Below are 129405 nucleotides of genomic sequence, written 5' to 3' on the forward strand. Positions count from 1 at the left end.
GCAAAGAGGCTGCAGAAGGAATTAGATTAGGAGAATTGTCAAAGAAGTGGCAGATGGAATATAATGTTAGGAAGTGTACGGTCATGCACTTTCATAGAAGAAATAAAAGGGTGGAATATTTTCTAAATGGAAAGAAAATTCAAAAATCCAAGGTGCAAAGGGATTTGGGAGTCCTCAACATGAGAAAATCTGAAGATGCTGGAAATCCAAAGCAGCACACAAAATACTGGAGGAACTCAGCAGGCCAGGCAGGATCTATGGAAAAGAGTCAACAGTCAACATTTTGGGCCAAGACCCTTCAGCATTTTGTGTGCGTTAGGAGTCCTCATGCAGGATTCCTGAAAGGTCAATTCGCAGTCTGAATTGTTGGTGAGGAAGGCAAATGCAATGTTAGCATTCATTCCAAGAGGTCTAGAATATAAAAGCAAGGGTGTAATGCTGAGGCTGTATAAGGCACAGGTGGAGCCTCACTCAGAGTATTGTGAACAGTTTTGGGCCCCCTATTTAAGAAAGGATGTGCTGACATTGGAGAGGATGCAGAGGAGGGTCATGATTCCGGGACTGAAAAGGTTATGATATGAGCAGCGACTGAAGTCTCTGGGGCCGTAATCACTGGAATTTAGAAGAATGAGGGGGAGCTTATTGAAAACTATCAAATGTTGTAAGGCCTAGATAGAGTGAATGTGAAGAAGGTGTTTCCATTGGTGGGGGAGTCTAAGACCAGAGGGGTTAGTCTCAAAATAAAGGGACATCCATTTAGAACAAAAATGATGAGGAATTTCTTCAGCCGGAGGGTGGTGAATCTGAGGAATTTGATGTCACAGATGGCTGTGAAGGTCAGGTCACAGGGCCCATTTAAGGTGGAGGTTGATAGGTTTTTCATTAGTCACAATGTGAATGGACATGGAAAGAAGGAAGGAGAATAGGGTTGAGAGGGAATTGGATCAGCCATGATGAAATCACAGAGCAGATGGGCCAAATGGCTTAATTCTGCTCCTATGTCTTACAGTCTTATGCGCTGTCACTGTTGAAGCTGCATGGCGGTCAGCTCTTCTTGGTGTTCGTGCCAAAACATGAATGGTAAAAACATAGTCCTGGTATTGTCCGGGCGTGATTCTGATGGAGTCAGGGCTTATGGAGACAGGGAAAGGAGAAGGAATGATGCAGCTCTGCATGGCTGAGTGTAGATTATTGGCCATTTTTCATTATGGGCAATGTGAGATCGCTGGGTAATAAAATGGATGAGTTGATGGCGTTAGGCAGGAGTTAGAGAACATTTCGGGAGGGCAGTGTTATGTGTTTTACTGAAACGTGGCTGCACGAGGGCATACCCAACCAAAACGTTTCCATAGAGGGCTTCCAGACCGTTCGGGCTGACCGGAATTGCACTGAGAGCGGTAAGCGTATAAGGAGGGAGGCTTGCTGTTCTGGTTAACAACAGATAGTGCAATCCTGGTCATATTATGATCAAGGAACGTGTTTGTAGCCCGGATATTGAACTCTTTGCTGTTGGAATCCAGTTCCACTGAGATGCAACACAGAGTGTCACAGGAAGTCATTCCTGCCTGTGGCCATTGAACTTCGCAGCTCCTCCCTTGGAGGGTCAGACACCCTGAGCCAATGGGCTGGTCCTGGACTTGTTTCCATCTGGCATAATTTGCACGTTATTGTTTGATTGTTTGTGGATTTGTATTGCTGTGTTTATACTCTATTCTTGGTTGATGCAACTGTAACGAAACCCAATTTCCCTCGGGATCAATAAAGTATGTCTATCTATCTATCTATCTATTTTTGCAAGCTCTCCATAGCCCTTCATGGGTGTATTAGTGAGGACTGTGCAAACTTGATCAGGCATTTTTTGCATAAAGAATTCTTCAAAAATAAAGCAAGGATGGTGATTGCCCTGAAGAGATAGCATGTGATCCACTAGTTCTGAAGGCCTAGCATCCTCCATGATGGGTAAAGAGAGCAACTGTCTGGCACACTCAGACACAGACAGTCCAGAAGTCTGTAATAGGTGAGTGTTCAGAATGACATATTTACACGTGCAGGTGGGTCTGCCAGTAGACTTACCACTTTGGCTGCACTAGAACTACTTTGCCTTGCTACAACATAGTACAATCTGGTATTGTCCACGGTGATTTCTCGCAGTGCAAACTGGGCTTCCACCTGCGCAATCCATGTGGCAGCATGCTCCTCCCAAACCTCAGGCAGCTTCAAAGTGAATGCCTTTGTCAACGTGTCATTGAGTAACTCTGGAATCATTTGAGAGCATCGTGTTCACCAATGTAGGATTTTGTGAAAAAACATGCAAGAGTCATTTTGTGGACGTAACAAAAACCACAACCCTTTGCCTCCTTTACGAACAAACCAAAAGCAGCCGCCTTGCAGCGATGTCATTACATCAGACACCGTCTCTTAAAATCATAATTCAATGACAATATTTGTGCAGTAGGTACAACAGATTCTATTATGAACCATATGTGTCATCTGACATCCATCACACTCTTACTGTCGCTATTCAGCAGCTTTCTGCCTGGACAGCCCCACTTCCAGCACCAGCGCCTCCTCCACTCTTTTGCAGTCTCATCAGCCTCAGCCACTAACGCCCCAATTCCCTTGACTGCTTCTGAACCTGAACCGAACATTGGTCCTCCAGGCAGATACTCCAGTGACCCCGATGGCTGCAGAAACTTTATTACCCAGTGTGTGCTGACCTTCCAAGCCCAGCCAGGTTGGTTCGGCAGTGATGCACGTAAATTGGCGTCCATGTTGAATCTCTTAGATGGACCCCCACTCAACCTGTTCAACACCCTACAAGAACAAGGTTCTTCTGTTGCCCAGTATTTCCAGCAATTTGAGTTGAGTTCAAGAGAGTGTTTGACCCTCTAGTACAGGGCCTGGAGGCTGCCCACCAGCTCCCGGACTTGTGTCAAGGGAGAGGGTCAGTGAGAGACTACACAGTAAAGTTCTGCACTCTTGCAGTTGAGGCGAGGTGGAGCAAGAGATCTCTCATCAACTATTTTCCAGTGTGGGCTGAGCACAGAGGTCCAACATGAGATCGCAGTGCATGATGAACAGGACAGCCTAGATGACCTGATAAATCAGGCCATTGGAATTGACAGTCAGGCAGCTGAGTGGCAAAGAGGGAAGATGCCCCAAACTTCTCCACAATCAGATCACAACCAGTCTACACGCCCTCTCTCATTCCCCATTATACGGTCTGTGGAGGAGGTGGGGGGCCTGTAATCTATCTCAGGAGCAACGTGATTGGCACAGAAGAACAGGTTGTTGCCAGGACACTTCCAATGATCATGTGCCAAGTGCCCAGTAAGCGCAAGACTCATTGGCCAGAAGGGAAATTCCAACCGGTTGGTTCTCTCTGCAAGCATCTTCCTTTAATTGAGTAATGCTCCTAGCTGCCCTGTTGTGGGGGTCCCAGACCCATGAACTTCTCGCATTTATTGACTCCAGGGGCAGCCAGGTATCTCTTGTGTATGTATTCCCAGGCTCAAAGATGTGGAGTTCCCACCTAACAACTGACAGCAAATATTGATATCAAGGCTCTGGATGATCAGTTTCTGGGTACCAGCAAGATCCAACTTTCCACACTACCCCTCCAACGTGCTAGAGTGAAACCATAGGAAACAGCTCTCCTATCTTATTGATTCACCTGAACTGCTGCAGGTGCTTGGCCTTCCTTGACTCTCTCGACACAACCCATGGATCAATTGGTCCCTAAGGGTGCTCCAAAAGTGGGAAATGGCTTGTATGTCTATCTGCCTGGGTCCATGTCAGCATATCCCCTCCAGAGCCAACTATTAGTGTAGACCAGTTTGGTGTTCCAGCTGAATATTACATTATTAGATTATGAAGACACTTAGTCCTCGTTTATTGTCATTTAGAAATGCATGCATTAAAAAATGATACAATATTCCCCCAGAAAGATATCACAGAAACACAGGACACACCGACTAAAACTGACAAAACCACATAATTATAACACATAGTTACAACAGTGCAAAGCAATACCATAATTTGATAAAGAGCAGACCATAGGCGCGGTAAAAAAAAAAGTCTCAAGTCCCGATAGCCCCATCATCTCACGCAGATGGAAGAAGGGAGAAAATCTCCCTGCCATGAACCTCCAAGCGCCACAAACTTGCCGATGCATTGGAAGCATCTGACCGCTGCCGACTCTGAGTCCGTCCGAAAACTTTGAGCCTCCAACCTGTCCTCCGACACCGGGCACCAAGAACCATCCACTGCCGAGCGCTTCGACCCCGGCCCCACCCCTCCGGCCTCCGAGCAACAAGCAAAGCCGAGGACTCAGGGCCTTCCCCTCCAGAGATTCTGGATCACACAGTAGCAGCGGCAGCGTTTCAGAAGTTTCACCAGATGTTCCTCCATGCCCTCACGTCTGATCACATCAAATCAGGATTGTGCACGGCACCCTACTTGACAGATAACAGATATCATCACTGGAGTGCCCGCTACAAGCTGCGTCACGCTGCCATCTTCTCCTCCTCAGAATATGCTGACCTTCTTGAGGTCTTCAGTAAGAAGAAGGCCACTTCCTTGTCTCCACATTGGCCATACGACCATGTCATTCATCTCCTACCAGATTCTAGTCCTCCTCAGAGCCAACTCTTTTCCCTCCCTTGTCCTGAAATGATGGCCTTGGAAGAATGGCTTCAAGGAGGCATGGGATTTATCTGTCCATCTACCTCACCAGATTTTTTCTGAGCAAGAAGATGGCAAACTCTGTCCCTGCATTAACTAACTATTGGCCTCGCAACAATGTCACGGTGAAGAATCACTACCCTCCTCCCCTGCTTGCCTCTGCATTTGAACATCTCCAAGGAGTATACATACTGTATATAAACTCTAACATAGCTGTATGCAATGCATCCGAGAGGGGACGAGTGGAAGACAGCATTCAACACCCACACTGAGTTGTACCCAGAGTCGTACGCGAACGCGATCATATGAAACAATGCGTCCAGCAGCAGGCCGACAATTACAACAAATCAGCCAAAGATCTTGCCCCACTCGACGAAGGGGATATCATGTGCATGCAACCCCTGGTGCAAGATAAAAACAATTGGGAGAAAGCAATTGTGTGTCGGCGCCTTGATGAGCGTTCATATGTAGTTCAAACACCTTCTGGGATCTACTGACATAATCACACACATCTACGAAAGACGGCTGAGGAACCGCCTGAAAAGCTAATCACATATGAACAGGCAAAACTAGGCCAATCAACCGAGATCAATGACCACAGTGTGCCTACCGCATCAAATGCACACAGCCAAACACTAGCAGAGGCTAATGACAATGACCACAGTGTGCCTACTGCATCAAATGCACACAGCCAAACACTAGCAGAGGCTAATGGCACAACACAAACACTAACACAAACGTTGAAACATGCAAATAACAAACAACAGGATTCGGACAAAACAGTAAAAACTCGTTCTGGCCGCACAGTGAAAAGGCCACAACATCTAGAAGACTTTGTCCCACATCGAATAATCGCATGAACAATTGAACAATAAGTCTGTAACACTATTTGGAATTTTAATGTCATGTTTATACTCAAAGAAGGACCATGTCCTACTTGTGGTTGTGTAGTTTGTAGTTTGAAGTTAAAGTCGAATTTTAGTATGTTTTATATTTTGTAAATAATGAGTGGTATGTATTTGTGATAGGCATAGGAGACATAACGCATGATTAATAAATGCTTTGAAAGTTAATTCCATGAAAATACACTGGAAAGCAGACTTCAGAGAAATTGAGTTTAATTGTTAATACAATTGTTCCTTTTCTTTGTTTTGATAAAAAGGGGGATGTTATGATATACTTGTACATGCACTCGTGAGCAGACGATTAAAGATGGTGCGCATGCGCCGTTGTTTTTATCTGAAATAACTCTCTCAAAACACTTTCTGATGCATTAAGGGACAGGCTTGTATGTGGCATGCATAGTCAAAGCACTCAAAAGGGGCTACTGTCTAAAAGAGACCTAACCTTAGAACAGGCATTGGCCATTGCAATATCGTTAGAGACTACCGTGAAGGATGCAACGGAACTACAGAAAAGGAGGTTAGAATGTGAAATGCATAAGATGTCCCTGAATGGTGGAAAAAGCCAAAAATGTTGTCGATGTGGCAAGTCCTCCCATGATGCAAATGACTGTTGGTTCAAGGAAAAAGTCTGCAGAAAGTGTCATAGACAAGGTTGCATAGAGAGAGTGTGCAAGGCAGACAAAAAGCAAAACCAAAGAGAAAAACCACACCGAGTGAAGAGTTTCACACACAAAACTAAACAAATGCATTAAACTGACCAAATGTGAAACAGACAACACAGTCTGACAAAGGAGAGATGTCATGCCTAGAATTGCATAGTATTACTGAAGCAGATCGCAAAATAATATGGATCACAATAGATGCATCTGGTGTAAAACTGAATATGGAACTGGACACACAGTCAGCTCTGTCTATTATTTCAGAGGCTGACTACAACAGTCTGTTAGGGAAGACCTCAGTGATGCTAAAGACCTACACAGGTGGAAAAGCGTGTCCCAAAGGCAAACTGAAGATAAATGTGATGTATGGAGGCTAACACAGCAGTTAGAGCTTTATGTATTGAAAGGTGGAGGGCCAGCACTTTTTGAATGTGAATAGCAGGAGAAAAATCCAACTAGACTGGCACTCAGTCAAAATTCTCAGTATGGCATCAACAGGCAACTGCAGTCCAAATGGTAGCACTAACCTAAGGCGGTCACAGATGTTTAATGCTAATGAGAAGGTGTTTGAGAAGGGAATAGATAAACAGAATGAAAACTCGGCCAAAAGCTGTTCAGTATGCCAAAAAAGTTCAAAATGTGTCCCCAGAGCACCATTACACCCGTGGGAGTGGCCGTCATCACCCATAGAAAAGTGTACATATTGACTTTGCTGGGCCATTCATGGACTCCATGTTTCTGATTGCCATGTTTGCTCATTCAAAGAGGCCGGAGGTTACACCAATGAAGTCAAACATCCCAGCAAAGACTGTCTCCGCTCTGAGGACTCTCCTCACCAGAAATGGCTTACCAGAACAAATTGTGAGCGGCAATGGACCACAATACATGTCAGAAGAACTCCGACTGTTCATGAAGGAATATGGCATCAGGCACTTCAAGTCAGCCCCTGACCACGCAGCAACAAATGGGTTAGCTGAAAGGTTTATACAAACCTCCAAGAAGTCCATTAAAAGCAATGAGCAAAGAGAACATTTCTCTACAGTACAAGGTGGACAATTTCCTTTTTGTGTTTCGGAACTCTGTTCATGCAATGACTAATTAAACACCTGCAATTCTGTTCATAAACAGAAATCTGAGATCTCACATAAACCTCCTGAAACCAGGTCTACAGAGAGAAGTGCAGAATAAACAGTTCAGCCAGTTGCTAAGTGAAGCTGCAAGGAGCTTCGAGATTGGACAGGAAGTCCTAGTGTGTGATACCAAGAAGACAAGTGGACACCCAGTAGGACAGCTACAAGAACTGGACCTCTGATGTACACAGTGGATATTGGAGCTCAGACATGGAGAGATCATGTGGACCAGATACTGGATGCTCAACCAAAGAACACACCTGAGTCCATTGCATCCAGCAAGGTGAACACATGACAGACATTGGACTTTACTCTCAGTGATGATCATGTCACTGACAATAATGTAACACTGGAAACCAGGAACATTGTCTTAGGCAAGACCAAACCCGATGCCACTCCATAGGCCCAAAGTACTATCCTGAAAGAAACAGAGCCCCACCCAAAAGACTGAACCTTTAGAATTGTGAAGTTAGTTATGGACTGTTATTGTAAAAGCATGTTCACTTGGAATATGGGTTTATGAAAGGGAAATTGAACGTTTTGTACATATATAGTTTTACAAGGGGTGATTGATAAGTTCGTGGCCTAAGGTAGAAGGAGTCAATTTTAGAAAACCTAGCACATTTATTTTTCAACATAGTCCCCTCCTACATTTACACACTTAGTCCAGCGGTCGTGGAGCATATGAATCTTGGACCTCCAGAAGGTGCCCACAGCAGGGGTGATTGATAAGTTTGTGGCCTAAGGTAGAAGGAGATGAGTTATTAACTTCAAACTTTCTGCATAATCACTCAAAGAGTTGAACTGCACGTGCATGTAACGAAAGCTGTATAACTCATCTCCTTCTAACTTAGGCTGTGGGCACTTTCTGGAGGTCCAATATCCATATACTCCACGACCACTGAAAAATAAACCTGCTAGGTTTTCTAAAATTGACTCCTTCTACCTTAGGCCACGAACTTATCAATCACCCCTTGTATGTTGCATTAACCTAAAGGGAGAGAAAGTATAATGCATGGATCTATTTCTTTTAGAGCAATAACCCCACCCCCACCCACTTTAGCTCTACACATTGATCTGTTGTCTGTGTGTACACATTGTTTTCTCTCTCTGTCGCTGCAAAGTGAATACTCCAGTTAAAGCCATCTCCCATGTACGTGCTTTTATTTAATTGATATGTAGTTGTGCATAGACACATTATCCATATCCATAAATGCAGAAAACCTCGGTAACCTCCTTTGCGCATAGCGACAGGATGCACAGGCTTCTCTCTCAGGCAGCAGGGTGATCCCATAAGCGATCAGAAAGCAGGAAGCCTTCATCTCAATCTCCCTCATCACTTTAATCAGTGAACAATGGAAGCTTTAATCGGTGAAATCAAGTCAAACATTGGCTTCTACCCTGTCCCGTAGCCTCCTCTTCTTGAGGCCTGCGCTCCCTGCCTCCTGGATCCTTCCGGAGACAGCAAAGCACTGGATCACCCAAAAATCTTCAAACTGAAAATCACAGGCTCCAACAGTCCAAGAAACACATTCAAGGTGAAAAACAAACGTAAAAGCAGAAAATAAGTGAAATAAAAAGTTCTGTGCTCTATCCAGAAGATGTCAACTGAGGGAGCATTGTACACAGACGCCATCTTGACTAGAAGATCCAATACTACAAGCACGGGCTGTTCGGCTTCGCCAACAGGCAAGGCCTCACAAACCAGGTGAAATGGTCTGGCTGGTGTCTAGTTCTCTTCCTTTGAGAGCTGAGATCCGCAATTTGGCTTCACACTACTTCCGATCATTCATAGAAGAGAACACTATCAACGAAGCCTCCTATTGACTGCGTCTGTATGTTTCCCAGCAAGGCTGTGACTTCCTCCTCCTCTGCTCCAGTCACCCCCTTCCTCCCCTCTTGGCGGATTCTGTGCAGTGGTCTATTCTGTGCAGTACATCCTGGCATCCTCCTGGTTGCTAAGCAGTATCCAGCACCTCATGGATTGGGAAGGATATGGTCACGGGGAACATTCTTAGGTTCCGGTTCAACACACCCTAGACAAGTCTTTTATCTGGGACTTCCAGTGGACACAGGCTTCTAGCGCCTCAGGAGCTGCACTAGAGAGGAGGGCCCCGTCACAACCTCGGACGCTGCTATGGAATCTGGGCACTCCCGCAGACGGGCGGCCGGAAGAAGTCAGCAACCACACATGTAAAAATGTACATTCCAGTCAATTTGAGTTACTTGTTAATTGTATTTAACTCCCTTTCTTTCATTCCAGCCTTGTCAAGTCTTGACCAAAGCACAGCGACCCCAATGCCCCCTCCTTACCTTAGTGCACACTCTGGGGAAGAATTTAATAGCTTAGATAGACAGAGTAAACTAGTAATATCAATTTAGTATTAAGTTACTGAATCCAAGCCACAGTGACGGCGTTAGCTTTTCATTTGGGAATTTTAGTTTGCGGCCCTGTTGCCTGGGAAAGAATTTAATAGCTTAGATAGACAGAGTAAACTAGTAGTATCAATTTAGTATTAAGTTACTGAATCCAAGCCACAGTGACGGCGTTAGCTTTTCATTTGAGAATTTTAGTTTGCGGCCCTGTTGGCCAAGCATTTATTACTTTTCTTTGTTCTGTACAATTCTTATTAAAAATCAGTGAACTGTCCAGTCTGCTTCTGTGTCTCTCCCTCTGCATTTGGGCCATAACCAAACATCTGTCTCCATATGCCTAGTTCTACTTCTCTCTCCACGGATGCTGCCTGGCTTGCTATTTCCAACATTTTCCATTCTTAGTTCAGAATTCAACTGGTAGCTTTTTTAAAAACTTTGTCTTTTAAGGATAGATGATGCTCGATTATTTGCCATGAGTGTTCCCTGCAACAATCTTAGGTAGATCCAGATCCTAAGTGAAGATTAAGAGGGATAAGAAGAGAAACGCTTGCTGAATTCCTTCAGTATTTTGTGTGTGTCATCTATATAGAATCTTCCTGATGTCAAACCCAGTAAAATATGTTTGAAACATTGCCACTCTTGCAGTAAAGGAAATACCACAATTAATTCTCAAACAACAAGCTCCTACAAACAGGAATGCAAGAACAACCAGATGATTAATTTTGATGATGTTGCTTGAGAAATAAATATTTGGCAATAATATATAAGGCAACATAATATACGCCTCATCAAATCCTTTTACATGTGCCTTAGAGTGCAGGTGGGAATTTGATTTAAAGTTCATCCAAAAGTTATCACATCCAGTAGTGGAACACTACTTCAGCCTAGATTTTTGTGCTGAAATCTCTGGAACAAACAACCTTGTGACTCAGTACTGCTAAGTCAAGCCACAGCTGACTCAGGCTAAGATAGCAAAGCAGTGATTTGGTGCATAGAACTAGAGCTGGCAAGAACATCTCAAACCACCTTTCAACCCATAATTGGTAATTGAATCCTGTCTTGTGTTGTGTGATTATTTTCCTCATTTAGATGATCACACTGACTGATTCCACAGACAGACTGCTGCAGCCTCTTACCGATCTTCCAGTTGTCAATGTTCAACGAACTTCCACTTTGGCTTCCAAATTTCTTCTTCTAAAAGGGTAACACAGCAGGAAATATCAGTCCTTCTCCATTTACTCCCACCCTTGATACTGCTCCAGCTGTGATTTTAGAAAACCTATTTTACCTTTCAAATGCCGCTCCAGTGCTGGATAGATTTTCACCCTGCAGGAAGGATGATACTGATGTGAACCCATTAGGCAAAGACAGTGAGAGCACCAGGAGGCAGCATTTGACTGAGGTAATGTTTCCACTTGAGTGGTGGGGTGGAGATAAGGAGGTGTAAGGTGCTCCTTCCCTCTGCCAGCCTGCAGGTCACTCTCGGGCAAGGTGTGCACCTGCTTAGCCCCCTAACCAGGATCACGTGAAGCCATGGGACCAGATGGCCGTACGAGCCGCTGGTGCATATCACAATTCCTGGGTATGTCACTGCTGACACCAGGCAAACAATCCCTGAAGAATATTGATAATGGCTTGGTTCACCTGCCTTGTAAGGACACTGTCCAGAAGAAGGCAATGGCAAACTACTTTTGTAGAAAAACTTTGCCAAAGGATCCTGTCAAGCCTGTAGAAATCGGCTGCACAAGATTCTCCACCAATGAGAGGTCCTGGTGTCAGATTCGAAGTTGCTGCTATTACTGCAGGGAAGCAGGTCACCTGTGGGCCGAATGTTTGAAGCTGCAGCCATTGGGAGAAGTGCTAAGACCATTCAGTGCTCGAAGGATCCCAGTCACACAGATTCTGGTGTCATGCTGAAGGCAGAGATCTCCTAAGGTGAGAACCAAAGGGAGGTGAATGCTTTTGTGGACTCTGGGACAGCTGGAAATTTCCTGGACTTGAATTCTGAGATGTTCTCCATAGGTACACCTTCACCAACTTGGATGATATCTTAATCAGCTCGAAGTCCATGGAGGAGCACGTTGCTTACATCAGGGACATTTTAAAGAGGCTTCTAGACGGTAGACTTTATGTCAAGCTGGAGAAATCTAAATTTCATGTGACCACCATTTCATTTTTGGGTTGTATCATCTCCAATGGCAACCTCAAGATGGACCCCACTGAGACCCAGGCAGTCAGAAACCCCCACAATCATCCAATGTGAAACAAGTCCTATGACTCCTGGGATTTGCTGACTTTTACTGGAAGCTCATCAGGAACTTCAGCTCAGTGACAGCTCCACAGACATCTCCAACTGAGAAGTCCACAGGCCCTTTTGTTTGGACTACGGAAGTGGAGGCTGCTTTTGAAGAGCTTGGCAGCGGTTCATGACAGCTCCCATTTTGGTTTTACCTAATCCGGACCTGCCCTTCAACATGCAGGTGGATGCCTCGCATGTCAGAGTGGGTGCAGCTTTGGCTCAACGGACCCTTTCGGACAGAAAACTGCATCTGAGTGCACTCTTCTCCAGACGGCTATCCCCGGAAGAAGTGAGAAATGACATTGGGAATAGAGAGCTGCTCGCGGTTTCAATAGGTTTTCAATAGATCCAGTTAGTGTCAGAGAAATGTATACAATATACATCCTGAAATTCTTTTTCTTCACAAGATGGCTTTGGAAGACTGGCATCCCTGGCTTGAGGGAGCCAAGAACTCTTTTGTTATTGGGACAAACCACAAGAACTTAGCTTATATTCATGAGGCCAAGAAAATGAATTCTGGGCAGGTCAGGTGGCCTCTTTTCTTTAACTGTTTTAAGTTCATTCTGACCTATCGACCAGGGTCAAAAAACCAGAAATCAGATGCCCTGTCCCATCAGCTCGATGAACCCGAACAAGAGGAGCAGCCTGCCACCATTTTGCCCCAAGCCAAGGTGATAGCACCAGTTTGGTGGGGAATTGATGCTCTTGCTCACAGGGCCAAGGGCAAGGGGAGATTTCTAACAACTGTCCTCCAAGTGAACTATTCATCCCAAATTCTGGCCAGCCTCTGGTACTTCAATACATCGAGAATGACCACTCATCCAGGGGTTTCCAGTAGAGAAGGTACCAGTGGCCTGGAATGGTGAGAGAGGTCCGACAGTATGTGCAGACATATGAGGTGTGTGCCCAGAACAAAGAGTCCCATACCCAACCTCAGGGGCTCCTTCACCCCCTGCCTGTTCCAGACAGACCATGGGCACATATCTCCATGGACTTTGCCATAGGTCTTCCTCCTTCCAAGGGGAAGACCTTCATCCTTGTAATTGTGTTGGGCACGTGGCCAAGTCGTTAAGGCATTTGTCTAGTTACCTCAAGGTTGCTAGTCCAAGCCTCAGCTGTGGCAGCATGTTTGTGCCTTTGAGCAAGGCACTTAATCACACATTGCTCTAGTATGTGCGAAGAGTGGCGCCCCACACAGACTTCCAATCTGCGCCTTGTAAGGCATGAAAATGCCCGACGCAGGCCTCTCATGATCTGAGTCGACATTCCCTCCCTCCCCTCCCTTTTAATTGTCGATCATTTTATTGCCTTGCTACTATCTGTGGCAGAGATGGCCGAGATTGTCCTGCACCAGGTCTTCCGGATCCATGAACTTCCAGTGGGCATTGTGTCGGATCACAATCCTGAATTCGCATCATGTTTCTGGAGGGTGTTCTGTGAGCTGATTAGGACAACAGCGAGTCTCTCCTCTAGGTACCACCTGCAGTGCAACAGCCAGATGGAGCAGATGAACCAAGATTTGGAACAAACCCTTAGGTGCCTGGCCTCAGGAATACCTGACACGTGGTGCAACCATTTAACATGGGCAGAGGTCGCCCATAGCACTTTACAGCATTTGGTGTCTGGGATGTCCCCATTCAAATGTCAATTCGGAGTCAGAGGCCGAGGATGGGGTCCCTGTGGCTGATGATCCATCCAGCACTGCGAGGAAAAATGGACTAGAGCAAGGGAGATTTTGCTGGCTTCTACCTGGAAGGCTGAAATCAAGGCAAACCGATGGAGAAGGCATGGACCCACTTTGCAGCCTGGGCAACATTCTGGATGTCTACTCAGGATTTGCCTCTCCAGCTGGTGTTCAAGTTCATTGGCCTCTTCAAAGTTCTCAGGAGAGTAAACCTGCTGGCTTACACCTTGCAATTCCCTAAGGCCCTTCAGGTCAATCCCATTTTCCACATTACCAAATCAAAACTTGTTACCTCCAGTCCTTTAGCCCCACCACTATCAGACCTGCTGCCACCCCCAGCTTTGTCAATGGGGAACAGGTCTTCACCGTTAGGAAAATTTTGGATTCACAAATTGATTGGGATGTTCAGCAGCTCCTCAGGGGCTGGGAGGGAATTGGACCTGAAGAACAGTGCCAGGTTCTGGAAAAGGACGTGTTGGATTTGGCTGTCATCCATGACCACTAATACCATCTCTCTGAGCAGCCAAGGCCATCAGCAGTCAGCCGTAGGGGAGGGGGTACTGTTACAATATGCACCCAACCGTGCCAGATTCTGGAGTTTAGATGCTCTAACTCTCCACAGTATGGATAACTGGCGTGACCCCTTTAAGGATTCAGGACCATCTTACTAATTGGCAGCCATGTTTTGGCAGTAGGATTCAATGTTTAAGAAACACTTGAATGGTGGTTCAGTGGTCAATCATCAACTCTACTTGGAGTATCATCTAGCATCTAGTTTTGGTCTCTGTTCTTTGGGGAGTCCTCATGCAGGATTCTCTAAATGTTAGCTTGCAGGTTGAGTTGGTGGTTAGGAAGGTAAATGCATGTTAGCATTCTTTTCAAAACATTAAAATATAAAAGCAAGGATGTAACTCTGAGACATAGTGAGACATTAGATTTGGAGCATTGTGAGCTTTATTTTGGGCCCAATATCTAAGAAAGGATGTGCTGGCAGTTGGGGGGTTGTTATGAGAATGATCCTGGGGATGAGAAGATTAACATCTCAGGAGCCAGTACTCGCTGGTGTTCAGGATGGTGGGGTGGAAATCTTATTGAAACCTACCGAATTATGAAAGTTCTGAACAGAGTGGACATGAAAAGGATGATTCCAGTAGAGGAAGAGAGGGCATAGCCCTATAATAAAAGGATGTATTTTCCAGAGTTCATTAGAATGAAAGGAGATTACATCGAAACTTACAATATTCTTACAGAATTCCATAGGCTGAGGAGTTTAGAACTGATGTCACAGGCTCAGGATAAAGCATAGGCCATTTAGGACTGAGGTGAAAGGAAATTCCTCCATGCGGGATGATGAATTTGTGAAATTCACTTATCCTGGAGGACTATGGATGCTTAATCAAAATGTTAATGTAGTAGAATACTAGATATTAATAGAGTCAAGAAATATTGAGAATAATGCAAGGAACTGGTGTTGATAGATCTACTCTGACCTTGATGAGTGATGGGACAGGCTTGAAGGGACAGACAGTCTACTCCTGTTACTGATTCTTATATTCTTACATCCTTACTGCAGTGACTAGACTAAATGGCTTCTTTTGAAACTAGTGAAAATATATCTTAATAAAATAATAAACATTGATTCAAACTGGATTTGAGTGGGCAGCATCATTATCAGAGTCAATTAGATTCCAAATAATTGAATTGTTTATCATTTCTATGAAATGAATCAAGACAAATGTTGTGCAGTTTCATTCTCCCGCTGTTGTTATTACTCACAAATCATCATTTGCAATGAAGTCAAAATCAACTTCCATTAGTATGAGTGAAGTTCCTAAAGAACATCCATAAAAACTTCTTTGGGGATTTGTGCATACTTTGTTTTATCCAAAGGAAATAGACTATGATTGTTATAGTGACAATAATCAATCTCAGAATCAGGAATCATACATTTACAGATCATAAATATTTCTTTAAAAAACTTGGAGCAAAATGCTACATTCTAGCTTTTCACTTCTTCATCCACTCACATTATCCATCACCTTTCCAATATCCACAGCCCCACCATGACCAGCACTTCAATATGTGGATTCCATCAATGGATATCATTACAATCTCTACTATAGTATACAATGATCAAAATTGAGTCTCTAGGAATTACCTTAGTCAAAGAAATCAGTCACAGTTTTTATGCTCTATTAATTTTCATTTTCTAAGGCAGTCCCTTAAGATTAAGGATATTTTACTTCCACTCTGGTATTGTGGGTTCTCAGCTGTCTGGTGTAGCTGATGTAGGAACCACAGGCTATTCCAAAAATGGAGCAAGTAGTACCTAAAGATAAGAATGGGTGGGTATTTTGTGGTTGGAGTGTTACCACTTATGTAGGACTTAAGAATATTCAAATCAAATCAAGTTTAAGTATCATTCATGGATACAGTCAAATGAGACAGTGTTCCTCTGGGGCCAAGGTGCATAACATACATTTAAAATAGCGAGAGAGAGAGAGAGAGAGAGAGAGAAACACACACACATCATTGCACAAGAGAACACATGTATAGTCCAAGTCCCTGAGCGACATGCAAATTGATGATACAGCTCCCGGCAATGCAGCCTGTCATTCCATTAGTCGAATAGTGGAGGGCAGCACTGACAGGGGAGGCTAGCTCCCAACCAAGCATGGACCCCACGCTACACTGCCTCCAGGACAGCAACAGCAGACAAGCCTGTTTCAGGCCTAGTTCTCGCTACAACCAAGGCCACACTGCTGCCTCATCGCCTGTTTAACCACAAAACAAGGGAACAGGCCTGTGGCATCTCACATTATCACCATCCAACAGGGTCTTGTGATTGCAAGAGAAGCATCAAGATAGTCATTCACGGTTACACTGCACGCTGCTTTCATGCACCAACTCCAATGTCCTTGAGTAGCCCCCGCAGCCTGATCAGCTCCTCTGAACCCTCTCTGACCTGACTGCCGGCTTCTCCTTCTCCAGCCTCCATCTCCAGGGGAGATTTGGCATGGTGATCATTTCTACTGGATCAGTAATCCAGAGACCCAGTTATACGATGGGGACATGAGTTCGAATCCCATCATCGCAGGTGGTGAATTTGAATAAAATTTAAAATCTGATGACCATGAAATCATCGGTTCACTAATGTCCTTCAGGGGAGGAATCCTGCCGTCCTTACTTGATCTGGCCTATATGTGACTCCAGACCCACAGCGGTGTGGTTGACTCTTGAATGCCCTCTAAAATGGCTTAGCAAGCTATTCAGTTGTATCCAACTGCTAAAAATTAAATAAGACCATAAGACCATAAGACAAAGGAGCAGAAGTCAGCCATTTGGCCCATCGAGTCTGCTCTGCCATTTTATCATGAGCTGATTCATTCTCCCGTTTAGTCCCACTCCACCGCCTTCTCACCACAAGCTTTGATGCCCTGGCTACTCAGATACCTATCAATCTCTGCCTTAAATACACCCAATGACTTGGCCTCCGCTGCTGCCCATGGCAACAAATTCCATAGATTCACCACCCTCTGACTAAAAAAATTTCTTCGCATTTCTGTTCTGAATGGGCGCCCTTCAATCCTTAAGTCATGCCCTCTTGTACTAGACTCCCCCATCATGGGAAACAGCTTTGCCACATCCACTCTGTCCATGCCTTTCAAAGTAATAAGGAATGAACCCAGACAGGCAACCCAGCATCGACCTAGGCACTGGAAATTACAATGGAAAATCCAGCCCTGTCGACCCTGCAAAGTCCTCCTTACTGACATCTGGGGACTTGTGCCAAAGTTGGGAGAGCTGTCTCACAGCAACAACCTGACATAGTTGTACTGACAGAATCACACCTTACAGTTAACATTCCAGACTCCACCATCTCCATTCCTGGGTATGTACTGCCTCACCGGCAGGACAGATCTAGCAGAGGTGGTAGCACGGTGGTATACAGTAGAAAGAGAGTTGCCCTGACAACTCTTAACATCGACTCTGGACCCCTTGAAGTCTCGTGGCACCTGGTTAAACATGGGCAAGGAAACCTCCTGCTGATTAACACGTACCATCCTCCCTCAGCTGATGAGTCAGTACTTCTCCATGTTGAGCAACACTTGGAGGAGCCATTGATGGTGGCAAAGGCGCAGAATGTACCCTGGGTGGGGGACTTCAATGTCCATCACCAAGAGAGGCTCGGCAGTACCACCACAGACTGAGCTGGCGGGGTCCTACTGGACAACGATACTAGACTGGGACTACAGCAGGTGGTGAGGGAACCAGAAAGAGAGAAAAACACACTTGACCTCATTCTCACCAACCTGCCTGCCGCGGAAACATTCGTCCACGAGAGTTTTGGTAGAAGTGACCACCACACAGTACTTGTGGAGACTAAATCCCATCTCTACGTTGTGCAGCACTACCACTGTGCTAAATGGGATAGACTTCGAACAGATCAAGCAGCCCAAGACTGGGCATCTACAGCAGCAGAATTGTATTCAGCTACAATCTGTAACCTCATGGCCCAGCATATCCCCCACTCTAACATTACCACCAGGCCAGGGGATCAATCCTAGCTCAATGAGGAGTGCAGGAGGGCATGCTGAGAACAACACCAGGCATTCCTCAATATGAGGCGTCACCCTGGTGAAGCCACAATACAGGACTACTTGCATGCCAAACACCATGAGCAGCAAGTAACAGACAGAGCAAAGTGGTCCCACAACCAACGGATCAGATCCAAGCTCTGTGGTCCTGCCACGTCCAGCCGTGAATGCTGGTGGACAATCAAACAACTCACTGGAGGAGGCTCGACAAGTATCCCCGTCCTCAATGAGAGAGGAGCCCAGCACACCTGCGCAAAATATAAAGCTAAGGCACTTGCAACCATCTTCAGTCGAAAGTGCTGAGTAGATGACCCAGCTCAGCCTCCCCCAGAAGTCCCCAGCATCCCAGATGTCAGTACGCAGCCAATCTGATTCACTCCACGTGATATAAAGAAATGACTGAAAGCACTGGATACAGCAAAGCCGATGGGCCCAGATAAAATCCCGGCAATAGTCCTGAAGACTTGTGCCCCAGAACTTGCCGTGCCACTAGCAAAGCTGTTCTCGTACAGCTACAATACCGGCATCTTCTTGGCAAAATGGAAAATTGATGACCCTTCCAGTACTTTGCTGATGATTGAGAGTAGGCTGATAGGGTGGTAATTGGTTGGGCTGGACTTGTCCTGTTTCTTGTGTACAGGAAGTTCAGCCCCGCCAATTACCACCCTATCAGTCTACTCCCAATCATCAGCAAAGTAACGGAAGGATCATCAACACTGCTATCATGCAGCATCTGTTTGACAATACTTTTGCCCAGTTATGGTTCCATCAAGGCCATGCTGCTGCTGACCTGATCACCTCCTTGGTCCAAACATGGACCAAGGAGCTAAATACCAGAGGTGAGGTGAGAGTGATAGCCCTCGACATCAAGGCAGCATTTGACCGAGTATGGAATCAAGGTGCCCTAGCTAAAATGAAGACAGTGGGAATTAGGGGCAAACCCTCTGCTGGTTGGATTCATAGGAAGATGGTCGTGGTAGTTGGAGGTCAATCACCTCATCCTCAAGACATCACTGCAGGCATTCCTCAGGGAAGTGTCCTAGGACAAACCATCTTCAGCTGCTTCATCAATGACCTTCCTTGTGTCATAAGGTCAGAAGTGGGGATGTTCGCAGATGACTGCACAATATTCTGCACCATTCACGACTCCTCAGATAGTGAAGCAGTTCATACCCAAAAGCATGAGATCCCGGACAATATCCAGGCTTGGGCTGCCAAGTGGCAAGTAACATTCGAGCCATGCAAGTGCCAGGCAATGGCCATCTCCAACAAGAGAGGCTCCAACCATCATCACTTGACATTCAGTGGCATCACCATCACTGAATCTGTCATGGTCCGGTCTGTAAAGTCCGTATTCCAGTTCACGGTCCAGCCCATCGACCCTTGCTCCAGGTTTTCCTGTCTACCCTGTTTCTGTTCTTCTGTTTGAGCTCTAATTGAGTCAGCTGATGCTCGTTGGGGCTGGCTGCATAAATACCTTCAGAGACCAGGGTGTGGCTGCTGGATTGTTCTTGTCCTTACTCCTTGTATCCCTTCCTCTGCCTTCTGTTTCCTCGCCTGAAGCCTTGCCTTGTCTTGCCGGTAACTATCGACTCGCCTGAGGTTCTCGTTTCACCTTGCATTGCCTGAAGCCTTACCTGGTCTTGCTGATAACTCTCACCTCGCCTCGCCCGCAGTCTTGTTCTGGAGCCACCTTGTACCTAGCTCCCCTCCTGTCCCTTGCCACCGCCGGGTAAGTCAGGCTGTCTTGCCATTACCCTGTGGCTGGTTCTGTCCCTTCCTGTCCCTAGCCTCCGTCGGGTAAGCCAAACCGTATTGCCGTTACCTATGGTTGGTTCTGCCCCTTCCTAACCCTTGCCTCCATTGGGTAAGCCAGGCCGTCTTGCCGTTACCTGTTGTTGGTTCTGCCCCTTCCTTTCCCTTGCCTCCGTTGGGTAAGCTAGGCCGCCTTGCCATTACCTGCGGTTGGTTCTGTCCCTTCCTGTCCCATGCCTCCATCGGGTGGTGATCCGTGCCCTGCCCAGGAGTACCGCGCCCTGCCCAGGTGGAGCCTGCCTAGTCCCAAGCCTGAAGACTCCAGCCTCCTGCCTAGCCTCAAGCCTGAAGACTCCAGCCTCCTGCGAAGCCTCGCCTCAAGTCTCTAGCCTCTAGACTCAAGCCTGAAGACCCCAGCCTCCTGCCTCCTGCCAAGCCTCGTCTCTAGCCTCTAGCCTCAAGCCTGAAGACTCCAGCCTCCTGTCTCCTGCCAAGCCTCATCCCAAGTCTCTAGCCTGAAGACTCCAGCCTCGTCCTTCCCTAGTTCTGGGGTCCAAGCCAGAGGCAAGGCCCAGGTACTGTGTCCTTGTCCAGTCTCTGGCTGGGAGTCCAAGCCTGGGCTCCTAGCTCTCTTGTCCAGTCCTGTTCCGGGTTCCTGGTTTTCGTGTCCATGTCCTTGCCCTCAGCCTGTATCCTAGTCCTGTACCTAGTACTTCAGTGTCTGTGTCTTGCACTTGGGTCCGTTCCCAGCCACTGCCTTATGACAGAATCCCCGACTAGCAACATCCTGGGGTTATCATTGACAGGAAACTGAACTGGTCCAGCCATATAAACACTGTGGCTACCAGAATAGGTCAAAGGCTAGGAATCCTGCAGTGTGTAACTCACCTCCTGACTCCCCAAAGCCTGTCCACCATCTACAAGGCTCAGGTCAGGAGTATAATGGAATACTCGCCACTCGCCTGGATGAGTGCAGCTCCATCAACAGTCAAGAAGCTTGACACCATCCAGTACAAGGCAGCCCATTTGATTGGTACCCCTCCCACAGGCATCCAATCCCTCCATCATCTTTGTGTATTTAATATTTCAGTTATATTTGAGCATCTTGTAAATATATTCTTTGATTAAGCATTCTTTGTTGTTTATATAATTCATTGTGGTTATATATATATATATATATATATATATATATATACAAATATGTGAATTGAATATGTTATCACGCCACCACACGATACATAGGTGCCTCACTTAAAGTACACACAAAGTTAAACTTTCATTTCAGAGTCCTACGTCTTCTATTGAATTAGTTAATTGCTTTGAAGTTACAAAACATAACATCTGGGAAGTAAAATGTAACAGAGAAAGAAAGCATACAGTAAGTGACAGGATCTTTAGGAACATTAACAGCTCCCTGAACAAGAAAACAAGGTAATATACTAGATACTAGACATATGATATCCTTGCCTGGATCAATTGGGGCATTTAGTATAAAAGACAGAAAGTTATGCTACAGCTGTTTAAAACTTTGGGTAAATGATCACTGCAAGCAATGGAGAGTCAAGCGGAAGTGAGGCAGAATCGAGGGTCGAAGAGAGAAGAAGAGAGGCAGAGTCAGGTGGAAGAGAACAGATCCAAAGCAGAGTTGAGGTAAATGGAGGCAAGTCAGAGTTGGGACAAGCAGAGGCGAGGCAGAGCTGAGGCCTGTCCATCGAAACCGAGAGCAAGGGAAGACCTGAGCTTTGACCGATCTCAGCCGCAGATCGATTTGGAAAGGTTGGGTACAGGCCGAAACATGGCGGCAGGGTTCAAGCCCAGAGTGTGTCAAAGCGACAGGGCCCAGGTTCTAGAGCAAGGAATGACCTGATAATTGGACAATTTAAACACCAGGCCAGTTTGAAAAGGGAGGGTGTCAGTGATCAGAGGCGAGGGTCGGGCTGGTTGTGCTCACTGCTCCACGATGTTGACTTGGCTCTGCACTGAACCATGTTTGTGGTCTCAGATTCATTCTGAATGCTCTTTGCTCACCTTTATTGTTTGCACAATTTGTTTCTTTCTCTCTGCACATTGCATGTTTGACAGTCTTTTTATACAGGTTATTTTGGGATTCTTTGTTTTGTGGCTGCCTGTAAAGAGATGAATATCAATGTTGTATAATGTAGACATATGATACTTTGATAATAAATGTACTTTGAACTCTTAGAGTATTGCTACATTACAGGAAGAAGGCAAAGCATTGGAGAGGACACAGAAGGGGTTCTCCAGAACATTGCCTGGATAGAGGGAATTAGATATAAGGGGAGATTGGGGGAACTTGGACAGTCAGAGGCTGAAGTATGATCTGATGAAAACATAAAACAATGAGGTAACAATAGATAATAGAGACATTTTCCGAGGGTGGAAATGTCAGATACGAGCCGGCATAACTGGAAATGTTTAAGAGGTTTGTGAAGTCCTTGACTATCCTAAACAAATATATTGTAATGTATGCATTGATTTCTTTTACAACAATGTTCCTCCCCTTAGCACTATGTATTAATCTGTTGCTTGTGCATGTGCTGTTGTCTACACATGTATTGTTCTCTCTCTTGTTGCAATGTGAATACACCAGTTAAAGCCATCACCTGTGTGCATGCTTTTATTTAATTAATGTGTAGTTGTGCACAGACACAATAAATTGGCAATGAGTATGAACCTGAATGTCAGAACATATCATGAACTGCACTGACAGTTATGGGATGAAACAACAAGTGTTAAACAGCACGAGGAGGCTGTCACGTAACTGTTGGTGCAGTTCGTGACCATTGACCATTGCAATGTCATTAGAGACTGCAGCAAAGGATGCAGCAGAACTACAGAATAGGATGTTAAAATGTGAAATGCACAAGATGTCCCTGGATGATGCAAAAAGCAAAAAATGTTATCAATGTGGCAAATACTCCCATGATGCAAATGCATGTTGGTTTAAAGAAAAACAATACAGAAAGTGTCACAGACAAGGTCACATAGAGAAAATGTGCAAGGCAGACAAAAAGCATAACTGAGTGACAAGTCTCAAACACAAAACTATGCAAATTCATAAAGTTACCGAATGCAAATCAGAATCAGACAACATAGAGTCTGACAAAGGTGAACTGTGATGCCTAGGACTGCATGGAAGTTTGGGGAGGCGGATAAAAGTTAAGATGGCACTAAACAGTGACACTTTTGCTTGCATGTTTGGAAACAGCTCCATTTCCATCTTTAATATCTCTATTTTTTCCCTTCCAGGATTCTTTTAAAGACCCTGACCTAGAGTTACACGCAGACTTCAGTTCTTTGCCAGAATGGGACACGTTCTTGGGGTTTCAGGACTGGCCAGTGTTCGGCATGCCAAGGGTTTGGCCTGAGAGTCCAGCTCGGATTTGGAAGCCTAAGATCTTGAGGCTCTGGAGACGGGAGGATCGAGGGTTGGTGTCAAGGCAGGAGACCTGTGTGTCGTCAGGGGAGTCAGAAAATCTACAGCTGTGGGCCTGAAGACCCGGGATCTTTATGATCTTCAGGCACAGAGCCCGAAAAAAGCGACGTAATGGATTTATAGTGTTCTCATGCAGTGTGTTGAAACTCTGACTAAACACCAAGTTAAACTGGAGCCAATGAAGACAAAGTCGTAGTAAGGTTAATCATTTACTGTGCACTCTTCCACATTAACATCGCATGGTGAAAACTGTTGATAAAAAAAAATACAAACATATACAGCGTCTATTTCATTCTGGAGACTACGCATGCTCTCTTCTTTTAGCGAGTGTCTCCAGCCGCCCCGAGTAGTGGGCGAGGAGGGTCCCATCAAACGCCGCCAGGCTCGAGCCCACCCCGCGTTTGAAATTGAAAAGCCGACACGCGCACCACCCGAACCGCTGCTTCCTTAACAGAAACCGCGTTAATATTTTTACTTCAAATACTTTCATTGGAACTTACGGCGTTGCTTCTATAACGTTTCTTTGTGGGTAGACATGGAGCTCTTCAGGATCACGCTGTACGCATGGCACCCACCTTTACACCTTCCCGAAACGGAGGTTACACATAAGACGCGGCAAAACCGGAGGTGACGTCATCACATGCTGCGATATACCATTGACAATAAATTTACCTTTGTTATACTGTAACTTAATTATCAACCTGTAGCAGTGTGCTACACACGGCGCTAGAATAACCGCACGGAGTCGGGGAGCTGGAGTTGCGATAAAAGAGATTTATTCAAACTTCACAGCCTGCTTTAAAGCCTTCCCGTTCCCGCCCTCCCTGGGTGGGACTGCTGTGGGGAATGCATAATCGCAGACCCTTTCCGCGCGCGGGATTTTCCCCCTGCTGGTGAAGATGGCCTGGCGCCCTTTCTGGGGCCAGCGTCTCTGCCAGCGCGCGCTGTTTCGTGAGCCAGTTCGTGTGTGCTAGAAAGTGGGTCGCCATATAACCTGCCACCCCCCGCCCCCAGAACCGGCGATACCTCCCCCAATGTCCATAGTCTGGATCGGCCTCTGTTTGGGAGGTCTGCCCCTGCGCCACGGTGCCTGAGCCTGGACTGGCTGCGCCAAGTCCACATGGGCCGGTTTGAGTCGGTCCACCGTGAAAACCTCCTCTCTCCCCCCAATGTCCAGCACGAACGTGGACCCGTTGTTCCTGATCACCTTAAACGGCCCCTCGTTGGGCCGCTGTAGCGGTGCCCGGTGTCCGCCCTGTCGTACAAAAAGAAACTTACAGTTCTGCAGGTCTTTGGGTATGCAGGTCGGGCTCTGTCCGTGCTGTGAAGTGGGGATGGGGGCCAGGTTACCAAGCCTCTCCCGTAGTCTGTCCAGGACTGCTGTGGGTTCTTCCTCTTGCCCCCTTGGGGCTGGTATGAACACTCCTGGGACTACCAGGGGTGCGCCGTACACCAACTCGGCCGACGAGGTGTGCAGATCTTCCTTGGGCGCCGTGCGGATTCCGAGCAGGACCCAGGGAAGTTCGTCCACCCAGTTAGGCCCCTCCAGGCGGGCCATGAGAGCTGATTTCAGGTGACGGTGGAAACGCTCCACTAGTCCGTTCGACTGTGGGTGGTAGGCAGTTGTGTGGTGTAGCTGTGTTCCCAACAGGCTGGCCATAGCCGACCACAGGCTGGAGGTGAACTGGGCGCCCCTGTTGGAGGTAATGTGGGCTGGTACCCCGAAGCGGGCTACCCAGTTTGCGATCAGCGCTCGGGTGCAGGATTCGGAGGTGGTGTCGGTGAGCGGGACTGCCTCTGGCCATCGGGTGAACCGGTCTACGATAGTTAGGAGGTACCGCGCTCCTCGCGACACTGGCAGGGGCCCCATGATATCCACATGGATGTGGTCGAACCTCCGGCGGGTGGGTTCGAACTGCTGCGGCGGAGCCTTGGTGTGCCGCTGCACCTTGGCCGTTTGGCACTGCATGCATGTTTTGGCCCATTTACTGACCTGCTTACGAAGTCCATGCCACACGAACCTGTTGGCGACCAGCCGGACGGTTGTCCTGATGGAGGGGTGCGCTAAGTTGTGAATGAACTCGAAAACCCGCTGGCGCCAGGCTGCTGGGACGACGGGGCAGGGTTGGCCAGTAGCTACGTCACACAGTAGGATCCTCTCACCTGGGCCTACGGGGAGGTCTTGGAGCTGCAAACCGGAGACTGCAGTCCTGTAACTAGGGGTCTCTGCGTCTGCCTGCTGTGCCTCTGCCAGCGCTGCATAGTCCACCCCCTGGGACAGGGCCTGTATGGTAGGTCTGGAAAGTGCGTCCGCCACGACGTTGTCCTTTCCCGAGACATGCCGGATGTCCATCGTGTACTCGGAGATGTGGGACAGATGTCGCTGCTGGCGGGACGACCAGGGGTCGGACACCTTCATGAACGCAAAGGTAAGCGGTTTCTGGTCTGTGAACACGGTGAAGGGCCTACCTTCTAAGAAGTACCTGAAATGCCGGATTGCCAGGTATAGTGCCAATAGCTCCCGGTCGAAAGCACTGTATTTGAGTTCAGGTGGTCGTAGGTGTTTGCTGAAGAACACCAGGGGTTGCCAGTGGCCCTCAATGAGTTGTTCCAGCACTCCACCGACTGCTGTGTTGGATGCGTCCACCGTGAGGGCAGTAGGAACGTCCGTTCTGGGGTGCACTAGCATCACGGCGTTTGCCAAGGCCTCTTTGGTTTTAACGAAAGCGGTTGCGGCCTCTTCGTCCCAGGTAATGTCCTTGCCCTTACCCGACATCAGGGTGAACAGGGGACGCATGGTTCGGGCTGCTGAGGGGAGGAAACGGTGGTAGAAATTCACCATACCCACGAATTCCTGCAGGCCTTGATTGTGTTGGGTCGGGGGAAGTGGCGGACCGCGTCTACCTTGGCGGGGCAGCAGGGTTGCCCCGTCTTTAGTAATCCCGTGGCCCAGGAAGTTGATGGTGTCAAGTCCGAACTGGCATTTGGCTGGGTTGATTGTAAGGCCGAATTCGCTCAGGCGGGAGTAGAGCTGGCGGAGGTGGGACAGATGCTCCTGCCGACTACTGCTGACTATGAGGATGTCGTCCAAATAGATGAATACAAAGTCCAGGTCGCGTCCCACCGTGTCCATTAGCCGCTGGAAAGTCTGTGCGGCATTCTTTAGACCGAATGGCATTCGGAGGAATTCGAAAACTCCGAACGTGGTGATGAGTGTTGTTTTGGGATGTTGTCCGGATGTACCGGGATTTGATGGTATCCCCGGACGAGGTCTACCTCGGAAAAGATCCTTGCACCGTGTAGGTTTGCTGCGAAGTCTGCGAATGTGCGGCACAGGGTAGCGGTCTGGCGTTGTAGCCTTGTTCAGTCTGCGGTAGTCACCACATGGTCTCCAGCCCCCCGTTGCCTTGGGCACCATGTGAAGTGGGGAGGCCCATGGGCTGTCGGACCGTCGTATGATCCCCAATTCCTCCATCTTCTTGAACTCCTCCTTCGCCACTCGGAGCTTGTCCGGGGGAAGCCTTCGAGCACGGGCATGGAGGGGTGGTCCCTGAGTCGGGATGTGGTGCTGCACTCCATGTCTGGGCATGGCTGCCGTGAACTGTGGTGTTATTACTGATGGGAAATCCGCCAGGACCCTGGTGAATTCGTCGTCGGACAGCGTGATGGAGTCCAGGTGTGGGGCTGGCAACTTTGCTTCATCCAGGGAGAACGTTTGAAAATTCTTGGCATGGACTAATCGTTTCCCTTGCAGGTCGACCAGCAGGCTGTGGGCTCGTAGAAAATCTGCCCCCAGGAGTGGTTGGGCCACGGCAGCCAGTGTGAAGTCCCACGTGAACCGGCTGGAGCTGAACTGTAGCCGCACCGTGCGGGTGCCGTAGGTTCGTATTGTGCTGCCGTTTGCGGCTCTCAGGGTGGGTCCCGGTTCTCTGTTGCGGATGTCATAACTCGTTGGAGGTAAGACGCTGATCTCCGCTCCAGTGTCGACCAAAAAGCGGCGTCCCGACTGCTTGTCCCAGACATATAGGAGGCTGTCCTGATGGCCAGCCGCCGTAGCCATCAGTGGCGGCTGGCCCTGGCATTTCCCGGGAATTTGCAGGGTGGTCTACAGCGGCGGGCCTCTGTGCCCCACTGCTGGTGGTAGAAACACCATTGTTCGTTGGGCTCCTCACTCCCGTCGCCGGGTTTTGTAGGCTCTGCTGCCGGGCCTGGTCTGGTCTGTTGTTGGGCACGCGGCTTGGTGATCTGTGTGACGGATGCCCCTCTCTCTTTCCTGGCATTCCACAGCACATCTGCTTGGGTCGCCACCTCCCGGGGGTTGCTGAAATCTGCGTCGGACAGCAGCAGGCATATGTCCTCGGGCAGTTGCCCTAGGAACGCCTGCTCAAACATGAGGCAAGGTTTTTGTTCTTCAGCTGGGGCCAGCATCTTATTCATTAATGCTGACGGCGGCCTGTCTCCCAAACCATCCAGGTGCATTAAGCGGCGTGCTCGTTCGTGCCGTGAGAATCCGAAAGTCCTTATGAGCAGGGCTTTGAATGCTGTGTATTTGCCGTCCTCCGGGGGCGACTCTATAAACTCCTCAACTTGTGCAGCAGTCTCCTGGTCGAGGGAGCTCAGCACGTAGCAGTAACAAGTGGACTCCGAGGTTATCTGCCGAATGTGGAATTGTGCTTCAGCCTGTTCAAACCACAGACGGAGTCTCAGCGGCCAAAAGCTTGGCAGTTGTAACGAAACTGCGTGAACAGATGCGGCATTGGTCATCTCTGGCCCAAATATCGTTTGGGCCGTCGGGGTCACCAATTGTAGCGGTGTGCTACACACAGCGCTAGAATAACCACACAGAGTCGGGGAGTTGGAGTTGCGATAAGAGAGATTTATTCAGACTTCGCGGCCTGCTTTAAAGCCTTCCCGTTCCTGCCTTCCCTGGGTGGGACTGCTGTGGGGAATGCATAATCGCAGACCCTTTCCGCGCGCGGGATTTTCCCCCTGCTGGTGAAGATGGCCTGGCGCCCTTTTTGGGGCCGGCGTCTCTGCCGGTGCGCGCTGTTTCATGAGCCGGTTTGTGTGTGCTAGAAAGTGGGTTGCCACAAACCTTTAACTTTAACTAGAAAATAGTTACAAACAAATCATTTAAAGAGTAGATCCAACAAAGTCAAATAAATGCCTTAAGGGCAACACAGGCCTTTTAAAATTGTAAACCAGCAGTTTGTTTGCTATGTCTCCCTGCTCACTGGGAAAATGGAGACACCTCTGTCTCCCATATTAGGGGGAGAGAGCACCTGTGGGATGTCAAATGCTGGGTGAAATGCAAAGTCTGGGGGATAACTGCAAGTCTGTGTCTTTGCTATTCTTTTGTTCATGCTGGAGTGCTCGGTGGCGGTGTGATGCTTGCTTTTTTTTGCCAGTTGGGGGGGGGATTGTTGCTCGTTGCCACTTACGCACAGGAGGAAGGTGAGCTGGGGGGGCCTTGGGGTTTTTACATTTAACTGCTATTTATTCTTTGGAGCACTTCTGTTTTCGTGGATGTTTGCGAAGAAAAAGTATTTCAGGATGTATATTGTATACATTTCTCTGACATTAAATTGGACTTTTGAACCTTTGAATAACTGAAGCTGATGACAAAATCATCTGGATCACAATAGGTGTGTCTGGTGTAAAACTGAAAATGGAGCTGGCTACAGGGTCAGCTTCGTCCATAATTCCAGAGGCTGACTACAACAGACTGTTTTCTAAGATACCACGAGAAGCCCTCATTGATGCTAAAGATTTACACAGGAGAAAAAGTGTCTCCCAAAAGCAAACTGAAAGTAAATGTGGTGTATGGCGGGCCAAACACAACAATTAGAGATTTAAGTCTTGAAAAGTGGAGGGCCAGCACTTTTTGAACATGAACGGTTGAGAAAAATCCAACTGGACTGGCACTGAATCAAAGCTCTCGGTGTGACATCAACAGGCAACGACAGCCCAAAACAGCTGCTTAATGCTAGTGAGAAGGTGTTTGAGAAGGGGATTGTCAACTCAAAGGCATGAGGGCAGAATTGAACTGGATGAAACAGCAACACCAAGATTCTATAAGGTGCATCCAGTGCCTTACACACTACATCCTGAAGTGGATGCAGAACTGCTGAGCTTGGAGGCATCGGGAATTCTCTCCAAGGTTGAGTTCTGCGACTGGGCCATTCCCCTTGTCCCGGTGATCAAGAAAGGGAAGGCCCGAGCTGTTTGCATATGTGGGGATTTCAAGGTGAGCATCAACCCAGTGGTGCATACTGTACAATATCCCCTGCCCTGAAGAGAAGACATTTTTGCATCTTTGGCAGACGGAGAGAAGTTTTAAAAGTTTGACTTGTCACAAGCCTATCTGCAAATAGAGATTGAGGAGTCAAGCAGGAAGTGCCTCACAAACGACTGAGGATAATTGTTATGTCTTTAGCATCACATCAGCTCTAGCAATGGACCATGAGCTCCAAGATATCCCAAGAACACAATGTTACCTTGATGACATCATCATGACTGGTAAAAATGATGAAGAGCATCCTCAAAACGTTGGTAAAGTGCTTACCAAGCTGAGTGAGTGTGGTCTGCGTGCAAAGAGAGGGAAATGTGAGTTTTTAAAGAATGAGATCTCATATTGTGGACATGTCATTGATAAGTCACAAGAGAAGATTAAAACAAAGCTACAGACACCCAAACCAGAAAATATATCACAACTCAGGTCATACTTTGGCCTTGTAAGCTACTACCACCAGTTTCTCCCAAGCATTGCTACAGTGCTGCCTCTATTGAATGCATTGTTACATATAGTTGCAATGCGTGAAGGGTCAGAAAAATGTGAAAAAGCATTCAAGGAAACAAAGAGACTAATAACATCTGATGAACTGCTCACCCATTATGACCCATCTTTGCTCATCAGACTGGCATGCAATGTGTCCTCTTATGGCATTAGAACTATTTTTTCACACATTATGGAAGATGGACCTGAACGCCTGATGGTGTTTGCTTCAAGATCACTGACGAGCTCAGAACACAACTACACACAGGTTGACTGAGAGGCCCTTAGTCTAGAAAGGGGAATAAAGAAGTTTCACCACTACCTCTATGGACAAAAGTTTATGCTAGTGACAGATCACCAGCCCCTTGCGTTCATTTTCAATCACAGGAAGGGAATTTCAATAACTGCTACCCGGTTACAACGTTGGGCACTATTCCTAGGAGCCCACCCTTATGACATCGAGTTCAAGGGCACCAAACAACCAGCAACGCTGATGGTTTGTCACATCTTCCACTATTGGCAACTGAAGAAGAAAAGTCTTCATCCTGTGACCCAGCAGAAGTGTTCCACACCACATTGGTGGACCAGTTGCCAGTAACAAATTCCAAAATACAGAGAGAAACAAGGAATGACCGGACATTGTCAAAAGTCTATGACATCACTATGCAAGGATGGCCAACTCATGGTAGCCTTGTTTCCAGAGTTCTGAGCGAGTCGAGACCAGCTGTCAGTTTGTGAAAGAATGCTAACATGTGGATCCAATGTTGTGGTTCCCTCTGAACTGCACACCAGAGCGTTAGAGAGTCTGCATGAAGGACAGCTGGGTACAGTCAAGATGAAGAGTTATGTGTAGTGGCCGGAAAAAGAAAAACAGATCGAAAACTTGGCCAAAAAAAGTTCAGGAAGTCAAAAAATTTAAAATGCTCCCCCACAGACACTGTTACACCTGTGGGAGTGGCCATTGTCACCTATGGCAAAGACTACATATTGTCTTTGCTGGGCCACATTTCTGATTGCTGTGGATGCTCATTCAAAGTGGTGGCCAGAGGTTGTACCAATGAAATCAAGCATGCCAGCAAAGTCTATCCCCACTCTGAGAACTATCTTTGCTAGAAATGGCTTACCTGAATAAATTGTGAGTGATAACAGAAGACAATACTTGTCAGAAGAATTCAATAGGATTTAATAGGATTCAATAGAATTTAGTGTCAGTGAAATGTACACGATACACATCCTGAAAATCTTTTTCTTCTCAAACATCCACGAAAACAGAGTGCTCCAAAGAATGGATGACAGTTAAATGTTAGAACCCCAAAGTCTCCCCCCTCCCATGTACAAGCAGCAGCAAGGAAACGATAACCTCCCCTCTCCCACCAGCAAAAAAGCATCGGCGCCTCCCAGCGAGCACTCAAGCGTGCAGCAAAGCTTCAATGAAGACACAGACTTGCAGTTCAGGTGTTCCCCGCTTTTCGAACGTTCGCTTTACAAAATCTCACTGTTACGAAAGACCTACATTAGTTCCCTGTTTTTGCTAACAGAAGGTGTTTTCACTGTTACGAAGAAGGGCAGCGCGCGAAAAAAGCGCACGATAAAAGGCAGCACACACCCCAAGCAGCCGCTCTCCCCCAGATTCGGAACGGCATTCTCGCCGGCATTGCTTAAACACGTGCCTGTGAGCAGCCGTTAGCAAGATAAGTTCTATGGTATCGGAAAAGCCTGAAAGAGCTCGTTAGGGCGTTACACTTAGCGTAAAACTAGACATAATTAAGCGTTTCGATTGTGGTGAACGAAGTAAGGACTAAGTGAGTTTCGCTCGTAGAAGCTGACGAAGATGATGTTGAAGAGGTTTTGGCATCTCATGACCAAGAACTGAGAGATGAAGAGTTGATGCAATTGGAAGAGGAAAGGATAACAATCGAAACCGAATGAGTAATGATAAAGTACGACTTTAATTTTGAAAGGGTACGTCAGTTTAGGGGATATTTGCAGGATGGTTTGAGTCCTTATTAAAGAACTGTATGATAGAAAAATGCGCAAGGCTCAGCAGTCAAGCAAGTCTTCCACATCAGCCACAGCAGACGACGAACCTCGACCTTCGACATCGAGGCAGGCAGTGATAGGAGAAAATGAGCTGCCTGCTCTAATGGAAACAGATGACGAGATGACACCCCAGTGTCCCACCACCCCAACACCCAGGCCGCAGACAGCTACCGATTCGCGGAGAATGCAGCAGTAGCCGGGAGACACACAGCACATCTTTAAGAAAAAAGCCGAAATAAACATGCTAATTAATTAGGTGCCACCTGACACGATATTGTCGGCCCAGATCAGAGGCGATGCAATCGGCACTGAGCTGGACCGACAATTACATGCCGGGCGGCAGGGGTGGGGGCCACTGCACCACCCAGACTCCGACGACTCAGTCTAACGCACCATCACCAGTGTGCTCCGCGCTTTCCCAATTCCAGTCAGTGATACTACACTGTACATACATTATTTCTACTTCATATCGGCTGTGTATTTTTACATGTTATTTGGTATGATTTGGCAGCTTCATAGCTTAAAAGTTACTGGAAAGCGCTTGCGCCGTGTTTTTGCCGATGGCGCTTGCGTGAGATTTTCGCTACGGACAACAGTGCAGGCAATGATTGTGGAAAAAGTATTTCTACTTTATATAAGCTGTGTATTTATCATATCATTCCTGCTTTTACTATATGTTACTGTTATTTTATGTTTTATGTGTTATTTAGCATGATTCGGTAGGTTATTTTTGGGTCTGTGAACGCTCACAAAATTTTCCCATATAAATAAATGGTAATTGCTTCTTCACTTTACGACATTCCGGCTTACGAACTGTTTCATAGGAATGCTCTGCCTTCGGATGGCAGGGGAAACCTGTACCCCAAAGACTACCGTTCACCCGGTAATTCAACATACCACAGGCTCTCTCTCTCTCCCTAATAAGGGAAAAAGAGGTGTCCCCATTTCACGGCGAGAGGGGAGACATAACAAACAACTTGCTGATTTATGGTGTTAAAAGTCTGTTGCGTGGCTTTTTCCGAGCTCTGTGCCCAAAGAACTCAGCTCTCTGGACACACAGCCCACGGCAGCAAGCCTGCTGCTTTCGATTTTCCGTTTTCTCCCGTGACGCACCAACCTTGAATCAGCCGTCTCCAGAGCCACAAAAATCTGGCACCCTGAAGGCACTCTAATCTTCGAGGCCGCGTCCTTGGGATATTAAAAAGCCGCTGGTCATGAAGCTCTGAGAGCAGGTCCCATTCCCTCAAAGAACCGAGTCAGAGTGTAACTCATCTTCAAAGGAACCTTGAAAAGGAAAAAGAGAGATGTCAAAGATAGAAATAGATCTGTTTCTGTAGATGCAAACAAAGGAGTCGCCGCTTAACACCATCATCACTATGCTCTGCCCTCCAACAGTTCATGAAGAAAAATGGCATCAGACAGTTCAAGTCAGTTCCTCGCCACCCAGCATCGAATAGGTTAGCTGAAAGGTTTATCCAAACCTGAAAGCGATGAACGGGGAGGAGGACATTTCTCTACAGCAGAAGCTGGAAAACTTGCTTTTCGTGTATCGGAACTCTGTTCATGCGACGACAAATCAAACACCTGCAAAGCTGTTCGTGAGCAGAAATCTGAGATCTCCCAGAAACGTCCTGAAGGTAGACCTCCGGAGAGAAGTACAGAATAAACCGTTCAGTCAGTTGCCAAGTGAAGCAGCAAGGAGCTTCGAGATTGGGCAGGAAGTCCTAATGTGTGATGACCGAGAAGACAAGTGGAGACCCAGCAGGAGAGCGACAAGAACTGCAGCACTGATGTACACAGTGGATGTTGGAGATCAGACATGGAGACATCATGTGGACCAGATACTGGATGCTCAACTGAAGAACACACTTGAGTTGACTGCATGTAACAAGATGGACACATTACAGTCACCAGACTTACCTCTCAGTGATGATCATGCCACTGACAGCAACGTGGCACTGGAACCGAGAACCTTGTCTTAGGCAAGACACCTACCAAACCCCATGCTACTCCACAGGTCCAGAGGTGCTATCCTGAAAGAAACAGAGCCCCACCCAAAAGACTGAACGTTTAGTTATGGACTGTTATTGTAAAAGCATGTTCATTTGGAATATGGGTTTATGAAAAAGAAATTGAATTTATTTTGCATTAATCTAAAGGAGGAGGAAGTGTAAAGTATGGATCTATTTCTTTTGAAGCAATTACCCCCCCCCCCACCCCGCCTTAGCACTACATATTGATCTGTTGTCTGCACGTGTGCATTGTTTTCCCTCTCACACCCTCACTGCAATGTGAATACACCAGTTAAGGCCATCTCCCATGTGAATACTTTTATTTAATTGATATGTAGTCGTGCACAGGCACAACGCATACATTATTCAGTCCAATTTTGCCACTACGCGTGAACAGCAAGGAGTCAAAAAGACCTCAACTGAACTAAAAAATTAGCAAGACCTCAGGTGAAGTGTTCCAGTCATAAGTATATAACCTCATCGCACACATCAAAGAAATTTCATTTACGCCGTATAATTGAACAATGTATAGTTAAAAACAAGATACTAAAATATTCATAAAATTCTGAAGGATTTTTTTTCAGACAACACAATGTTAAACTGCATTAATTCATAACCTTCCAATTTTTCTACTTCTTACTTTTTTCAGAAGCATGTTAAATATTGTTTCATTATCTGATGCTAAAAGTTGCAGCTGTTAAAGGTTAATTTGTTTTCAAAAGGAATAAGGAAAGTTTACCTCAAAACTGTTATTTTACTTTGATCTTGAAGGTGAAGTAATAACCTGCTTTGTAATGGGCTTTATGAAGTTAATATATTGTAATGGTGCTCAAACCTAATTTAGAAGTTAACATAATAAAATTAATGCAATGCATTTCTGTATTCATTAACATTGTCAGGCATATAAAAATGAGTGTAATTTGATTTGCTGCATATTTCAAATTCAATGTTGTTAAACAGTTTGGACTCGTATTGTTTAAAGTCTGGAGGTCCACCATATGATTATTCTAAGTATATACTTCAAATATACTGAGTACTTATCTTTACACAGTTTGAGAACTGTAACTGATGCAATATTTTAAAAATGGATGCAATTAGATAATGAATTTATTCTATCATGTTTTAACCAAAATGGGCTGATGCTATATTTTTAAATTTAAACCAAAAGACTATAAGATATAGGAGCAGAGTCGGGCCATTCAGCCCATCGAGTCATTCAATTAACATGTTCTAATAACTGCTTGAACGTGTACAGTTTGCCAAAAACAAGCGAGTAATATTTGTATTTTGCAAAGATTGTAATTTTTGCAAAAGTATTATCTTCAAAGATAATATTGCTTATTTCTGTTCTACCTACCATACACAATCATCTTTCTGCTGTCTTCATTTACGTGACTTACACTGCCAGTTTTTTCTACTTCTTCAGATATTCTGGTCAGTTAACATATTTTGTGATAAACTCTTGATTTACTTTCAAGTCCAATGATGCAGAAAAAGCACTCCATCAAGTTCTTTACCTTGGAGCGCTGATCAGGCCTGATTTAAATGTGCTTAATTTAGTTTCACACACCACCATCAGCATCATCCTCAACTCCAAAAATTGAATATAAAGTCGAAGTAATGTTCTGTATTTTAAACAAACATGTGGCACTATCAATATTTATTACCCATCGTTAAGATGATAGTAGTGAACCTCTTCTTGGATATTTGAAGTTCTTCCAGTGACGGTACTCCTAGAGTTGATGTTAGAGAGCTCAAGGATGATGAAGGAAATGTTTTATATTTCCAAATCTGGACGCTGTGAGAGTTTACGGGATTGTGCAAGCAGTGAGATCCCAGGTACCTGCTGCCCTTGTCCTTCTTGGTAAATTTGAAAAGTGCTCTTGAAGGGTCAAGATTAGTAACTACTACATTTTAAATATGGTGCACTCTGCAGCCACTGTACACCTTTGGTGGCTGGAGGGAAAACTTAAGTATGGTGCAGCAATCAATCTTTTACAAGCTAATTCTAAGTTCTAAGGATTGTTAGCAATCCAAGCAATCCACATATCCAAGCTTGGTTCACATTCTTGACTTGTGCCTTGTGGATAGTGTTGGGATGTCAGAAATTACAGATACCCAGCCATTGACCTGCTATTAGAGATATTGACAATGCAGCTGATCCAGCTGAGTTTTGGTCAATGATGATCCCAAAGCTGTTGATGATAGAAGACTCAATGGTGTTTCTCTCTATGATTCAAGGCTAGAACTGCTAGTAATTGAAAGTCTCATGCAAATGGTTAGACTCTCTCTTGTTGGAATTGGTCATTGCATGGTACTTTATTGACACAAATATTAATTTCCATTTATCAGCCTAGTCGAGTGTTGTTTGGTTCTTATTGCATGAAGGAATGGATTGTTCCATTTGCAAATAAACATTGTGCTATCATCAGTGAACATTCAGAAGTAGAGTCAATGAAGCAGCTGAAGATTGCTGAGCCCAGCTCCCTCCCTCTGGAACTCCTGGAATGATTAACCTCCAACACCCACAGCCATCTACCTTTGAGTAAGATATGGTTCCAGCCACTGGAATGGCGTCTCCTTAATAATACAAGTGGACAAGGTAAGAAGGAAGGCTTATGGCATGTTCATCTGCAAAAGGCAAGGCACTGAGTATAAAAATACTGTTGCAGCTTTTGTTAGGCCTCATTTGAACTATTTTGCCTGTTACGATCAACACACTAGATTAGATTAGTTTATGAGGACACACAGTCCTCATTTATTGTCATTTAGAAATTCATGCATTAAAAAATGATACAATGTTCCTCCGGTATGATATCACAGAAACACAAGACATACTAAGACTAAAACTGACAAAAACCACATAATTATAACATATAACAGTGCAAAGCAATACCATAATTTGATAAGAGCAGACTATGGGCATGATAAAAAAAGTCTCAAAGTCCTAATAGCCCCAACATTTCATGCAGATGGTAGAAGGAAGAAACTCTCCCTGCCATGAGCTTCCAACGCTGCAAACTTGCCGATGCAGCATCCTGGAAGCACCCGACCACAGTCCGACTCTGAGTCCATCCGAAAACTTCGAGCCTCCGACTAGCCCTCCTACACCAAACACCAAGCACCGAGCACCATCTCTGCTAAGCGCTTCGACCCCCGCCCTGGCAACAAGCAATAGGCAAAGCCGAGGATTCAGGGCCTTCCCCTCCGGAGATTTCAGATCACACAGTAGCAGCAGCAGCGAAGCAGGCATTTCAGAAGTTTCACCAGATGTTCCTCCGTGCTCTCACGTCTGCCTCCATCAAATCAGAATTGTGCACGGCCTCCTACTTGACAGATTACAGATATTCATCACCAGAGAGGACGCACGCGCTGCATCACGCTGCCATCTCCTCCTCCTCCTCCTTAATATAGGAAGGATTTGGAGGCTTTAGTGAGGGTGCAAAAGAGATTTTCCAGGATGTTGCCTGGACTGGTGTGTATTAGCTAACCCACCCTTCCACACCCCCCACAAACACTACTTTACCATTTCCTGGTAGAGTCACCTTATATATAGACACTTTTGTACCTAGTGTCACTTCAAAGGCATACAATCAGTCTGTGTATACAAACTATCTTATGTATTTATATATTGTTTTTGTTATTATTGTGCTGTTTATCTTATTGTATTTTTTTCTATGCTGCACCAGATCTTAAGTAACAATTATTTTATTCTCATTTACACTTATGTACTGGAAATGATATTAAACAATCTTGAATCTATAAGGAGAGGTCAGACAACTTGGATCAATTTTTCTAGAATGTCAGGCGCTGAGGAGTGATCTAAGGTGAGAGATGGTAGGTGCCTAGAATATGATACCAGGAGAGGTGGTAGAAGCTTAGGTAGGTATCGTCATAAAGAAAGGTTTTGACACATTGGTCTTAATAAATCAGAGCATTGAGTAAAGGAGAACAGGAGTTGGATGTTATTTTGAAGATGGGTAAGACATTGGTGAGGCCAAATTTGGAGTATTGTGAGGAAATATATCAATAAGATTGAAAAAGTACAAAGAAAGTTTACAAGGATGTTGCCAAGACTTGAGGATCTGAGCAATGGAAAAGGTTGAATTGGTAAGGACTTTTTCTCCTGGAGCATATAAAAATGAGGGGGGATTTGATTAAGTATGCAAAATTATGAGGGATGTTGATAGGGTATAAAGCAAGCATGTTTTTTCCTTTCAGATAGGGTGTGACTGGAACTAGAGGCCATATGTTAAGGGTGAAAGGTGAAATATTTAAGGAGAAGATGAGGGAGAACTTCTTCACTAAAGGGTGGTATGAGCTGCCCGAGAAAGTGGTGGATGTGGGTTCAATTTCAACATTTAAGAAAAGTTTGGATAGGTACGTGGTTGGGAAGGTTATGGAGGGCTTGAACCAGGTGTGGCTTGATGGAACAAGACAGAAAAACAGTTTGGCACAGACTAGATGAGTTGAAAGTCCTGTTTCTCTGCTGTATTGTTTTACAACTCTGAACAGATAACAACTTTTAAGAGGACTTTAGATAGACACGCAAAGCAGTCAGGGGAAAGAGAAATATAGACAATGTGCAGGCATGGTAGCCACTAACAAGATGAACCATTCCTGTGCTGTCCTGTTCTGTGCTCTATGCTCTTGCATCCATTGATTTTAGCTTTACAAGAAGTCCTGTTATAAGTTCCGTACAGCATTTTTGGACCAGTGAGATTTTCTAATCAGAATGTAAATATTTGTTGGGAAATCTATGTTGGTGGCAAATAAATCTATAACTAAATTTACATTTACCATTGACCAACTGAATTGATAGTCATTAGCGTCAACTCGTGTCGTGAAACTGTAAACAAAGCACATGAATTTTAAAGAGCCCTGTGATATTGTTTAGATTTCAGTGGTAAATTTTAGGAACTGCCATACCTCCCATGAATGCATTATTAAAGTAATTCAGTAATTTACATGTTTGAATTAGTAACTTGCCTTTTCTGGTTGTTACACACAAAGAACATACCAGTACTAAAGGTTGAAGCAGGTGAGATTGACAAGCTTCTGGACGAACTCACATTTTCCACAGACTAATGTCATGCCATCACTTTAATGCACATTCTGCTCCATTTGTTAGAATCCCCCTTGCACGTAACAAATGAAGATGTGATAAGCTTGGGAGCAGACGAGGTAAGTGGTAAATCTCAGTGTTATTGGTGAGAGATGGATCAAACAGGATCAATGATGTAACACTCAACTAAAACCCAAGAAAATAGCTGGGAATGAGGAAGGGCAGAGGATGCAATTACTCAAAATTGAACCAAATTGTGGAGGTTATTCAAAACATGAAAAATGTTTTTTCAGTCACTGTAATTAATGGCTGCTGGAAGCTACATCAAAACAGAGACAATGAAGGGTGTGGTGATATGACGTGTAAGAACGTGGTTGGAGAGAGTTCTGAGCATGCGCAGGGCCGATAGAAAGATTGAGAAACATGGTATTGTAAAAACGTTGTGCTTGTTGTTAAATAAAATTTCTATCTGAGACACAGAAGATGGTTCTTTATTAGTAACCCATGATACGTATGAATATAAAGAACACAACATGGTGTCAGAGGTTGGTCTAGAAGAATAATACATTTCCTAACACGGGAGAATCAAAGATAATTTTCTGAGAAAAAGGTTCGAACTGTTTTGGTGTTGCTAATGGTTTTACAAATGAAAGGTTTGCAGCCTCTATTGACACTTCAATTGTCTGGGAACGTAGCCGTGAACTGGAGAAAATTTAAGGGACGTTTTAAATTGTATTTATCAGTGATCAATGCAGATCGAAAACCGGAAAAAATGAAAGCTGCACTTCTACTCCACGTAATAGGTGACGACACAATTGAGGTATATAATCATTTTATTTTTGAAAATGGAGATAATTTAAAGTTAAAATTGATATTGGACAAATCTGAAGTATTTCGTATACCGAAGCGTAATGTGCTATACGAGCGTCATAGATTTTTTACATGTACGCAGAGACCTGGTGAAGTTATTGATCAATATGTTACTGAGTTGAGACACCGGAGTAAAACATGCAAGTTTGGAGAACTGACAGACTGTCTCATTAAAGACAGGATAGTTTGTGGCATTCTGGATAATGGTCTGAGAGAAAGACTGTTAAGAGAACAAGACTGAGACTTGGAAAAAGTTTTGATGCTCTGCAAAGCTTCGGAAACTGTGACATCACAGGCTAAAAAACTTTTCAATGAGAACTTCAACGTAGACGCTGTGAGGAAGTGTGAACATATTAGTAAAAAATAATAAAACTACATCAAAAATGACAGAGAGCAAGACGTCATCTGAGAGAAAAAAGCTATGTGATTGCTGTGGGCGTCAGCATCAGCCAAAACAGTGTCCAGCGTATGGGAAAATGTGCAACAATTGTGGTAAGAGTAACCATTTTTCACGCCGTCGCAGAAGTACAAAGGTAGAAAGAAAATAAACAAGTAAATGCTGTGCTTGAAAATGAACATGAGGAGTTTTATATAGATGTGCTTTGTGAAAACAAACAAAGTAAGAATGACTGGACTATTCCATGGCAAGTGAACCAAAACAATATTCTGTTTAAACTTGATACTGGAGCTTCTGAGTTTAATGTATTAAAGCCAAGACCAAAGTTACATAAGACAAATATAAAAGTGACTGGGTATTTCAGGAGCAGACATTCCAGTTAAAGGAACATGTGGCTGAAGTATCACACAAAAATATTGTGCACACGCTTTCATTTGTGGTGGTGCCAAGGAATGTACAGTCAATACTGGGTTTATCTGCCTGTGAGAGACTGAATTTGGTGAAAAAAGTCTTAGTCCTGGACAGTGACACAGAGTCAGAATACAGTGACTTGATGAAAGAGTATGAGGACTTGTTCAAAGGGCTTGGTTGTCTTCCAGAAGAGCACACGATTAAAATTGACAACACAGTGCCACCCATTGTACATCCATGTGGAAAAGTGCCTTTTGCATTATGTCATCAACTGAAAACCGAGCTTGAAAGAATGGAAAGGCTAGGAGTCATTAAAAAAAATTGATGAACCTACTGAATGGGTCAATTCACTTGTCATTGTTGATAAGAAAAATGGAAAACTGAGGATTTGCTTAGATCCAAGAGACTTGAATCGAGCCATTAAAAGAGAGCATTTCAAATAGCCTACTCATGAAGAAATGATGTCACAGTTTGCTAATGCACAGTACTTTAGTAAATTAGATGCATCCTCTGGATTCTGGCAACTTAAACTAGATGAACCAAGTTCAAAGTTGTGTACCTTTAACACTCCTTTTGCCAGATATTGTTTCTTTCAGCTTCCGTTTGGAATTGCATCAGCTCCTGAAGTGTACCATAAAACCATTCGCATGCTGTATGAGCACATTGAGGGCGTGGATACTTCCATGGATGATATTATTGTTTGGGGATCATCTTAACAAGAGCATGATGCCAGACTCAGATAGGTCTTTGAGGCAACACACAAGGCAAACCTGAAGTTGATCAAAGACAAATGTCAGTTAGGAGTGACTGAAGTTACCTTTGTGGATGATATCATCAGCAATGAGGGTGTGTGTCCTGATCCATTGAAGGTTTCTGCTATTGAGAATATGCCAAGACCGCAATGGAAAAAGGATGTTCAAGGGTTCATGGGAATGGTGAACTACATGAGAAAATTCATACCCATTCTTTCGGAACAGCTTGCTCCATTGGGGCAGCTAACAGAAAAGAAAAATGAACGGAGCTGGAATCATGAGTAGGAGAAGGCATGGCAAAATCTCAAGAAAGTGCTCACCAAAGAACCTGTGTTGAAATTCTATGATGCTGAGAGACCCATCAAAATCTCATGTGATGCATTTCAAGCAGGCTTAGGGGCAGTATTACTCCAGAAACATGATCAGGAATGACTACCAGTGGCATATGCATCTCGTTCATTATCCGATCCAGAAATAAGGTATGCCCAAATTGAAAAAGAATTGCTCAGCATTATGTTTGCTTGTGAGAGATTTCATCAGTTTGTGTCAGGGCAATCTATTGATGTTGAAACTGATCATAAGCCCCTGACTGCATTGCTTCACAAACCTTTAAGTGACTGTCCTTTTTGCGAATTCAGCGAATGATGATCAAATTGCAAAGATATGCATTGAATGTGTCATACACACCTGGAAAATCCATGTACACAGCTGACACACTTTCCAGAGCTGTGGATCCAACAACAAAAGACAGTCACAGGGACACTGTTGATGTTCAGGCATTTGTTGATATGATCACAGAGACTGTACCTGTTGCTCCCGAAAAGTTGGAACTGCTGCATCTTGAGACAGAGAGGGACAAAATTCTCAGTTAGGTAATACAAGTGGTGATGGAATAATGGCCAGATAATAAGCATGACTGTACCTTAGAAGTACAAGAATATTGGAACCACAGATCAGAACTTTCTGTTGTGGATGGGACATTGTACAAAGGTAGCAGAATTGTGATTCCTAAGTCTCCGAAAAGAAATGCTTGGGAAAATTCATGAAGGCCACCCAGGTATTGAAAACTGTAAGAGAAGGGCACGGGGAGTGATGTTTCAGCCCAGGATGAATCAAGAAATTACAGAATTGGTGTCTTCTTGTCAAATATGCCTTAAATACCAACCTAGCAACCCTAAGGAGCCACTGCATCCACATCCCAGTCCTCAGAGACATTATCAGAAGGTAGGCATTGATCTTTTTGTAACTAACAAGGATTATCTATTAATAACAGATTACTACTCATTGTATCCTGAAGTGTGTGGTCTGAGCAGAACAACAGCAGAATGTAATTACTTGCATGAAATCAGTTTTTTCCAGACATGGTGTACCTGATGGTTTTGACTGACAGTGGTCCACAATTCAATGGTGAATGCATGAGACATTTTGCTCATGAATGGGGCTTTGTTCATACAATATCTGTTCCATTTTTCCCTCAGTCCAATGGATTAGTTGAGAAGTCGATAGGAATTATCAAGAATCTGATGCACAAAGCAAAAGATAGTGGAGGTGATTTTTATAAAGCTTTGTTAGCCTATTGCAGTACTCCACTTGAATGTGGATTTTCTCCTGCTCAGCTCTTGATGGGACGCTGTTTGAGATCCAATCTGCCAATAGATGAGAGCCTTCTGACAACAGAGGGAGGTGAACAAGTGAAAAGATAGAAAGATGAACACAAAGCAAAGCAGAAAATATACTTTGACAGATGTTCTCGTCCACTACCTGAACTGCACCAAGGAGATGAAGTAAGGATACAAGACAAAATGAATACATGGACACAGAAAGCCACAGTACTTGAAGTACAAACCAGATTATATATGGTCCGAACAGAAGAAGGAGCAGTGTTAAGAAGAAATCGCAAAGACCTCAAGAAAGAGCCCACTTCAGAGTTTCAGTTAACTGATGCAGACCAGACAAAACATGGAAATAACAACGAAACACAAGAACTGTGTGAACCACTTAGAAGGTCTACTCGTATTCATAAACCTCCAGAGAGAGACGTTAAATTATGCATTTGCTCTGGTCAATGTTGCTAATTGTTTTTCTTTTTAATGAAAGGAAGATGTGGTGATATGATGTGTAAGAAAGTGATTGGAGAGAGTGCTGAGCATGCACAGGGATGATAGAAAGATCAAGAAACATGGTATTGTAAAAACGTTGTGGTTGTTGTTAAATGAAAGTTCTATCTGAGACACAGAAGATGGTTCTTTATTAGTAACCCACAGTACGTATGAATATAAAGACCACAACAAAGGGTAGATAGGGTTGCTGGAGAATTGCTTGCCTAAGGTGCCTTGGAAATCAAGCCATGCCTGCAGATGATGTTAGTAGAGGGAGTGGAGAAAATGCTATGATAGTGATAAACTTGCCACGGGCGAAGAGATAAGAGTGCTGGCAAACAGAAGCACTTCAAAAGAGCTGCACAATGGAGAGCCTTTGAAGGAAGACAGGATAATTCACTCTCAACAAAGACTTCTGGCTTTGGTCAGAATTATTTCAATGCTATGACAGAATCAAAAATCTAATTAGGGAGATTTGAGGAAGGACTTGTAACTGAAGTGAATATAGTTCTTGAAGTGGGCAACATTGGGCTAGAATTATACTAGTACCAAACTTTCTCAATTTTTGCTCCCTTCAACATAGTCCATTTAGAAACATGAAAGCTACAATTTTACATTATATTTTTAAAAGACTCTTTTGCTATTTAACAACATTAAACAGTGCTGTTGCAAATGATCAGTGATTCAACAAAGAGTCTCACATCGATACAAAAACATACAGCCACAGACAACTTCTTGTTCAAAATAATAGGTCTGTATTTCCAAAGGAGGCTTTCCACATCTGCCATTTACTGCTTCTCATTGATATTCCAACAAAATAACAGCAAAAATTGGTTTGGAGAACCAATGTGAAAATTCATCCTCAAATTGTTTTTGCCTGTTTGTATTTCACAGAAAAAAAATCACACATTCATTTAACAAAAGTGCAATTGTGAGTTGAAATGTTATTCAGTAAATACCAAGGAGTTTTTTTTGGGGGGGTGGGGGGAGTGCTTTTTACAACCATATTACAAACTTGCCAGAAAGAAAATAACTTTTAAAACAGACTGCAGAGTTATACAGATATTTTAATGTTATCATTTAAAAACCCATTACTTCCTTTCATACGTAAAAGTACTTATAGGGCCTTCACAAACCACAAACACAGCTGAAGCTCATTGCATGATTTCTGACAGATTCTGACTGATTTTTGTTCCAAATCTACAATAAGACTAATTACATTTAGAAGAATGTTCTAACTTTTTAACCTGCAAAGTTTGTTTTCAATGCTGCGTCCATAATGAGCACAAATTGAAATCTTGAAACTGTTCAAAAATTTCAAAAACAATTACAAAACCTCATGCATTTAATATTATTGAAATCTTAAATTCGTCAGGGAAATTACAAATCCTCAACAAGCTGAAGTCGCTGATGTCTGAATTTCATCCAGAACCTCACGGAATGTCTCCACAGAAACTTCTCCCTTTGCATGTTTCTTGGCAGCACACTTCCATACTTCTTCAAAGGTCTCTCTGGACATATCCACTCCAGCCTTACAAAATATTTGCTTTATCTAATGCAGTAAAGATGGAAATAACTGTCAATGCAAATTCAAGACCAAATTACTGCATTCTTTGTGATTAAAAACTGTATCTGCAAAGATGATTTAAACATCAAAAGGAAAGTTGAAAGAAGATTATTTGAATGCACTTGATTGAAAATTACTAAAGGTTATAACATACTTAAACACAAATATTCATGAAATAAAATAAAGGCATTTTATATTAAATCATCTACTACTTTAAGAGACCAGCTAGTTAAAACAAAAATCAACATCTTAAAGAAATTTTGATATACAACTCATATGTAACAATACATAGCATATTAGTATAGTCACCATCTGGTGTCAAGTTAGCAACCACAATGCTTTTATGTTGCATTATTCTACCATGCCCTCCATATTTGAGTAACCATGCTAAGACAATGCACAGCTATGTGGAATAAGGGCTTTATCCTCTAACAACCTGATTTGTTTTTAAACTTCAGTCTGCAATCTTCACACAAGAGCAACTAAAGTCCTGCTGCCAGCTGCCAGAGCAGCAATAATTGGGGATCCCAGAATAGGTTTCTACTGCCTGGGATCATCTGGAGAAGTATTGCTGTAAAAAGCAAAGTGGATCTCCAAATTCACTGTGATTTGCTCTAATATTACACAATGCCAATATCATGCAGCTTTAATTCTTGCAAGCAACTGAGGAGTAGGGTATGGAGAAAAAGCAAGAAGGAAATGCATGGATTCCACATCCCCGCACCCACAGACACACACACCGCTCCCCTTCAGGCCTGGCTGATACATTACAGTTCATCACACTGCACACTAAATTAACATAGTGCCAACTCCCCATTCCACAATTCCTTGCTCTGCTGCTGAACATCTCACCACCTAATTGATAACAATGACAGAATGAAATTCAATCCTAAATTAACATTACACTCCAGATTTCTCTAATTTTGCAAAAGTGCTTAGAAATATCATCTAATCACTCCATGCACTACTTAGAGTCTGTCTACTGCATGATTTTACTTGCACTGATGTTTCTGCGTAGTCTCTTGTAGCTTCAGAAAACTGGTGAATGCAGTGAAGGAGGCTATAGGCATCCTTGGAGGATGACAACAAAGCTGCTTTGGACAGAGAAGGTCTGGATTGCTTCATTAGAGATGCCAATGATATGGCTTGCTTACAGATCAACAGAAGAACATTAGCAGAGAGACAATGAAAAGATCACAAACTATATGGAGAGTGAAATATATTCATATTCTATAGAACAAAGGACACGCTCCTAAAGAAGTACCTCAACAATCCTAATTACCTCTCGGATACCAAACAGGTAGGCTGTTATGATACCTCCCATGCGCCTTTGATCATTGGTACCCAAAGATGTGAACCCCTTAACTTGAGTTTCCATAAGACTACTCAATATTAGATCATTTCTGTTTGTACTTGCAGACTCAAATCCAGTCAGCCATTACTTAAACAATGGAAGGGATAAACACTAAGAAAATACTGCACAACATTTTTCCTCCAAGGACCCCTGGCATTGACTCCATGTTTTCTGCAGGCCTGCCATTGCATTTCACCGGGCATGTTCTTGTAGGTTGTCCCTTTTAATATTAATCTAGGTCCAGAACAGCAGAGTGTTTGCAGATGAGCCAGCATTTCTATCTACTCTGTCCAGTTTACACATAGCAAGTCACTCACTATTTGCAGATCATGTGTCCAATCCAACCGGTTTACAATGCAGAATATCTGGATTTAATTTGTCCATTTTGGGTGCCAGATTGAGTGATACCGTGCCTTACCATTTTCTCTCAAGCTTTTAAACCACTGAAAGGCCAATCTGTACTTTTTAAATGCTGGAAAGAGAAAGGGGAGGGCAAAGAAATGGTAAGGGAAAAAATGGGACAGAGGAAATGCATGTGGTACTTATAACGTAGAGAAGATTGTGGGAAGTGGAATGTTAAAAAGAAGCTTATGTATGAGCATGTTTGTGTATACTGTACCTAGATATCTTCTCCGCTGCTGCCAAAGAGCAAAAACTACTCAAATTATGGTCAGTATTCTCTATTCTAGCAGAGTAAATAGTTGCAATAGCACACTTTTCAGTATATTTCTGTTGTCAGTTCTGGGTCACCAGAGAGAGTGAATAAGAAAAAGAAAAGCAAGAAAGAGGAATCAATAGTGACAAGAAAGCAAAACAGAGAAAGAGAGAGAGAATAGTTAGGAAAACAGGAAAGGCTGGTAAGAATGGATTTGGGTGCTTCGTTTCAATAACAAGAAATCTCTATGGTGATGAGGCTTGGAAATGCATGCAGGATATGCTACCCTATCAAGTTATGCCCAAGTCCTGATCAAAAGAGATTGTCGGCCATTAGGTAGTGATGCTGCAATACGCTAAGCAGCGTTTGAGGCTCATGCTGCAGTTGGATGATGACCACTGAACATTTTTCAGTACCGCCTCCTGATCCTTCACATTAGATTCCTTGCATTGATCGCCATGGTTATCATCCAATGGCTAATCCATTGAACTCCAGGTCAGAAAATCTCAGTGTCCTCTCTTGCCTAGGTTCTTTTCTTAAAGATTTAAAGATTAAAGATTAGCTTTATTTGTCATATGTACATCGTAACATTGAAAAATAGAGTGAAAGGCATCGTTTGGGTCAACGACCAACACAGTCCAGGGATTGTGCTGGGGGCAGTCCGCAAGTGTTGCTATGCTTCTGGCACAACATAGCATGCCCACACAATTTACTTACCCTAACCAGTACATCTTTGGAATGTGGGAGGAAATCGGAGTACCTAGAAGAAACTCACACAGGCACAGGGGGAATGTATAAATTCCTTTGAGAAAGTGGTGGGAATAGAACTCTGATCGCAATTGCTGGTGCTATAAAGTGTTACACTAACCACTATGCTAATGTGACACCCTCTTTTCTACCATCATTTTTACTATCTTTTCCAGCCAGCTCTAGTGTCTCCTTGAATGTTCTACCACTAGATCCAGCTACAACATATTTATCCTATTTATGTGCGGCACTGATCATGAAATGTGCAATTCATAAAATTAAGACAATTGCTGATATCCAAGGGAAATCAAAAGCATATTTATCATGAGATAATCACTGAAATCATTAGTTATGAGCTCAAATTTCATGTGTGGCCTGCCATGGTTGAATAGGCATGGGCTAATCACAGCTCAAGATCCTAGCACACATTATCCAACACTATTCAATTCAGCCACAACTGAATGGGCACCGAGTTTTTGCAAGTTTTCTGGTTCCAATTTAGCTTGTAGTACTACTTACATTCTGATTGTACAGAGTAGGAATTTACCAAAGTCCTGACCAAATATTTGGAGCATTTTCAACCTTGAGTACAACTCAGAGAAAGAGATATAATGGAGAATGAGTGAGGCATCAGCCCCTCAAACCAGCTCTCACCAATTTTCTATCTACCTTCTCTAACACAAAACCTTTTTGTCATACAACAATCATCCATCATTCTGAGCAATACAAATTTCCTTTGCTGTGTTTGGACTAGGATGAGTTAAATGTTGCTGCTAATGACTTACCTCTTCTCTGGGCCTGTCTAAAAACAAGTCTTTCTCATAAACTTGACTTTGAGCAAAGATAGAAGGATTTAGCAAGGCTGAAGCAGTTGCCTCATCACCATAGTTAATCGTATCACTAATACGACGAAAACGAGGAGCTGCTAAGTCAGTACGAATAGTAGGTACACCACAGGTTTGAAAATCTGTTTGAAACAAAATATAAAGAAATAATGCATCAAGGGACTCTTATTTAATATTTTAATCAAAATTAGACATTAACGACAGATATATTCCTGACATGCACTGTAACTTAATTGAAAATTACAATTCCAATAAATCTTGGTGTTGGATTATAGTTCTTTCCAATAGATTATCTGACTTTGATGCCCATAGTAAACTTTCAGTTTCAAGTAACTAACTTCATTCTCATCTAACACAATCACTTAGGATATATTTTCATTTTCAGATTTCAAAAATGCTGAACCTCAGATCAAAGTTCAAAGTACATTTATTATCGAAGTATGGATACTGCTGTGTATGTGGCCTGGTTACACAACAATGCTATTAATAAAAATGTTGGAGACGGGAGCTAAGGTTCATGGTTCTTTACTGGCAGAAACCGAACTCAGCACATACGTACAGATCAATACGCCCCTAATAGCGCATGCTCAATACATGCCTAATAGCGCATGCAATGACGTGTCCCTACATCATAAAGTTCTCCGTTATTATACTGTAGGCCATACAGTACACTCCTCCACTTTTATTTTAATAATGTATCAACTGTTTTTTTTAACTGGGTCATTATGCTAAACAAATATGTCTACCCTTAACATACAAACACCTAACATTTGTTTACTTAGTAACTTAATAATATCAGATCATAACAAAGCAACATAATAATATTAAATTATAACAAGCTCCCTTTTTTTCTTTTGTTTTTTTTTCCTTTTTTTTTACTTTTGCCCTAAGACCCATATATAACTCAAGTCTCTGGAGAGGTCTCCTCTGCATCTCCGGGTAAAGTCTGACTTGAAGTGTTTGCTTCAGAGAATGAGTCTCCACAGGTACCTCAGGTGGATCCTCAGCACTGATGACAGGCTTATCTGTGGAGAAGGCTGATGTGGTCACATCGGGAGTGTTTGCTTCTATGTCCGGGCAAGGTGTTGTTGTGTTTTTCACCTGAGCATCCAGGATTTGGTCCACATAACATCCCCATAAGTTCTCTCCCACCTGTACTCTATACATCAGTGGCCCATCTATGGCGGAAATTATGCCTGGTTGCCACTTTTCAGTCCGGTAATCACATGCAAGAACTGACTGTCCCACACTGAAGCTCCGTGTTGACTTAGCATTTAAGTGTTTGAACTGTCTGTTCTCTACATCACGCCGTACATTTGGTTTGAGAAGATCCATGTGGGACCTCAGATTCCTGTTCAGAAACATCATCGCTGTAGTCGGGTTAGTGGTTGCATGTACTGCATTATGATAGGCAAGGAGGAAGTTGTCCATCTTGTGTTGCAGTGGTCGATTTTTGCTGTCCCTTGCCTTGAGGGCTTTCTTGAATGTCTGTACAAATCTTTCTGCCAAGTCACTTGTGGATGGATGGTAAGGGGAAGATGTAAAGTGCTTGATTCCATTGTTCTTCACAAAACTTTGGAATTCTTCAGAGACAAATTATTGTCCATTGTCTGTGCAGATTTGTTCTAGTATGCCATCCCTGGCGAACATGGTCCTCAGCACTATAATGGTCTTTTCCGATGTGGTTGTCTTCATTTTGATGACCTCTGGCCATTTGGAATGTGCATCAATGGTGATTAAAAAGATACCATGAATGGTCCAGCGAAGTCGATGTGCACTTGTTGCCATGGTGATGAGGACCACTCCCATGGATGGAGAGGGGCTTGTAGTGGTATGTTCTGGATCTTTTGACATCCAGAGCAGTTCTTGGTCACGTCCTCAATCTGTTTATCGATTCCTAGCCACCACACATAGGCACGGGCAAGACTTTTCACCTTCACGGTACCCAGGTGCCCCTTATGCAGTTCCTCCAGCACTCTGGTGCATAGCTTGGGAGGAATCACAACTCATGAACCACACATTAGAGTTCCCCGACACACTGAAAACCGCTCCTTCCTCGCTGTGAAGGTTGGAAACAGTGTGTTCCCCTGCGCTGGCCATCCCTTTACCGTGATGTCATACACTTTTGACAACATGGGGTCATTGTGTGTTTCCTTTTCAAAGAGGCTGTTTGTTACTGGTAATTGTTCGACTATTGTTGTGTGAAGGATCTCTGCTGAATCCATTTGTGTAGTTATCTCTGAAGTCGGCAGTGGTAAACATGACAACCCATCTGCGTTGTCATGTTGCTTGGTCCCCTTGTGTTCAATGTCATACATGTGACCTCCTAAGAAATGAGACCATTGCTGCAGCCTTTGTGCTGTCATCACTGGAACGTGTTTTCTTGGGTTGAGGATTGACACGAGAGGCTGATGGTCAGTCAGCAGGATAAACTTTTGGCCATACAGGTAGTAATTGAATTTCTTGACTCCCCACACGAGGCTTAGGGCTTCTCTGTCAATCTGTGTGTAGTTGTGTTCAACTGAAGTTAGTGTTCTTGAGGCTATTGGTCTTTGTGAGCCATCTGGAAACCTGTGCGATAACACAGCTCCTATCCCATGGGGCGAGGCATTACAAGCTAGTCGGATTGGTAAGGAGGGGTCAAAGTGCGCGAGCACCCCTTCTGAAGTTATGAGTCTTTTAGTTTCTTGAAAGGCTTTCTCAGAGCTCTCAGTCCATTTCCATTGTGTTCCTGTCTGTAATAGTGCATTTAGTGGGTATAGGACTGAGGATAGGTTAGGCAAGAACATGTGATAGTAGTTCACTAGACCAAGATATGCTCTCAGCTGAGACACATTTTCAGGTGCTGGTGCCTTAAGCACCGCTTCTATCTTGTCTTGAGACATGTGTAAGCCACCCTTGTTGATCACATGCCCACCGTATGAGATTTCCTTTTTGAAAATCTCACATTTCTGTCGATTAGCTCTGAGCCCATATTCTCGTAACCTGGTGAGCACTTGTTTTAGGTTAGAAAGATGTTTGTTGTCATCTTTGCCGGTGACAATGATGTCATCCGGGTAACACTGAGTTCCTGGAATCCCCTGCAGGACCTGGTCCATTGCCCTTTGCCAGATTGCAGGCGCTGATGCTATCCCAAACACCAACCTGTTGTACTGGTAAAGTCCTTTGTGTGTATTTATTGTCAGGTATTTCTTGGATGCTTCATCGATTTCCATTTGGAGATAAGCCTGGGTCAAATCGATTTTTGTGAAATGTTTCCTTCCTGACAGGGAAGCGAAAATGTCCTCAATTCGGGTAGAGGATACTGTACAGTGCAGAGAACTGGGTTAACAGTCACTTTAAAGTCACCACATGTGCGCACCTTGCTTGGTTTTCCTGGTTTTGTGCTGGCAGTTTTCTTCATCACTGGAACAATAGGCATGGCCCATTCACTCCAATCCACCTTTGACAAGACCCCAGTCTGCTCCAGATTTTTCAGCTCTGCCTCTACTGTAGGACGGATTGCATATGGCATTGGTCTGGCTTTGTGAAACTTTGGACATGCATTTTCCTCAATCTCAATCCTTGCCTTCATGCCCTGAAGTGTTCCTATTCCTTTCAAGAACACTTCCTCAGAGTCAGCAAGTATTTGTGACAGTCTCTCAGATGTCGTCTTGCTGCCTTCCTTTGCTGACACATGTAGTGCCTTGAAAGTGTGCCAATCCAACTGGATTTTCCTGAGCCATTCACATCCCAGCAACGGTGGTCTTCCATTTTTCAGTACACAGGGGTTCAATTGTTGTGTTTTATCTCCGTAGGTCACTGTCACTTTAATTTTGCCTTTGGGATGCACTTTCTGTCCTGTGTAAGTCTTTAGTAGAAGTTTAGGTCGTTTCGAAGGTATGTACGAAAACAGACCTTTGTAGTCATGTACCGAGGTCACTGTTAAAGCTGAGCCTGTGTCCAACTCCACTTGTGGAGTGATCCATATTACTCTTTGATCATCTGTCTCTTTCACGCTGTGAAGTTGCCGACAAAATAATTCACTTTCGTCAGAGTCGTTTTCATCAGAACTGCCTTTTTTTATTTTGTGTACCTTGTTGTATTTTCCTTTCTGGGGTTTCTTGTTTCTCTGTATTTTTCCCTTTTCCTGCTGTTTACTAGCTTTGCATACTCTGCCAATGTGGCCCTGTTTTCCACAGTTTCTGCATTCTTTTTCTTTAAACCAACAGTCGTCTGGGTCATGTGACCTATTCCCACAACAGTAACATTCCTTTCCTTCATTTCTGTTCAGTGACATTTTAGTTGTGGCATATTCCAGAGATTTTTGTTGTATCTCGGAAGCACTCCGTTCCGCTGTTTCCGTTGATATTGCAATGTTTAGCACTTTCTCAAATGTAAGTTCTCTTTCACACAGAAGCTTCTTCTGTGTGGTTTCACAGTGCATGCCACACACTAACCTGTCCCTCAATGCGTCCGATAGACCAGCTGCAAATTGACAATATTCTGATAATTTGCGCAATTCAGCACAATATTCAGAAATGCTTTCATTTTTGCTCTGATTCCAATTGTGAAATTTAAATCTTTCAGCAATGACCAGTGATTTGGGGCTTAAGTGCTGTTGGAGAGTGTCTACTATTTGCTTGAAAGTTTTGTCAGCTGGCTTTTCAGGGGTTAACAAGCTCCGTAGCAGGCCGCATGTTTTTGCTCCCATAATACTGAGTAAGACGCTGGCTTTCTTTTCATCATAAACACTGTTAGCCTCACAATATAACTGTTTCAATGTAAGTTGCCCAGTCTTCAATGCCACTATCAAATGCTATAATGGTTCCAATCATCACCATCTTTGTTATGATAATTTAGCCCCGTTTTCCCCTTGTTTTCTTTTTGACTCACGTGACCTTTTTGCTAGGCCACGAGCACACTCCATCTAGATGTGTGTGTGTCGCTCCTTTTTATCTCCCTTCTGGGGCAGGCAGACCCATGGGGGTCAGCGCTGGCTGTGGTCTCGGCTGGACGTGCTGCGGCTCTGACTGTGTCTCCTGGCCTCACGACGTTCCCGACCCCGGCTGTGCTTCCGTTTCCTTTCAGACTCGCAGCCTCACTCTGCCTCCTTCTCCTGCTCCTTGGCTCGTTCCTTGCACTCTTCCTCCGAATGTCGTTATCAATTAAAACACGGTGTTCCGATACGATGTAGGTTCATTAACCTCGTCACAAATTTGTTATGTTTGTGGCCTTGTTACACAACAATGCTATTAATAAAAACGCCAGAGACTTGAGCTAAGGTTCATGGTTCTTTACTGGCTGAAACCAAACTCCGCACACACATACAGATCAATACGCACCTAATAGCGCATGCTCAATACGTGCCTAATAGCGCACACAACGACGTGTCCCTACAACATAAAGTTGTCCCTTATTATACTGTAGGCCATACATTACATATACCATATACAAGCTTGAGATTTATCTTCTTGATGGCATCCCCAAAACAAAGAACACAATAGAATCCATGAAAAGATCCGCACAAAAAAGACTGTCAATCATGCAACGTGCGAAAAGAGAACAAATTGTGCAAACAATTAAAAAGTAAACAAATAATACACAGGACATGAACTGCAGGGTCCCCGAAAATTAATGCAGAGCCACGCAGCCAGTTCAGCACTGAGGAGTGTGAAGCTCCATGGAGTAGTGAGCTGAACACTGGTTGATCCTTCGCCCTCAACCTTAGCACGTTAATCCTTTTAATCTGGCTCAGTGCTTAAACCAGCTATACATCCGCTCACTCTTTGCTCTTGGGCCCAGGCTTCGCCACTTCAATCCAGCCCAAAGTCCACTCCAGCGATGGCTGCCGTGACCAAACCTGCATTCCCAACAGTTCACTGAATCCTTCGGGATACTGCAGAAACGCCAGGCTCAAAACCATAACTCGCAAAGGGAAATTACAGGCTGCAGACTGCAGTGATTGTAGTCCATAAAATGTATATATCTGGTAGAATAGTTAGTAGTTTTTGCTAGCTGCCCACAAAACTTCGCTGTATCTCTCCAGCACCATCTTAGGATAAAGTCCAATCATCAGAAATCCAAGGGCATGGCCAATTTTCCATTCATTAAGCTTAAGGAATAGGTGCTTTTCACTTTGCAGCCAAGTGCATGGCCAATTTTCAATTCATTAAGGTTAAAGAATTGGTTCTTTTCTCTTTGCAGAAAAGGAGAAGAGTAAAGAAACTTGATAAAGGTCTTAAACAATTTCAAGGACATGGACATATATACCTGAAGAAATTCTCCAAATGGTTATTAGACCCGGGACTACAGAGAGAGTTTCAGAATGTCAGATGAACAATAACATTTCTGTGAGAATAGAAAAAAAATGATAATTTATTGCCAGTACAGTGGTGAAAATGAAATGTGTTGTTTTAAAAAGAAATAGACAAATTCTTTCTGAAAGAAACAGCTCAAGCTTATTAATTCTAGAGATACATTAAAGAAAACCAATGATGGATTTGGAATTGTAGACAACATGGATTAATGCACCTGAAATTTCCATGATGTCATTGTTGAATTATTAAAAAAAAATAGCTATGGTAACTGTTTACACGAACACCTATGCTATTTTTTCTTTGATCTTCCATCAAAGGCATAGCTGAAAATCAGGATGACACCATATACCTATATGTTCTTCTGTTGAAAATATCCTGTGAAAATTTGGGAAGATAAATCTCAAAATTCTTCACATCCTAAACGATTTCCTATTAGGTTCACTATATCTCTGATCTATGGCTGAGAGATAAATGTGTTTGTTTTTTTTTAAGTGCAACAACAACCATTTTATTCATCGGCATCCATTGCACACTTCAGTGGTGGCAGAACCTTTCTTGGAAAATGTGAATCAATGAACAACCTCCTCTCTTATCCCATTCCCAGCCACTCCAAAAGAAGTGTTACTCAGGAAATGATGTCACTTAAAGAAGGTCAGGCATGAAAGTAACCTCAGACGTGCAAATATGACTCACACTGGAAGTCTGCTGTGGAATCTCTGGAGTGGTGCCAATTTTTAATCATAGAGCACTGAAATAAATGCACATCTTCATGTTCTTCTGATCACACCCTATCTTCCAGAGCAGTGGAGCATAAGAACATGAAAAATAGAAGTAAGAGGAGGCTGCCAACACTCAATATAGGAGACAAGCATGTCATTGCATGAAACTGTAAATTCCAAATATTTGAAGAGGTTGAGAGTGGCTTTGAGCTAGGTGATGAATTCTGGGCCCAGAGTGAGTCGCTGGGCAGCATGGTCTAGGCCCAAAATCTTTTGCAGCAGCGATGCCTGGGTTCTAGTGTGAGGTATAATGCGTTGTTTTGACTATTTAAATGCTGGCCCAGATCAGAGGTGAGAGCCAATTTCACTCACTCCCAACAATGTTCACTCCTCCCTCTAGGGTGCAGAGACTTCCGCTGCTCCATTATTGGGTCAGTTTAAACGCTGGCCCAGATAGACTGAAAAGACAGGGTGTTGGTTGGGACGAGAGCTGATTTCGCACACATGGCTTGTATATTTTGTTTTCTTTTTCTTGCACATGGAGTGTTGGTCTTTTATATTTATTCTTTTTTTTCCTTTTAATTGAGTTCTTTTGGGTTTCTTCCTTTGTGGCTACCTGTGAGCAAGCAAATCTCAAGGTTGTATAATTTATACATTCTATGATAATAAATATACTCGAAATACTTGAAGTTATTCTTAACTAGTTTGTATATTCTACATGAAAATACAAAATTTTCATATAAAATAATATTATCTGTTAAGAAAATAGAACTGAACACTTACTTTCTGGTGAATAACTACCAAAAACTGCATTGATCAGTGAAGAGCTTGTACGATAGTGGCCATTAGACTTATCTTCTTTTCTGGTTATAGTTCTGAGTGTCCTGATTGAGCTACCAATTTCTAATGGTACAATATCGTCAGGTGCTACCAGCCCAGTGCCATCTTTGTTTGTCGCACTTCCTATTGAAGAATTAGTTTCTCGTTAATAAAGGAGCATATGATTGTTAAAACAAAAATCAGTTAATATGGACATCTGAAAAGAGCTGTCACATATCATCTATAGTAAACAAAACAGAGTTAAAGTTAACTCTACACTTCTCTGCACAGACACTGCCTGATTTGCATAATATTTCCATCATTTACAATTTTTGCAAAATATGCAGCACAGGTGTACCTTTTGTAATAATGTTTTGTTCTGTTTCTCTCAGAGGCATTTTATCTTTCCAATTCAGAAAATTTGCAAACTCTAAGAAGTTGATGGTGCCAACCCCTTCCACATCACAGTAGTCAAATAATTCATCCATCATTTTGGGGTCTAACTTCAGGTTAAATTGTAAACAGACATCTCGTAGCTCTTCTCGGTCAATTTTACCATCACCATTCTGGATAGGATCAAACAAACGAACAATAGAAATCAATCATTTTGGCTCTGACTATTAGAATCATACATTAGATATTCAAATTAAATCTCCATGAGTTTCCATCCATTCACTTTAATATGCAAACAAATTCCTGATTGATTGTGGGTGAGTGGGCTTTAGGCAATTAGGGGTGCACAGTACAGCTAAATTCTCACAAGCTATACATGTTAAGTGACAAATTGATCTTCGACACAAGAGGTGCTGCAGATGCTGGAAGTCTTGAGAAATGCACACTATGTGCTGGAGGAGCTCAGCAGGTCAGGCGGCATCTATGGATAGGAGTAAACAGTTGCCGTTTCGGATTGAGATGAAGTCTTGGATGAAGGACCTTAGCCCGAAACTTTGACTGTTTATTCCCATCCATAGACAAAGGAAACCCCCAAGGTATTCTACACATATGTGAAGAACGGGAGAACTAAAGTCAGGGTAGAGCTGATCAGAGATGAAAGAGGAAACATGTGCCTGAAGTCATAGAAAGTAGGGGAAGTTCTTGAAGAATAACTTACTTCAGCATTCCTCAGTGAGACGCACCTTGACAAATGTGAGGTCAGCATAAAACAGGCTAATGTGCTGGAAGATGTTGTGGTTAAGAAAGAGGATGTGTTAGGTTCTGACAAAAATAAAATTAGGATTGAAAACGCAGCCAAACTGCTGGAGGAACTCAGCAGGTCAGGCAGCATCTATGGAAATGAATGAACAGTCAACGATTTGTCCGAGACCCTTCATCAGGACTGGAAATGAAGGGGAATATGCCAGAATAAAGAGTGGGGGGAGGGGAAGGTTGACAAGCTAAAAGGTGATAGCTGAAGCCAGGTGGGTGGGGGCAGGGGGATGAAGAAAGAAGCCAGGAAGTGACAACTGGAAAAGGCAAAGGGCTGCAGGAGAGGAGAATGGACAACGGGATAAAAGAAAGGAGGTTCCCTTTAGGATAGGTCATTCCTAAGGCTGGATGGGATATACCTCAGGTTACTATGGAAAGTGAAGGAAGAGATTTCTTCACTGTTGGCAATGATCTTTGAATCCACACTGGCCACAGGAGTAATACCAATGTTGAAGAAAGGTAGCAGGGATAATCCTGGGAGATATAGACCTGCGAGTCCTACATTAGTGGTGGGCAAAATATTGGAGAGGATTTATGAACATTTGGATAAGCATCATCTGATCAGGGGTAGTCAGCATGGCTTTGTGAGGGGCAAGTCATGCCTCATAAGTCTGATTGACTTTTTCGAGGAGGTGACGAAACAAATTGATTAGAGTAGTGGGTGTGTAAATTAACTTAGTAAAGTGATTGACAAAGTCCCCAATGGTAAACTCATACAGTAAGTCAGAAAGTATGTGATCCATGGAAACTTGAAAGTGTGGATTTGGAATTGGCTTGTCCAAAGAAAGCAGAGGGTGGTATCAGATGGAGTTATATGACTAGTAGTGTTCCGGGGGGATCTCTTCTGGGAGGCCTTGCTCTCTATGATTTATATAAATAAATTACAATGGTGCTAGAAAGTTTATGAGCCCTGTAGAATTTTCTCTATTTCTGCATAAATATGGCCTAAAATGTGATCAGATCTTCAGGTAAGTCCTAAAACGAGATAAAGAGAACCCAATTAAATAAATACCACAAAAACCATTATACTTGTTCATTTATTCATTGAGAAAAATTATCCAATATTACATGTATTTGTTGGAAAAAGTATATGAACCTCTGGGGTAATGCTATTTGGAGTCAGGTGCTCCAATCAATGAGATGAGATTGGAGATGTAGACTGGAAAGGTTCTTTGCCCTATGAAAAAAAAAAGACATTCAAAGTCAGGTTACTGACAGAGCCTGCTCTTCTCAAGAACGATCTGCTTACGTATACCATGCCTCGGTCAAAACAACTTTCAGGGGACCTTAAAAGAAAAATTGTAGAGATGCATCAAGCTGGAAAAGGCTACAAAAGCTTTTCTAAAGACCTGAGTGTTCATCGGTCCACAGTAAGAGAAATTGTCTGCAAATGGAGGAAATTCAGTCCTGTTGCTACTCTCTCTAGGAGTGGACAACCTGCAAAGATCACATCAAGAGCACAATTTGCATTGCTGAAGGAGGAGAAAAAGAGCCCAAGGGTAACAGCAAGAGACCCTCAGAAATCTCTAGAACTTGCTAAAGTTTCTGTTCATGTGTTTCCTTTAAGAAAAACACAGAACAAGATGGTGTTCATGGAAGGTCACCACGGATGAAACCACTGCTTTCCAAAAAAAAAATTGCTGCATGTCTCAAGTTTGCAAAAGACCACCTGGATGTTCAACAATGCTTCCGGGACAATGTTCTGTGGATAGATGAGACAAGAGTTGAACTTTTTGGCAGAAATGCACATTGCTATGTTTGGAAGGAAAAAGTGTATTGCACACCAATACCAGAACCTCATCCTAACTGTAAAGTATGCTGGAAGGAGCACCATGGTTTGTGGCTGCTTTACTGCCCCAGGGCCTGGACAGCTTGCAATTGTTGAGGGAACAATGAATCCAAAATTGTATCAAGACATTTTACAGGAGAATGTCATGGTAGCGGTCCATCACCTGAAGCTTAATAGAAGTTGGATTATGCAATAAGACAACGATCCAAAACACAAGTGTAAATCAACAACAGAATGGTTTAAAAAGAATTTAAAAATTGTGTTTTGGAATGGCTGAGTCAAAATCCTGACATTAAACCTATAGATATGTGGCAGGACCTGAAGCAAGCAGCTTATACAAGAAAGCCCCACCAACATCCCAGAGATGAAGCAGTTTTGTAGGAAAGAATGGCCTAAAATTCCTCCAAGCCGATGTGCAGGACTGATAAACAGTTACCGGAAACATTTGGTAAAGTTATTGCTGTACAAAGGGGTCACACCAGTTACTGAAAACAAAGGTTCACGTACTTTTTCCAACAATTGTATGTAATATTGAATCATCTTTTGTCACAATAAATTAATGAACAAGTATAATGTATTTTGTGTTATTTATTTAATTGGGTTCTCTTTATCTCGTTTAAGAACTTGTGAAGATCTAATCACATTTTAAGTCATACTTATGCAAAAATAGAAAATTCTACAGGGTTCATAAATTTTCTAGCACCACTGTAGATGAGAACACAAATGGGTAGGTTTGTAAGTTTACAGATGGCATCAAGTTCAGTAGTGTTCTGGATAGTGTAGTAGGTTGACACAGGTTACATCAGGACATTGATAGAATGCAGAACTGATCTGAAAAGTGGCAGATGAAGTGCAATCCAGAAAAGTATGAAGTGATACACTTTGGCAGGTCAAACTCAAAGGCAGAGTACAAGGTTGATGGCATGATTCTTAACATGTGGAGGAACGGAAGGATCTTGGGGTCCAAGTCCATTGATCCTATAAAGTTGGCCACATAACATATTCCATACATGGATTATTGTTTTCAGTTCTGGTCACCTCATTTTGGGAAGGATGTGGAAGCTTCAGGGAGAGTGCAGAGAAGACTTATCAGGGTGTTGCCTGGATTATAGAACATGTCTTTAGAGGAAAGGTTGAGCTAGCCAGGGGATTTCTCCTTAGAGCAAAGCAAGATGAGCGGAGGCTTGATAGAGGTTATGAGACGATAAGAGTGGGCAGTCAGCACATTTTTCCCGGGGTGGCAATGGCTAATACAAGAGGACATACTTTTAAGGTGATTGGAGAAAAGTATAGCGGGAATGTCAGAGGTAACTGTTTTTTTGTACACACAGTATTAAGTAGATGGAACACACTGCTGGATGCTGGAGTTGGTAGTAGAGACAGATTCATTAGGGACAATTGACAGACCCTTAGGTAGGTATATGAATGAAAGAAAAATGGTGGACTATGTGGGGGTGAAGGGTTAGTTTGATCTTGGAGTAGGTTAAAAGGTCAGCACAACAATATGGCCCAAAGGACCTGCACTGTACTGTACTATTCTATGTTCTATTATATATATATTTTTTAAATCCAGATAACTTTTAACTCTTAATAAGAGGAATAGATAGAGTGGATAGCCAGCGCCTCTTCCCCAGGGCACCACTGCTCAGTACAAGAGGACATGGCTTTAAGGTAAGGGGTGGGAAGTTCAAGGGGGATATTAGAGGAAGGTTTTTTTACTCAGAGAGTGGTTGGTGCATGGAATGCACTGCCTGAGTCAGTGGTGGAGGCAGATACACTAGTGAAGTTTAAGAGACTACTAGACAGGTATATGGAGGAATCTAAGGTGGGGGCTTATATGGGAGGCAGGGTTTGAGGGTCGGCACAACATTGTGGGCCGAAGGGCCTGTACTGTGCTGTACTATTCTATGTTCTATGTTCTATTATCCTTTATGATTTGGAATTCTCCTATCTTCTTGAGAACTTATTTTATTCCTAAATATATAACCTAGCATTTTAAGAAGTCTGGTCCAGATATTAACCTATAAAAAGATATATTGACTGACACATAGTACAACTTTCATTCCATGAAGCTTCTCTAGTTCTCAAAATAATGACAGATATATTTCTATCAGAAATAACTTCATTATATACTTTCTAAGTTAAATACTTTCTGCATACCCAAAACTCAAAACATGTTCTTGTAAGGTTATGTATTATTCTCAGCACACTGTTCATTAGCCAAATAATTAGATTAAGGTTAAAATAAAAATGGAAAACAAAAGCACTAATTGCTGGAATCAGATTTTACTTGCTCATTAATTTAAAAATGAGTACTAACTGTGCAACTGTTACATTTTTATAACATTAACAGAAAGCTAATAAGTAAATTACTCACTTTGTCATAATGTTTAAAAGCTTCAAGAAGTGTTCTGAAATTCTGAAAGTTAGCTTTTTTTAAATGCTGACGAATAGTATTTAAGTTGCCCTTTTCCCTATCCTTCTCTCGGTTAAATTTAGTAGGAATCTTATTGTAAATAAGATCTCCAACTCCTGAAATAAAAAATTAATTCATTGCAATGATGCATGGAATAGAGACATTCATTGGATTTGCATATAACTGTAGTGCTCAGAATTTGATTGCAACTTCCAGCTCCGTAGATTCATCTAGAGCAATGGTGCCAATTTGCTTCAATTCAGATTGCAATACACTCAGTCAAATTTGTAAAATAATTCAGTAAAATAGATGAATGGTATTGAACTGAAACATTTATTTCATTCCTTTCTCGACGCAAACTGCCTGAGAATTTTTGCTTTTAATAATGAAAAACATGTTTGCACTTAACCAATATTAGACATATTATAGCACAAATCTGTATGTTATGCCTTTGTGATCTCGGGTGCAATGCCAGACACTTAACTGTACAGTATTTAACATTTAGAAATTACATAATTTAAAGGAATCTTCATGGCTTGCAAGTTAGTTGCTCATTGATTTTAACACATGTTGATTGGTATAAGGTATGATTTAGTCTTTCCAGGTCTTGTTCATTGCAAAGTACACAAGAAGCTTTTGCTTCAAGTATTTAGCAAAATCCAACTTTTGCTAGGAAAGCCACCAACCACAATGATGTTAAATCACAGACATCTCATAATAAGTGCCACAACTAGGAGAGCTTTAATTCATTCATGATGATCACTGTCTCTATAAAAATTGCTCTAATTGAATTTCAGAACAAGGTCATAGAGCTGTGGCCTACTCCAGTTCCCATGATATTCCATTTTACTTTGCTCCAGGAACTTCAGGAATTTAAAGTCAATTAAATATTGCCTTATCATAGAATATTGCATTACCCTTGGATTGTTTACATTGGTATATTAATTTATTAAAACATAAACTTTTGTCATTTTCAAGCTCTTGTCTCAGAATTGCCTACTTACTGCCACATGTAACTATCCAAATTCTCTCAGTATTAAAAACCAACATTATTAAATCCTTATGAACTTTCCATCAATGAGAATCTCATCAATATTCCACGTTCCAACTCTCCAATTGTCTTATGTTGTAAGAGAACATATAAATCAGACAGTGTCAGTATCTGTATTCATATAAAAGGTATGGATTCTATTACTGGTAATTTGAATAATTAGAAATTTATCCTCATGATCACAATAGCCAAATACAATAAAGCTTTTTAATAAAACAGCTCACAATGCATTACTTTCCAATGCTATGTGAGCCAAATCAATTATTTCTAGAGTCATAACTCAGCCTTTTGCATCTCTCGTAGATGCTCTCTGCTGGTAGAAAAAAGGATGACCTCTCACAACCTCGGAATATCCCTCAGGCTTTACATAGTAGATTTATGCCACACTACAGACTTGTCTGTCAGCTCATGAAAATTAACCAAGGTGAACTCTCTACTTCCAAAGAAAGAAGTGCAAATAAATACATATATATATGCAAATGAAGCTTAAAGTTTCAAGATAATATCTTAGTGTTCATCCACTTTAAACCAATGTACATGCCAATGTTAATCTGGCATGTTTATTCATCTGGAAATATCAGTTTAACTTTACATCATTACCATACTCATCAGGATGCAGCAGGACACCAAATGTATGATTAGGGGGAACCTTCAGCGTATCTACAATTCTGAAAGAACGAAAGAGAAAAAAAAAACAAAGAAAATTCTTAATGGCAGCAATAAATTTCGAAATGAGTGAATATAATACAAAGACAGATTTGACTTACTGCCTAAATACTGCACCTCCAAGGTTCCCAAATTGTTAGCCAGCAATATCGGGGACATCCCACCCAAAGAATATCACTCGAAGTTGTGAATAAAAACATAGAACAACCAACACTGAAGTAGCCATTAGTAGATAGTTCCACAACTTTCCCTGTTCATAGTTAATTTGCCTTTTGGCACCTACCACCATTACTGATGGCCCTGCTGGAGAATTACCCTGCAGTTTTCCTGTGATACAATAGCTTGCTGAATGTGGAGCCAGGAGAAATATCTCTCCTCTTCCACCATCTCACCAACCCACTTTTGACTGCTAATGCACCCAGCCCCTCTGAGGTGTCCCTGAGTTGAGTCTGAGGTCCACAACTTTGAGGTGACCCTATTTCTCTTCCCCAGAAGGTCAGCCTATCTCCAACCTAACACTATCTTCTACCTTTGCTTCAGTATTCAACAGGGAAAAAGACCTTGGCAATTGTGGAGTTGACTTACAGCGGACTGAAATGCTTGAGCATATAGACATTAAGAAAGAGGATGTGCTGGAGCTTTAGAAAAGCATTAAGTTAGATAAGTGACCGGGACCAGATGACATATACCCCAGGCTACTGTGGGAAGCGAAGGGGGAGTTTGCAGAGCCTCTTGCAATGATCTTTGCATCATCAATAGGGCAGGTAGAAGTACCAGAGGATTGCAAATGTTGTTCCCTTGTTCAAGAAAGGGAGTAGAGATAACCCAGGAAATTATAGGCCAGTGAGTCTGACTTCAATGGTGGCTAAGCTGATGGAGAAGATCCTGGGAGGCAGGATTTATGAACATTTGGAGAGGTATAATATGATTAGGAATAATCAGCGTGGCTTTGTCAAGGGCAGGTCGTGCCTTACGAGCCTGATTGAATTCTTTAAGGATGTAACAAAACACATCGATGGAGGAACAGCAAAGGATGTAGTGTATATGGATTTCAGTAAAGCATTTGACAAGGTTCCCCATGCTAGGCCTCTTCAGAAAGTAAGAAGGCATTGGATCCAAGGAGACCTTGCTTTGTGGATCCAGAATTAGCTTGCCCACAGAAGGCAAAGGGTGGTTATAGGTGGTTCATATTCTACATTGAGGTCAGTGACCAATGGTGCAAGGATCTGTACTGGGGCCTCTCCTCTTTGTGACTTTTATAAATGACCTGGATGAAGAAGTAGAAGGATGGGTTAGTAAGCTTACTGTTGATACAAAGGTTAGGGGTGTTGTGGATAGTGTGGAGGGTTGTCAAAGGTTACAGCATGACATCGATAGGATGCAGAACTGGGCTGAGAAGTGGCAGATGGACTTCAACCCAGATAAGTGTGAAGTGGTTCATTTTGGGAAGTCAAATCTGAAGACAGAATATAATATTAATGGTAAGACTCTTGGCAGTGTGGAGGATCTGAGAGATCTTGGGATCCGTGTTGATAGGACAATCAAAGCTGCAGCGCAGATTGAATCTGTGGTTAAGAAGGCATACGGTGTATTGGCCTTCATCAATTGTGGGATTGAGTTCAGGAGCCATGAGGTAATATTACAGCTGTATAGGACCATGGTCAGACCCCACTTAGTGTACTGTGTTCAGTTCTGGTCACCTCACTACAGGAAGGATGTGGATACTATAGAGAGAGTGCAGAGGAGATTTTCAAGGATGTTGCCTGGATTGGGGAACATGCCTTATGAGAATATGTTGAGTGAACTTGGCCTTTTCTCCTTGGAGTGACAGAGGATGAGCTGTAACCTGATTGAGGTGTATAAGATGATGAGAGGCATTGATCGTGTTGATAGCCAGAGGCTAACACGAAGGGGCATAATTTTAAGGTGTTTGGAAATAGGTACTGAGGGGATGTCAGGGGTAGGTTTTTCACGCGGATAGTGGTGGGAGTGTGGATTGCACTGCTGGCAGTGGTGGTGGAAGCAGATACATTATAACTCACCACTTCTTCATCCAGGTCATTTATAAAAACCTCAAAGAGGAGGGGTCCCAGTACAGATCCTTTTAAGGGCCTCTTACATAGGTACGTGGAGCTTAGAAAAATAGAGGGCTATGCACTAGGGAAATTCTAGGCAGTTTCTAAAGTAGGTTACATGGTCGGCACAACATTGTGGGCTGAAGGGCCTGTAATGTGCTGTAGATTTCTATGTTCTATAGTGGTTCATATCCAAGGCTATGACCACCCAGCATCACTCTAAAACTCTATCACTTATCTTTCAAGTTTCCTTTCGCAGGGCTCCAAGCATAAAAATGTGAGAAAATAGAAACAGGAAAGGCCACTCAACCCCTCAAGACTGTCCCACAATTCAGTATAATCATGGTGGATTGAACCCAGGCCTCATTTCCTTTTCTCTGCCAGTTTCCACAGCTTTTCATTCTTTGATCTTTCAAACATGGGATATCTGCTTCCACTTTAAATACCACATATTATCTAGCATCCACAGCCCTCTGGGGTAGAGAATTCCAGAACTTCACCACCCTCTGTGACAAAAGGTTTAACTATGTTTTAACTATGTTGTTAGGAAAATGTCAGACATGGGACATCTTCCAGAGTTATGGAATAGGGTTAGCAGGCATTAGCACAAACAAGAACCAGTCTTCAAAAAAACCTGCTAATATGAAAAATACAAGCAGCACTTTGAAACTTGGATACTTAACATTCCAATTTTTTTTTCCCAAATAGATTGTCCCTTTCTTTTTTGGGCAGCCCTGTTCTTCTTCACCTACTTATGATACTTAATTCGTCTTCTTATACAATTCATATGTTTAATATTATTAGCAGCATCTACATCTCATAAAACAAAGGTTTGAGCATCAGAGTATAATATATTCAAAACTGCCTTTAGCCTATTTTGTTAATTACACTTTAGTTTAACAAATTGATTACATCAAAAAATTAATGATTCCAGTTAATACTGATCCATAATGTATGTTTAGATAGAACATAAAGATATACAACTAATGGTGGATAAACGGTGTGAAAACTTAATGCTTATTGATTGCTGGTCATACATATTTCATGTATTTCTGAACATTGCAATTTGGAAAAGTTCCAAAAATTGACTGATATTTTAAGGTCGATGTCTGCAACTTAGAACAAATTAAAGAGTAAGTATTAGTGCATACACTTATGTTATTATTTTCCTTAATTTTAATATCTGATTTATGTTTCTAACAGAGATTCAGCTGGACTAAAGCAATCATACAACAGTTCCTATCGAATCAGCTCCTCCTAATTCCAGTTTGATAAGTAAGACCTGGATAAAGAAACAAAAGGGAGGAACAGCCATTTTGTTTAATAATTCTTATCAGTGTAAGCAGATATCATATGAAACATTTGCATCTTTTGAATATCTTGCACTTCAGTTGAAATCTTCCTGTCATGCTTTATTTTTAACTATATATATATATATATACATATATGCCACCAAAATACTTTGCAACCTTTTTTGATGACTTTTCTGAACTACTGTCTATTGTTTGCATTGACTTTGACTGGGTAGTCATAGTTGGTGATTTTAATATTCATGTTGATAACCCCAAGGGCAGTAGAGCTAATGAACTATTCTGCATCCAGGACACCCATGGACTGACACAACTTGTGACAGCATCCACACAGCGCAAGGGCCACAATCTCGACCTACTCATTTCCAAAGTTCTTAACATTTCTGAGGTTGTGGTAACTGATGTTGGTCTTTCTAATCTTTTCTGTTTTTTTTTAAATTACTATGTTTCAATCCACTAGCGCTCAAACAGAGGTAATCACAAAATGGTTTATCACTGAAAACACCAAGGTATTATTCAAGCAGGCATTTTCTCTCACACCTGCCCTCTCTCGTGTCTGTCAATGATCTTGTAGACCATCTCAACTCTAAAAGTACAGATGTCGTTGATGCAATTGCCCCCACAAAAGTAATTTCTAGAAAGAAAAAAGCACCACGGAGAAACACCTTGCTGGTTAACCTCCAAAAAAGAGAGTGTTGAAAAGCTGAACACAGGTGGCAGAAACAAAATACCAGGTCCATTACAACAGTTATAAAGAAACACTTTGTATTTATAACTTAGAGTTGATATGTGCAAGGCAGTCCTTCTTCTGATATTATAAACAAAAACAGCAATATGCACATGCCTTATTTGCTACAGTTGATAGGTTCACGCATCCTCCTGTATCAGTAGTGCCCGAACTTCTATCTACAAAGTCAGGTAATGACCTTGTGTTCTTTTTTACTGACTAAATTCAGAAGATTAGACATGCTGTCAGCGTCTCTGCATCAGGTCAGAAGTCAGTGCAATCCTTTCCCTCACTTAGAACTTAGTTAAGATGACACAGTTCAAACCTATTGACTATAAAACTCGAAGAAATTGTGCTACACCTGAAATCCTCCTCCCGTTCCCTTGACATTTTACCTGCAAACTTTTATTGAAATGTTTTTAATTGCGTGGCACCAGACATACTGCAAATAGTCCACACTTCTCTTCTATCAGGCTGCTACCCAAAGCACTGTACCCTGCAGTTATTAAGCCTCTTTTAAAAAAGAACAAACCAGATGCCTCAGTAATTAATAACTACAGGCTTATATCAAAATTACTATGTTTAAGTAAAATCATTGAAAAGATTGTTTACCAACAACTTAACAGCTTTTTAGCACTAAGCAACTGTACAGATGCTTTCCAGTCTGGATTTTGACAACACCATAGCACTGAGACTGTTCTGGTTAAGGTTTTAAATGACATCGTCTAAAAACATGATGATGATAAAACTTCAGTTTTGGTTCTGCTGCTTTTGACACAGATGATCATGGCATTTTACTGGACAGATGGAAAACTGTGTGGGACTTTACAATACAGTCCTAAAGTGGTTTAAATTGAATTTACAGGACAGGGACTATTTTGTATCAATTGGTAGCTACATATCTGACCAAACAAAAATGACCTGCAGAGTGCCTCGTGTCCATACTAGGGCCTCTTCTGTTTAACATGAGCTCCCACTAGCTCAAATCATGGGGAGCAACAAAATATCTTATCATAATTATGCGGATGATACTCAGATTTATACAACGGTGTCATCAAGTGACTATGGTGTCATACGGTTACTAAAAAATCTGTATTGAACAAACCACTGATTGAAAGTTCCAAAATTTCCTCCTGTTAAACAAAGAGAAAACTGAAATAATTGTTTTTGGTGTCAAAAATGAACGATTAAAAGTCAGTGCTCACTTAGAATCCCTGTCGTTACAGTCCACAAACCAAGTCAGAAACCTTGGTTTTGTGATGGACTCCGACTTAAATTAACACAATTACAAAGTCAGCCTACTACCAACTTAAAAATACAGCGAGAGTTAAAGGGCTTAAGTCTCAGCAAGATTTAGAAAAACTCGCCCATGCATATATTTTTAGTAGGCTTGACTATTGTAAAGGTGTTTTCACAGGTCTCTGTAAAAAATTTCCCCAGATAGCTGCAGCTCATTCAGAACGTGCTGCTAGAGTTCTCAGTAAGACCAAGAAAGTAGAACACATCACTCCAGCTCTCAGATCACTACACTGGCTTCCTGTCCGTCAGAGGATTGACTTTAAAATGTTACTTCTGGTTTATGAAGCACTGAATGGTCTAGGGCCAAAATACATCTCCGATCTCTTGCTGCATTGTGAACCTTCCCAAGTTCTCAGGTCATCTGGGGTGGGTTTGATTACCATCCCCAGGTTTAAAACTAAACATGGTGAAGCAGCTTTTAGTTACTATGCCCCACATATCTGGAATAACCTTCCAGAGGATCTGAAATCTGCCCCAACTTTAGGCTCTTTTACAACGAGGCTTAAAACTTCCTTTTCGCTGTAGCTTTTAATTAGAATCTCCTGCACTTTAACTTCTATTTCTTTATTATGTGTGATTTTACTCTCTTTATATTGTCTGAAATTTGATGTTTGATTTTTATATCTTGTTTTATGTAAAACACTTTGAACTGCCTTGTGTTTGAAAAGTGCTATACAAATAATCTTGCCTTGCCTTGCCTTGCCTTGCCTTGCCTTGCCTTAATTCTATGCCAGAGGATGGTGACTCTTTGCAAGCTGCTGATCTATTTGTTACACTTATCAAGGTTCCTTAAGGCTGTTGTATCCAGCGTGGCAGTGGGAATAAGCTCCCACTGCCTAATAAATGTTCCCAAAGGCAAATGCCTCAAATAGTCTCTGACAACCAAGTCCAGTTCCTGGCCTTCACGTGTGGCTTAGCTACTAGGCCCAGTGGAATCGTTTCCACTGACAGGAGAAGGGGCAAAGGTGGATTATTGGCACCTTAAAACCAGTTGCTTCTGATAGATGGGGCTCATCAGCTGAGGATGGCAGCTCAACTAGGAGAAGGAGAACTCTGATCTCAAACCTCCACTGCCTTAAGGCTATACCCACTCAAGGGGAAGGCTTCAGGAGTAAACCCAGAGGGAAAAATCCGGAGCAGGAGTCCCTAAGGCAGTCCTTCATTGAGTTCACACAGACTGGCAACTCCTGCAATGCTGCTGGTACCAAACTGTATTGGTCTCTGCCGTTCCTTTGGGTTCGTCAGATATGTGGAGAGGAGTTGTTGTTACAAGTGCAACAGCTTACACTCCATATTGTAGTGCCCTGGCTCGCGTATCTAGACAGCTAGGACGGGATATCCATGGTCAGTGGCTTCACTTATTATGGCTTTTTTGCTCTTTAAAATCTCAATTCTAAGAATATGAACTGCACTTTATCTGTAACTGTAATACTGCAGTTTCCATTGTTTTCTTTTCTCCTGTCTCAATATATTGATGTATGGAATCATCTGACTGGATGGCACACAGTAAGGATTTTCACGCTTTCTCAGTACATGTGATTATAATAAACCAATTCCAATTCTAACATATACATATCCTAGAGATTTATTGTAATATCTGTATGATGGCATTTATTCCATTCTATTGTTCGCTGGGAAATTTAAGATCTGATAATTGATAGAAAGAACAGCGTTTACTGCCCATCTCTAATTGCCCCAGGGATATTTTATGAGTAAGCTACATTTTATTAGACGTGAGGAGTCACATACAAATCAGACTGGCTAAGAACTCCTGATTTCCTTCCCTAAAGTATGCTAATGAACCAAATGGGTTTTCACAACAATCCTTTGGTTTTTGGTGCCTGTTTTAACTATAGATCTGTCTTTAATGCCAGTTTATTAATTGAATGTAAATTCTACAGTTTTGATCACAGACTCTGGATTGGTGGTCCAGGCTTCTGGATTGCTAATCTGGTAATTTAACCACTATGTCACCACCAGCTAAAAATAGAAAAATAGTAAGCAGTACTAAGCAGTAAACAAATATTAAATACAGATCATAGGGGATAAGTAACTATAAATAAGGACCACTCCCACTGAATCCAGATAGCCTAATAGCAGAAAGAAGGTATCTACATTAAACTAGGAAAATGAGCAATGGACATGGAATAATAATCATGAGAAATTACAGCTATCCTGAAATTAACTGGCCGTCAGTGTTGGGAAAAGCGAACAAGGGAATGGAGTTCAGATAATGTGTATGGGATTTCTTCCTAATATAGTGTGCAAGAAAGCCAAAAAGGAAAGACTAACAACTCACTTTGATTATCAGGGATGAATGGCAGCAAGCAAGATAATTAAAATCAGAATAAATTCTAGCGAATAGTGAATCTACTATAACAATTACTGAGAAGGAAACAAATAGGATAAAGGTCACATACTTCCAATGCACTGACAAGCAATGTTGTGCAAATGTGAAAATTTTAAACTATATGGTGAGTCCAGGAAAAGTATACACAACTAAAATAAGAATGAATTAAGCACTAATGGGGCACTATGAATGAATAAAACTACTGGGAGAGAAATTCATCCTTCTTCATTAACACAAATCATGCCTTCTTCAATTTCAAATCTGTTTTTATCTTCTGGTTTCTTTGGGTCAAGATGACCTGCTTCTACCAAAGCTTTAAAAGTTCCAATATGACTGATGAGGGCTTAGGGACACCCGCTCTGGATTTTTCCTCTGGGCTTACTCTCAAAGCCTTCTCCATGAGTATGTATAGCCACAAGGTAGCAGAGGTTTGACGTCAGAGGCTTCCTTCTAGATGAGCTGCCAACCATGCCCAATGAGCCCCATCATGGGATCCGCAGACTCTGGTGCAGGTGGGGTGGGCCAGTAGGTAGTTTAGGAGCTGGTGATTGCTTCCATCATTTACAGTGTTTTTCTGTGCTCTGGACAAATTTGCTTTCTCTATTCATATAAAACAATAACATTAAGCCACTGGGAGGCCTCATATGAAACTGTCACAGATAGGAGCAGAACATGTCATTCAGCCCGTCAAGTATGTCTGCCAATCCAGCATGGATGATTTATTATCCCTCTCAACCCTGTTCTTCAGCCCTCTCCCTGCAACCTTTGAGACTCTGTTTAGTCTAGAACCCATCAACCTCTGCTTTAAATACACCCAAAGAAATAGCCTGCACAGCTGTCTGTGGCAATGAATTCTCTGGTAAAGAAATGTTTCCTCATCTCTGTTGTAAATGGATGCTTCTCAATTCTGAGGCTGTGCTTTCTGGTCCAAGACTTCCCCAATCTAGGAAACATCCTCTCCACATTCACTCTGTCTAAGCCTTTCAATATTCAATAGGTTTCAATGAGATATCCCCTCATTCTTCCAAACTCCAGCAAGTACAAGCCCAGAGCAATCAAGTGCTCCTCATATGTTAACCCTTTATTCCTGGGATAATTCTCATGAACATTCTCTGGACCGTTTCCAATGCCAGTATATCTTTTCTTCGATAAGGGGCCCATAACTACTCCAAGTGTGGTCAGATCAATGCCTTACAAAGCTGCAGCATTACAAGGCAACATTGCTTTTATATTATAGTCCTCTCGAAATGAATGCTAACATTGCATTTGCTTTCATTACCACCAACTCAAGTTAACCTTTAAGGAATCCTGCACAAACCCTCCCAAGACCTTTGGCAAGTCTGATTTTTGAATTTTTCCCCCATTTAGAAAATAGTCCACACCATTATTCCTTCTGCCAATGTTTATGACCATGCACTTCCCTACACCATATTCTATCTGCCATTTCTTTGCCCATTCCCCCAATCTGTCTAAGTCCTTCTGCATCCTTCAGAAGGCACTCTGCTACTTCAACACTATCTACCCCTCCACCTATCTTCATATCATCTGCAAATCTGGCCACAAAGACATCAATTCCTTCATCCAAATCATTGACAAACAGTATAAAGTGAGAAGAAGTGGTCCCAGTACCGACCCCTGCAGCACACCATGAACCACCAGCAGCCAACCAGAAAACATTGCCTTTATTTCCACTCTCTGCCTCCTGCCAGTCAATCTTCTATCCATGCTAGTATCTTTTCCGTAACACCATTGGTTCTTATCTTACTAAGCAGCCCTATGTGTGGTTCCTCCTCAAAGGCCTTCTGAAAATCCAGATAAACAACAGCCATTGATTCTGCTTTGTCTATCCTGCCTGTTATTTCCTCAAAGAATTCCAATAGATTTGTCAAGCAGGATTTCCTCTTGGGAAAACCATGCCTATTTTATCATGTGCCTCCTAGTACCCTGAAACCTCACCCTTAATAATAGATTCCAACATCTTTCTAATCACTGAAGTCAGGCTAACTGGCCTATATTTCCTTTATAAAGAGTGGAGTGACATTTGCAATTTTCCAGTCCTCCAGAATCATACCAAAATCTAGTAATTCTTGAAGGATCATTACTAATGCCTCTACAATCTCTTCAGCTACCTCCTTCAGACCCTGGGCCGTAGTCCATCTTGTCCAGATGACTTATCTACCTTCAGACTTTTCAGCTTCCCAAGTACCTTCACCTTAGTAATTGCAATGACACTAACTTCTGCCCACTGACACTCTACAGTGAAGACTCATGCAAAACATTCAAGTTTGTCCGCCATTTCTTTATCCTCCATTACTATCTCTCAAGCATCATATTTCTGCAGTCCGATATCCACTCTCACCTCACTTTTACTCTCTATATACCTGAAAAAAACTTATTGTATCCTCTTTTATATTATTGGCTAGCTACCTTTGTATTCAATCTGTTCTCTTTATGGCTTTTTAAATTGCCTTCCGTATGTTTTTAAAAGCTTCCCAATCCTCTACCTTCCCATTAATTTTTGCAATGACATATGCTCTCTCTTTTGTTTTTATACTGTGTTTGACCTCCCTTGTCAGCCACATTTGCTCTTTACAATACTTCTTCATCTTTGGGATGTATCTTTCCTGCACCTCCTGAATTTCCCCCTGAAGCACTACCCATTGCTGTTTTGCTGTCATCTCTGCTAGTGTCACCTTCCAATCAACTTTAGCCAGCTCCTCTCTCATGCCTTTATAAATCCCTTTACTCCACTGTAACACTGATACATCTGATTTTAGTTTCTCCTCAAAGTGTAGGATGAATCCTATCATGTAATGATCACTGCCTTCTAAGACTTCCTTTATCTTAAGCTTCCTAATCAAATATGGGTCATTACATAACACCAATCCAAAATTGTCATTCCCCTAGTGGCCTCAACCATTTGTAGAAAGCCATTTCATAGGCATTCTACAAATTCCATCTCTTGGGATCCAGCACCAGCCTGATTTTCTCAGTCTCCCTGCGTATTGAAATCCCCCATCATTAATGTAACATTGGCTTTCTTACACGCCTTTTCTATCTCAATTCCATCTCCAGATCTCATAGGCTTGGGGCAGAAAAAAAATTAAGGGCTAGTTCTTCACTGTTTCTGCAGAGGATCCATCTGTATATTTCTCACATTCACAATTTTCAGGAAAATCATAACTAATAATATCAATGTTTCCCACAAAACTTCACTTGACTTACGGATCAAGGACTTTTCCAACTTGATGACGTGTTTTTTCTCTGTAGTCATCAATTTTTTTTGATACAATCTTTGCAGACTTTTGCCTAGAAAGAATTGGAAATTAGAACTGTGAGGGAAGAAACAAAGATGCTGGAAATACTCAACAGTTCAGGTAGCATCTATGGAATGAAACATTAGCTCTGCTTCTTTTTCCACAGATGTCGCTGACATCAAGTATTCCAACGTCTACAAGTATTGTGAGTACTACACGTACATTTATACACTTTATTGGGAGATCTACCAATTCTAATTAACAACCCAATAGCATTGATTTTATATAAACTGTGTACTGATAGCTTTCATGCATTCTATTTTACATTTCTTTAAAAGGTGATCAGTATGACAATGTATCTGCCAAAATCTCAGTTAGCACCTACTTTAATACATGTATTAAGTGTAGGCATTACTGGAGCAGCCAGTGTGAATTCCAAAGCTCTAATCCTGGAAATAATCAACCTTTGTAAATTGGTTCAAATCATTAAGTGAAGATAATCATACAATGCTATTCAAAGGGTTTTATCAGAATAGCAGCAATGAAATTGGTCTTGAAATTCCTCCCTAGTCAATAGCACGAAATAATTACATCAATGTATTGTCCAAAATTTATATTCATATGCACAAGTACATGCAGCACTGGCGCAGTGAAAACTTGCAGCAGCATCACAGGCACAGAGCTTCATATAAGCAGCATTCACAAGAGAAGCACAGAATAATCATTAAATTATACACAACTTATCAAGAAAAAACAAATTGCAAAGAAACGAAGTCCATTTTAGTGCGGAGTGTTCAGACAGGTCATGATGTTGCTAAAATAAATTGGTAATTAGCATTTTGCCTGTTGGTTCAAGAACTGAATGGTTGAAGGGAAGTTGCTGTTCTCGAATCTGGTGGGTGGGACTTCAGGTAACTCCTGCCCTATGGTAGCCATGAAAAGATGGCATGTCCTGGATGGTGGTAATCTTTGATAACAGATGTTGCCTTCCTGAAGCAGTGCCCCCAATGGACATTACCATTGGTGGGAAGGGACATGCTCATGATGTCCACTACTCTCCACAGCTTCTTATATTCCTGTGCAGTCAAAATGCCACAGTAGACCATGATGCAACCTGTCAAGATACTTTCAATAGTATAATGTAAAGTATTTAAAAAGTCAAGGAAAATGAGAGAGAGGCACAAAAAACATGATTTAAACCCCATTATGATCCTTTTGTTAAGCATTGAGATGGTCTTTTACATTCCAATGGTTATTTTGAAGTCACTGATCTTCTGACAGTTCAGTCACATTTCTGTCTCAGTCTTAGTAAAGCCTGGCAGTAAATTTACAAATCAATCAATGTACAAACCCAACGGCTATGTTTCATTCAGGATATCATGCTTCACCTGGGAAGAGAGAAACAGGATTTCAGCACAGCACCAATCTTTGTAATGAATACTTACTGTTGCAGTTCAGTTAACCAGCGCAATGATTTTGCAGCCAATCGTCCATCACTGAAATAAGGAGTCTCTATTCCAAATGCACTTTCTTTGCTGATTCTTGACCAATTGTACTTTCTATCCACCTGCTCCCCTATGGAAATAGCTTAAATCAGTATAACATTGGAATTTCTTGCTTTGTTTCTGCTCAGCAAAATGTACCATTATAAATTATTCATGGGGAAGAATTAAAAACAAAGTGAAACAACTTTTCCATCTTTGTTGATGATAATCAAAACAAAACTGCATGCTGAGCATTTTGATTTAGATTGATGATTTCAGTTAAGTTCAAGGTCTACCTTTCACACCTTCAAAAAGCAACCTGCTACTACATTGCTCACTAACCATCCCATTATGCAATCTGTGACCACGTAAAAATGGAATCAGTTTGGTCTCTGGATGGTTGCTAAATCAATCTTATATATTGCACACCTGAAGGAAATTCCAAATAACAATTGCTCGAAGACTCATAGATTCATAAACGCATAGAGCCAAAGAAGCAGATAAGAAGTCCCCTTGCCCATCATGAAAATTACTGTCCTGGTTATTACCAAATCCAGATTTTATGCCAAACTGAGTCACTTATCAGACTCCAATCTTAATCCTTCATGTAGAAAACTACAATAGTTTACGTACTTGTGGATGCAGTGGATTCCAGTTAACTAGGCCATTGTTTAATCAGGGCAGTCATTCATTTAGGAGAACTCTTAAGAACAAAAACCAAATCGAGAAAATAGCCAGGACTTCCCTCATTTATTTGGGGCACTATGCCACTTAACTGGGGCAGGAGACTGTTGCTGATCAATTTCTAACCATCATCAGTTGCATGCACTTGCCTGGCTGTTAGATGCTACATCATGTTTACAGTGATCAGTTTTTATATAGTGTCAGTTTCATGTGGCTGTGCTCAAAAAGCAGTGATTTGTGTCACTGATGGTTGGCAAGAAATAAGCAGTAAGACAATTCGGGACTGTTTTGCTCACTGTGGTTTCAAGCATTCAGGCTTGGAGATGCTAGAAACCACCAGGAGTGAAAATGAAATGATTTCACTACATCAACAAGTTAGGATTTATGAAGAATTGAAGGTATCAAAAATGATCACGAAAGTTACAATGAAAACAAAGATTTGGAGGATGCAATTGACAAAAGCATTGTATGAAGGTAGTCCATTATCAACACTGGGTGTCTGCTGATTTTGTTCATTTACAGTCAATCAAAAGAACACAGCAGATGAAATCCGTCGTTGATAACTATTATGAACTAATAGAACATTTTGTAATATTTTGGAGGTAGAAACATATAAACATAGAAAATAGGTGCAGGAGTAGGCCATTCGGCCCTTCGAGCCTGCATCGCCATTTATTATGATCATGGCTGATCATCCAACTCAGAACCCCGCCCCAGCCTTCCCTCCATACCCCCTGATCCCCGTAGCCACAAGGGCCATATCTAACTCCCTCTTAAATATAGCCAATGTACTGGCCTCAACTGCTTCCTGTGGCAGAGAATTCCACAGATTCACCACTCTCTGAGTGAAGAAGTTTTTCCTAATCTCGGTCCTAAAAGGCTTCCCCTTTATCCTCAAACTGTGACCCCTTGTTCTGGACTTCCCCAACATCAGGAACAATCTTCCTGCATCTAGCCTGTCCAATCCCTTTAGGATTTTATACGTTTCAATCAGATCCCCCCTCAATCTTCTAAATTCCAACGAGTACAAGCCCAGTCCATCCAGTCTTTCTTCATATGAAAATCCTGCCATCCCAGGAATCAATCTGGTGAACCTTCTTTGTACTCCCTCTATGGCAAGGATGTCTTTCCTCAGATTAGGGGACCAAAACTGCACACAATACTCCAGGTGTGGTCTCACCAAGGCCTTGTACAACTGCAGTAGAACCTCCCTGCTCCTGCACTCGAATCCTCTCGCTATAAATGCCAGCATACCATTCGCCTTTTTCACCGCCTGCTGTACCTGCATGCCCACTTTCAATGACTGGTGTATAATGACACCCAGGTCTCGTTGCACCTCCCCTTTTCCTAATCGGCCACCATTCAGATAATAATCTGTTTTCCTATTTTTGCTACCAAAGTGGATAACTTCACATTTATCCACATTAAATTGCATCTGGTATTGGTAGTGTTCTAATTCAGTCTGTATTTCATTTAAGTACATAAATTGTTACTCAGTTAAGTGGTAGTTTGTCTTTTTTATACCTTTTAACTACTTCCATGAAACCTTGGCTAATTGGGTCAGCCGCTTAATTAGGCCAAAATGTACTGGACCTGATGTGCCCTAATTAACTGGATTCCACTGTATTTGTCAGAGATGATATTGTTGACCTGCAATATTGCAAATAAATAATGTGTCTTTACCAACATTGTAATCATTATGTGTAACAATATATAGTGGATGTCCTCTTTGTGATTCTTCATTAACTTGTTGTCGAGTCTTCGGTGGGTTTACAAGCTCGCTCGCAGTGGTATCTGAAATAAAATTTTCAATATTGATTTGTGGTCAAAATTACAGTTAATCATTAAACTAAACATATTTAAATTACACATTATTTTGTAGCTATAAAATTTGGTGTTAATTTTCACTGCTGGCCAAAGTCAAAATATTATGTCAGAACTTGGTGGGCTAAACCTACATCAAAATAGACTCTTTCTTCCATACATTATGAGAAATTCAATAATATTTTTGAACACTCTGCATTTCAATAATAACATAATATTTTAATGAGTCATTTGTGCACATCAGATAGTCTGTTAAATTTGTTCTGGTTAAGAATGATAGAACACATATATCCAAGGTATGGGGCCATCAGTCTGACATTTGTTGTCCATATTGGTTAACAAATGTATGTTAAATTAATATTATTTCCTATGCTGTGGCATATAGCTCAGCAGTTACGGTTCTAATGGTGTTCATTCACTATTGCACATCCGTAATGTTGTCAAATACTACTACACAAAATACATTTGTGCACCTTTTAATAAATTCTCTCTAATGTATTCTCATTTTTCTTTGCTCACTTTCTCCAGCTTATCTGAAAGACAACTACAGGTGTGACCATAATCATTTACTCAGTGCCCCATTACAGAACTAGACGCCCGTAACTTCCCTAACCCCTATAAAATCAATCCCAGGTGTCCAACAGCCCTATCCATATCAGACTGTAGCCCAAAGGCTTTCTGGTCCTCCACCACCCAGTCCAATCCTCAAAATCCCAGTCAAGATAAAAACCTCTCCGTCACTACCTGGCCCCTCTCAACCACCTCCCTCCAGGTCCCAAGACTGATCATTTCTATTCTGGCACCATGACAGTAGTATGTTGTCATGGAGGAAATGTGAAAATAGGTGTAGACCAATCCACCCCCATAACTCCACTGTGCTAGTTCATGAAACCTTAAATAAAAATACTTTAAGCCACTTAACAGAGACACTGGTACTAAACCTTTAGGAGGTATTGGATGACATGTTGCCAGGGGTGGGTATGGTTTATTGAGTAGTGTTTTGTTTAGTGGGTCTTATGAATAAGGGATTGAACAAAGCACAGCAGAGAGAGTCAAGATGTGCTTTATTTGAGGCTAATGATATCCTGCCTACTGAAGATAGCTAAGAGCTGCTGGCTTGGCTACATGGATACATGCAAGACAGGAGAAATGGGATTATTTCTCTCCAGATTCTCAAGCAAACCTGCCACAATGTCTCCCCCAGGATCAGTTAACCCACCACACCAAAAAGAAAAATTGGCAAATTTGGCAAGTTTCCACTGTCTACTCATAAGCTCCCCTTGCCCATCTCAGATCCAAGCCCACCATCTCTTTGGTCTGGTCCATTGTCCTTATTGCTGAGGAATGAACATGGCAGTGTCTAGCTGCTGAAAAGCAGCACGGGAATGCCACTCGGCAGTCAAACAATTGGTCATTGCCATTTTCCAACTGGCAGTAAATGGAATGAAGGACACATTTCCTTCAGAAAATGTATGATGCAGGGGTCCATTTGGCCAATCATGTCCATTGTAATCTAATCTCTCCTTCCAGCACCGGACTGTTTGCCCTACAGGTCACAACTCTTCAAGTACATATCTGAGTACTTCTAAAGGTGATGAAAGTTTCTGTCCCAACCAATTTTTCATGAGAGAGTGTCCTTCTTGGTGCATGATTTTCTTCCTCATCTCTCCACTGATTCTACAATCACTTGCTTTAAATCTATGCCCTGGTTTTTAATTTCTCTGCCTGGAGGAGCAAGTCTGAGCTGATTAATCTATCTCAGCCCTTACCAATTCTACTCCGTATTTAAGTTTCTCTTTGCTCTCCTCTGATCCAAATGGAAAAAAAATTGTTAAATTCTGGCACCATCTTAAATCTCGTTCACAAGTTGTCCAATGCCTACCTTCCTGTAATGTGTTGACCTGAACTGTACTCAGTACTCAATCTGAGACCTACATATTGTATCTAAAGAACAGGAAGGTAGGCAGAGGAGGTGGTGTGGCTCGGTTGGTAAAAATGAAAATAAATCATTAGAAAGAGGTAACAAAGGATCGGAAAGTTTTGAATCATTGTGGATAGAGGCGAAGGAACTGCAAGGGTAAAAAGACCCTGATGAAAGTTATATACAGACCCCCAAACAGTGGTAAAGATGTGGTCTACAAATTACTGCAGGAGATAGAAAATGCATGTCAAAGCGGCAATGTTACTACAATAGTCACGGGAGATTTCAGATGCGGGTAGATTGGGAAATTCAGGTTGGTGTTGGATCCCAAGAAGAGAACTTTGTAGAATGCCTACCAGATGGCTTTTTCAAACCATGGGTTGAGCACACTATGGGATCATCTATTCTGCATTGGGTGTTGTGCAATGAACCAGAAATGATTAGATAGCTCAAGATAAAGGAACACTTAGGGGCAGAATGACACAACCATGCCTGACAAAAGTCAACAGCAACATAAAAGCCAAAGAGAGGGCCTATAATAGAGTGGTCACGTTTTCAAAGGATACGAAGATAGGTGGAGGTGCAGGTAGCCTTGAGGAAATGGAGAGGCTACAGCTTAGGAGAATGGACAAAGCAGTGGCAAATCAAACATAGTCCCAGAAAGTATATGGTCATGCATTTAGTAAATAATAGCATCAACTACTTGAGTTGCAAAGGGACATGAGAATCCTCATACAGGATTCCCTAAAGGTTAAATTGTAAATTGAGTTTGTGGTGAGGAAGGCAAATGTGATGTTAGCACTCACTTTCAGAAGACTAGGATATAAACACAAGAATGTAATGTTGAGGCTTTATAAAGCACTGGTTGGGCCTCACTTGGAGTACTGTGAGCAGTTTTAGGTCCCTTATCTAAGAAAGGCTGTGCTGACATTGGAAAGAGTTCAAAGAGTTCAATTGGATTGGGGCTGAGAGGGAAAAATCAATCTGCCATGATGAAATGGTGGAACGGACTCGATGGGCCAAGTAGCCTAATTCTGATCCTATATTTTATGGTCTTAATGGACTAACTAATGGAGCTCTAGCAAAATCTTGATGTTATATTCTGTAACTCAGCTATCAAAGGAAAAAATTCAAATGCCTTATTAACCATCTTATTGACCAGTCTCATTAAGGACCCATGAATATGTAGTCCAAAACCCCTCTGTTCCTCCACGTTACTTAAATACGGTCATCAACTAGCAGTTAACTACTCAGTTTCTCACTTCTTCCTTTTATAGCCCATTAGCCATGTAGCTAGAAACGATTCAAAAACTGCAGCTACTTCAAATGATAATAAAAGGATTGCAGATTAGTTATTGGGTGACTTCTTTCTGACTACTGCTGCAACAGTCTGTGATCTTGTAAGTCTCCTACATTTCATAAAAATGTAATAACTCTACCGAGTTTATCATTAATGATGAATATGAATAGTGTGACTACGGTGTTAATAGTGGTTTACCAGTCATTTGAAGGAAGAGTCTCCTTTCTTGCCCATTTGTGTTTCTAACTCTCAACCACCCACTAATTGCCTCATTTCAAGGACAATTAGGGTTGAAATACAAGTGCAGGTTTTAGTAGCAATACATGTATCTCAAAAAAGACATACAATGGTACAAGAATTTGCTTCCTAACTGGCATGTACTATTAAGGCTCCCTCATGCAACTGACTATGGAGAGAACTAAGCAGAGCAGGACTGATTGCTACAACCATGATTATTTGTTTGATGGAAAGCAGCACATTCAGCAAGAGCATAAGAAATATGGTTACTCACTCTCCCTGCTACTGAATATGATAAAGGCTGATCTGATCTAGGTCTGAGCATTTTATTGCCTAAACCCATTATCCTCAATCCCTCGATCTGCTGTGTCATCAGGAAGAAATATTCATACCCATCTCAAAAAGAATGGATGTCTGAACTTCACAAAAACATCATAAATCAAATTATGCCTAAGGCAGAGAAGGAAATGTAACACATTTATATATGTGGATGACATTGTCTCCTGCTGGGCTGTGTTGGAAATAAATGCAATAAATCTCACTGCTCAGTACAAATGAAGTCTTTGAACCTCTCCATACAAACAGAAACAAATTTGTCTAATTACCCTATTTATACACCTGTGAATCGTGTAAAGAAAAAGTCTTTTCTCAAGTAATAGGTCCGACAATTAGTAGATCCACAAAGAATTTTTAGACCATGTACATCATTCATCCAACCAGGGGAAATCCGTAGAACAAAAACATGCTTTTCATCTTGTAGCCGAGTCAATTATTCTAAAATATTATTCAATTAATCACACTCTTACATATTACTATTTAACTATTTATGGTTCTATGACTATTTATTATTTATGGTGCAACTGTAACGAAAACCAATTTCCCCCGGGATCAATAAAGTATGACTACTACTACTACTACTTCTGCTCTTCCCAAAGCACCTCAACTGTTTTTCACTTCAGAATCAGAATCAGGTTTATTATCACGGGCATATGTCATGAAATTTGTTAACTTAGCAGCAGCAGTTCAATGCAATACATATATAGAAGAAGAAGAAAGTAATAATAATAAATTACAGTAAATGCATACTGAATAGATAAAAAATAGTGCAAAACCATAAATTATATTACAAAAGTGAGGTAATGTTCATGGGTTCAATGTCCATTTAGGAATTGGATGGTAGAGGGAAAGAAGCTGTTCCTGAGTCGCTGAGTGTGTGCCTTCAGGCTTCTGTACCTCTTTCCTGATGGTAACAGTGAGAAAAGGGCATGTCCTGGGTGCTGAAGGTCCTTAATAATGCTCGCTGCCTTTCTGAGACACCGCTCCTTGAAGATGTCCTGGGTACTTTGTAGGCTAGTACCCAAGATGGAGCCAACTAAATTTACGACCCTCTGCAGCTTCTTTCAGTCCTGTGCAGTAGCCCCTCCATACCAGACAGCGATGCAGCCTGTCAGAATGCTCTCCATGGTACATCTATAGAAGTTTTTGAGTGTTTTTGTTAACATACCAAATCTCTTGAAACTCCTAAACAAGTACAGTCGCTGTCTTGCCTTCTTTATAGCTGCATTAATATGTTGGGACAAGGTTAGGTCCTCAGAGATTTTGACACCCAGAAACTTGAAACTACTCACTCTCTCCACTTCTGATCCCTCTGTGAGGATTGGTATGTGTTCCTTCGTCTTACCGTTCGTGAAGTCCATAATCAGCTTTTTTGTCTTACTGAAATTGAGTACAAGGTTGTTACTGTGACACCATTCCACTAGTTGGCATATCTCGCTCCTGTATTCCCTCTCGTCACCATCTGAGAATCTACCAACAATGGTTGTATCATCAGCAAATTTATAGATGGTATTTGAGCTATGCCTAGCCACACAGTCATGGATGTATAGAGAGAAGAGCAGTGGGCTAAGCACACACCCCTGAGGTGCACCAGTGTTGATCATCAGCAAAGAAGAGATATTATCACCAATCCACACAGATTGTGGTCTTCCAATTAGGAAGTCGAGGATCCAATTGCAGAGGAAGGTACAGAGGCCCAGGTTCTGTAACTTATCAATCAGGATTGTGGGAATGATTGGGTTAAATGCTGAGCTATAGTCGGTGAATAGCTTCCTGATATAGGCGTTCCTATAGTCCAAGTGTCAAAGGCCGAGTGAAGAGCCATGGAGATTGCATCTGCCGTTGACTTATTGTGGCAATATGCAAATTGCAGTGGGTCCAGGTCCTTACTGAGACAAGAGTTCAGTCTAGTCATGACCAGCCTCTCAAACCATTTCATCACCGTAGATGTGAGTGCTACAGGGCAATAGTCATTAAGGCAGTTCACGTTATTCTTCTTAGGGACTGGTATAATTGGTGCCTTTTTGGAGCAAGTTGGAACTTCCTCCCGTAGCAGTGAGAGGTTGAAAATGTCCTTGAATACTCTCGCTAGTTGGTTGGCACAAGTTTTCAGAGCCTTACCGGGTACTCCATCTAGGGCCTCAGCCTGGTGAGGGTTCACCCTTTTTAAAGCCTAACATTGGCCTCCAAGGCAGAGATCACAGGGTCACCCGATGCAGCAGGTACTATCTGATTCTAAATCTGAGTTCTGAAAGATTATGTTGAATCTGTTTCTAGTATCTCCTCACAATGGATTCAGGATCATGAAAATTATGTAACAGGTTGTGATTTTTCTCATTTTGTCTCCTGGTTTTCCAGAGATTTTTTTCTCTGTACCAAGTCCAGAGCCTTGCCAATCTTCCTCAAATCTGGTCATTCGTATTGACACAGTACCCAGCTGTGTCCTATGTGGGATCTATAGGTTAGCATTGAATGCTTGATTTTGTATTCAATACCTCCAATTAAAAAAGCAACTGATAATGTATGCCTTTTTAACAACATACAGTGCATGGAAGTTCTGGTTCTGTTCTCATAACTCTTTTAAAATTGCGTCCTTATCCTTTATCTCAGATATTAATCGAAACATAAAATATTTCAGTTTATCTATTATTATAGTAATTTAAAACAAATTTGTCTGTTTTTTAGCACCTTTAACTACTCTTTTCCCAAATGTGGTATTATATATATCTAGTCCTTTGGGTAGTCTTGGTGCTTGATCGTGAGACTTTCCCAGTGGAGCTCGTTGATGGCTTGGATAAGCTGCAGCAATTTTCTCTGAGAATATGTGCTGAACCCGCGTCTTGATTGGAGGATTTATCAAAGAAGCAACCTAAATGACAAAGTAAAATAAAGTTACAGCATGGTTATTTTTGACAATCGTCTAATTGTTGATTTATTTTCTAGTAGTGGTTAAATCCCTTCACTTCTTCATACTTAGGGATCCATTTTTCCATCTACTGCTCGACTTTACTACCCCCAAAATTGTTGCTGGGTCTACAGTTGTAGATTTGAGCCCACATGAGGACTTGTAAACAATTAATATTGACACCCCAAAGAGGTAAAGAAGAAATATTTCACTGCCAAAATTACTGTTACAAAACTAGAGTCATACTTACTTGGTTTGGTGGAGAGCAGAATTTCCATTGCATTATTTAATAAAGACAATGGAGCTCTCCAGGTGTATTACTTGCTAATCTTCCCCTGTTATTATCAGTAAAAATAAGCAGAGTAGTTGTCCTTCAAACACCTGTTGCAAATGCACCATTGAAAAATTACATTGACTGCCATTTTTAGCTGTATAGTTATCACTGCAGCCTAGCGACAATTAATTGTGAGCATTTTTAAATAATATTCCATAATTCAAGATCATGTCTAAGAAGTCCCCATTTGTCAGACAATATATAGGATCATATAATCATTCTACCTATTTTACCCAAACTTTCCAGATCTTTAACAGATAGATGGGTGAAACACTAAAACAATCAAGTTTGTTTATTGAAGCATGCAAACAAAATTCAAACCATGAACTGACATTTTGCTTAATTTTTAACATAAGATAAATCTGAAGAAAATCCAGTTTTATTGCAGTAATTTACATTTATGATATTTTGTGCTTCAAGTAAGAGGTTGCAGGGTTCCAATGTGTGAATCATTTATACAGTATGGATCAACTTTTATAACAAAATCTGAATGTCTTATATTGAATGTAATTATTGATCTGTGCTTGGTGCCAGGTTGTTCAGGATTTCAGAAGAACACCCCGGCAAGAGTGAGCATGGGACCATTCAGATGTATTTAACCATAAAGACTGATCCAGTTTTGGTCTCAGGATCACCATCCTGCTTATTCTTCCTAACCCATTATCTCCCCGGAGAGCCAAATTTTCTGGCTGTACTTTGAATACATCTGTTGATTTGGATGTATAGCTCTCTTGGGAAGAAAATGCCAAAGATTTACAATCCTCGGAGAAAATATTCCTCTTCATCACCATCATTAATTAGTGACCTGCTTTTTTTGAAACCATGCACCTAGTTCTGGATTCTGCAAGGTGAAACATTCTCTCAGCATATGTATAAGGATATTGAAGCCCCAAATTTGGTGTTAACTGTTAACTCATAATATAACTCCAATGCTGGACTTCAGTACCAGGGTTCAACATTGAGCAATACTAATTTCAACAATATTCTCCAACACTAATTAATGGTGGACCAATCGATTCGAAGGGAGAGAGAGCTTCATACAGGTCAGGGAGAAAAGTTTAAAAAAGGGGCACTCGTGGGGCTCGGCGCAGTAGCAGTGGACCAACCAGTTTGAAAAGAGAGAGAGCTTTGCACAGGTACACAGAGCTTTGCAGCACAGTATAAAAAATGATCGTCTCATGGGGCTTGGAATGTTAGAATGCTGGGTATGACCACAAGGCCAGTTTTCTGTTCTGAGTCAGATGTGGGATGCCCAGGAGACCTCCAACCTCCCTGATGGCCACATCTGTGCCAGGTGCATCGAGCTGCAGCTCTTTAGATTAGGGAACTGGAACTGCAGCTCAATGACCTTTGGCTTGTTAGGGAAAGTGAAGCAGTGATAGACAGGAGCTACAGGAAGGTAGCCACCCTGGGGTCACAGGAGGCAGGTAAGTGGGTGACCATCAGGAGAGGGAAGGGAGGGCGTCAGGTAGTGGCTGTCCTCCTTAACAATAAGTACACCATTTTGAGTGCTGTTGGACAGTGGGTGGGGGAACAATCTACCTGGGAGAAACAACAGGTGCACTGACTCTGTCCCTGTGGCTCAGAAGGGTAGGGAACAGAAGAGGAAGGCAGCAGTAATGGGGGACTATAGTTAGGGGGACAGATAGGTGGTTCTGTGGATACAAAAAAGAAACATGGATGGTAGTTTGCCTCCCAGGTGCCAGGGTTTGTGATGTTTCTAAGCACATCCACAATATCCTGAAATGGGAAGGTGAGCAGCCAGAGGTTGTGGTACATGTTGGTACCAACGACATAGGTAGAAAAAAAGTGGAGGTCCTGAAAACAGAATACAGGGAGTTAGGAAAGAAGCTGAGAAGCAGGACCTCAAAGGTAATAATCTCGGGATTACAGTACAGCACTAGAGTGAGGTGGAGGATAAAAACGTGGCTGAGGGATTGGAGCGGGGGGCAGGGATTCAGATTTTTGGATCATTGGGATCTCTTCTGGGGCAGGTGTGACCTGTACAAAAAGGACGAGTTGCACTTGAATCCGAGGGGGACCAATATCCTGGCAGGGAGGTTTGCTAATGCTATTGGGGAGGATTTAAACGTGATTTGCAGAGGGGTGGGAACCGAAGTGAAGAGGCCAAGGATGGGGAGGTTGGAGCACAAGTAGAGACAGCTTGTAGGGAGTTTGTGGGGAAGGATAGGCAGATGTTAGAGCAAAGAAGCACTCAGCCTGATGGTTAGAGATGTTCTATTTTAATGCAAGGAATATCATAAACAAGGTGGATGAACTTAGAGCATAGATCAATATATGGAACTGTGATGTTGTGGTCATTACAGAGACTTGGATGTCTCAGGAACAAGAATGGCTGCTGAGTGTGCCAGGCTTTAGATGTTTCAAAAAGAACAGAGAGGGAGGCAAAAGAGGTGGGGGTGTGGCATTGCTAATTAGGGATAGTGTAACGGCTGCAGAAAAGGAGGAAGTCATGGAGGGATGGTCTATTGAGTCAGTGTGGGTGGAAGTCAGAAACAGGAAAGGAGCAATATCTCTACTAGGTGTTTTTTATAGACCCCTTCCCCAACAGTACAGGGATATTGAGGAGCAGATAGGGAGGCAATAATACTAGGGTTGTTGTGATGAGAGATTTTAACTTTCCTAATATTGATTGGCCTCTCCTTAGCTCAAGGGGTTTAGATGGGGTGGAGTTTGGTAGGTGTAGTCAGGCAGGTTTCCTGACACAATATGTAGATAAACCAACCAGAGGGGAGGCTGTACTTGATTTGGTATAGGGAAATTAACCTGGTCAGGTGTCAGGTCTCTCAGGGGACAGCATTTTGCAGGTAGTGACCACAAGTCTATCTTCTTCACCGTAGCGCTGGAGAGGGATAGAGCAGACAATTTGGGAAAACATTTAATCAGAGTAGGGGAAAATATGATGCTATTAGGCAGGAACTTGGGAGCATAAATTGGGAGCAGATGTCCTCAGGGAAATGCACGGCAGAAATGTGGCAAACGTTCAGGGGATATTTGCATGTAGTTCTATATTGGTATGTTCCATTGAGGCAAGGAAAGGATGGTAGAGTAAAAGAACCATAGTGTACAAAGTATGTAGAAAATCTAGTTAAGAAGAAAAGGTTCAAGAAACTAGGTACTGTTAGAGCTCCAGAAAATTACAAGGTAGCTAGAAAAGTGCTTAAGAAAGGAATTAGGAGAGCCGGAAGGGGCCATGAGAAGGCTTTGGCGGACAGGGCTAAGGAAACCCTAAAGCATTCTACAAGTCAGTAAAGAGCAAAAGGATGAGCGCTTGAGAATAGGACCAATCAGCCGCAATAGCGGAAACGTGTGCAGGAGGCGGAGGAGGTAGCGGAGGTACTTATTGAATACTTTGCTTCAGTATTCACCAGGGAAAAAGACCTTGGCAATTATAGGGATGACTTACAGCAGACTGAAATGTTTCAGCACATAGATATTAAGAAAGAGGATGTGCTGGAGCTTTTGAAAAGCATTAATTAGATAAGTCACCAGGATCAGATGAGATATAGCACAGGCTACTGTGGGAAGAAGTGAGGAAGCAGGTTGCTGAGCCTCTTGTTATGATCTTTGCATCATCGATAGGGATGGGAGAAGAACTGGAGGATTGGAGGGTTGCAAATATTGTTCCCTGGTTCAAGAAAGGAAGTAGAGATAACCCAGGAAATTATAGACCAGTCAGTCTGACTTCAGTGGTGGGCAAGTTGTTGGAGAAGATCCTGAGAGGCAGGATTTACAATCATTTGGAGAGACATAATCTGATTATGGATAGTCAGCATGGCTTTGTCAAGGGCAGGTTGTGCCTCACGAGCCTGATTGAATTCTTTGAGGAAGTAACAAAACACATTGCTGAAGGTGGAGCAGTGGATGTAGTGTATATGGATTTCAGTAAGGCATTTGATAAGGCTCCCCATGCAAGACTCCTTCAGAAAGTAAGGAGGCATGGGATCCAAGGAGACCTTGCTTTGTGGATTCAATTGGCTTGCCCACATAAGGCAAAGGGTGGTTGTAGATGGTTCATATCCTGCATGGAGATCAGTGACCAGTGGTGTTCTACAGGGATCTGTTCTGGGACCCCACTTTGTGATTTTTATAAATGACCTGGCTGAAAAAGTAGAAGGGTGGGTTAGTAAGTTTGCTGATGATACAAAGGTTGGGGGTGTTGGGGATAGTCTGGAGGGTTGTCAGAGGTTACAGAGGAACATCAATAGGATGCAGAACTGGGCTGAGAAGTGGCAGATGGACTTCAACCCAGATAAGTGTGAAGTGGTTCATTTTGGGAGGTCCAATTTGAAGACAGAATATAATATAAATGGTAAGACTCTTGGCAGTATGGAGGATCTGAGAGATCTTGGGGTCCTTGTCGATAGGACACTCAAAGCTGCTGCGCAGGTTAACAGTTTTGTTAAGAAAGCGTATGGTGTGTTGGCATTCATCAACCGTGGGATTGAGTTTAAGAGCCAGGAGGTAATGTTACAGCTATATGAGACCTTGGTCAGACCTCACTTGGAGTACTGTGTTCAGTTCTGTTCACCACACTACAGGAAGGATGTGGATACTACAGAGAGAGTGCAGAGGATATTTACAAGAATGTTGCCTGGATTGGAGGGCATACCTTATGAGAATAGGAAGATGAGAGGTGACCTGATAGAGGTGTATAAGATGATGAGGGGCATTGATCGTGTGGATAGCCACAGGGCTAAAAAGCCTAACACAAGGGGGCATAGCTTTAAGCTGCCTGGAAATAGGTACTGAGGGGAAGTCAGGGGTAAGTTTTTCACACAGAGAGTGGTGGGTGTGTAGAATGCGGATAAAATAGGGTCTTTTAAGAGCCTCTTAGATAAGCATATGGAGCTTAGAAAATTAGAGGGCTATGCGCTAGGGAAATTCTAGGCAGTCTCTAGAGTAGGTTACATGGTCGGCACAACATTGTGGGCCAAAGGGCCTGAAATGTGCTGTAAATTTCTATGTTCTATGTACTATGTTGGGTAATGTACTCATATACTGTATATGCAACACATTAGTCCCAAGGATTGTGTTTGTAGTTTCCCATAGAGTTACTATTGTAAATATAATGTATCAGGTTTTTCAGTGCCTTTCATATTTAAAAAGAACATAAGAACAAAATATGGCTTGCAAAAATGCCTAGAAAAAGCAAAGTAATATTGCAACATTTCGACAAGTACTTACGGAATGAGAGGATTTGCTAGAAACTCCATGTTGCAAAAGTGATGCCATATCAGGATCATTTGCTTTGCCATAGAAAATTGTGGCAGCACCAGGTTTGGGATTCCTACAATTGGAAAACTTTTTCACCGTGGGTGGTGTAATGGGCTAAAAGAATAAGAAATATGAACAAAACATAGCGTGCATGTTAATAATTCAGGCTTTAGCATCTGTTTCAACCTAACCCTGAATTAAATAATAATCTGAACATCTAATAATAAATCCCAAATTATTTATGCTTATTCTTAGGGAACAAATGCTTAATATATTCCTAGGATATGTTTTTTATCTACAATGTTAGGAAAGATATCAACTCAGTTAATTCAAATGGATCTATAAGCACAGAAACAAACAAAAAAATGGGTGAGCCAAAAGACCAATGAGGCACATCATGAAAAGATAAATGATTGAATGAACAATACAATTGCCTGAATTGTAATTGGGACAGAATAGTAAACTCTAGAAGAAAAGTAAATAAATTTCCCACAAGTAATATGGACAAGCCAACCGAGGAAATACAGCATAGTTTAAAAGAAGATAAATCCCATTATAAACAATCAGGGAGCTTAGCCACAGTGAAACAATGGTGTGGCTTCCTTACCAAAAAAAAATTCAATGTTGTACAAAATTATTTAATCTTTTAAGTCTATCTTCCTCAACCAGTAGGATCACATCTTAAGAACCTTTCCCATTAATAATATGTGCTGTCGGAGACGCTCAAGTTAATTTTTAATTGATGTGTGTCACATCAGAGCTTCAGTCACCTACAGTACATATAAAGTCATATTATTATTAATGTATATTTAAGCAGCTCAAAAATTTAAGTCAGATCAAGCCATTTTTGGCATGTTTTGTTTCAGTTTTTAACAGCTTTTGATACATAAATTAAGAGAAAATAATAAGAGCTAAAATGAATCAAACCAGATTTAGATTTTTGATGAACAGATAGAATAGCAGAATTTTAAGTAGTTCCATTACATTTACACCACAATATAAGATTGCAACCCTAGACTGGCTACCACGGTAATGTGGTGATTAGCATGAGGTTATTACAGCTCAGGGCACTGGAGTTCAGACTTCAGTTCCGGCGCTGTCTGAAAGGAGCCTGTACATTCTCCCCATAACCATGAGGGTTTCCTCCCACTGTCCAAAGACATACCGGTTAGTAGGTTAATTGGTCATTGTAAATTTGCCAGTGATTAGGCTGGGGCTAAATAGATGGGTTGCTGGGTGACACAGTTCATTGACCTGGAGTGGTCGGTTCCACACTGTATCTCTAAATTTTAAAAAATGTGCACTTCTAATCTCTTTTTTCCCCTTTCTCTGTGGCCTTAATAATTATTAATGCAGAATTATCATTACCTCTTTGGCTTTGCACTCCATTGGTTATGTTTAGTTGAACTAATTGCTTAATATTTCCCAAAGTTTATGTGTTAAGTATGACTAATACAAGGTATTATGTTATGAGGCCACAATTATGGCCGGTGATGTTGGATGACCTTAAAGTACAAACATGTCAGTTATAAACTGTATTAAAACTTCTTTAGTTAATACACCAAGACCACAAGCCAAAAGTCTTCAATTTTACAGTTCTAGCAAAATCTGTTTCAGTAATTAGAATAATGATTACTTCAGCCAGGTCATTCTGTCGTGTCTTGGGAACAACAATCCCAAGTATGGGGAGAAGGCAGGAATGGGGTACTGATTCAGTTGGAATAACTAGCAGAAAGTCCCAATGTACACATGGAAGAAAACTGAAGGGCTATGTAGGAGAGAAGCATTAGATTGTTCTTAGAGAAGGTTAAAAGATTGGCATATCATCATGGGCCAAAGGGCCTATACTGTGCTATCTTCGATGCTCTATACCTTTGGCCTGACCACAATGGAGTTAAATTTTAAGGAATGTGCACATTTAAAAGTAAGGGAAGGCACACTCAGTCTTTCTTTAAATCCTCAACAGACATTAAGGATTGGTAACAACATCACCAACACAGGTGCCTCTGAAGGTTGAGTGCTTAACCCCGGCTCTACTCTCTATACACATGATTGAGCAGCTAAGCACCGCTCCAAGGCCATTTCCAAATTCACCAACCACACCACTGTTGTTAGACAAATCACATGTGGCAATGAATCCATTTATCAGGGAGATAAGTCACCTGGTTGAATGATGCCACAAAAACTACCTTTCACTCAGTGTCAGCCAAAACTAAAGAGCTGATTGGTGACTTCAGGAAGGGGAAGGAGGGTGAACATGTGCCAAACTACATTGGCGGAAATTAATGCTGGAGTCAACAGCTTTAAATTACTGGGCATTAACACATCACTTGTCCTGTCCTGGGCCCAGCACATAGATACAATCATGAGACAGTAAAGATGCTGGCATGCTTTCGTTAGGAGATTAAGGAGGTTTGGCTTGTCATTGAACACTCTAACAAACTTCTACAGATGTACTGTTGAAAGTATCCGAACTGGTTGTATATTGACCTGGTATAGCAATTCAAATGTGCAGGAACATAAGCTGCAGAGACTAGTGGCCTCAGCTCAATACTTCATGGCCCCATCACTGGCAGTATCTACACGGGGCACTGACTCAAGAAAGCAACCCCTATCGTCAAAGATCCCCATGCCAAGCCATTTTTGCAGCTACCATCAGACAGGATCCAAGCAACAGGACAGAAAAGCAAACAAATAAGGTACCTGTTGTTTTTATGCAGAATATGTTAGCAAGTAAGATCAGCAGAACATTCGGATAAGGTTTCAGGGCATATTGTCTACAGCATGGCCGAGTGCATATTTCCTGTCTAAAGTGTGTGACCCAGCTCACCCAAGAACAATGTGCAATATTTTTGCTTGCTGGAAATTTCTTGAACTCCAAAACCATTCCATGCCATTGAAAAAAATGTTTCCTATCCGTGGGTAAGATAATGAACATGAAATTAATTGAAAACTATATCTTTGTCACTTGCTTGAAACAATGATTTGTCATAGACAATAGACAATAGGTGCAGGAGTAGGCCATTCAACCCTTCGAGCCAGCACCGCCACTGACTGTGATCATGGCTGATCATCTACAATCAGTACCCCGTTCCTGCTTTCTCCCCATATCCCTTGACTCCACTATCTTTAAGAGCTCTATCTAACTCTTTCTTGAAAGCATCCAGAGAATTGGCCTCCACTGCCCTCTGAGGCAGAGCATTCCACAGATCCACAACTCTCTGGGTGAAAAAGTTTTTCCTCAACTCTGTTCTAAATGGCCTTCCCCTTATTCTTAAACTGTGGCCTCTGGTTCTGGACTCACCCATCAGCGGGAACATGTTTCCTGCCTGCAGCGTGTCCAATCCCTTAATAATCTTATCCCCTCTCATCCTTCTAAATCCCAGTGTATGCAAGCCCAGTCGCTCCAATCTTTCAACATATGACCGTCCCGCCATCCCGGGAATTAACCATATATTATTGTGTTGGCTTGGTGAGAATGCTGAAAGGATATAGTATGCCATAGCAAGTTAATGTATATAAAGGAATCCAATTTTGGAACTTCAGTAGGGTGTAGTCCAGCCACCAACAAAAACACTTTATTTTTCTGCCATAAAATAAGTCCACCACAAATTAGGCAATTCGATCACTTGTACTTGCTTTCCCATACCACACTTGCATTTAAATCAGATTCTGCAGTATTTGTAATGCCAAATAAAATAACTCAAAGGTGAACTACTGCTTTAAGGCTTCAACACCAATAATGTTGAACGTAGTGCACTGAAAATATTTATAAAAATAAAATAATATGCTGCAAAAAAGTTCTATCTTCACTCACCCATTTCAAAACTATTTAGAAAAATTTAATTTAGGAGATTTGAGGTCAATTCTTAATCATTAATCACAAGATCACAAGACAAAGGAGCAGAAGTAGGCCATTCGGCCCATTGAACCTGCTCCGCCACTCCACCATGAGCTAAACTATTCTCCCATCTAGTTCCAATTTCCGGCTTTTTCCCCATATCCCTTGATACCCTGACTAATTAGATACCTATCAATCTCCTCATTAAACACCCTCAATGATCGGGCCTCCACAGCTATATGTGGCAACGAATTCCATAAATCCATGATCCTCTGGCTAAAATATATAATCCATATTGATAACGTAGTATTTAAGCGTACCACATTTTTATAAGTACAACCTTTCATCCATAATGGATATGTCAAACCAAATAATAAAAATCCCACATGGCTATTTCTAAAAGAACCATCGGATTCCCTACTATCTTAGGTAATGTCACGAGAACAGTTGCATTGACGATTAATTTTATCTGCTATTTGTGTTATCTGGCTCTGGATTTGTCAGCTTCAAACACAATATCCTGGAGCAACTAAAAAAGCCAGCAAGAGCATTTGTCTGAAATGGTGCTTTCAGAGTATAGGGGCTTTGAGAAACTGACAGACTAATTCAATCCTTTAGGAGCATGTTTACCTGTTTCATAATACGAAAGAATCCACATACCACATGTGTGGGATTGTGGCACAGAACTGAAAGCATTGTAACATCCTTGGAATTGGAGCTGTTCCAGGACATCTGCACCACAATCTTCACAGTGGTTCATTATTATGGATTTGAGTTCTCTAATGAATGCCCAAAGAGTGCGACAATACAGGCTTTCATTTGAACTAAAGTTTTCTCAGTTGATAAGCTCACAAGGTTATTGTTCAAACTATGAGGAAAATACTAAGTCTTGCCAAAGCCAGTCCTGATCCATCTGATTGGCAGGCAGTGTGCCACAAAGCCCAGTAAATGGAAAAGGTTAAAGCAATAGTGAATACAATGCAAAAATAAAATTGCTAGAAGAATTTGAAACGGCCGGCAGCACCTGTGGAGGCAAGGGAATGGTCGATATTTCTGTCAAGACCTGGCACCAAAACTGAGAACTGAGAGGGAATATAACCGGTAAATATATGCGAAAGTGAGTGAGGCTGATAGATCATGGTTAGGACCAGATTTATTTTGGGGTGGTGGGGCGAGAGTGATGATGAGCAGGTGAGGAGGGAGCGAGTGTTGAAGCAGAGGCTGGTAAATGACAGGAGGAGACGGATAGAAAAAAAAATAACAGGGAGATAGAAAATCTGGTTGAGAGGTGCCACAACACCTCTCACTGAATGTCGCAAAAACCAAACAGCTGATCATCAGCTAAAGGAGGAAGAAGTTGGGATTCCATGAGCCAGTCCTCATTAGGGAATCAGAGGTGGAGAGGGTCAATAGCTTTAAAATCCTTCGAGTTCTCATATCAGAGCAACGGGCTTGTGATCAGCACGTAAGTGCCATCACAAAGAAGTCACAATGGTTAGCTCTCAGTTTGTGTACTTTGGCATGTCACCAAAAACTTACTATGGATGCACAAAGGAGAGTATCCTAACTGGTTACATCACAACCCAGGAACAGAAAAGTTCACAGAAATTGATGGATACAGCACAGTCTATCACAAGCAAATCCCTCCCTACCATTGGGCATATTCGCATGGAGCACTGCCACAAGGAAGCAACATTTACCATCCAGGCCGTGTTCTCTTCTCACATGGCAGGAGGTACCACACCACCAGGAACAGTTAATACCCCACAACCATTAGGCAGCTGAACAAGCATAGATAACTTCACTCACCACAACTCTGAACTGATTCTACAACCTACAGACCCAATTTCAAGAATCCTTTACAATTCATGTTCTCAGTATTATTAATTTTATTTGCTCTGTTTGGCTTTTGCATATTGGTAGTTTGTTTTTTTTATGTATAGCTTTTCATAAATTCTATTGTATTACTTTATCTTCCTGTAAATACCTGCTAGAAAATTCATCTCAAGGTAGTATAAGGTAACATAAATGTACTTTAATAATAAATTTTACTTTGACTTTGGCGGAGCTGGATGGAAAGGAATTGTGGTGGTGAGGAGGGAGGTGGAATTGTAGAGACAGAGGCTGGTGGTTGATGGGTGGATCCAGGTAAGGGATGGATGTAGGGCAGATGGAACCAGGTGAGTGTGGATGGATGTTGGGCAGATGGAACCAGGTGAGGGTGGATGGATGTTGGGCAGATGGAACCAGGTGAAGGTGGATGGATGTTGGACGGATGGAACCAGGTGAGGGTGGATGGATGTTGGGCAGATGGAACCAGGTGAGGGTGGATGGATGTTGGGCAGATGGAACCAGGTGAGGGTGGATGGATGTTTGGATGTTTATCTCTCCAGATTGCTTCAGTTTCACTCCTGGCGGTCTCCCTTCATGGGCCCTGAAGTCAAGAGGGCTTTGAATGTAAAATAAATGCTGCCTGTATCTGGCCTAATTAGTGTCCAAAGAAAAGCTAAGTGAAACAACTTTCAGCTCCATATAGTTCACCTTTTATCATCCTTGCAGCCACAAAATACTTTCATATTGTACTTGTGAGCAAATAACATCAATGTACAGCAGACTTAGAAATGGCATGAGTAAACCTTAAAAGCTGGAATGCTTTGTGATCCAAATCACAATTTCCCCTCCAGAAGATGTTGGTTTACATCATGTTATGTCTCAATGTTATGTACTGTATGGTATTATTCTCTGAAAAAAATCAATCTAACTCGTACAAGTACTTTCTACATAGAGAGTTTTTAAAAAAAGATTGTTGTCTGCTCGTTGAATTTAAACCCACCCCATTCCACCTTTCAAAATCCATCCCTAGTCCTACAGCTCTGAATAGGGTGAGATCTTCCAACTCCATTTCTGTTTTTGGTATCTCATTATTAATTGGTAATAATTCAGAAGGCATGCTTCATTGTAAAATGAAAAATCATGGCCATACTGAGAAAATAGATTTGCTGACATAGACATTATTGTACAAGAAAAATGAGGGCTTTCAGTCAATGCCTAATAGATGTGACAAGGTATTGTGACCAAACCTTCTGGATTTCCATGGAGTGGTTTTTGATGGACTCTCAGTCATTGTCTCTTTGGGGGCCTTGCTATTGCTTGCATGGTGGGTGGTGTGGGGGCAGATGCTTTCTGCTGGAACAAGTAGGGGAAGGGAGAGGGAAGAGGGTAGATGCTTTGCTGCTGGAGGGGGGGCTTTGGGTTCTGAAGTTTTCCTGTCATTTGTTCTTTGAGATTTTTCTTCTGTTTCGTGGATGTCTGTGAAGAGTAAGAATTTCAGGTTGTATATTGTATACATTCTCTGATATTAAATGGAACCATTGAAACAGTAAATCTTTTATTTCTGTGGGAGGGCAAGATTAAGGAATGATGTGTCCTGGAATGTGACAACTTTAGTACAGGTATGCACATTAGAGTTTCTTCTTGCTGGTGCCAAGGTATCCTTTTCGGTCAGGTTTTGCACTGTCATACTTTTTTTACATCACCAAATAGATATCGCATCTTAAATTCTGGCAAGAGCAGCTGATATCCTTTTCAAATGGAGTTTAATTCAAATACGCAAAATGGTGCATTTTGGGAAGACAAAGCAGGAGAAGAGTTTCACAGTGAAAGATTGGGCCCTGGGGTAAATTGTAGAACAGAGAGACACTAGTTCTACCACAGGTAGAGAAGTATAATGAAGAAGATTTTTGGCACACGGGTTTGACCAGTCAGGACACTGAATATAAAAGTTGGAATAACATGTTGCAGTTGTACAAGAGGCTGCACTTGGAAAACTGTGTTCAGTTTTAGTGACCCTGCTTTAGGAAAGATACCATTAAGCTGAAAAGAGTGCAGAAAAGAATTACAAAGATGTTGCTAGGACTGGGTTTTGGGGAGAGGTTGGGCAGGCTTTGACTTCATTCATTGGAGCATAGGAGACTGAGGGTATATAAAATTATGAGGAGCACAAAAAATGGTAAAAGCACATTATCTTTTTCCGAAGTTTCTGGAGTCATGAACTAAAAATCATAGGTTTAATGTTAGGGAGGAAAGATTTATTAGGAACCTGAGCAATGACTTTTTCACACGGAGGTTACAGTAGTATATATTTGGAGGCCACTCAGTGTACGCCTGTGGTTTTCTGCCGCTGCAGCCCATCCACTTCAAGGTTCGACGTGCTGTGCTGCACACCACTGTTGTAACCTTCCTGTTAGCTTGAACTACTCTGGCCATTCTCCTCTGACCACTCTCATTAACAAGGCATTTTTACCTACAGAGCTGCTGCTTACTGGATGCCTTTTTTTGTGCATTTCTCGCACCATTCTCTGTAAGCCTTTAACTGTTGTGCATGAAACTCCCAGGAGATCAGCAGTGTCTGAGATACTCAAACATCAGATTCTGGGATCATTCAATGGTCAAAGTCACTTAGATCACTTTTCTTCCCCATTCTGACATTTAGCCTGAACAGCAAAGTTCAAAGTATATTTATATCTAAGTATGTATACAGTAACCAGCCCTGAGATTTGTCCTACAGCAGGCAGCCACAAAACAAAGAAACACCATAAAACCCATTTAAAGAAAATAACAAACACCCAGCACACGATAAAAAAAACAAAGTCAAGTCAAGTCACTTTTTATAGTCATTTCGACCATAACTGCTGGGACAGTACACAGTAAAAATGAGACAATGTTTTTCAGGACCATGGTGCTACATGAAACAATACAAAAACTACACTGAACTATGTAAAACATCACAAAACTACACTAGACTACAGACCTACCCAGAACAGCATAAAGTACTCAGAACAGTGCAGGCATTACAATAAATAACAAACAAGACAATAGGCAGAGCAGAGATCAGGAGGTTGGTAGTCCGATGGCTTGGGGGGAAAAACTGTTACATAAATAAACAGCTGAATGGCAGCATCCAGGATTCCGTCCGTTTCTGTACTCCCGCCAAGTATTTCGTTGGAGTCGGATGTAGTCCAATTTAATGTCCATTGGAGAGCAGAATGGATGGGAGAGCTGGCCAGCTAGGGCTTGGTTTTTTCCTGGCACGGACTCCTGCCCACTCGTCTCGCTTCCACTTCCTTACACACCGCTTACAACGTCACAATGTCACAAACAGCATAAAGTGAGCAATAAACAAGACGACACAAAATCCAAAGGCAAAATCACAAACAGTAGTATTAGAAATGGAACTTTTATGATAGATCACAGAGAGCTCAGCACGAGGCCTTTAAGTGCAGACTTATCATGAAGGAATATGTAAGGCAATAATTGGCAGTCTGAGTCTTAAAGGGACAGAGGCAGCATTCCCGCTCAGGTCCGGCGAGGAGCTTTAATATCCCAGTTTCTATAAAAGGGGGGTACTGCCTCCTGCCTCCTGCCTAGCAGAGTGATCATTGTGGGAGCAGTCGTCGTCAGAGTAGTAAGGCTTTAGCTCAACAGGGCTTCAGCAAGAACAGGCAAGGTAAGTAGGTAAGTTCATTCCTTATTTCTTTTTTCTTATTTAACTCTTGAGAGAATACGGGGTATGCCTGCAGAGCCAGTGTTCTGTTCTGGGTGTCAGATGTGGGATTTCCAGGAGAGGTCCAGCCTCCTTGTTAGCCACATCTGCACCAGGTGCATCGAGATGCAGCTCCTTAGAGACCGTGTTAGAGAACTGGAGCTGCAGCTTGATGACCTGCGGCTTGTTAGGGAAAGTGAAACAGTGATAGAAAGGAGCTACAGAGAGATAATCAACCAAAGGCTACAGGAGACAGATAAATGGATGACTACCAGGAGAGGGAAGGGGAAACATCAGATATTGGCAAGACCCCTGTGGCCATCCCTCTCAACAATAAGTACTCCATTTTGAAAAATGTTGTGGGGGGGGGGGCGGGGGAATGACCTACTTTGGGGAAGCAATAGCAGCTGAGCCTTTGGTAGTAATAGGGGACTCAATAGTTAGGGGGATAGATTCTGTGGACAAAAAAAGGAAACGCAGATGGTAGTTTGCCTCTCAGGTGCCAGGGTCCACGATGTTTCTGAACGTGCCCACAATATCCTGAAAAGGGAGGGTGATCAGTCAGAAGTTGTGCTACATATTGGTACCAATGACATAGGTAGAAAAATGGAGGAGGTCCTGAAAACAGAATAATGGGAGTTAGGAAGGAAGCTGAGACGTAGGACCTCAAGGGTAGTAATCTTGGGACTGCTGCCTGTGCCATGCAACAGTGAGGATAGGGATAGAATGAGGTGGCAGATTAATGTGTGGCAGAAGAATTGGAACGGGGGCAGGGATTCAGATTTCTGGAGAATTGGGATCTCTTCTGGGGCAGGTGGGACCTGTACAAAAGTGACAGGTTGTACTTGAATCCGAGTGGGACCAATATTCTTGTGGGCAGGTTTACTCGAGCTATTGGGAGTGGTTTAAACTAATATGGCAGGGGGATGAGAACCAGTATGATAGAGCTGAGGGTGATCCAGCAGGTTTACAAGTAGATGATGGATGTAACAAGAATGTAAGTAAGGACGAGCCAATGATTGGATAAAAATGCAGACAGAGTTAAATTGTACCACAGAGGCAAAATTCAAAAGGGCAAAGAATGCAAGACTGAAGGTGCTGTACTTAAATATGTGTAGCATTCAGAATAAGGTGGACAAACTTGTGGCGCAATTAGAGATTGGTTGGTATGATGTTGTGGGCATCACTGAGTCGTGGCTAAAAAAAAGACCATAGCTGGGAGCTTAACATCAAAGGATATACTTTGTATCGAAAGGACAGGCAGGAAGGCATAGGCAGAGGTGTGGCTCTTTTGGTGAGAAATGCAATTACATCTTTAGAAAGAGATGACATGGGTCAGAGAATGGTGAATCTTTGTGGGTGGAGTTAAGAAACTGCAAGTGTGAAAAAATAATTATGGGAATCATACATAGGCTTCTAAATGGTAGCCAAGGTGTGGGGTTGAGTTTGCAAAGGGAGCTGGAAAAGGCATGTTATATGGGTAATGACGCAATTGCAATGGGGGATTTCAATATGCAAGGGGATTGGAAAAATTATGCCGGTGTGAGATCACAAGACAGGGAATTTGTTGAATGCCTATGAGATGGCTTTTTAGAGCAGTTGGTGCTTGAGCTTACTCGGGGAAGGGCTATCTTAGATTTTGTCTTGTGTAATAACCCAGATCTTATTCAGGAGCTTAATGCAAACGAACCCTTAGGAGGCAGTGATCATAATATCATTGAATTCATATTGCAATTTGAGAGGGAAAAACATTAGCCACATCTATCAGTATCGCAATGGAATAAAGAGAATTACAGAGGCATGAGAGAGGAGCTTGCCCAGCTGGATTGGAGGACAATACTAGAGGGGATGATGGCACAGCAGAGATGGCTGAAGTTTCTGGGGATAGTTCATAAAGCACAGGATAGATAGGTCCCACAAAAGTAGTTCTCAAATGGCAGGAGTAGGTAACACTGGCTGACAAGGGAAATAAAAAACTGCATAAAAGCTAAGGAAAGGGCATATAAGGTAGCTAAAGTGAGTGGGAAGTTGGATGATTGGGAAGCTTGTAAACTCCAATAAAAGGCAACTAAAAAAGCTACAAGAAGGGAAAAGATAAAATATGAGGGCAAACTAGCCAATAATATAAAGCAGGATACTATAAGTTTTTTCAGTTATATAAAGAGTAAAAGGGAGGTGAGAGTTGATATTGGACCGCTGGAAAATGATGCTGGTGAGGTTGTAATGGGGGACAAAGAAATGGCAGAGGAATTTAATGGGTACTTTGCATCAGTCTTCACTGTGGAAGAGATTAGCAGTGAGCCAGAGGTCCATGAGTGTCAAGGAACAGGAGTGTTTCTGTAAAGGGAAATCTTGTCTTACAGTTCTTCAAGAAAGTAACAAGTAGAGTGGACAAAGGAGAAGCGATGGATGTCATTTACTTGGATTTTCAGAAGGCATTTGATAATGTGCCATACATGAGGCTGCTTAACAAGATAAAATCCTATTTTACAGGAAAGATAGAGGAATGGCTGGAGGCAGCGAGTGGGAATAAAAGGGGCCTTTTCTGGTTGGCTGCCAGTGACAAGTGGTTTTCCTCAGGGGTTAGTTTTGAGACCGCTACTTTTCACATTGTTCGTCACTGATTTGGATAATGGAATTGATGGCTTTGTGGTAATGTGTGCAGATGATACAAAAATAGGTGGAGGGGAAGCAAGGTGATTGCAACAGGACTTAGACAAATTTGAAGAATGGGCAAAAATGTGGCAGATGGAATACAGTGTTGGGAAATGTTTGATAATGCACTTTGGTAAAAAGGAACAATAGTGCAGACTAAATGGGGAGAAGGTTCAAACATTAGAGGTGCAGATGGACTTAGGAGTCCTCACGCAAAACTTCAGGAATGTTAACTTAGTGGTTGAGTCTGTGGTAAAGAAGGCAAATGCAATGTTGCCATTTATTTCAAGGGGGGATAGAATATAAAAACAAGGAGATAATGCTGAGCCTGTACAAGACATTAGTCAGGCCACACTTGGAGTATTGTCAATAGTTTTGGGCCCCATATCTCAGAAATGATGTGTTGTCATTGGAGTGAGTCCAGAGGAGGTTCACAAGGAAAAGGTTAACATATGAGGAGCATTTGGCAGTTTTGGGCCTGTACTCACTGGAACTTAGAAGAATGCAGTGGGGGGAATCTCATTGAAACCTACCAAAAGTTAAAAGGACTAGATAGGGTGGATATGGATAGGATGTTTGCTGTGGTAGGGATATCCAGAACTAGAGGACACAGCCTCAAAATTGAAGGGCGACCTTTTAGACCAGAGGTAAGGAAGAATTTTTTTAGCCAGAGAACAGTGAATCTGTGAAATGCTCTGCCTCAGACTGTGGTGGAGGCCAAGTTCATGGGTGTACTTAAGGTAGAAGTTGATCGTTTCCTGATTGGTCAGGGCATCAAAGGATATGGCAAGAAAGCAGGTGTAAGGGGGTGAGTGGGATCTGGGATCAGCCATGATGGATTGGTGGAGCAGACTCGATGGGCTGAATGGCCTAATTCAGCTTCTATGTCTTATGATGTTATGGTCTTATGGACCTTGAGCCAATGAAATTGAAACCATACTCGAGGGAATTAGAGTGCCAAAACAAGATGTCTACCGCTATTCAGTCTGGACCATGACAGAACACCCTCGCCATAGCCGGCTCCTGATGACCCAGGCAGTCAGGATGGTGCTGGTGTAAGTCCTCTACCAAGGTAGAGTCCAGGATATCCCATGAAGTAATCCACCCTTCTTTCTTCTGGGCCATATCACTCCCAATGCATGGGTTACTGCCTTTTACCTTGAACAATGCCGGTGTTGAAAAGCCACCAGACTGTGTACGTAGGTTGTCTCTCAACATTTCTGGGAGATGGAAGAGGTTTGGGAACCGGAACCAATGGGCTGGCACTCCAGTGCTTGAGGTGGGTTATGTGTGTAACCCTCTCACCAGGGTTTGTATACGGATTTGGTTCGTTAGCTACCGCTGCTAACAGTCACATGACTCAGCGATGAGAATGCCATCTTTCATTAACAATATATACTTCGGATCAGTATGACTTGGGGTTCAACCAAACAGGAACATCGATATGAGTGAATGCTGTGTAAATACTTCCCATACACAGTTATAGGCAGCCCAGAAATAACAGATCGGACATCAGCACAAAATTATAAAGAATGCATATTTACTAAATTTTCATCTTTAACAAACAGTTACAGAAAAAAAGAAAAGAGAAATAAAAGGGTCCATTATAGATAAACCAGTCCAATGTACACATAACATTAGAGCAACATGGAGTGCATCTTTTTATTCACACGTTGGATCAATGGTCTGCATGAAAGCACCCACCACGTACCAAACTCCCCTCGAAGACCATCTTGAACAAACTGGCTTTCTCAGGAGTATTGGCCCTTCATCCATACAAAGCACTTCTTGCAATGGGGACTCTCCTTCTAATGGCATTCTTGGCATCTTCCCTTCTCCCCTACTCCACAGCACCCACCTGAAGACCCCAAACCACAATCCTGACTGGCTGACATATATTCCTTAGTTGGACAACATGGCTCCTTATCTTAGCTGAAGCCAAAACACTCCTTCCAGCAGGACACACTGCTTTTACAGAAAACTGCTAATATAAACTACCTCACAGCATAGCAATAGAAATCTTAACATGTGGAATATGGGGGTGAATGCACATTGTGCTCAGGAGTTGGAAACAATAGTTAACTGGATTAACATATCTCAGGATCTCAGGAATGTATGAAAGGGCGATTTTTCTGGATTGCATTTGCATGGGGAGATCTCTAGTTGAGAGCCAGACCCAATGACCAGGAAGAAGTGCTGGTCCATCTTCTCCAGCAGTTCACCTGGTCTTGTTATTGCTGTGAATTGACCAACAGCATCTCTCTTGTCTTAACCCATTTCTGGCAATACCACTGGACCAGTTGGTCTGCTGATGGAATCCCCCACCTCCGCTTCTTGTTCTGGGAATAGTAGAGACAGTACCCAAATTAGCATTCAAAAGGGGACATCCCGATAGACAAATGCTGAATTGTGTTGTGTGGAAGCTCCACCCAGTCCAGCTGGTATGGTTCCTCGAGGCTAGAGATCTGAGTGTTCTTTCAAGGTCCTGGTGGATCCTCTCCATTTGCTCTTTGGTCTGCAGATGGAACCCGGACCACAGACTGGCAGAGGCCCCAGAGGGCTCACAAAAAGCCTTCCAAAACCTAGAAGCAAACTGGGGGCCACGATCAGAGACAGTCCTGGGGGAAACAGTGAATCCTGAAGACATGCTGTAACATCAGGCTGATGATTATATTTAAGGGGTGCAAAATGGCAGTCCTTGAATAACCAGTCTATGACCACCATGATTACTGTATCACCTCGAGATGCTGGAAGACTGGTGACAAATTCAATAGAAATGTGGGACCAAGGGTGAGAAGTAATAGGGAGAGGCTGAAAAAGACCTTGAACTGGGCTTGGGTCTTTTATTTTGTGTTCAGAATCACACACTAAGACAGATTCCCAGGCATCTTTAGTCATGCCTGGTCAGCAGTAACATCTTTGAATGAACATCTTTGAATGAACTCTAGGGTGCAAGCCACCCCTGGATGCCCAGCCAGGTACAAAGCATGTAACTAGACAAACACCTCCAAATGAACAGGAACGAAAAAACATCCAGGAGGTCCCGGATCTGCCCATGTTGCTCTTGGGCTCGGAGCACCATCAAGTCGGTGTTCCAGTAGGTGGGTGCCACAACTGTACAGCTGGGAAGTATTGGTGAAGGGTTCCCTTCCCCTTTAGGTGCTCCTGAAGGCATGTTGAAAATACTCTCGGAGGTTGTCTCAGAGTAAACTTGGGAGGTGAATTGGGAAGTAACTCGAAAGGTGTCTTAGGCCCTTTTGGAGTCATTTCTTTTTGCACTGGTTTGACCAACCCAGAGCAATGGCAGTAATCCAATTGACTCTCAAGTTATGGAATGAGAGCCAGGAATGACCCAGAATGAATGATATTTCTGGGGAGCGAATGAGATAGAGCTGGATTGATTAGTTTAGATTAGATTAGATTAGATTCAACTTTATAGTTATTGTGCCGAGTACAGATACAAAACCAATGAAATGCAGTTAGCATCTAACCAGAAATGCAAAGAATAGTGTTATTTACAAAATAACTGTGAATAAAAAGTAAGTGCTACAGCACACAAATATAAAGGTACTGAGACAGTACAATATGGATGCAATACTGCTTAGCGCTGTGATGTGAGGTTCAGCAGGTTCACAGCCTCAGGGAAGAAGCTCTTCCTGTGCCTACTGGTGCAGGGGCGGAGGCTCCTGTAGTGCTTACCGGATGGGAGGAGAGTAAAAAGTCTATGATTAGCGTGAGATGCATCCTTGATAATGCTTTTCACCCTGCCCAGGCAGCGTTTGTGGTAGGTGTTCTCAATGGTGGGCAATTGGGTGGCGATAATCCGCTGGGCAGTTTTCACTACCTGCTGGAGTGCTTTGTGGTCCGATACAGGACAATTGCCATACCACACTGAGATGCAGTTGGTGAGTATGCTTTCAATGGTACAGTGGATTCTGGCTAATCTTGAGCTTGAGCAGGGATGCTTAGAGTTGACCTGCCTCAGCCTGGTCTCCCACCAAGGGCTGTGGCAACAAACTGCTGGGAGAGATTCAAAAAGTGGATTTTCAATCCACTGGTCAGTCCAAGGTCCAAAAAAATTCCCTGCTGCACCAGAGTCAATGAAGGTGGCTAGGGAATGCTTTTGGTCTCCCCATGAAAGCGACCAATGCTGATGGAGCTGAACTAGGGGTGAGGGTAGCAACCATCACAGCACTCCCTCCACTGGACAGTCCCAGCAGATTGGGACAAGAGGTCCGATAATGTCTAGCCCCTCCACAGTAAATGCAGCACCTCTCTATCCTTCTCTCTCAGTCGGCTTAAGAGGGCCTAGTCAGCCTAATTGCATAGGCTCCTCAGAGGCAGGGATTTGCAGCGATCAAGGAGGGGCCCTAGCTCAGGGAATAGGAGAGGACAGAGGAGAGTCGGGAGGGGGGAGGGAAAGAGTTTCCTTGGAATAATCCCCTTTGTCTATCCCTTTTCCTTTCCATTAATCGATTATTGAGTCATATCATCAGGTCCATAAGAAACAGAGAAGTTAGTGCTTCCATATTCCAACTGGTCTCTGTGACCAAGGTACGAAATTCCATGGAATAATTGGCCACAGACCGATTCCCCTGGTGCAAGTTGAGGAGTGCTATCACAGATCCATGACCTCTGGCAGGGTGGTAGAACACCCTCCTCAAATTCTCTGAAGAGGTCTGCACTCACACAGGTGGGTGAATCCTCCCAGAGTATGGTGACCCAGGCTCTTCCAGTAAGGAGTGAGATGATATAGGCTACCATGTTGTATTCTGACAGGAACTTGGAAGACTGTAACTCAAAGGTGAATGGGTATTGTACCAGGAGTCCTCAGCATACTTTTGGGTTACTCTCATACCGCTCAGAAGCTGGTAGATGCAGCAATCTCTCATTAATATTAATGGAGTCTCCAGTTTGAACTTGCCCAGAACTGGCAGAAGCCCCAGCCAAAATCGGATCCTGCTTACTGGAGTCGGAGAGCTTCTGGAGAGTAACGAGGATCTCCTGAAGCACGTTGTCACGTCTGCCTGCAGTTGCTCCTTGGTAGGCCAATGAGGTTCACAGATATTCATATTGAGCTGGGCTCATGACGGCTCAATCGTGCTGTAAAGAGAGAGCTATGGATGGTGGTGAGGCCAAGTGCTGAGCAAGGTCTAGAATTAACTCAGACTCAAAATAAGCAAGATGACACGAGTGAAATCCAAAGACAAGATCACGAGCAGTAGTACTAGAAAGGGAACTCTTACAATTGTGCTCTGAGTGTTCAGCACGGAGCCTTGAAGTATAGACCTTCCACGAAGGAATGTGGCAGGTAATAATTGGCAGTCTGGGTCTTAAGGGGACAGCAGCAGCTAACCACACTCCAGGGAATTGGAGTGCCGAACTTGGACGCCTGCTGCTATTCAGTCGGGACCATGACACCGTGTCAGTTCAGTTTGCAGCTGTGTCTATGACCGAAGGCCTCAGCCAGTTCCGCACCAAAGCGCCCTGATCAAATTGTGCAAATAGTAAAAAGAAGTAACCAGAACATATGGAATATGAACCACAGAGTCCTCCAAAAATGAGTCCACAACTGCGGAGCACATTCAACACTGAGGGTGTTAAATATCAAAGCACAAAGTCCCCCAAAAAAACAGTACTACAGCCACGAGCTATACCAAGAGGCGATCGAACCTGCCCCTTCCTCCAGCTGACTGCAGGCACACAGTGCTGAACACCTGCTTGTCTTCTGCTCTTGTCCTCATCAATTTCAATCTTGCTCAACCTTTTATTCGGTGAGGAGTAACAGAACCAACCATGGGTTTACATTCTTCCATTAAGAAATGATAGCCACACAATCCACTCCAAACCTTGCCAAATTCCCCAGGAGATAGCAAAAACATTAGATCATTCAGTCGGCCCAAAAACACGTTAACAGAATGGAAATTACAAGCAGCAATCAATGTCAGATCAGAAGTAGTAGAAGTAGTTTCATAAATGTGGGCAAGTGGCCAAATGGTTAAGGCATTGGACTAGCGATCTGAAGTTCCTGAGTTCGAGACCCAGCCGAGGCAGCGTGTTGTATCCTTGAGCAGGGCACTTAACCACACAGTGCTCTGTGACGACATTGGCGCCAAGCTGTATCGGCCCTTGCCCTTCCCTTGGACAACATCGGTGTCATGGAGAGGGGAGACTGGCAGCATGGGCAACTGCCGGTCTTCCATACAACCTTGCCCAGGCCTGTGTCCTGGAGAGTGAAGACTTTCCATGGTCTCGTAAGACTAACGGATGCCTTAAGTTTCATAAGCTGTCTGCGGGATGTCCCTGTTAATGACCTGAACCTCTTGACCATGTCTGCATGTTTTTATGCATTGAGTTGCTGCCATGTGACTGGCTGATTAGATCTTTGCATTGGTGTACGGGTGTACTGTATGTAATAAAGTGGCCACTGAGTATATATATGGAATGAGCTTCCAGGCAAAGTGGTTGAGACAGGTACTATAACAACATTGAAAATGCATTTGGACAAGTATATGCATAGGAAAGGTTCAGAGTAGACCAATATGGGTCAAACATAGGCAAGTGGGACTAGTTTATCTGGGCATCTCGGTTGGCATGGGTGAGCTGAGATGAAGGGCCTGCTTCTGTGCTGTATTGCTTGATGGCTCCTGGTTTTGAGCATTCCTCTCAGCAAGAGCACAAAGTCCTACATTGCTCAGATTAATGATTCTCTGAACCCAAGGGAAATCTGCAGGTTGGGAAATCTAAAGCCGTGGGCTTGAAAGTCAGAGGGAAATTAGCACAGAAAGAGAAGGGAGCATCATTGTGAATAGAGAAGTGTGAAAAAAGAACAGCAGCTGGACAGAGCTATTGAGGATGAAATGCACCACCTTCAGATGAAGTCATAAAAGTTTTAAAAAACCTGCAAATGCTGTAAATCTTAAATGAAACAGAAAATGATAGAGATACTTGCAAGTCAAGCAGTGTCTGTGGAAAGAGAAACAGGTCAAAGACATTTAATCAGAAATAAGAATGGGAAAGAAGAGGGGAAAGGTGGGGGAGAGGGATGTCCCTGATAGGATTAAAATAGGATGACTATGAGAATAGGCTGTGAACAAAGTTATCTGGTCAATGAGTGAATGGGAGGAGTTAGAGAATGAGAACATAGGCGTAAAACACATATAACACAGGCAAAAAAAAGCAATGTAGGCTGTGAAATGCAAATTGAAAGCCAGCAGATCAGGAGAGGGAAAAAAGGAATACAAAGCAAGCAACCTGAAAAGATATCTCAGATCGTTGACTAATACAGGCAGAAATCAAGTTAACTGAAGTTGATGAATTCAGTTTCGAGTTTAGATAATGAAAGAGAAGTGTGAACTGGGAGTGCCTGTAAACTTACTCTGAAGGAACCATGGGGGAAGGGAGAATTTTTACGTAACTACGTACTCTTTTGGATTCCTGAAAATATAAAATGTTGCTTGTTCCTCAATTTAAAAAAATCTTGACCGAGAGGTTAAAAAAAACATCCTTAAAGCATTTACCACGTTTTAAAAAAAACATTTCCAAGAAAACCATCAATATTCTACCTCAAAAAAAGATTTTCGTGTTACCTTTCGGGTTCATTGAGTCAGTAATTTTTCTTACCACTTAATATACTAAAGATGGTACGCATGGTATGCAAAACACCGCCCTTCGATCTCTCACTTTGTTCCATCACGCATGCCATTCTTTATTTCCTCATGTCCAATCCATCTAGGCTTGTTCATTGCTTTTGATTATCTTTTGATCAATCTCTTTTCTGATAAACCGCCTTTTCTGAAACTACATCTTTCTGCGGTTTAACTGTGTCAGATAGATGCATTCCCGTTGTGTAAATGCTAGGCATCAGTATTACCTACACTTCTCTGCTTCTATGACTGCTGTTGCATTTACGTACCCTGGGCTGAATTTCTGCCAGACATTCCAAAACGCTTCCAGTAATAGGCACTAATTTCCCCGCCTGCAAAACAAACATTAATTACAGCAAGTCTGCGGCCATTATTTGTGTTAGACCTCTCAGTTCAATGGATTACTATTGATTTATGTCATCCCAAGACAAAAAAAAATGACAGCAAGCAATTTAAGGAATCGCATTAAAGTTGTACTTCACGACAAATGGCATAGAAAATACTGAGAAGGGAAAATATCTACATACTGTATATAACGCGGGATCCGTATCGTAGAACCTTCCCTTATATACAGGTTTTAAGGGTTGGAGGACTGCCGGCATGACGAGTTTATTTTACAATTACAGTGACACTTTGGGAATGATTTAATTCAGATAGCTGGCGTCGCCCCCGCGGCTCGCTCCGGGATTTGGTTCTCCTCCTCTGGAATGTTGATCTTCACTGTCACCCGGCAACCAGCTGCACGTGAGCACTGGGCAGCTGGCACAAATAAACCAGGTGGCAGCCGGCGGAAACAGCTCAGACCCATGACAGTGGCAAATATTCTTGACATCCAAAAATATTTTACTATTGTTACAGATTACTTGGGGTCTTTACGCAATCTTGCCTTTTTACACTATTCAGAAACTGGTAAATAACTGGTACATTATCCCATTTATTGTTGCTGGCGTGACCATGTTTATCACTCATCCTTAATTACCCTGTGAAGGTGGTAAAGGACTACAATCTCCCTTTTTTTAAAGATATATATCATCAAAAGGTGCTTCTTTTTCTTCTTCTCCATGTGCCTTGCGCGTTACACGCTTGGGCGATCATGGCTTTTCACATAGAACGGTCCCACGCAGCGTCAATGATATCTCGCACACTTAGATCTGTAGTTCTTTCACAGTGTCCATATATTTTCTTCTTTGCCTTCCTTTTCCGCGTTTCCAAGCATACGCCTTATAATGTAAGGCATTCTATTTCTCCCTTTCTGATGACATGGCCCAGGAATTCAAGTTTCCTCTCATTTAATGTTCTCATTAAAGATCTTTTTGTATAGACACGTTGGAGTACTGTCTCATTAGTTACCCTTTCTCTATATGATATTTTCAGTATTCCTCTAAGAAACCACATCTCTGTTGCTTCTAAGTTTCTTTGGCGTTCTGGTGTTATAGTCCGTGTTTCAGAAGCATATACTGCAAGATTGACCAGATGTAACATTTTAGTAGCCTAAGCCTTGCTGATATAGAAATGTGTCTGTTGATAAAAATGGGTTTCATTTTTTGGAAGTTGGGTTTGGCAATGGCAATTCTTCTTTTTATTTCTACTTTACTTCTAGCATCTTGTGATATAAAGCTACCAAGGTAATTAAAGCTGGTCTTTTGTTCAATCTTTTGGTTACCGATGTACAATTGGCAGTTGCGAGTATCCTGCTGTTTTGATATTACCATACATTTGGTTTTTTTATAGTTGATGGTTAGACCAAAATCTGCACTTGTTTATACTACTTTGTCTGGGAGGATTTGTAGGTCCTCTGCATTACTTGCTATTAGGATGGTATCATCTACATATCTTATATTGTTCATGTTAACACCTCCAATTTTTATCCCATCTAGTTCTTCTATTTCTGAGAATCATTTCACTGTAGATATTAAATAACTCCAGTGAAGCAACGCATCCCTGTCTAACTCCTCTTTGAATTTTAGTCCAACTGCTTATATTATCATGAATTTTTACTGCCGCCGTTTGGTTCCAATATAAATTTTGAAGCAGTTGTTGGTCCCTTCCATCAATGTTTAGTTTAGCGAGAATTTGAAATATTTTTTCATGTTGCACTTTGTTGAATGCTTTAGTGAAATCAATAAAACATAAAAAGACATCATTTTGATACAGTATTCAATTGCCCTTTCTGAAAGCATTCGTACTATGAAAATTGTGTTCCTAGTTCCTCTATCCTCAATAAACCCATATTGCAGATTTGAAGTTTCTGGTCTTGTTTTTAATTCGACTCAGAACAATTCTCAACAAAATCTTTATTATGTGACTCATGAGACTGATTGTTCTATAATTTTCGCAGTCAATAGGTCCAGGAATTTTTGGCAGAGTTATAAATACTGATTTCAAGAGATCGTCAGGCAATACACCAGACTCACATATGCCATTAAACAGTTCAAAAAGAATATCTATGCCCAGATTTTCTAGGGCTTGTATCATTTCCACTGAAATTTCATCAGGTCCAGTGGCTTTACCATGTTTCATGCTTTTCATTGCTTTAGTTATTTCTTCTTTGGTAATAGGTGGGCCAGAATTAGGGTGTTTAATATCTGGGGGTTCCTCTCTATTATCCTCAAACAGCTGCTCTATATACTGAATCCACATCTCACATACTTTATCCTGGATTTGTCAGATGGATCCGTCTGCTGATCTTATGCATCCTGTAGAGGAGGTTTTCTTAATTCCAGTAATTTCTTTAATTTTCTTGTGCATTTCTTTGCTGTTGTTAATATGGCCTTCTACTTCATTGCATTTTTGATTCAGCCATTCTTCCTTTGCAATATTGCACAATTTTCTGGTCTGTCTGTCATCAACAGCAAGAAATGTTAACTTCAGAGAGGAGACACAAAGAGACTGCAGATGTTGTAATGTGGAGCAACAGACAAAATGCGGTGGGTCAGGCAGCATCTGTGGAGGGAAATGGGCAGGTGATGTTTCAAATCAAGGCCCTTCATCTGGACTGAAAGATAGAGGGTAGTAAGGTTCCCTCTATTTTTGTTTACAGCTGCGCGGACCAACTATTCCTCTGAGCAGGAAATTTCTACACAGTTGGAAAACACGCGGCACGGGAGATAACAGGTAAAGGCAAGAAAGGGCTATCTGAATTTGATAAGAGAGGAAGGTGGAGGATGGAACCAAATGAGGGAGCTGGGTACAGATAGGGAGGGGAAAAGGGGGAAACAAAACAGGCTGATGGGGCTGGGTGAGTTTAGAAGGAAACGAGTGGATCAGAAGGAGAGAGGAAATGGACAAAGTATGGATTTTTATAAAGCCTTTTATGATCTCAGGATAAACCAAATGAGTTACAATCAATAAAAATGTATTTAAATCTATTCTTGCTTGCATTATGTGGAAAACCTTGCAGCCAATTTGCTGACCTCAGGCTCTCACAAGCAGTGAGATAAGTACTAGATAACCTGGTTTAGTTATATTGATAGGGAGAGATAACTATTTGGAGGACTCTGCCCTCTGGTGAAAGATTGCCACGTCAGCCTTTGCCTGACTGTTATCCAGGACTTGCTGCTTCATTTGCTGAGGAGTTACAAAATGGAAATGAACCTTGTGCAATAAACATCAAACATCCTCTCTTCTAACCTGAGAGTAGATGGAAGGACATTGATGAAGCAGCCAAATACCACTGGATGTAAGACACTGTCTGATGAGCCGCTGCAGAGATATCCTGGGGCTGGGATAACTGACCTCTGATACCAATAACCATAGAGATAAATTATAAATCTAGCTTTCTAATTGATAAGTTAGAACAGAGAAACAAGTATTGTCCTTTGAACATTTCAAGTAAAGAAGTACTCACCTATCCAGGATTAGAATCGGGTTTATTATCACTGACGTATCATGAAACCTGTTGTTTTGCGGCAGAAGTACAGTGCTACACATAAGGACTATCAATTACAATAAGAAATACATTAAAAATTTTACATTAAATAAGTTGTGCAAAAAAAGGGCAAAATAGTGAGGTAGTGTTCATAATTTGGTTCATCGTCTGTGCAGAAATCTGATGGTGGAGGTGAAGAAGCTGTTCCTAAAACTTTGAGTCCTCGTCTCTGATGGTGGTAATCAGTAGAGAGTACGTCCTGGGTGATGGGGGCTCTTAATGATAGATCCACCATGCAGCCAATAAATGTTAACTATGCAAAAATTACAGTTTCATTCATTTTGCTTTATGAATAATTGCAATGCCTTTCAACGCTGCTCTCAACAGCACCTCTTCCACATAATTCTCCAAAACTTCTGCCACCTCCAACTAGATCCCACCACCAAACACATCTTTCCCTCCCCCACACTTTCTATTTTCCACAGTGATTCCCTTGTCCATTTGTCCCTCCCCACTAATCTCCCTCCTGGCACTTATCCTTGCAAGCGAAACAAGTGCTACACCTGCCCCAACACCTATTCCCTCACTACCATTCAGGGCCCCAAACAGTCCTTCCAGGTGAGGCAACACATCACCTGTGAGTTTGTTGGGGTCATATACTGTGTTTGGTGCTCCCAGTGTGGCCTCTTGTATATGTTGAGACTTGACGTAGATTGAGAGACTGCTTGGCAGAGCATCTACGCTCCATCCACCAGAACAAGCGGGATCTCCCAGTGGCCACCCATTTTAATTCCACTTCCTATTCCCATTCTGATATGTCTGTCCATGGAGGAACAACACCTTATATTCCGTTTGGGTAGCCTCCAACCTGACGGCATGAATATCGATTTCTCAAACTTCCGGTAATGCCCCCCTACCTTCACCATTTCCCATCCCCTTGTCCCTGTCTCATGTTATCTCCTTGTCCGTCCATCGCCCCCTTCTGGTGCTCCTCACCGCCCCCCCCCCCTTTTTCTTTCTTCCATGGCCTTCTGTCTCTATCACCAATCAACTTCCTAGCTCTTTGCTTCATCCTTCCAAGTTTCACCTATTGCCTGGCATTACTCTCCACCCCCCCACCCACCCCACCACCACCACATTTCAAATCTACTCCTCAGCTTTTTTTCTCCAGTCCTGCTGAAGGGTTTTGGCCCAAAACGTTGAACCATAGAACACTACAGCACAGAAAACAGCTCATTCAGCCCTTCTAGTCTGTGCCGAAACTTTATTCCTCTAGTCCCGTTGATCTACACCCAGTCCATAACCCTCCAGACCTCTCCCATCCATGTACCTGTCCAATCTATTCTTAAAACTTAAGAGTGAGCCTGCATTTACCTCAACAAATTTTCCACACTACCACCACTCTCTGAGTGAAGAAGTTCCCGCTAATGTTCCCCCTAAACCTTTCCCCTTTCACCTTAAAGCCATGTCCTCTCGTATTTATCTCTCCTAATCTAAGTGGAAAGAGCCTACTCGCATTTACTCTGTCTATACCCCTCATAATTTTGTAAAGCTCTATCAAATCCCCCTTCATTCTTCTACGCTCCAAGGAATAAAGTCCTAATCTGTTCAATCTTTCCCTGTAATTCAACTCCAGCATTTTGTGTGTGTTGCTTGGCTTTCAAAATGTTCACGTGGACAATCAATCAGTCCTGTAATGATGGTAATCTGATGGTGGTAAATTTATATCACTTTGAATGTCTAGTTGTTTAAACGATTTAAAATGTAATATATAATAATAGTTACTTAGTATTTTCTAAGAACCAAAAATACACGATTTTTTGAACACTAATAAAAACTGACAATGCTTCTCAGCCCACGGCTCAGCAAAATGAATTACAACATATCTAGACAAAAATCCACCTTGCTTTGAGAAGGTAGATTTGAAGGCTTTCTCTCTTAAGAGGTAGAGCACAACGCCTTCAAGCTTTGCCACCTTGAAGCAGATAATCAAAAGGCGTGATTTAGAGCAAGTCATTAGAATATCAGAAAGGTTCAACATTCTAATGGATTGGATTGCAGTTGGTAGAGAATGAAAGGGCTCATCATCCATATTTAGGTAGGCGAACATAGTGGAAGAGGAGAAAGGTGCGCATCTGACAATCTGCCAGTACGTTTCTGCTCAGTTCATGATTACTGAGGCAGGGTTTATGCACCATTCATTTATTCACATGTCACTCACTCAATGGGTACTCGTGTGTAGAGTGAAGTTGCAAGACCAGCATCTAAAGCAATGGCTTGAGTTAAAATCCCACTGTGATGTGTGAGCAAATTTAAGTCAAAGAAATTGAATAAAGTAAGCAGAAACTGATATTCTTAAAAGTTTTTACTGACTGTAAACAGGTTGCAATAAAAACCCTCTTAACTGCCTTCCTTACCTGATCTGCCTAATGTGTGATATCAGATCCACCTGTGCAGTCAACTCTAAATATCTCCTCAGTTCAGAGAAATGAGGAATGGACAATGATTGCTTGGTTTTCCTCTACTTCCCTTTATAATAAGTTGTTGTTGCCTGTCCAAAGCATAGCTGACTAAGAAGTGCTTGTGGGGATCATCAATTGATTTTTGGAGCATTGTAATCTACAGTAACATTCATCAAATGCCCATATTGAACTAGTTTTTGTAAGCGACCTGTCATTTTCTTCATCCTATTGTGGCTTCAGAAGAGGTAGATGGAGGTTATTGAGACCTTTTCCATATTGCTAGGGTACCTTTGGCTATGTTGTCTGGGAGATAAAGCCTGTAGTATATAGGGTGCATATATATATTTTTAAGAATTTATTGTACCATATGATATAACTCCAGATACATTGCTGATTAGTACTGCTGTTAGTTGAGTACTGTACACCTATAAAGAAGTTGTCCTTCCTACATTATTGTATGGAACTGAATCATGGACCAACTACAGCAGGCACCTTAAAGCCATGGAAAAATATCAACAAGAATTCTTATGAAAGATTTTGAGGATCAGCTGGAAGGGCAGATGCACTAACACCAGCATACTGCAGGAGACCAACATGAGCATCATCTCCACCATGAACCAGTTCTAATGGATAGTTCCTGTAAATCACTTCTCCCAAAACAAATCCTTTACTCCCAGTTGACGGAAAGTCAGCAAGCCCCTGCTGAGCAAAGAAAATGTTTCAAAGATAACATCAAAATCAGCCTGAAGAAATCCAACATTATATCTAAAAACTGGGATGACATTGCACTGAAAATTTGTTCAAGAGGGAGCTGTGCTACATGACTTTCACTGTGCCACAGAAAACAAACAGCAGCTGCTAAATGAGAGACTGTAAAACCAAAAGAACCAACAACTACCACAGTCACCATTTACTCTCACCTACACTGCAGCAGATCAGCCTCTACAGCCACCTGATGAGCCACCAATAGACAATCCCAAAGGAAAACATCATACTGGACTGGTGTGATCACAATATAGTACAGTAAACCATTGACAAAAGATGTTCAGCTTTCTCTATGTTTCTTGTCTCACTAGACAGAAATATAGAGGAACCTAAAGACACTCAGAACCGTAACAGGCTTCGCCAAAGACTGCTCTTCCTGCACCTCTGCAATAACAAGTCATTGGAAGTGAGACGTATGAGTAACTGCCATCTGGGAGATAGTCTGAAAGAAGTGAGAATAATTGAGTGGTGCTTCCATGTCCACATACTCTTTCACTGTCATCCCTCTCTTGGGCCAGAGCCATAACACTCTTATCAGTCAGCAGCAGACCATTGTGGTGGAGATAGGTGACACAGTATAATGCTATGAAGAAATTAATGGTTATCCTGCTTAAAGAGCAGGCAAGTTGTCAGCCAGGGTCTGGAAGTTTATACCAATGCTCTATACGGACACATTGAGAACTTTGTTTACAATTAAGGAACAAATCACACTCCTCATGGAAGCCATTGTTACAATGGCTGTGGTGATGGTGCAGTAATGAAGTGAATGAACTAGTAACATAGATAGAAGCCTGTGCTAACAATCCAGGGACTGAGTTCAAATCTCATCATGGTTTCTATGGATTTTAGCCCTCCAGAAACGTTAACTTAAAAAAAACTAACGTTGGTTAAGATAATCATGAAACTACCAGAATGTTTTTCCGATAGAGCTCACCTGGTTCATTAATGCAACTCAGAGAAGGAATTCTGGCTTATCTATAACTCCAGAACACACGGTAATATAATTGGTGTATGAATGGCCAGTGACGCCCACGTGACAAAAAAACAATTTTCTATACCACCAATGAAGTGGATGCCACTTGTCCTTGTGAAGAGTGTGCATGGTATATTAATTAATATCTATCTAAATTATCGATACAGCACTAGTATTCTACTCTTCAATAAAAGACCAGGTGTTCAGCATCAGTATTCAACTGGACAGAGCATGAAAATGATAGCAGAGAGTAAACTACATCCTATTAAGTGAGTGAGAATGGGAGTAGGAAGGACACTTAGTCCTTAAGACTGCTCTGCCATTCAATGAATCATGGATGAGCAAACATTTTGCAAGTTCACCTTCTTGCTCTTTCCCATCTCTTGACTCCTGATTTAGAAATTTGTTGTAGCTATTCTGTTCTTAAATACATGCAAGAATTCTGCCCCTTCTCCGCCCATTGTCGTGATTGTCAAGGAGCTCCAAAGGCTCAGAACACACATAGAGAAGAAAGTCTTATTTGTCTGAGCTTTAAATGTGTACTCCCTATTTCTGAAACTGTGCCCAATGTTTCTGGACTCTTCCTAAGAGATGAAATATACCCTCAAGCATTTTACCCTGACCAGCCACTTTGGAATATTATAGACTCAGTGACCACTTTATTAGGAACCTCCTGCACCTAATATTGTGGCCACTGAGTGTATGTCATTGGCCTTCTGCTGCTGTAGACTATCCACTTCAAAATTCCACATGTTGTGCATTCAGAGATGTTCTTCTGCACACCATTGTTGTAATGTGTAGTTATCTGAATTACTGTTGCCTTTTTGTCAGCTTGAACCAGTCTGGTCATTCTCCTCTGACCTCTCTTATTAACAAGGTGATTTTGCTCGCAGAACTGCCGCTCATTTGATTTTTTAAAAAATTTTTCACACCATTCTCTGTAAATTCCAGAGGCTGTTGTGCTTGAAAATCCTAGGAGATCAGAAGATTCTGAGATACTCTAACTACTCTGTCTGGCACCAACAATCATTCCATGGTCAAAGATCACATTTCTTCCCCGTTTTGATGTTTGTTCTGAACAACTGATCCTCTTGACCATGCTTGCATCCTTTTATACATTGAGTTGCTGCCACATGAGTGGTTTATTAGATATTTGCATTGATGAGCAGGTACTCAAGGGTACCTAGAAAATGTCCACTGAATATATGTTTCAATTAGATAACCCCTCGTTTCCCTCAATGCCAATGAGCGGAAACATAGAAACATTGAAAACCTACAGCAGAATACAGGCCCTTCGGCCCACAAAGTCCGCTACAAGTCATCACTACAATCACTAAGATCCTTTTCCATAGCGAATACTGAAGTAAAATATTCATTAAGTACCTCTGCTACTTCCTCTGGTTCCATACACACTTTCCCACTGTCATACTTGATAGGTCCTGTTCTTTCACATCTTATCCTCTTGCTCTTCACATATTTTCTTAATCATTCCAAACAGGGCAACTCCTAAGATTATCCCAATGAACCTTCTCTGAACACTTCCAGTCAAATAGTATATTAAATAAGAGGATCAAAAGTGTTAGTAGTGCTCTTGTCTTACCAGTAGCTTATACGGTTGCAGTCAGTCTTATCTGTTTATATGCTCAAAATCACATGAAATAAGCACCAGCATTGCATAAGACTCCATTAGTAGATTCACTGTGTGCAGCTTTCTGTGCTTTGCATCCATTTCTGTAGTTTGCCTCCATTTAAGTAGCACTTTATTATTTTCTTTCCAAAATGAACAACTTCACATCTTCCTGCATTATATTCCATTTGTCAACTTTGTTTCTCAGTTATTTAACCTATCAATATCTCTCCATAAACTGTTTCTATCCTCCTCACAACTTGCCTTACTTGCATTTGTTTCCTGCCTTCAAGTCAACAATATATACGGTAATGTAAATAGTTATGTCTCAGTACTGACCTCTGTGGTAACCCACTGGCTACAGATAGCCAAACTAAAAATAACCACCGTTTTCCGACCCCCTGCTTCCTGCATGGAAGCTAATCTTCTGTCCTTGGTATTATTTTATTTCCATTATTATGGGCTCTAACCTTGAGAATCATCTTGTTCAAAGCCTGCAGGAAGTCTAAGTATCGTATGCACAGGACCTCTCTTGACCTGCCAACTAGATAGCCAAGAACACAAGAAAAAATAATCGTAAGAGTAGGCCTTCTGATCCCTGAAGACCTGCTTCAAGCCTCAACTTCTGTTCTGTCCAAAAACCTCCAAACCACCATCTTCCAACTATTATCTACTTCCACTTTAAATATTTCCAGTGACCTAATCTCTACCACCCTGCAGGATAGACACTTCCTCAGAGAACTCAGATTTGTCAGACATAATTTCCCCTTCATGAAACCAGTCTAGTTAATCACATTATGAGTTTCCATATGTATAGATATAATCTCCTTAATAGAAATTTATATGATTATGAGAGGCATTGATGGAGTAGACAGCTGGTACAGTATGCTTTTCTGAGGGGTTTTAAAGTCTAATACAAGAAGGCATGCATTTAAGATTGGGGGTGGGGGGAGGGCAAGTTTAAAGGTGATGCTCAGCCTATGTTTTTATACAGAAAAAGGTGTGTGCCTGGAACGCAATACCAGGCACCTCTAGAAGTATTTAAAAGTTTCTTAGATATGTACATGAGTGTGCAGAGAATGGAGGCAAATGGATATAGGGTAGACAGAAGGTAATAGTTTAGCTGGACATTTAATTACTAGTTTAATTAGTTCAGCACAACATTGCGGGCCAAAGGGCCTGTTCCCGTTCCATATCCAAGATTATAATATTTGATGTTAATATATTGCTACGCCAGTTAGGCTATTGTTATCCATTTTTTAGCCTGTGAATAGATGTGTCATATTGACAGTTTCTAGATCATTGCCTGCTGCTCCAAAACTTAAGAATTACAACTAATGCACCTGCCATCGAGATAGCCAAGAACAGTAGCAAGAGTAGGCCTTCTCAACCCTGAAGACTTGCTTCAAGCCTCAACTTCTCTTCTGAACTAAAACCTCCAAAACCACCATCTTTCAACTATTATCTACTTCCACTTTAAATATTCCCAGTGACCTAACCTCTACACCCTGCAGGATAGAGAATTCCAGAGACTTGTCTACAATCTGCAAGAAGAATTCTGCTTCATGTATGTGTGAAGGCACTGGAAGACAAAGGCATGCATTGTCTTGTCTTGATAACATCGTATTCAACTTTATTGTGATTTAACCATTTCTTTAAAGTCATCATATGTACCTTTGGCTCCAGTTATCTGCAACTCTTTTGTTTCAACATTAAAGATGAAGAGGGAAGTAGATGTACTACTTAACGGAGTATTTAGTTCCAGTCACTTCATTTGAGTCTGTTTCATTTCACATGGTTCCAGAGACACACAAAACAATGTGCAACAATGGAAGTTCATTACTAAGAGGACTGTGTGGTGATCACTTTTGCTAGTATTGCCATGGACAGATGCATTTAAGGCAAGTAGATTGGTGAGAGAACAAACATGTAGAGTAAACAGACTTGGTGAGGTTGTTTTCAGGTATGTTTTATCTGCATTTTAGTTGTCCCACCATTTTCTGGAGATTAATTCTGGTACATTTCCTTCAGGATGTAGTGGTGATACTACAAAGCCATCTTTGGTAATGGACAACAAAGCTTATCACTCTCTGCCCTGCTATCATCACTGGTTCTTCCAAATGATGTATCAAAGGAAAGAATATTGACTGATCAACTGAGGAAGGGTGATGGGTGCTAATCAGTAAGTGGTTCTCTTTCCCATGTTGACATTTTTCCAATATTCCAGTGTCCAAAGGGCATTCCATCCCTGAATTGGGCAAAATATATGGAAAGAATGCAATGAACAATTCTAGGATGCCGACTGAAACATATGATTCTATATGTATGTATCAGGCTCTTGCCTGACCAATTTGAAGGACAGCCATCTAACATTGGCATATTTCCAAGTCTTTGTCAAAGGATTTTACTCAGTGTCCCTTGTTCTATCCAAACTTATGACTTGTCCTTAATGTGTTTCTCAGTATTTTTGTCATAGTGGCCCAAGCTTGTGTAAATCATTTCAATGGCAAAGTAAAACGAACACATTATTATAGGTCTGGAGTCACAAAAAGACAAGCTGTGTAAAACTGTTGATTTTAAGAAGTAGGAAACATATTCAACAATCTTACTTCGGTTTTTAAAGTATGTACCCAACATGTAAGATTAAAATAAGCTGTCAGTGGATATTCCATGTTTGGTTAAGCAGGTAGATTTTCGTTGCCTAACTGTAAATTGTGAAGGGCCACAGAGATGACTGCTGGAACCTCAATTATTTACAATCTATTTCAATAACTTAAATAAAATGCAAAATAATGTATTCAAGCTTCCTCTGATCTAAAGAAAGGTGGGAAAGTAATACAGTGGATTCCAGTTAATTAGGCCATCAGTAAATTGGGGCAGCCATTTGTGTCAACTCTTAAAGTACAAAATCTAATTACGAAAATCGCTGGGATTCCTTTTGTCACTATGCTGCTTAATTGGGGCAGGAGACTGTTGCCAAGCAGGTTCTAACTATCATTAGTTACTCGTACTTGTGTGACTATTCGATACTACACTGTGCTAACAGCAAAATAGCACTAGTTGTGTGTGCTTGTGTTCAAAAAGCAGTGATTTTGTCACTAATAGTTGATGAGAAATAAGCTGTAAGGCAATTCAGAACAGTTTTGCTCACTGCAGTTTCAAGCATTCAGGCTTGGAGATGCCAAAAACAGCCAGAAGTGAAAAATAAATGATTTCATGACTTCAGCAAGTTAAGAACTACAAAGAATTTGAAGGTATCGACAAATATCTTGAAATATTACAATAAAATTTAAGATTTGTAGTAGGCAAGGGTGAGTGGCATTGTATGAAGGCAGTCGTACTAGGTGCCTAAGCTGATTTTGTTCATTGTGTACACTGCATGAATTCCTCTGTCAATAACTACTGAAAGTACTGCAAGATCATTGATACTGTTCTAATTTTGTTCTGCATTTCATTTAAACAAATAATTTCTAACTCAGTCGAATGGTAGTTTGTCTTTTTTATACCTTTATAATGGTTTCCATATTAATAGGAGCAGCTGCTTTATTGGGCCAAAATGTACTGGTCTGATGTGTCCTATCTAGCAGGAATCTACCATACCTCAAAAAAAAATTAAGTTTCTGAAAAGTAATATAAATAGTTAATTGAATGGACAACAAGATGGCAGCTGGAGTATAATGGTGAGAAATGTAAGGCTATCCACTTGGTAGAAAGAAAAGTAAGGTAGAATGTATTTTAAATGCAGTGGGACTATTGGGATTTGTGAATACATATCTCAAGAAATGCATACAGATTCACAAAGTAATTAAACTAGCAAATACTATGTTGCTTAGTTGCAAGAAGGGTGGAGCCCAAAAATAAGGAAGTCTTGCTACCGATTTTCAGAGCTTTGCTGAGGCCATCACAAGAGTACTGCGTGCAGTTTTGATCTTATTTAAGGAACAATACATTTATGACAGAGACAGAGTAGCATGGTTTACTAGACTGAAAATAGGAAGGAATTGAAAGTTCTGGTATGTTCTTACAAGAAAGGTAGAGCAGAATGGATCTATATTTTTTGAAGTTTTGAAAAATGAGAGTTGATCTGATTGTTATATAAGATTCTGAGAGACAAGCCAGAAGCTTGTGAGGTTATTTTCTCTATTAAGGTGCTTAGGACTCAGTGATAAGAGTTAGGAGGCCTTTTTTCTGTGCGAATCTTTGAAATTCTCTACATAAGAGAGCGGTGAATGTAAATTCAAGACTTTGTTAGGTAACATCTTGGAATCAAGAGTTGTGGAGACCAGACCAAAAAATGATTTTATGATCAAGAATCAAATTAGCCAAAATAGTATTGATTGATGTTTAAAATCTTATAGCATAGAAGACAATCAGCCTGTTGAAGCCTCTCTGTGACTATGCAAAAGCAGTCCCGCTTGTGCCTTTACCTCACTCTTGCCCAAAAGCCCCACAAACATTTCCCTTTCAGATATCTATACAACTTACTTTTAAATGCTATAACCATATCTGTCTTCACTATAAACTCAGACAGTGCACCCTAAATGCCAACCGTTTGTTACATTTTTTAAAAAATCCCAATTTGTTAAAATTGATTTGTGAGATCAGTTTTGAAGGTTTCGTTGTTGGGACAGAAGACACTCACTACTGGTAAGTAAGTTAAATATTTATTTACAGGACAAAACAGACACTAAACGTTTAGTAAACCCTTCGAGTTACATTCAGTCACAAATACTTATTTAAACTGAGCACCTGAAGTAGCAGGACAAAACAGACATTAAACATATACAGTTATAAATACTTACCTAAAGTATGCACCCGAGCCCACTACACTGCAGCACACTTCCATTGTTTACTGTTTCGAATGGCACCGCTAATCAGTCCATGGTGACTTGGAGAACAAAAAGAGTGAGTGGTTGCCACAAGCTAAATTTAAATTCTACTGGTGCCGTGATGTCATCAGCTACATGACAGCTATTGAGAATGGCCACAATGCCCCTTACATGGGGAGAGTCATTTGATGAGTGGGTAAGCTAGACACCTATTGCAACATTCCACCCCTTGAAAGACACAACAGCATGACACTCGGCCCACAGGCTAGTATAAACCACGTGGACACCCCACTATACTACACACAAAACATAACATTATTATACCCAGAATCATCAGCCCAACAGTTACTACTCAGTGTACTACAGTAGTGTACCAGCTTCCCAATGTCCGAAAAGACCAGCAACTTCCCTGCTGGGCACAGTAATTATGGAACTGGCCCCCTATGCTCCTGATCTTATGTACTGACTGTGGGATATGATCAGTCAGGTGAGTAATGTTCCCAGACTCTTTGGGGTTGCAGATGCAGCACTCATGACCAATCACAGCACAGGTGCCACCTTTCTCCGTAAGCAGGTAGTCCAAGGTCATTGTGCGAATAGCCATCATCCCAGCTGATTTTCTAACACCTCTGTATGCTTGAGCGCTGTGGCAGTCTTGTTGGCCAGCATTTCCATCACAAAGGCCATGCATATCAGTTCCTGGGAACGTCTGGCCGTACCATACAGGGAAAGCCTATCATCCAGAACCATTCTGCCTTTGTGTTACACCTCTTACTGCACTGTCCCACATGGGTAGGGTGCTCATCCAGGCTATTAAGGCAGTGTGTGTTCGGTACTATGTACCTCAGATAGCAGCAGCTGTTCCATCCTGCAGGAAGCCACCAGTAGGCCTGGGGGCTGCATATACAGTACATACCATTTTGCATCCAGGGAGTGCCCACCTTTACAGCACAATTTAGTGTTGGCACAGTCATCCCAGGATACTGTTCCTGCTCACACTCACTGTACCCACTGACTGGTTGGACCTGTACTCATTGTACTGCCTGCACCAACACTCCTTCCCCTTCCCTGTTGGCGGAGGGATTACTCTCCGAGTCGGGACCTTGTGATTAGACAAATCTTAGACAAGTAGGGATGTATCAGCCTTCAAATCACCTACTCCATCCGGGGTTACTGAGACTCAAGTTTTTTAAGGCCATTCCCATACAATGGGCCAGGTTGGCTGGAATTAGACCATAAGAAGATAGGAGCAGAATTAGGCCATTTGGCCCATCAAATCAGCTCTGTCATTTCATCATGGCAGCTCCATTTCTCTCTCAGCCCCAATCTCCTGCCCCATATCCCTTCATGCCTGACTAATCGAGAATCTGTCAAGATCTACCTTAAATATACCCTATGATTTGGTGTCCGCAGCCACCTGTGGCAATGAATTCCACAGATTCACCACTCTGGCTAAAGAAATTCCTCCCCATCTCCGTTCTACTCCCTCTTGGCTTCTCTCAGAACAGAATTCCCAAACCTGAGAAGGTGGACAAGTTCCTCCAACAGTCCTGTCCTTCATTAAAGGGGTCAGAATCAGCGGTGCCCCTTCTGCAGTGTGGGTTGGCGCCCGCGTGCAGACCCAAAAGTCTGAAGTGTTGGTGTAATCCCCATACTTATACTTCATCTGTAACAACGTGTTGTAGGATTTCATATTGATCGCCACCATCACCACTACTGTCAGAATTCACCAGATTCAAAGATTCAAAAAACTTTATTGTCATTCTAACCATACATCAGCTCTGCAGGGCAGAATGAGACAGCGTTTCTCAGGGGCAGTGCAATCATAACATAACATACGCAACACTAAATAATAAACATAACAATAAATAGTAAAACACAACAGCCACATGTCAGTTAAAATCAGTTATAGGCGTCCAGTGCAAGTTAAAGTGTCCAAAGCAGTGTCAGGTAGAGCAGCTATTTAGCAGTCTGACTGCCTGTGGGAGGAAGCTGTTTAGTAGCCTTGTGGTTTTAGTTTTGATGCTCCTGTAACGTTTGCCTGATGGCAGAAGAACAAACAGTTCATGGAGAGGGTGTGAGGGGTCTTTAATGATGTACCGTGTCCTCTGGAGGCATCGACTCTGAAAGAGGTCTTGGACAGAAGGTAGGGAGACCCCAATAACCTTCTCTGCTCCCCTAACCACCCTCTGCAGGCTTTTTTGTCGACAGCACTGCAGCTGGAGTACCAGGTTGTGATGCAAAAGGTCAGCACATTCTCAACCACACCTCTGTAGAATGTAGTTAAGATGTTAGTGGGGTGTGATGCTTGTTTAATCTTCCTCAGAAAGTGCAATCTCTGCTGGGCCCGTTTCACAATCCCAGTGGTGTTCCTGGACCAGGTGAGATTGTCCGAGATCTGCACCCCAAGGAACTTGATGTTTTCCACTCTCTCCACTGTGGAGCCACTGATGCTGAGGGATGTGTGCTCAGGCTGAGACCGTCTGAAATCGACAATCATCTCCTTGGTTTTGGTGACATTAAGCATCAAGTTGTTATCCCTGCACCAGCTCTCTAGGTGTTTGACCTCCTCCCTGTACATAGTTTCATCATTTTTGCTGACGAGCCCCACCACCGTGGTATCATCTGCAAATTTAATGATCAGGTTCTCCTTGAATCTGGCTGCACAGTCATGTGTTAGCAGCGTAAACAGCAATGGGCTAAGCACACAGCCTTGTGGGGATCCAGTGCTCAGTGTGATGGAGTCAGAGATGTTCCTGCCAACACAGACTGACTGTGGTCTCTCTGTCAAGAAATCCAGAATCCAGCGACACATGGCAGTGCTAAGGCCAAGCAGCGACAGTTTCTCCACTAGTCTCTGCAGGATGATGGTATTGAATGCTGAACTGAAATCAATGTACAGGATTCTGGCATAAGTGTCTTTGTTGTCCAAGTGAGAGGGAACTGTGTGCAGTGTGGTGGATATTGTGTCCTCCGTAGAGCGATTTGGACGATAAGCAAACTGCAGAGGATCCAGTGATGAGGGGAGGCTGGCTGTGACATGAGGCTTGACAAGCCATTCAGAACATTTCATCACTAGGGGGTCAGGGCAACGGGACGGTAATCATTCAGACAGGCTACAACTGATTTCTTTGTTACAGGGATGATTGTGGAGGTTTTGAAGCATCTGGGGACAATAGCTTAACTAAGGGAGATGTTGAAAATGTCTGTCAGGACATCTGCTAATACATCAGCACATTCCTTGAGCACACGTTCAGGGATGTTGTCGGGACCTCCCGCTTTTTGTGGGTTGACCCTGGCAAGGGTCCTCCATGTTTGCTCTGGATTACCACTTTGCCTTTCTGTACAGAAGGGAGACACAAACTCATTCCCTTCTGGGTAGCCGCTGAGTATTTAGACAGACTATCCCCTGTTCACCCCGTAGCGCCACCCATCACGTAGTCCCTGGTCCTTGCGCCAAACCTCCCCCTACTCTAGTGGCTCAAATGTTCCCCGATTTCTCTTCCAGCTCCATCTCTTCCACCTTGAGAGGATCTGACACTGCTAAGTGCCGCGACATCAGCGACCCTCCAGGGCTTGCCGGCCAGGAGTTCAGGCCTGCTCTAGCCTACTCAGCCACCCCTTAAAACTGCGGGTGGGGGTCTATAACTTGATCTGAGGTTTCAACAGTGCGTTCATGCGCTCAGTCAGCCCTGCCTTCTGTGGGTGGTAGGGGATGTGTAACACCCACAGAATAGACCTGAACTTGTATCCACTTTGGTCATTTGTCAGGAAAATGAGTTGGGGTCCCGACAGCAGCCCATGTGTACACTCTTA

At 42.3% G+C, this 129405-nt stretch overlaps 1 protein-coding gene across 3 annotated transcripts; it reads right to left on the reverse strand.

Annotated features, from left to right (window-relative positions):
• Positions 1 to 44710: 44710 nt before the first annotated feature.
• On the reverse strand, positions 44711 to 111758 carry efhb (EF-hand domain family, member B). Of its 3 annotated transcripts, XM_072252012.1 has the most exons (13): positions 111593 to 111758; positions 111335 to 111397; positions 91352 to 91495; positions 85593 to 85773; positions 78970 to 79080; positions 76564 to 76693; positions 75087 to 75170; positions 64035 to 64102; positions 62345 to 62499; positions 57331 to 57538; positions 56937 to 57116; positions 49076 to 49257; positions 44711 to 45519 (listed from the first exon to the last, which is right to left on the reverse strand). In XM_072252012.1, exons 1-13 carry the CDS (start codon positions 111665 to 111667, stop codon positions 45358 to 45360), a joined length of 1743 nt encoding a protein of 580 aa, XP_072108113.1. In that variant the 5' UTR covers positions 111668 to 111758; the 3' UTR covers positions 44711 to 45357. The 3 variants fall into 3 exon arrangements, with proteins under 3 accessions (XP_072108113.1, XP_072108114.1, XP_072108115.1); XM_072252013.1 differs by lacking the exon at positions 111335 to 111397; XM_072252014.1 differs by lacking the exons at positions 111335 to 111397; positions 111593 to 111758 and adding an exon at positions 111043 to 111308.
• Positions 111759 to 129405: the final 17647 nt, after the last annotated feature.

The sequence above is a fragment of the Mobula birostris genome, chromosome 3 (genome assembly GCF_030028105.1).
Source record: "Mobula birostris isolate sMobBir1 chromosome 3, sMobBir1.hap1, whole genome shotgun sequence".
NCBI lineage: Eukaryota > Metazoa > Chordata > Chondrichthyes > Myliobatiformes > Myliobatidae > Mobula > Mobula birostris.

Excerpts from the sequence above, each read along its gene's own strand:
- efhb (XM_072252012.1), bottom strand. The coding sequence starts at position 111,667 with ATGCCGGCAGTCCTCCAACCCTTAAAACCTGTATATAAGGGAAGGTTC. Across the intron at positions 91,496-111,334 it reads TGGCAGAAATTCAGCCCAGG|CCCATTACACCACCCACGGT; the intron begins GTACGTAAATGC and ends TTATTCTTTTAG. Across the intron at positions 64,103-75,086 it reads GTTGGAAAAGTCCTTGATCC|AATTGTAGATACGCTGAAGG; the intron begins GTAAGTCAAGTG and ends TCGTTCTTTCAG.